This window comes from Squalius cephalus (genome assembly GCF_949319135.1).
Source record: "Squalius cephalus genome assembly, chromosome: 20".
Classification (NCBI taxonomy): domain Eukaryota; kingdom Metazoa; phylum Chordata; class Actinopteri; order Cypriniformes; family Leuciscidae; genus Squalius; species Squalius cephalus.
In genome coordinates, this window is record NC_137141.1 from 2,286,039 (window position 1) to 2,430,217 (window position 144,179).

The window sequence follows — 144,179 nt, forward strand, 5'->3', positions numbered from 1 at the left end:
CCGGGAACGCATTTATATATTATCATGACAGAATATGCTAATCAATGACTTGAAGATAGTTAACTCCACATCAGCAACATAAATTCATCAACTAACCATTCAGAAATGTCCTGTTGCTTCTTCATGTTGTCACTTCTTCTTGAGTCTCCATCTTTCTGACTGGAGGAAGTTTCAACATTCAACGTTTTTGAAATTTTCAGTGCGTGTGTGTGAGGTAATCACACTCACAGACACACACACAAGCTCTTGAAGCTCCGCCCTCTGTACCGGGAGCAGCAGCTCATTTGCATTTAAAGGGCACACACAGAAAAATTACGCGTTTTTGACAATTTTAACATGCTATATAAATATCTGTGGGGTATTTTGAGATAAAACTTCACACACTCTGGAGACATCAGAGACTTATTTTACATCTTGTGAAAAGGGCATTATACCACCCCTTTAAAACAGCACAAAACTAAGAGAAACTTGTTAAAGTTGAGAACTTGCAGTACTCTATTAATTACAATCTTTCAAATAAATCCTGTAGGTTTTTTTAAAAATTAATGCGAAAGTGGACCAAATCAGAATCACAAAGATCAGATTCCCTGTGGTTTGTGCTTTTACACTGTTATTAGGCTGTTTAAATCAGATTTATGCCACTTTTGCCTGCAGACTGAAACGCCTCTCGAAAAAGAGCAAATGTAGGGCTTGATTTGTCCGTGGGGAATTGTTTAGATGGTTGTGGTTTGCGAGGAACATGAATTTATATTTATATTTCTGTATTTCTTTGTAGTTTATATTATGAGCTAATGTGAATGGCCAGTGAGTCTTCAGGTCAATGCAGTGATCAGAGGACTGACAGGACAGAAGTACAGAGCTGTTCTGATTGCTTGGCATCTAATCGAGGCTCATTTATATATTTCACCCAGTGGAACCAGGACAACACAAACCTCAAGGAGAGCTGAAGAAAGCCTGTCAGTGACTGATCTCTGCATTTCCAAGAGACTGTCCCTCTTCTGCCTATTATTACTATACCACTTTTATATTATTGTACTATTCACAACTCACTAATTTATTTCTGATTTTTATTTTACTGACTATATTATTTTACAATTTATGCTATATTATGTAAGCAATAGGGTTCGAGAGGCTGTGCTGTATCGTGAATAAGTCCCGGCTGAAGGGCGTTGTTAGGCACAACTTATTCACGATACAGCACTAGCCTCGAGTACCTTATTGCTTTTATAAAACGCTCACTACACAATACAAATATAAAAGCCGAAAATTATGTATTTATGCAACTTTCATAAAGTAAAATCACTAAAAGCCTTCCTTCCGCTGGAAAAAATAGTCCCTGACCGTAAAGAGCAACATAAGTTACATTATTTCGACCATTAGATGGAGGCAAAGACTGTCTTTATGAGTGAGTCAGTCAGTAGAGAAGACTTTTAGATATTGCAAGGACTCAAACTTTCTAACACGGAGAAGGAAGACGCAACTGACAAACAGGGCTCGGGAAACCCCATTGAATTGCAGCGGACATTCAAGCGGATTTTTTTATTATGAATATAGGACCGACTTGAAGGAAAATCTGGATGATTCATGGGTTCACAGAGATCATCGCCCCCCAGTGGTGAACCATTGACATTTCCAAACATTTTGAAACAGTTATGACGTAACTAAGCCTCGTTTACTGAAATTTCGAAGTATCTATCTCAAAATAACTGCTTTCAACAGATCGATCTTTATTTATAAACACATTTATTATGTAAAAAAAAAGTTGAAGAACATTTGATGCGAACTCAAAAAAGCTCCATCTATCTTATAATCTCTTGAATATGAAAACACAACAAACAACAAATCCATTAGTCTTAACCCTTGTGCGCTGTTCGGGTCTTTTTGACCCACATTTCTAACTTTCATTCATGGGGATAACATGGATAATTTGACATGGTTTAGTGTAAGATTTTTGCCCATCTTTTGGGATAAAAGCAGTTTTAAATCTTCCAGCTAGTGACATAACTGCACTTTATTTTAATGTAATTGTTGCTGTTTGTTGATAAAAGTTTTGTTTGAATCTTTTACTGAGATTCACTAGACAGAAGTTTGTTGTACTAAAATTACAATAAAGGCTAAAATTGAATTTTTCTACAAATGAAAAGAGCTTTAAGATAAGTAAGGTTTTGATCTGCAAATTATCGTCACATTCATTTAAAATTGCCCTGTGACATCCATCCTATGACGTGACTGAAGACAGAAAGATAAAGGAACAAGAGAAAAAGCTCATATGACGGTGTTTAAGACAGAAAAAGACATTTCCACAATGTATAATTATGTGAAAATGAGCAAAGTGACAAACTTCACTGTTGTTTATTGATCTGTTAAAGCAACATGAGAGTGTGTGTTGCTGTAGTGCTGGATATCAGTCATGTGATCATCACGGCCCAATCACAGCCACCGTACTGATACTCAGATCAACAGCACTCTTACTCATGAGATATGGAGTAAATACTGGAAACATGATGAAAGCAGGAAGATCCAGATCTACAGGAGTGACGTTTACTGAATATTGACCGGTAAGATCCTCAGAGAGTCATAACAATAGAAGAATGGAAAGAGTGTGTGAGTGAAGGTGGTTGTGAATGTGTGTAGATGTGTGTTAGTTACAGGATCAGAGAACGACACCTTTCCTCTGTCATAGTCCAGATTCACTCTCACACGATCAAGCTTCTGATTAACACGAAAACCTAGAGTCCATCCGTACGACACACACCAGACATCAGTGTTGAAGAAAGTGAATCCCTTCCTCTGGTCTGATGCTGTAGTTACTCCAAGAGTCCAGAATTCACTCTCTTTAACCTCCACATCCCAGCAGTGTGTTCCTGAGTTAAAACCCTCTGAACCCAGAACACAGGGATAATAGTTAAATCTCTCAGGATTATCAGGAAGAGTTTGTTTGTTCTCACTCCATCTCACGCTGGTCAGATCATCAGACAGGACGAGATATGGATTTGCAGTGTTTGGATCCAGAATAACAGGAGCTGATGAGACACAATCAACAGATGCTTTTATTCTGATCTTCATATAATGATCAACAGTGAACCCAACACAGATTATTATGAATTATGACACTCGTCCTGTTGATCAAACACATTTTCCTCTGATCGCTGTCAGTGCTGTTATTAGTTTCACACTCGTTTTATCATCAGCGTTTAACGGCATCAACTACACACATTAAATATGGGATTCAGACATTTGTGTCCATCAGGAGAAACTGATCCTTTGGGAAATTTAAATAACAATAAACCAATGAGATGTGTTGAGATTTCTGCTGTAGGTGAAGAACTGTAAGTGTGTGTGTGATCTTCATCTGATCATCTTCATTTTATTGGCTCTTATCCTCCTTATTCTCAGGGCGCTGCTGTAGGTGTAACAGGGTGTGTTCCCGCATGTTTTAGTTCCCAAGCACTCTAACAAGAGGATTAGCGTACCGCTAGCATAGGCTGTTTATGACCGTTACCATGGAAACCTCCGGTTCCGGTGTGGTGAAGTGCTGAGTCCAGTTTAGGACCCCAGTATTATGCCTGATCTAAAGCTGTTCTCGCGATTCTTGATGTAATCAAACTTTAATTCATGTAAAAATCTTTTATTTTTATCCTGATTATTTATATACGTAAAGTGAAAGAAATTGCATTTTTAGGAATGTTTTGTGACATTGTTAATTGTTATTAAGCAAGAAGGTATAATATATTATTTTTAAAATTACAAGCATGTCATGTCATAATTAATTCTTAAACAGAATAATGCTTGTATCATATTTGTTATCAAAGTTTTTTATTGAAAAATATTGCATATGGTGAAAAAAACGTAATCTCTAATAATTTCGGAGCTGTAGCAATGCTACTATCTAAGCTAACATAAAACACTAAGAACGAGAAATGTTTAATTTAGCAATCTATAGCTTTGGTTATATATGAAACGTAAGTTAAAAGACATTCATGGTCGTTAAAACGTAGTTCAAACGACTTATATAATGCAGTGAAATCTGATTTGTTATCAGGCACTAAAGCGATTACCCATCAAACGTAATTCACGCAAGGAAAGGGAATCATGGGAGCTGAAATAAGGCGGACCGTCTGTGTATCGTTTAAAACAGTTTATTCTCACGGTCTGTTGTGTTTGACTAACTAATTATTTTGGATTGAGAAATTATTAATTCTTTCTATTAATTATTCTGAGACTAAATTTTCTAATTTTCTAAAACTCCTCTTAATAACCTCCAAACTCGGCTCAGACCTTCAGACTGTTCTGACTCCGGCTTTATCTCTTATAACTGATCAGACTTACAGTTTCACAGCAAACAAGCTAAAAAAAAAAAACAGAAACACGTTTTTATAAGCTGTCGACCCATAAAACAAGCGTTTAAGGAAACAAAAGTGGATACAGCAATTGAGAGAGCGTACCGTGTCTCATTACTCTGAGAACTAGCGTACGCCCGCTGGAGGGGAATGTATTCGGCAACAGGATAGCTTTTATTACAGAAATATAATATATAAAACTGACATTTGGATATTTGAATTACCAGTAACAAAATGTTTATTGCACACGTAGTGTATTTTTAGTGCATACTGAGTGTCAGGATCCCACAATTGACCCATTCGCTCCAGCCATTATCCACTTTTATGTCCTTAAACACTCGTGTTTGGGGTCGACAGCTTATAAAAACTATATTTCTGTATTTCTGTACAAACTGTATTTCTGTTTTTTTAGCTTGTTTGCTGCACACCTTGTAACATAGCAGCTTTTAGACATAGTTTTTTTTTTATAAGTCATAAATGACAAGGAGGACAGCTTCACACAATCTATCTATCTATCTATCTATCTATCTATCTATCTATCTATCTATCTATCTATCTGTCTGTCTACCAATCTATCTATCTATCTATCTATCTATCTATCTATCTATCTATATGTCTGTCTGTCTACCAATCTATCTATTAGGGGTGTAACGATTCGTTTTAACAACGATTCGATTCGTATCGCGATTCGTGGTTGTCGATATGATTCAAGGACGATATTGGTTCATTTAGAACGATACGATCCGGAACGATTCAGTGACTTGAAATCGATTCAGTGACTTTTTAGTGTTTAGTGTAGGTTCTTGTGCCAAAAGGGAATCAGGTATCAATTAATTATGGATATAAACAAACAAGTAAACAACAATTAGTGTCAAATGCATTCACATTTTATTTGAATAAAGTAGGACTGCACGATTATGACAAAAATCATAATTGTTGATTATTCCCTTGAAATTGTAATTGTGATCATTAATTATGATTATCACAACATTGAATGATGTTTTGAATAGTTTGGTCATGGGACCCACATTTCCCCATGGTCATCAAGCCGCGACCCACCTTTTTAGGAATTATATAGGCCTATTATAATACATTTGTCTACACAAAAAGGTTCTGTCCCCCTTTCCTTAACAAATACTGATAAACAGTAGGCACTGCGAGGTTAAGCTCGTCCCAAACTAGTTTTTGTTAATACAATCTTGGTATGAGCCACCACAGTCATATAAAAATATACAAAATAACCAGTAAGTGGCATTTTGTTATGGAAACAAACAACAATTAGGCTACCATCAGGGTTCAAATTATGATTTCATCTTTGTGGGGGTCTCTTTAAAAAAAGGAAAAAAAGTAGCCTATGAGCAGGCGCGGTGTAGCTTACTAATGTAAATAAATAAAAATGTTTGATAAAAAAGCGTTGCGAACACAATTCAATTTAAATAGTACATTTAGTTTAATTTGTCGTTTAATGAGGTCTAATATATGTTGGTAGTGGTGAGAATGTTTACGTGAATAAATTTAAGTGTATTTTAATGGTCCAGTGGCAGAACTTTTGCCGAGCGTGTCAGAGGCTCTGGGTTCTAATCCACACTCGTATAGGTTTTTTTTTTTTCTCATCAAAACCGATTATGTTTATCAGTGGTTGTATATCAGACAGGGACACGTTTGTGTGCATTTTGTTTTGTAATTTCACCGGAATGAATAGAGAGTATCCACAACGGACTGAAGCGCGCGTCCGAGTGAAGACTGTATCCGCGCCACTGATCGCAGCGGCAACGAGCACTTTGATCACTTTATTTCAAAAACAACACATTTCAGCGCTAGATAGCCTCTTATTTAAAGGGATACTTCAGGATTTAGCATTAAGCTTTGTATTAGTAGAAAACCTGTAGTATTTTCGAATTACCGTGCTTTCCACCCTCATATCCCCCTGAGACGAGAGATTTATGTATTTTTTGTCTGGAAAAAATCCTCCGATGACGCAAAAATCGTCATTTTGCGTCATCGGAGGATTTTCTGGCCAGAGGCTAAAGACTACAGCCAGTAGATGGCGTTGTTCCGCATGTTTTCAGCCCGCCCATACAGGGTTGGATCTCACTCACAGAATGTACACACAGTGTCAGCTTTGGAAGCTAAGCTAGCAGGCTCTTGTTCTGTGGAGAAAGCTGAATAATAGGAGAAAGCTGAGTAAGTAGGGGTTACCATCCTCTTTTTCCCGGACTTGTCCGGCGAGCGAGACTGTTAAAAATGTCCGGGATTCAGCTTTTGCGTTCTGCGGTCGCCATTCATTGTTTACATGCACACCTTTTGTTTCAATCTAACTGAATTCATTCCGATTGGTGAATCTGAATGTAGTGTTTACATGAACGCTAAACAAGTGATCGGTTGATGTGCGTTTTAACATTTCTAAGAAAATTCCCGCTCCTCCGTGAGAGACATAGACAGTAAAAGAAATGGACACAGCGACCCCATTGGAACTCAATGGAGACAAGTGAAGCCCATTTTCAGCGATTTCTTAGCACTTCCTTTCCTGACGCGCAGACTCAAACCGAGCAAAGCGTTACACGGACCACGTGAGCAAACCGTCTGTCTTCTAGTGGCTGTGCCGAGAGAAATCTGAATCATTCCCTTCCGAATCTTGCAGAGACGGAGAGTGTGAGTAGGAGCTGTCCATGAGCGATGAGCAGGAGAAACTTTTAGTAGGTGTTCTGATTAATTACTTTGCCATTTTCCCTCCACGTCTCCCCGATTGCCCGCGAGCTTATCCTCCTGTCCATACGGTAATCTCTCTACTGTGCGACAGAGAGTCGAGTGGTTATGACGCAATCGTTAGCCTACTTTTACAAAAACTGCTTCTACGGGCCCATAACATAAGCTACAAGGTAATGGAGCATTTTATACATTGCCGTGTTTCTTTAGAAATAAAAAAATGGACAAATGGAGTCTTCAAACGCCTCAGATGTAAAGTTATTCGCTGTCAAAGTGACGCCAAAATGAATGGAAGTCAATGGGATTGCTAACGCAAGTGAAGTTCCGCTCAAGATGGCGGCACCCGGCCAACTTCAACTTCCGGTCGACTTCCTTCCCACCTGGTGAGAGATGTGAGCGAGACCGGCGCGTCTCAGTAATGACGCCACCGGCCTCGCGCCGTTCTCCCGCGGCCGTCAGCCTCGTCCTGCTCGCCACAGTAAACATGATGAATGGCGACTGTAGAACGCAAAAGCCGAATCCCGGACATTTTGGGTCTCTAAATCCCTGGCAAACTCATCACGTAGGCTAGCCTTGTTGTTTTCAACTGAGCACTCTTACCGGTAGGCGTGGCCTCCTAAGGCAGCGAAGCAAGTGCATTCTGGGAGTTGTTGTCTTTCATCCACATAAGCCAAAAATACATTTTCCGGCTTTTCTCAGTCTAGAAAGCTCCAAATTAAAAAATTTCTTCACATTTCTTCTACTTAAATTACATATTTTAAATACACATTCATCTTCCCAGAGGTGAAGTATCCCTTTAACAAACGAACTAAATGAATGCTCTGCTAGTTAACTGAAGATGTTTTATTTATTTGTATTGGTATATTAGTGCCGCGAGATGTTTCAAAAGTGGTGGGGACAATATCGACCTTAGCAAAAAGTGGTGGGGACATGTCCCACCCGCAAATTACGCCTATATTAAAATAACACTTGCCTGATGGGTTATGCTCATAGACAGTATATAAACGGTTATGCTACTGCTAGATCGGACGTTGACGTCACTTCTGTGAGTTGAGAAAAGTCAGTAAAAGTCCTGGCAGAAAGCGAAGCATAAGGATGTATTGTGATGACGATCCGAGATCCTGCGAGATCCATGTGTTTGGCATCTTGTCCTATCTTTTAAGTCACGCTACAGTAGTCTGAAGGAAAAAGTGCTTTATTTGTAATTTAAAATAATGGTGCTTATGAATTTTAGAGACCCCCTCTGGTGTATGATTTTACTGCTTTCATGGGAGCTCATCCTCTCTCTATGGGAGCTCAGCTCCCACTGGCTCCCACGTAATTCGAACCATGGCTACCATGGTGATACACAATACTTAGAAGAACTGGTAAAGAAACATGGAAACTGCTCCTGATAAATAGCAACACACATGACGTACCAATAACGTAATTTATTGGTATTTTACTTTTATTTCTTAACTTACTAATTTACGGCGTTGCATGCTCGTATTTCTTTTGCGCTTTAGTGAAGTGATACAGCGCGCGCCGTTAAAGAGTGCGCTATTGCAGTATAGCGGCTGAGAGGACAGGACAGCCCGTGTTTCTGAGGTGAGAGACTTTGCGCCGCTTGTTGTCTTCGACCTGCTGCTGGCGCGTCACAGATAGGCAGACTGAATCGAGTAACGTTTAACGCCTTTATCATTAAAAGTGCTAAGAAAAAACATCCATATAAAGTCTGACTTGCTTAAATCCAATGCGTTATTTCCTAGTATCGATACAATCGATTCATTATCTTTTAAAACGATGTTAGATCGATTTATGTCGTCCGGAAGGCCAACTTGCCGAGCACAGATCGATGTAGTTGGATCATAGGAATATAAATCGATACATCGATGTAGTTGATGAATCGTTACACCCCTACTATCTATCTATCTATCTATCTATCTATCTATCTAGTCATGAAGAACCTTTAACTCTCCAGCTCAGATCTTCTGCTGTCAGACTCACTGTTTTGGACGATGTCCTGCATCTTCTTCCAGACTCTGAACGGCAGGTTGCCCAAGTATCGTGGCACATGAATCAAAGCTCCAGAAGCCATCTGTGGATCCGGCTGTGAGCTCTGGACTCTGGAAGAACATTCAGGAGTCAGAACTGCAGTGGCTTTGGATCAGAACCAGAGAGACCAGAGACAGGAGCAGATCACTCACCTTTCCATTGAGACTGGAAACTCCTGCAGAACAAACACACCATTTATCATCAACAACTCAATCAATCAACCAATGATCAACCAATGATCTGAAATCAGACCTTCAGAAAGCAGACGTCATTGGCTTTCATCATCTCCTCCATGTCTTTGATTGTGTGTGAAAGAGCTGAGATGTGTGTGTTCATCTCCTCCAGCTTCTCCTTCATCCTCTGCTTCTTCTGCTCCTCTTCCTCCCTCAGTGCAGTGACTGTAGCTTCTTCTTCATCTCTGAGAAACTGATGAAGCTTCTCAAACTGCTGTTTAATCTGACGCTCTGTGTGCTCAGCTTGAGACTGAAATCACATCACATTCACTTCAATCATCTCAATCGACACACATCAACACTTCACATCATTCATATCAGAGATAAACTCAGATACCCGACATAGAACGGATCCAGGAGCAGATTGATGCTCGTCATTTACAGAAATAATCAACTATAATCCACTATATTAAATCATAACTGTATACAGTGATGCTATACATGACTCTTGATTCTGTTTCCTCACCTTGATGTGTTGAACTGTTTTCTCAAACTCTCCTTTCATTTCTTCCTTGTGTTTAAGTTTCTCTTGTAAGGTCTTCAGTGCTGTATTGAACTCCTCCTAGAATTGAACATAAACCATAAAACAACAAGATTACAGTGAAGAGAAGAAGAGAAGACAATACAGTGATATGATCATACAATGCAGTGAAAAGGTATTTGCCCTCATCCTGATTTCTTCTATTTTTGTGCACATCTCATATTAAATTGATTCAGAAATTAAAACATAAAACAAAGACAAACTAAGTAAACACAAAGTACAGTTTGTAAAAGAAAATGTTATTTATTGAGCAAAAAGGTGCAGTTTTCTGCGCTACAAAAGAAAACTCTCTTTGTAAACACTTCCAAAGGATGAGGATTAAAACTATATCAGTGGTTAAAATGACCACAGCGACACAACAGCAGTGTAACCTTCTGACGACTGCTGGAGGAGGAGTCGTTCGTCCGTGTCTCACGACAGGGATCTCAGACTTACGCAGGGCACTGGAAGACAGCCGAGGTGGCGTGATTAGACTGGGAACCCCATTCGTCGTCACTAACGTAACCCTCGTTCCCTGAGTTCCACTTCCGCTAATGAGTAATGGGTGTGTTTGGGCATAACATGCAATAAACCAATCAGAGTCCCATCTCGCATTCCCTTTAATAGCCAGTTGTGTTCGCGCCATGGAGGAGTCGCTATTTACATGACGAGATTTACAAGTGGAAAGACTGAAGGCTTCTCTAGCGAGGAAACGTATCGGTTACTAACGTAACCTCTGTTCTCTCTAGAAGAGGGAACGAGTATTGCGTAAGTAGCTTACGCTGCGGGAAAGTCTTCTTTCTCGAGATACTGAAGCCAAAAATTATCCTTAATTTTTAATAATCTTGTCAACGCAGTGCGGCAGCATGCAGACCTAGGGCGAGCTAGTCGCGTGCCCATTGGCTGCCCTGCGGCAACTGCAGCAGCCTATCGCTGAGCCCTTGGCGTGACGTCACGACCAATGAACGCGCTTGGCACGCTTCACGCGTCACAGCCCGCCAAAAGGGGTGTGGCTTAGCGTATATAAGCAGGGCTCAGAGGCTGCTTCACTGGTTTCTGTCGCATGAAGCGAATGAGCTCGTGGCGCGAGCACGGCGGGTTACGCAATACTCGTTCCCTCTTCTAGAGAGAACAGAGGTTACGTTAGTAACCGATTCGTTCTCTTACGAGAGGTTCTCTCGTATTGCGTAAGTAGCTTACGCTGCGGGAACTCCCTTGTCAACGCCGTGCGCGCCCAGCATCCACTGAATGAGTCCCAGGGAGAGCCCGGGGAACGTGATAACAGGGAGCCGGGCGGCCAACAGAAGGCCAGCGCAGTAACACAAGCACAAACGAGCAAGGAGCGGCACAGCCGGTCCGAACTGACAACCCCTGCACAGTGCAGCTCAACCAGTAGAGCTAAATCAATCAACGTAGCCCGCACACAGATAGTGGGCCGGCCTACGCGAGACTTAGACTGATAAAACTTTTGCCTGCAAGGCGGGAACTTCCAGGTTGTAAAACCTAACAAATGTGGAGGGGGAGGCCCAGCCTGCCGCTGCACAAATGTCTTGAATGGGAATCCCGCTGGACCACGCCCACGATGAGGTCATGCCTCTGGTGGAGTGAGCTCGAATGCCCAGTGGGCACTGCAGGTCTTTAGACGCATAAGCAGCTGCAATAGCGTCCACTATCCATCTGGACAGGCTGTGTTTCGAGGCGGCGAGACCCTTGGTGCGCCCTCCAAACGAAACAAAAAGCTGCTCCGAGCGCCTGAAAGCGGCGGAGCATGTGATGTAGTTTCTCAGCGCCCTGACCGGGCAGAGGCGATCACAATCAGCCTCGCTGCCGGAAGATGGCAGGGCTGAGAGGGAAATGACCTGCGCTCTGAATGGAGTGCCCAAAAATTTGGGAACATAACCATGCCTCGGTCTGAGAATAACTTTCGAGTCGTTAGGTCCGAACTCGAGGCATGCGGCGTTAATAGATAACGCGTGAAGGTCTCCCACACGTTTGACTGAAGACAGAGCTATCAGAAAAACTGTTTTGAGCGTGAGGTATTTCATATCCACAGTTTCCAAGGGTTCAAAGGGATGCGTTTTCAGGGCCTCCAAGACCAGTGAAAGATCCCACATACGAACCGACGAAACGAGGGGGGTCGCGGGGGGTTCATCCTCCTGGCTCCTCTAAGGAAGCGGATGACGAACTCGTTCCTTCCTAATGCGCGGCCCAGCTCTGAGATAGTGAAAGCTGAAATGGCCGCAACATAGACTTTGAGCGTGGAAGGGGACCTGCCCGCGTCCAGCAGCTCTTGAAGGAAACACAATACTTGCGATACCCCACATGTCTGTGGATCGAGCCCCTTGGCAGTGCACCATTTGCTAAACACAGACCATTTTGACGTGTAAAGCCGCCTCGTAGAGGGGGCTCTAGATTGTATGATCGTGTTCATAACCCCTCTTGGCAGATCAACGGGAAACCGTTGAGGCTCCATGCATGCAGAGACCAGCGCTCTGGATGGGGATGCCAGATCGAGCCGCGGGCTTGAGAGAGAAGGTCTCTCCTCACCGGTATCGGCCAGGGGACTGAGTCTGCCAGCTGTATCAGTTCCGGGAACCAAGCTTGGTTCTCCCAGTATGGGGCTATGAGGAGCACTTTGTGGCGCACTTCCCTGATTCTCCTGATGACCTGAGGCAGCAGAGAGACCGGGGGAAAAGCATATAGCGGGCCGCTGGGCCAGGTCTGGGCCAGCACGTCCTCGTTCTTCGTAAAGAACTCTGGGCAGTGAGCGTTGTACTTTGACGCAAAAAGGTCGACTTTCGCTTTGCCGAAACGGCGCCACAGTAACTGGACTGTTTGGGGGTGTAGAGACCACTCCCCAGGGGGAACGTTGTCCCTGGACAGTCTGTCGGGGCCCTCGTTCAGTTGGCCAGGCACATGCGCGGCTCTCAGCGAGCGCAGAGAGTGCTGAGCCCACACGAGGAGGCGTTCCGCCAGGGCGCAAAGTGTCTTTGATCTGACACCGCCCTGGCGATTCACATTTTGTATTGTCCGTACGGACTAGAACATGGTGACCTAGGAGTAATGGGAGGAAGTGTTTGAGCGCTTTCTCGACCGCGAGCATCTCTAGACAGTTTATGTGTAGGAGATTCTCCTGGTCTGACCAGCGGCCACAGACCGGTCTGCCTTCGAAGAGCGCTCCCCAACCTAGGTTGGAAGCGTCTGTCGAGACAACTTTCCGGTGTGAGATCACCCCCATAGTCACTCCTGTGTGATACCATTCGGCTGCCAGCCAGGGTTGCAGGGCTGAAATGCAGCCCTGATTCACTCTGACTCGCGCTTTCAGCCAGCGTTGAAGCGGGCGCATGCGCAGCAAGCCCAGCTGGAGCACTGCTGCAGCTGAGGCCATATGCCCCAGGATACGCTGGAATGTCCTCAGCGGAGCCTGGCTGCCTATGTGGAAGGATGCTGCGAGGTGACGGATGCGGCGCGCGCGCTGCTCCGACAATCTGGCCGTCATAGCCACCGAGTCCAGTTCTATTCCAAGAAAGGAAATTGACTGACGGGGCGATAACGAGCTCTTGGTCCAGTTGACCGAGAGACCCAGACCTTCCAGGTGGCTGAGAAGCGCTGTTCTGTGAGACACAAGTTCCGTCTCTGACTGCGTTAGAACAAGCCAATCGTCCAGATAGTTCAGAATCCGCATTCCCTGTCTTCTCAGGGGAGCGAGAGCCGTGTCCATGCACTTCGTAAATGTACGGGGTGCTAAAGACAGGCCGAACGGCAGGACTGTGTATTGATATACCCGACCGTCGAAGGCGAATCTCAAGAATGGCCTGTGACGGGGAGTTATCTGGATCTGGAAGTACGCATCCTTTAGATCGAGCGAAATAAACCAGTCTCCTGGGCGAATCTGCGCGAGGATTTGTCTGGTTGTGATCATTTTGAACGGCCTCTTCATGAGGGCTTTGTTCAGATGTCTCAGATCTAAAATAGGTCTTAGCGCTCCGTCCTTCTTGGGTACGAGGAAGTAACGGCTGTAAAAGCCCGACTCGCTCAGAGAAGGATGAACCTGTTCTATAGCCCCTTTGCGCAGCAGCTTCGCTATTTCTGCTTGAAGCAGGTGCGCGGCTTCCGAACTCACTTTCGTCTCCGTCTGCGCTAGAAAGCGCGGGGGGCGACGAGCGAATTGAAGCGAATAGCCGTGTCTTATAGTATTCAGCACCCATTCTGACGCGCCCTGAATAGCTTCCCATGCTTTTGCACGCATAGCTAGGGGTCGAATGGTCTCTGGGTTCAGATCGCCGCGCTGCGCGGGATGGGGAACCTGCATCAGAGAGAATGGGGCGGCGCATGCGCCGCCGGTGCTCGAACACGGGGGCTGGTAAACAGTGCTGGCCGGCTGTACAGCGTACTGTGGCTCGATTCCTAGGGATGGAGCGTGTTTTGCTGTCAAACACCCCTGGTGCGAGAGCGGCGTGGGGGTTATCGTGTCTGAAAGTGAGTTTACACTTAAAACACGGCCAGTGTCTGGGAGCTTTAGAGGGTCTGTGACCTGGGGTAACTGGATGGCAGAGCGAGCAATGGGTAGGTGTGAGCACAGAGTTGTGGGCACATTTACTACACTTAGTACTCGAGCGGCGTGTGTCCGCTTTATGAGAGTGCGCTCTGAGCGCGTTACCATGGGGATAGTGTTTGTGTGTAGCAGTGAGCACATAGGAGTGGGCACATTTTCTACACTTATGACACCTTCGGCCAGAGCCGGAAAACCCGATTTTATACTCTTTTTGAGATTTATCTGGGCCGCCGTAAAAACAGCGTTTGTGTGCAGGCGAGCGAGTGATGTTACTGGCTCGTTGGCTGCGGTGTAAGCTGCTGCAGTAGCCTGATCTGAGGGGACTGACAGAGCTGGGCGCTTTGATGGTGGTCCGGCCGCAGCGGGACTCAGCCATCTTTACCTCCTTACAGGTGCTAGGAGGACTTCGCGGGCTCAGACTTCAGCGTGATCCTGGACCGCGGTCCCCGGGGGGGCGGCGGTCTGTGACGGCTGGTCGAGCGCGACCTAGGGTGGCCGCCCTGACGTCGCTGCGAAGCAGTAGGTGGCCGAGACGAGTGCTGTGTGGAGCTGCGCGCAGGAGGCTGTGCTTGAGAGCGGCCTGCGGCTGGGCTCGAGCGGCGGGGCAGGAAAAGGTTCATAGCCTGCGATGCCTTCTGCACCTCGGAGAAACGGTCCACAATCCCGCTAACCGCAGGGCCGAAGAGGCCAGTGAGCGAGAGCGGGGCATTGAGGAACACGGAGCGCTCTGACTCACTCATATCCACCAGCGTCAGCCAAAGGTGTCTGTCGATGACGGTGAGCGCGGCCATAGATCTGCCGATGGCTTGTGCAGCGGTCTTGGTGGCACGGAGCGAAAGATCCGTGGCGCTGCGCAGATCCGTTAAGACTGTGTGATCCGGGCCCTTCTCATCCAGTTCACGGAGGAGGTCGGCTTGCAGGATCTGAAGTACAGCCATCGAGTGCAGGGCAGAGGCAGCTTGGCCGGAGGCGGCGAAAGCGCGGCCGGCGAGAGCTGAGGTGGTCCTGCAGGCTTTGGACGGCAAGGCAGACTTTGAGCGCCATCTAGCGGACGGCGGGCAAAGGTGCGTTGCCACAGCTTCCTCCACGGAGGGGATGCTGGCATATCCCTTCTCGACGGCCCCGTCCACCTGGGAGAGAGCCGAGGGGACTGAGGAGCGGAGTCTAGCGGACAAGGGCGCATTCCACGACTTAGACAGTTCTGCGTGGAGCTCAGGCAGAAAGGGTGCTGACCTAGAGGCTGGCGCTTGGCGGCGGCTAGGCAGAAAACACCCGTCGAGCCGATTGGGTGCAGGCTCCTTTGGTGGGGACCAATCAAGTCCCAGTCGGTCAACCACATTGGTGAGGAGGCGAAGAAGCTCTGCGTCGACACTGGCGCGGGACCGGCTAGACTCCTGAGTCGAGGCGGCGGAGTGGTGAGAGCCCGACCACTCCTCGCTGTCTGAAGCGAGCAGAGAGCAGCTGTCAGCGGCGTCATCTGCTTCATCCCCTGAGGCGACGGCAGTGTGGGCAGTGGCCGGCCGCTGCGCGTCGGCGAAGGGCGGGGGAGAAGGAGATAGCGAGGCTCGCGGGAGGGGATCCGGCGAGCACTCAGCTGTCATACCCGGCTCGAGAGGCCTTTGAGAGCGGCGTTTCTTCTTACGCGGCCCGGAAGAGGCAGCCGGAGAAGGAGGAGGATTCTCGAACGTGGCGAGTCGAGCCCGTAGGGCCGACATCGGCAGATTCTCGCACTGTTCGCAGCCGCCCGAAGTAAGGGCGTGGGCTGCGTGGTCGAAGCCCAGGCAGAGAACGCAGATCACATGGCGGTCTCCGTCGCTGAGCGTGGCTTTGCACGAGCCACAGGATGAGCGAGGCATTTGCAACAACGCCTCGCGCTCTTTTGGATGCAGAGTGTGTCGCGGGGCGAACACACAAACACACAACACAGAGCAGAAAAAAGGATATATTCGCCGGATAGCGAAGCAGGCAGGGAAAGCTGAAGGCGGCGAAGGCGGCCGGCTTCCTCAGTCTGAGATCCTCGGCGTGCTTGGTGCTTGATTCGACGGCGGCTTCCTCAGAGTCCAGCGATGCGAAGAGCTTCGCTGAAGAGACAGAAATCAGTGAAGCAGCCTCTGAGCCCTGCTTATATACGCTAAGCCACACCCCTTTTGGCGGGCTGTGACGCGTGAAGCGTGCCAAGCGCGTTCATTGGTCGTGACGTCACGCCAAGGGCTCAGCGATAGGCTGCTGCAGTTGCCGCAGGGCAGCCAATGGGCACGCGACTAGCTCGCCCTAGGTCTGCATGCTGCCGCACTGCGTTGACAAGATTATTAAAAATTAAGGATAATTTTTGGCTTCAGTATCTCGAGAAAGAAGACTTACCCGCAGCGTAAGCAACTTACGCAATACGAGAGAACCTCTCGTAAGAGAACGGACCATCTACGGGACAAGCCAGACGTGACAATGAAAACTGTGTCGGGCTGAAACTAGCACAACACACTTGAGTCGCGCCTGGCGCTGCATTGCACCAAGTGTATGATAGGGCCCTGTGTGTGTGTGTGTGTGTGTGTGTGTGTGTGTGTGTGTGTGTGTGTGTGTGTGTGTGTGTCTGTGTGTGTGAGTGAGTGTGATCGCTACTCTTTTTACGACTCTCTTCATGTCACTTTCAGTTTCATTTACATGTTAAAACGAGATATTTGTCTTACCTTATATGATGAAACCACTTCACTGATGGGTCTGACTTTGTGATTGTCGTGTTGTTGTGAATTAATACACACTACACACACAGGCTGTTTGTCCTCCAGACAGAAGAGTTTGAGTTTCTCACTGTGTAAACTGCAGATCTCCTCAGATCCTGATGAACGTGTCTCATTTCTCTCCTTCTGGAACGACTCGCACATGTTTTTTAACGCCAGATTAAGAGGAGGATGTTCTTTTGAGGATCTTCTCCTGCAGACAGGACACTCCTGAGTTTTCTTGGTTCTCCAGAACTGTTGAAGACACTCTTTACAGACACTGTGACTACATGATAAAAGAACAGGAGCCTTGAAGATTTCACAGCACACGGGACAAGAAAGCTCTTCTGCAAAGACATTTAGTGAAGCCATTTTCACCGTTTGAGCTCCAGCAACACAAACTTTACTTTCACTTTCTGAACGACGGGTTTAAAAATGAATCACCTTGAGAATCACAGCGATCTGCTGTCTGCAGGGCCGGTTCTAGACATTTGGAGGCCCTAGGCAAAATTCATGTTGGAGGCCCCCCCACCCCCAATAAAAAACACTTGAAACAAATATGATTCCTAACCTTTTTATTTATACAACATTTAATTTTAAATTTAGTATATTTTTACTTACACAGTACATAAGTTTGGACAAATTACTATTTTTAATGTTTTTGAAAGAAGTCTCTTATGCTCATCAAGCCTGGATTTATTTGATCAAAAATAGCCTACAGAAAAATAATATAGTGAAATATTATTACAATTTAAAATAATGGTTTTCTATTTTACTATACTTTAAAATATATTTCTGTGATGCAAAGCTGAATTTAGTGTCACGTGATCCTTCAGAAAACTTTATAATATTCGGATTTATTATCAAATGTTAGAAATGGTGCTTAATATTTATTTTATAACGTGATACTTTTTTTCAGGATTTTTTGATTATTAAAAAGTTGTTTTAAAAAAGTCTTCACTATCACTTTTATATATTTAACACATCCTCGCTGAATATTCCTGTTTTTTTTCTGTATTTTTGATCAAATAAATGCAGGCTTGTAGAGCATAATAAGAAACTTCTTTCAAAAACATTAAAAATAGTAATGGGTCCAGACTTTTTACTGGTAGCCTACTACATCAAACTTCATCTAAGGTAATCTCTTTTTTGTTTAATGAAGATGTTATTGTTCTTGTTGTTATTTTGCTGTTTTATTCAGTTTATTCACAGTTCCAGAATACCACTTCAGTAGATGAACATGAACGTGCTTTTATAATTTTTTTCATATGCGTTATGGGCAGGATTTTTCCCTCCCATTTAATCAATATTGACTGCAGATATTGTCATATTATTAATATCAGTAATATGATATTATGTATTGCATTGCTACCTTAAATATGCTATACACAAATCAAGTGGAAGAGAAAGATACGATCGCTACTGAGCAGGAAAAAAAAATCTAAACTGATATTCGTATAGGCTATGATGTCAGGGTATTATCTAATCATCAGCATCAGAATATAGAAGATAGACCCATAGATATGAGATCCTTTATTTGAAACATTTAAAAATGTTGCAGTGTGTTGGTTTTTTAACTTTGAATACAAACGTCTTGTCTTTTACTTTTGTAGCTTTTTTACTAGTCAGCTCCCAACGCGATGTTATTCATTGTACGCGCAAATTCAAAGCGTCGCGTCTGGGCACGTTAATGACGCTCGCGCTCTTTTAAACTCGTAGACTAACAAAGCGGTGAATGATTTTTCCAGAAATGACGCTGATCTACAGTAGCCCACAAGTTTATATTTAAAATACATTGCAATCACTCCAAAATCGATGACCTGCATTACGAGCTGTGCTTTTTTGCGTGCCTATTTAGGCTTTTGCTTCGCACTCGCAGCACCTGATGGATGCGTTCGTTGACCGCCTCTGACCGCCGCTGACTCGGACTTAACTGGCTGGCGCCTCTATATTTATACAGTCATGGGCTGGCGTTAATGTGACGTAATGTAACAGTCTATGGTTAAGATAAACATCGTCACTATTTTTAGTTAATTAATACATTTTGAAATAAATTGTAGATAGAACATTTGTACCATTTTTTTTTTTTTTTTTTTTTTTTTGTCCCTCTGTCTGGGCCCCATCCCGCCAATCGGGCCCTAGGCACGTGCCTAGTTTGCCTTTGCGTTAATCCGGCTCTGCTTCAGAAACAAATGTCTCAAAAATCCTTCTTGAAAGTGTTTGTCTTCATTCTCCACTGATCGCTGCTTCTTTATTGCTTTTGTCAAGAGAGAAGAGAGTCAGCATAACAGAACAGAGAAATAATAAGTCAGTCTCTTCCTGGTAAGTGTTGGAAGAGGGTGGAGTTTATGATCACATGTGGGCTTTCTCAGGTATAATGCTATAAATCAAAACCTTGAATCAAACACTAAAGAACAATGAAAAACACAAATATTGACAATAAAAAATACAATTTATTTGTGTGTTTTATTTATTGCTCTTTATTTTTACATAGAATATTTGTTCAAGTATCCAATGACTCTGAGTTTTGACTTTGAGTTTTGTTAATCCTTTTGTTATTGAAACCATTTTGTAACTCTTCATCATCTTCATCATTGGACTAAAGTGTTACATGTCAATTCACAGCTGCTCTTGTTTTGCAGATTTTACAGTTATGCTGTGCTTTTACAGTAATCCTTAATTTACAGACACAAAATTTACAAGTGGATACAATGTGGATACAAGTACTTAAATACAGTTATAAAGTTATTGGAGGTACAATAAAGTGCTTCAAATAAACTATCATGTCCAGAGTGAGACGACGGCGTCTTTATTTTAAGTAAAAACAACAACAAAATACCTCCAGTTTTTGTGTCCTGGGGCCTGTTTCAGAAAGGAGGTTAAGTGAAAACTCTGAGTATGTTAACCCTGAAATGAGGGAAACTCTGGGTTTTCTGTTTCAGAATGTGAGGTATGTTAAACCTGAGAAAGCAGAGTAAGTCAAGCCCGTTTCTGAAAGAGAGGTAACTTATACTCAGAGTCAGTTACCATGGTAACTTACTCTGTGAACCTAACCTGGTCGGGAGCAGGTTTTCTTCGGTAAACCCAGAGTTTCTTTCGGTCTCCTCCCCTTTTTTAAAGAGGAAGTGGTGTTTAAACACCTCATTCATTCTTTCAGTACATTCTTATTAATAAAATTAATCTTTTATTAATAAATAAAATATTGCTATTTTTACTGCAGTTTTTATAAGTCTTTATAACTCTTAACTGGCAACTGAAAATACAGTAGTAGATTACACTGACGTGCGGTCTGGGTAGGCAAACTAGGCACTGCCTACCCTGCCAAAATTCAAAAATAAAAATGTTTATTAAATAATAAAATTGTATTTGTATTTTTACTTTTTGTTCTTGTGATTTATATATGCAATAGGTGTGTTATTCCAATTGTTTAGGCGTTATTATGACAAATGTAGCAGTTACGCATAATCAAATAAAAACAAATGGTAGAATAAGCAGTGCTTTTACTGTCCATTCATTGCAGACGACAAGCGAAAAACCCATGTTGCGCATGCGCACTTCGATCCTGTATTCTTTAACATGTACGGCAAAAAGCACACATCTGCTGTGCCTTTGGGCGTAAATATGCTATGCCAGTAAACATCTCCGTTACAAATCAGACGTGGACCAATTAAAATCGAGATATTACTGGACATTTGTGCAGCTAACGTCATTAACGTTACTTGCGCCACAGACCACACCCAGTGACCACACCTAGCCTACATGCCTAATCCCCGCCAAATTAAAAGTGAAAATGACAGCACCGTCCATGATCACGATCACAGAGTTAAAATAAATTTCCAAGCTCGATTTTAATTCAAAATCTGAATTAATAGCAAGAGGGAGGTCTACGCCAGCCTTAGATGGACTAGTGCAACAAAAGGGCCCAAAAATTGTCCGATCGTTTCAAACAGACTGGTATGGAAGAAAAGATTGGCTATGTGGCTGTGCTAACAATCAGCGGCTGTACTGCTATCCCTGCCTGCTTTTTTCAACGAGTCGGACTGTTTGGACTTCAACGGGATATTGTGATTTGAACAACCTGCCCGCAGCTTTAACTAAGCATGAAAAGTCGTCAGCTCACATCCAGTGTCAAATTACGCTGAAAACCTTTGGAAAATCTCAGATCGACCTTGCACTTGACGAGCAAAGGAGGCTGAATATAACCTACCACAATGGAAAGGTTCAGGAAAACAGAGAGGTTTTGAAGGATCTGATAAATGCGACCTGCTTCCTTGCAAAGCAAGAGCTTGCTTTTCGTGGCAATGATGAAAGCGCTAGCTCTAGCAATAGGGGCAATTATGTCGAGTTGCTGGATGTGCTAGCTGAGAAAGACGAGAGGTTGGCTAGACATCTACGGACATCTACTGTATTTTCTGGAACATCTAACAGAATACAGAATGATCTGATCGACTCAGTGGCAGACGTGCTCCTCGCTGACATTAGGAGTGACCTAAATGCGGCCCCCTTTGTTGCTGTGGAGGTGGACGAGTCGACTGATGTGACAAATAAAGCCCAAATATCTGTTGTTGTACGTTATGTATGTGGAGATAAAGTAAAAGAAGCGTTTCTTGGCTTTGGTGATGTCAGCAACGACCGGAGAGCAGCAGCGATTTCGCAGTATGTATTGGGCACGTTAGAGAAATACAACTGTTGCGATAAATTGGTTGCGCAGACATACGACGGAGCCTCTGTCATGGCCTCAGAGCTAAATGGTGTGCAGGCAAAAGTTAAAGAAAAGGTGCCCGAAGCTTTATTCACCCATTGCTATGCACACAAGTTGAATCTGGTTCTGGCCCAGTCCACGAAATGCATCCCCGAGTGCAGAACATTTTTCAAGACAGCAGAGGGACTTTCTGCTTTTTTTAGCAAATCATCCAAACACACCCATTTCCCGGATGAGACTGTCAAACGCCGCATCCCCAGAGCAGCAGCAACCAGGTGGAGCTCCAATTCAAGGCTGGTCCAAACGATTTTATTTCACCTTCCAGATCTACGTGCCATGTTTAAAGCAATCGGCGACAATCCAGACGACTGGGACAGTGAAACACTGGCAATGGCTGCTGGGTTTGAGTTGTGGCTTTCAAAACGGTCCACCTGTTTCCTACTGATAGCTTTTGAAGGGATCTTCAATGACACCGATGCTCTCTTTAACATCCTTCAGTCAAAAACCATGGATATCGGATTCTGTTGTAATCGCATCAAAGACACAATGAAAGTGTTGGACAGCAAGTGACAGGATTTTGACCGTTTTCATGCACACTTTGAGGAAAGATGTGATGAGATGGGCCTCGTTCACCGCGAGACACAAGATGGGCTGTCAAACAAAACAGAACGAGCTTGCATCTACTACTGTTCAGATGAAGACCAGGTTTGTGGATAATTTTTCCGATCTCGATTTCATTGGACTGGTAGATTGTAAAAAGTTTGCAGAGATGTTGCGCCAGTTTGATGACAGCAAACTGGAGAAGCTGTCAAAGTATGCAAGGTACTTTGACTTCGTCAGGCTGAGAAGTGATCTTGTGGGGTTGTATGGCTCACAAGAACTCAGGGGCAAATCACCGACACAGCTTCTTGACTTTTTAATACAACATGACTTGGAAGCAACAGTTCCTGAAGCAACAAAGTTGCTGCAACTGGTATTGACTGGTACCAGCCACTACAGCTTCAGTGGAGCGCACATTTTCCACTCTGAAACGGATCAAAACCTACAGTCGGAACCGGACCGGGCAAGCGCGTCTTTCAGCCCTTGCCATTCTGTCAACTGAGAGCCAGAGACTTTGTAAACTTAAGGCCTGTAAAGACGAGTTTTACAAAAAAGTGATCGACGTCTTCATGAGGAAAGAGCGGCGGATGGATTTTATGTAGAAATAATCTACCGATTGGTGAGTCAAAAACTATTTTGGGCTTAATATTGAATTGATAAATGTGGTTGAATTAATGCAAGCCATTTGCCTTCATATTCAATTGAGCAGTGTGTGATTTACTTTTGCTGACTGACAAACATAATTGGCCGCTGTGCAATAATTAAAGGGGTGGTTCAGGATTTTGGACATCGGACCTCATTTCCAAGTTAGCCTGGGTGTTATTTATCAGTGGAGACAGTTTTCAAACATTTTCATCCAGTCCTTCCAGTTGCATAGTTCGCCGGTGATAGGCCAGCGCGAGTAAATATCTATTGAGAGAATAATGTTAGAAATCAAACTACTCTTGCATCTCAATGATCGCATTACATTTACAGGAACTAGTTTCTCAGCAGCGGCGGGATTTTACTTTGCTCTGGTTTGTAGTACTGCGCCGAAACGTAAACACAGAACAGAAGCGCACTACAGTCGGGACGTCTAGCTAGCTAGTAGTAGTCTCGGTTGCCTAGGTAACTTAATATCACTTCGCCGCTGCTGTAGACTGTGCTAATAAATACAGGGAACAAAGTATAACTATTGCAATGCGATGAAAGGGTGGTTTGATTTCTTGTTGAATATTTTTATTGAATTTGTTCCATTTTTTTCCCAACAGAACAAAGCATACCAAAAAAAAAAAAAAAAAAAAAAAAAAAGAACAACAGTTCAGGCAGACCTTAAATGCACAATTCTCAAATCAATTATTGATAAAATAAATAGGTTAGTAGTATTAACATATACCATGTGTCACTTTTGGGTTAATATTTGATTGATTTATGACCCCCTGTCACTCATGATTGACAGGTAATCCATGTGTCAAGAAAACAGTGTCTTTGATTTACAGTGCCAAACTGACAGGTCATTTGTTGAATCCTGGGTAACTGGCTCCTTCCAGTCTGTTGGGGGTAAACTGTTGCTGATTGTATTTTCCTTTGATTGTTGGGGGTGAAATTCACCCAAGCAAGTATTACGCAATGTTGACACCCTGAGTGTCAAAATCTTTGCTGGTTGATCAATAGGGTAGCCTATATGTTAATTGAGTCAGAAATATTTGAGTCAAGACATTCAGGAATACCATTACACATACAAAACACTGGCTATATTCATTAAAATAATATGTCTGGAGATGTTTTAAGAACAACTGTGTGTGTGTGTGTGTGTGTGTGTGTGTGTGTGTGTGTGTGTGTGTGAGCACCTCAGTAGTACCTGAACTATAGGTTTATGTTAATGCCTTAGACAAAGAATCAGACACGTTCATCAAGCCAAAGAGTCCTATACCCACACACCCCATACTATATTCTTCTCAATAAGAAAAGGTGTAGTTGTTGATGTTTTTTTTCTAGAACATCTGTATCTGTTTCCTGACGCCAATAGGATCAGTGTTAAAAAATACAAAGAATCAAAACATTTATCTAACTCACAGTGAAGGAGTTTACGAGTCGAACTGGCGGGGGAAGAGTGCATCCTAAATGGGTTTGTTAATGGTTTTACGACAGTTGCTTAGGCTAGATGTTTAAAGAATGACACTTCATCAAAAGCTTTCTGGTGATTCTCTGGGCTCGCACACAAAAACATCTTTTAGTGTATATACATTTGTTTGTTACTTTTGTAATCTTAGTATTTTTTACAGAAAATGTTTTAGTTTTTAACCCAGCCCATAGTGTGTGTGTGTGTATATGGATATATATTCAATATTGTATGTGCATGAAATAAAAGGTTGAGTCACTTAACTTGTTATTCTTTTGTGACCATGTCTGAGCTCATATAAAAAAGTAAATATTACACAACTTGCGACCCTGATTCTTTAGGAGGTAAAAAAACAAAACAAAAAAAACAAAAAAAACATATGCTCTGGTGAATTGTTCACAAAAAGATCCATAACATGCATTGAGATAGTAGGTTGGAATTTCATTCTGTGCAAACTTTGTTAACTTCTATGATAATGTTAAGATGAAGTTATGTTATGATGGTTCAGTTAAAGACTTTTAGGTGACATTGTCATATTAAATTGTCTTGAGTAAAAATAAAACTCAATGTTGTATAGCACAGATCGATAATAATTTAAATGTTTTTCAAAAATATACAAACACTTTTAAACAGTATTCCACAATCTGAATAAAACATTATCATGTCTGTATCATAGAGATGCTTAGAAGCAAGGGAAATTGGATCCAATCACAGTTTTATTAAACAAAAACACTTCAACATATTGCAAGGAACACAGAGATGGGGACAAGTAACAGAAACAGATGCAACTCAATACAATACAATATCATTGTACAAATAGAGTACAATGAACAAATCTTCAGGTTTGCTGTAACACAGCCCTATTCAATACATATTCACACCCATCACCATGATTAAATACTAATTGATTTTTTAGCAATGCTCAGAATAAATTCAACTCAACTTTAACAGCTTTGTCTATTGTTGTGAAAATGGTGTGTATGTCGCTCCACTGAAAATATAGACTCGTTTTGCAGCATTCTGATGAGCATGAACATGACTGTCCTATTCCAGAGTGAGACTCATCGCTGCTTTGACACGTACCACACATCGGGTGTTGTGCCATCCCAGTTGAAAAAGGACCAATTTCCCCCCCCCCCACCAATACCAATAAAATCTCCATTTTTTGGGGTATAGAAAAATGGTAAGTCTATGGCAGTCGAAAGCAGATAAGGACATTCGATGTATAATCTTTGTAAGGTTCCATAGCGTAGAGTTTGACTGTGTGTGTGTGACCCCTTTTCAAACACAAATCTTCCTACACGATCATCAGAAGTCAGAAAGTCCTGTTTCACAAAATCTTCATCTTCATGGAGAAACTCTGTCAAACTAATTTTCTGGCGTAGATAGTGAAGGTCTTCAACTGTTTAAGCTTGTTAACTGGTCAGTCCTGTTCAGCTGTTGCTGATCTTGTCAGTGTTACACACATCTCTCTAGATGTTTCAGTAGTTTTTGGGGTAGCCATTGTAACACTAGAGTTGTAGAATGTCTGTTTTATTTATTTAATTACTATCCTAAATCTTATTTAAATACCAAATTCAGGAGGCTGGGCTGTAGGTGTCAAACATCCAAGGATGTAATGCTCTAAGGATGTGACACCTTCAGTAGTCATAAAACACCACACTTAGGGAGATTAACCTGTTTGTTTTTTTTCCTTCAAACAATAGTGATACAAGTAATATCGTCACCTTCCTAAAATAATTGCCTAAGTCATTTTTTCAGGTTTCTCAGAAAACACAAAAAACTGAATCAATAATTGAATATATGATATTTATTGATAATGTCACTCAAAAAGGTTATGGCAGAAGATGACTATTGACATACTAATAACAATGCATGTCAATTATGTTACGTAACAGAAATAAATGACTTAGGCAGATTTCTGAACATGCCTTTGTGACTTAGGCAATTTTAAATGTTCAACTCTGTCAACAATAAAACACTAACAAACAAACTAAACATCATTCTGAGGAGGCATGTGCATCTCCTCACTTCTACCTCCAGCTCTTCTTTGCTGGGGACTTAATCAAATAAGTTGGCAGAACTGTCTAAATCAGTTTGCGAATCAGTTTGAATGATTTGTTCGGTTTCCTGCACGCACTGAATCTGAAGCGGTTTCACACTCGGACTTATAACAGGAAGATTTAAGAACATCAAGCGTCCGATTATACTGGCCGTGGACCTACAGTACAGTCAAGTCAAGTGAAAGCAAATCTGCAAATTAATTATTTTGTTTGCCAGCGATGAAGATCTTTATTAGTTGAACATCTTCGTATGCTGTCTGAATGAATGATTCCACAGGACGATACATTCGATTTCATTTCATTCAGGTAATACATTTTACAACCAAACAGATTATACACTCACCTAAAGGATTATTAGGAACACCTGTTCAATTTCTCATTAATGCAATTATCTAATCAACCAATCACATGGCAGTTGCTTCAATGTATTTAGGGGTGTGGTCCTGGTCAAGACAATCTCCTGAACTCCAAACTGAATGTCAGAATGGGAAAGAAAGGTGAATTAAGCAATTTTGAGCGTGGCATGGTTGTTGGTGCCGGACGGGCCGGTCTGAGTATTTCACAATCTGCTCAGTTACTGGGATTTTCACACACAACCATTTCTAGGGTTTACAAAGAATGGTGTGAAAAAGGAAAAACATCCAGTATGCGGCAGTCCTGTGGGCGAAAATGCCTTGTTGATGCTAGAGGTCAGAGGAGAATGGGCCGACTGATTCAAGCTGATAGAAGAGCAACTTTGACTGAAATAACCACTCGTTAACCGAGGTATGCAGCAAAGCATTTGTGAAGCCACAACACGCACAACCTTGAGGCGGATGGGCTACAACAGCAGAAGACCCCACCGGGTACCACTCATCTCCACTACAAATAGGAAAAAGAGGCTACAATTTGCACGAGCTCACCAAAATTGGACAGTTGAAGACTGGAAAAATGTTGCCTGGTCTGATGAGTCTCGATTTCTGTTGAGACATTCAGATGGTAGAGTCAGAATTTGGCGTAAACAGAATGAGAACATGGATCCATCATGCCTTGTTACCACTGTGCAGGCTGGTGGTGGTGGTGTAATGGTGTGGGGGTGTTTTCTTGGCACACTTTAGGCCCCTTAGTGCCAATTGGGCATCGTTTAAATGCCACGGCCTACCTGAGCATTGTTTCTGACCATGTCCATCCCTTTATGACCACCATGTACCCATCCTCTGATGGCTACTTCCAGCAGGATAATGCACCATGTCACAAAGCTCGAATCATTTCAAATTGGTTTCTTGAACATGACAATGAGTTCACTGTACTAAAATGGCCCCCACAGTCACCAGATCTCAACCCAATAGAGCATCTTTGGGATGTGGTGGAACGGGAGCTTCGTGCCCTGGATGTGCATCCCACAAATCTCCATCAACTGCAAGATGCTATCCTATCAATATGGGCCAACATTTCTAAAGAATGCTTTCAGCACCTTGTTGAATCAATGCCACGTAGAATTAAGGCAGTTCTGAAGGCGAAAGGGGGTCAAACACAGTATTAGTGTGGTGTTCCTAATAATCCTTTAGGTGAGTGTATACACATCATTTCTAGCTGTTTGATTCCAATATGGTAGCCTATTCAAATCTTGGCTTTCAAATAATAATAATAACAACAACAACAATAATAATGAAACATAAATTATGACATATAATGCGCATTATTTGAGTTTTCCGAACTTGTAAAAACAAACTTCCCAGGAGAACTTGAATGCACCATTTGGTCCTCCTAACCCTATGATATTGCCTGAACAAAAGCGGTCTAACTGCACAGTGTTGCCCTGAGGCAACAAACAAAAAAACACAGTTTTAGTATATAAATAAAAACAAAATAAATCTTTAAACAATCAAACATACTTATTTACATACTGATGCACATGCATATATTTTTTAATATAAAGTTATTTTAACTTAAACATGTTAAAAAGTGATATTTATCTTACTAATTGGTGGCACTGTGTACCATGTGGCTTTGCTTCATGAAAGGACTACTCCACCCCCAAACAAAAGGTCACACCCACTTCAGCCCCTGATTTCATTGAACAGACATGTCAGGGGATATTATATAGACTATTTAAAAAAATATTTTTAAAAGGGGCGGTGTGAGGTCCAAAGGGTAGTTTGTTGCCTGAGGGCAACACCATGCCATAGAGGGTTAACAGAAAACCTAATGCTAGCTTCATTGACTTAGCTATTTTTATTTACTAAAATGTGGACTAAAAAAGACAAAAAACTATGCAATATTTATAGTCTAGCCTATATTATAGTAAACCTCATCACTGAAGCCCTGAATCATGGAAATAACTTCAGAGGTTGAGTAGCTTTTCGATCTTCTTGATGCACCGGCCATCTTGAAAAGTTTGTAAAATTGCCTAAGTCTCATTGCCTTTTGACTTAGGCAAAATAAAACGGCCTAAGTCACACACTTGACATAGGCGATTATACTATAGGGGTAGAACTGCATGATCTGTTCAACTGAGGATGTGGCCGATTTTACCAGAGGTGGCCAGCATCATGAGGAGATGACTTATGCAAAAAAAACATTTTTGTAAAAAAATGACTTAGGCAATTATTTTAGGAAGGTGACGATATGCTGGTAAATCGGTGTACACTGATGCACTGAATTTTGTTTTACACCATAGTTTGTGAAGGTCTCTGATAGACAGATGTCTTCATACCTTTGTTTTACTGTGATTTTAAAAACATTACATGGATGTTTTATTAAATTAAATATATAAGAGTTCCTTGTGCTGCATTCTATATCCACATACCACCCCAAAATTCATGGGAGCATTGTCTTATTTGAACAAGGGGTAGCCGAGAACACCTATAGAGCTCACTAAAATTACAGCAGATTAGAGGAAACAGTTGTTTTTCAAAGTTGCTTTGCAAAGTGTAAGGAAAACAGACACACACACACACACACACACACACACACACACACACACACACACACACACACACACACACACACACACACACACACACACACAACTGTGCAATCACATGGTAAATAAAAATCAAAGTAGCATGAAAATACAATAAAATAACCCCCCCCCCCCAAATGTCTCCAAACTGTTACATGCTACAATGAAACTTTGAAACAATGGAACTTTGCAACAATGAAACACATTACTATGAAAACGTTGTGACTTGTGAGAAACTAACACTGTTAAACATGCAGGACAATAACTGTTCCAATTCAACTCTGATGTGACTGAGCTTGTTTCACATAATAAATTATCACAGTAATAAACAGTTCACATGCATTTGCTAGCTAACTATTGAAATGTACAATATGCTAAAACATTTTGGTGTTCTGCTGTTGAGAACTAAAACTGCATGTTTTCATTAAAAAGGAGAACAAAATGTTGAGACATAAAACACAAGTTCTGTTTTATGGATCAAACCTGGAAGACAGATGCCTAAAACACTGGTGTCAAAGTATTGGTGTGTACAGAATAATAAAATAAAAAAAAGGCATGAATCATCTCACCTTTCACTTAAAATTGCTACTTATCAACTGTAATTAATTTACTTAACAGTTGTTTAGAGACATAGACAAAAGAAACTGTGTATCTATTACTGTGCTGTGAAATGCAGAGTTTTAAGTGTAATAGTTCTAAAAGTTTGAAGTGTAATGGTTGAATGGGTAACAGAAAAAGAGCATAACTCACTTTTCATGTTGGGATCGTTGTGTCTTGCGATCCCACAGAGTAGACAGACCAGAAAGATGTCCTAAAAGAAATGTCATTTGTTTAGTCTCAACCAGTGTCATGTAGAAGGACTGACATTAAATTCTCAAAATGCTGCATTTGTTCATGTTTTCATTCTTCCTATGAACATGTTTGACCACGCTCAGAGAGTAGTACAAAAGACTGTACAAAAACAGAGAAACTAAATGTAAAGCGTGACATCGTTTAGTGGAAAAATATAATTTTACATACTGTATCGACATAAACTTTCACAATAGACCAGGAGAGAGGAATTCTGTATTCTTTATGGCTAATTGTCTCTTTTCCTATATGCCTTACACAAATTGACCTTGCATTTACTTTTGTGCAAACATAATTCCTGTATAACATTTATGTTTGAATGTTATCTATAGTCTTTACAAGGACGTGTAACTTTATAGTTCTTAATGTGTTTGCATTACAACAGTGTGGCATAGTTCCTCTAACAAATCTGACAGAAGAGCAAAAAAAAAAAATGTACAAAGATTTTTAGCACATGTAGTAACTTTATTTGAGTCAAAGAAGATGGTGATAACAATTGAAAAACTATAATCTTTAATGTTAAGCGGCTTGTTGAAATAAACTATTCTGTGGACGTTAAACAACTTAATATAATATTAAGTATAATATAATATAATATGAAATACTGGTTTGTCAAAAAGAGAAAGTTCAGTCATGTATTTAAAAAGCCTCTTAAATGAAAGGCCTGCGTTCATCACACACGTTTTCCCATGTGTGGAATAGCATGAACTTACATCGGTTTGTCTTCGCCTAAAACAAAACACAGACCAACAAACAAAGAAATGTGAACAGTGTCATCTCAACAAGATGACTAAATCTAGTGGAGTAATAAAAAGTCATTTGCGAAACCATATTTACAAACGTGTAACAAACTAACAAATTGTTCATCATTTGAGTTTTCTACATTCTGTATGCATCATAAATGATGTTTGTATGGCGTAACTTATTTTCTTAGTGATTTGGGGTCTTGAATTTACATGGTGAATTTCTACACACGTAATTTTTTTATCTTATCTGCGGGGTTTGCCAGCCTCAATCTTAAATGAAAGTGCAGTTCTCAGTGTAATAGTCAGATGTGATTCAGTTGTAACAGATTAAGTGAAAAACAGCATAACTTACTTTTCGTGTTGATGCTTTGTGTAATCCGAAATCATAGATAGCTGTAAAGTTACACTAAAAGAAATATCAATTTAGTCAAACACTCTCAAACAGAAAGACTTTCACTTAAATTCTTAATTTGCATTTATTCCTATAAACACTGAATGTTGACAGTTCTCAAAGAAGAGTCCAACAAACACAATAGTGCTATCTGAATAAAGTGACTAACACTAGTGGAGTGATAAAAACATCACTTACAAAACAAAATGTACAAACTTTCACAATTGCTCACGAATGGATTTTGTGTATTTATTATAAATTTTACTTTTTAATGTATGCTGAGCCCTCTTTTCTTACTGATTTGGTCTTTTGAATTTTACAGGTATTTCAGACACACATATAGTAACCCTGTATAAAGATTATGTTTGTAAGTTGTTCACGAGTGTGAAACTTTGCCCTGACAAAATATGATGGCGTGTAAAAATACACACAAAGAGTTTAGCACAACTATTTACACAGATACACACACACACACACACACACACACACACACAAATATATATAACTATATATTGTGTCGCTTTAATAGAACCATAGAACCTTGATATTACCCAATATTTTTTTTTAAGCTCTTCTCTTTAATTTTGTGCTTGATGTTGTGAAGTGCTAGTGACTTCCATGATATTTTCTATCATGAAGCTTTGTCTGGATCACTCAACACAAAGTGTTGTGTTCTGGCCTCACAAAGATTTACCCTAAGATTAGATTTCTTGAATATTGCATGTTTGCACTGAAACATGGAATCAACATGTATCCCTTGTGGTTGTTACACACCTCAGCTATAATTTGAAATGTAGGTTTGTCAAAAGAAAAAAGGTTCAGTCATACATTTAAAAAGTTTTCTAAGTGAAAATTGTGTTTTACTCATGTGAGGAAACTGTTTGGCTACAGTTCTAATAAAAGATGCTGGTCATCAGTCTGTTTTAAAAAATAAAATAAAGTAAAAGTTTTATTTAAAGAAAAGAGGCAACTTTCATTGCTTTTTGTGGCAAAAAAAAAAAAGAAAAAAAAAAGTATAAATGTTTGAATGTTTAAAATCCCTATGCATTTTATTTTACCCAGAATTGAAGTAAAAATATGTAATTTGTTGTTTTGCAACACACACACACACACACACACACACACACACACACACACACACACACTATGGGCTGGGTTAAAAACTAAAACATTTTCTGTAAAAAATACTAAGATTACAAAAGTAACAAACAAATTTATATACACTAAAAGATGTTTTTGTGTGCGAGCCCAGAGAATCACCAGAAAGCTTTTGATGAAGTGTCATTCTTTAAACATCTAGCCTAAGCAACTGTCGTAAAACCATTAACAAACCCATTTAGGATGCACTCTTCCCCCGCCAGTTCGACTCGTAAACTCCTTCACTGTGAGTTAGATAAATGTTTTGATTCTTTGTATTTTTTAACACTGATCCTATTGGCGTCAGGAAACAGATACAGATGTTCTAGAAAAAAAACATCAACAACTACACCTTTTCTTATTGAGAAGAATATAGTATGGGGTGTGTGGGTATAGGACTCTTTGGCTTGATGAACGTGTCTGATTCTTTGTCTAAGGCATTAACATAAACCTATAGTTCAGGTACTACTGAGGTGCTCACACACACACACACACACACACACACACACACACACACACACACACACACACACACACACACACACACACACACACACACACACAGTTGTTCTTAAAACATCTCCAGACATATTATTTTAATGAATATAGACAGTGTTTTGTATGTGTAATGGTATTCCTGAATGTCTTGACTCAAATATTTCTGACTCAATTAACATATAGGCTACCCTATTGATCAACCAGCAAAGATTTTGACACTCAGGGTGTCAACATTGCGTAATACTTGCTTGGGTGAATTTCACCCCCAACAATCAAAGGAAAATACAATCAGCAACAGTTTACCCCCAACAGACTGGAAGGAGCCAGTTACCCAGGATTCAACAAATGACCTGTCAGTTTGGCACTGTAAATCAAAGACACTGTTTTCTTGACACATGGATTACCTGTCAATCATGAGTGACAGGGGGTCATAAATCAATCAAATATTAACCCAAAAGTGACACATGGTATATGTTAATACTACTTAGGTTACAAGGGAAGATACATCAACACTTACAGGAATAGGCTTCTTGTCGTGAGCCATTACAACAGTTTTCAAGAAAAATATAAGCAATTGTCCAAAGTAAGAGAAACATAGTCCAAATAGGGTGTCCAAATTAGAAGAATGTAGTATACATGTTAAAAATTCCATTGGGATGACAAGGCTATGCCATTTTTTAATTGAAGGGGTCTTCTCACTTATCCAGAACATCAAAATGTTCTTTCTTGCAGCAAAAGTTAAGATACTAAAAAGTCTTTTATGATATTTATTCAAAACAATACCAGCTGGCAGACCTAGAATAAATGAACAAGGATCAACATCAATTGTCATTCCCAGAATGTTGCCAATGTGGTCTGCGATTTTCTTCCAAAACAACTGAATTTTGTGACAAGACCAAATACAGTGAATATAATTACTAACTGATATTTTACATTTTGAGCAATTGGGGGAAAGTTTTGGGTCCATTTTATTCCTGATATAAGGGGTAATATGTAGCCGACGTATTATTTTGAATTGAATAGCACGTGCTCTGTTACACACTGATATTCTTTTAGCATGATCCCAGACTAAATCCCAATCCTCTCTGGAGATAATTTACTACAAAATCATTTCCCCACATCTGTCTAAGATTATCTGTGTCCCCTGGGAAAGTCAAACTCAGTGTAACATAAATATGAGATATCTTTTTTTGTCTCGTGTCTTCTAGTAGTATTTTTTCAATTTCTGTCCTAGAATTATCAGTATACAAAGTGGTCTTTTTACCAATGAAGTGACGTCCCTTAGCTGCAAGTACCTAAAGAAATGATGTTTTGGCAGATTAAATTTAGCAGACAACTGTTCAAAAGACAGAAGTGATGTGTCATGACGTGCTGGGAAAAAAGGAAGCAAATGCAGGCGATCTCAAGAAAGTACGTTTATTAACACTCAGAACAGAAGTAGACTCAGGCAGATCGTGAGGGTCAGACGGCTGTAGCAGGGTGACGCAGGGACTTAGATGGTCGTGATGAATCCGGCGGTGAAACGGCGTGAAGGTGAAGACAGGAACCAGACACGAAGAACAAACAGCACAGGACTCCAGGAAGACACCAACTCAAACGGGAAACACGGCACAAACATCGACCAACGATCTGACAATGAGAGAAGGATTCAGTGAGTCTTTTAAAGGAACAGGAGATGAGTGACAGCTGGCGCTGAGCTGATTGCGGATGATGTGATAAACTGATAATTAATACGGTGACACCCACACACACACGCACATGGCACACAGACAACAATAACAAATGCACGAGACAAGCAGGAAGCAGCGCACTCATGAACCGTGACAGTACCCCCCCTCCTAGGGATGCCTCCTGGCGTCCCCAGACTCCCTTACCTGTCGATGGAAATCATCAATAAGGGAGTGATCTAGTATGTCTCTCGCAGGAACCCAACTCCTCGCCTCCGGACCGTAACCCTCCCAGTCCACCAAGTACTGGAATCCTCGTCCCCTCCGCCTGGTGTCCAGAATACGGTTAACCGAATACGTCGGTTCCCCATCTACAAGACGCGGCGGTGGGGGAACCGGTACAGGCGGATTAATTGCTGATCGAAACACAGGCTTAATTTTGGAGACATGGAACACGGGGTGTATCCTCCTGTACGCTGGAGGAAGGTTGAGGCGGACTGCCACCGGACTAATAATCTTGGTGACAGTGAACGGGCCAATAAATTTGGGTGCTAACTTATTCGAGACGGAACGGAGAGGAATGTTCTTAGTAGAAAGCCACACTTTTTGACCGACGATGTAAACGGGAGGCTTAGACCGGTGGCGATCGGCGTTAGCCTTAGTGCGTGCCCCCACCTGGAGTAGAGTCTCACGGGCTCTAGTCCAGGTGCGGTGGCACCTCTGGACAAAGGCGTGTGCGGAGGGAACCGCGACTTCAGATTCCAGACTGGGAAAAACAGGTGGCTGGTATCCTACACTACCTTCAAACGGAGAAAGGCCCGTGGATGACACTGGTAACGTATTGTGGGCGTACTCCACCATAGACAGTTGTTGACACCAGGAAGTCGGATTCTTGGAAACCAAACACCGTAACATTCTCTCTAAATCCTGGTTGGCTCTCTCGGTCTGGCCATTGCTCTGAGGGTGAAACCCAGAGGACAGGCTAACAGTCGCGCCCAGTAATTTACAGAACTCTTGCCAGAATTTGGACACAAACTGGGGACCCCTGTCAGAGACCACGTCAATCGGAAGGCCATGTAAACGAAAGACGTGGTCAATGACGGCAACCGCTGTCTCCTTGGCTGACGGCAATTTGGGCAAGGGAATGAAATGAGCCGCCTTCGAGAACCGGTCCACCACGGTCAAAACAACCGTGTTGCCCTGGGAGGGCGGGAGGGCGGTAATAAAATCTAGAGCGATGTGGGACCAGGGTCTCGAAGGGACTGGCAGCGGTTGGAGTAACCCATCTGGCGCGCGATTGGAAGTCTTACCAGTGGCACATACCGAGCAAGCCAAAACAAAATCGTGAATGTCGCGGGCCATCCGTGGCCACCAGAATCGCTGCTTAACCAAAAACCTCGTGCGATTGATTCCTGGGTGACAGGCTATGTTGGAACAATGACCCCACTGAATAACTTCAGACCGTAGTTCCTCCGGCACAAATAAACGGTTCGGTGGACACCCGACCGGGGGCGTTACCCCTTCTAAGGTCTTCTTGACCTTCGATTCGACCTCCCATACGAGTGTGGAGACAAATAGACTCTCCGGTAAAATGCACTCGGGAGTAACCAGGCGTTCGGAACGATCAAAAAGTCGCGATAAAGAATCGGGTTTAATATTCTTGGAACCCGGGCGGTACGAGAGAGAAAAATCAAAACGACCGAAAAAAAGTGCCCACCGAGCCTGCCTGGAGTTTAACCTTTTAGCAGTACGAATGTATTCCAGATTCTTATGATCGGTCCAAACAATAAAAGGTACCCCCGACCCTTCCAACCAGTGGCGCCACTCCTCCAACGCTAGCTTGACGGCCAACAACTCTCTGTTACCAATGTCATAATTACGTTCGGCAGGAGACAGACGGTGTGAAAAATACGCGCAAGGATGCATCCTCTCGTCCGTGGGGGAACGCTGGGACAACACTGCTCCTACCCCCACCTCTGACGCGTCGACCTCCACCACGAACTGACGTGAGGAATCAGGGGCGATGAGAATAGGGGCCGAAACAAAGCGGTCCTTGAGTTTGGCAAACGCGGAGCCAGCCGCGTCTGTCCACCTGAACGTAGTTCGGGGGGAGGTCAAGGCAGTCAGAGGTGCGGCTAGTTGGCTGAAATTACGGACGAAACGTCTGTAGAAGTTGGCGAATCCCAGAAACCTCTGCAGGGCCTTGCGGGAATCTGGAATTGGCCACTCTACCACAGCCTTAACCTTGTCAGGGTCCATGCGAATCCCCTCGGACGAGATAACGTACCCCAAAAATTGAACCGACTGTGCGTGGAATTCGCATTTCTCCGCCTTGACAAAAAGCCCATTCTCTAGCAACCGCTGAAGCACTCGTCGGACGTGCTGCACGTGTTCCTGGAGAGATGAAGAAAAAATCAATATGTCATCCAGGTAAACATATATGAACTGATCTACCATATCTCGCAGCACGTCGTTGACGAGTGCCTGGAAGACCGCTGGACTGTTGGAAAGCCCGAAGGGCATAACCAAATATTCAAAGTGTCCCCTGGGGGTATTAAAGGCGGTCTTCCATTCATCACCCTCCCTGATGCGGACCAAATGATAAGCATTGCGTAAATCCAGTTTCGTGAAGAGAGTCGCTCCCTGCAACCTCTCGAAGGCTGAAGACATCAACGGCAAAGGATAAGTATTCTTTACCGTGATGTTGTTCAGTCCCCGGTAATCAATGCAAGGTCGCAGGGATCCGTCCTTCTTCCCCACGAAAAAGAACCCCGCCCCTGCAGGAGAAGAGGAAGGGCGAATGAATTTGGTTGCCAGAGAATCAGAAATATATTTCTCCATGGCCTCCCTTTCTGGAGCAGAAAGTGAATACAACTTGCCCTTAGGCGGAGATTTACCTGGCAGTAGATCTATAGCACAGTCGTAGGGACGGTGAGGAGGAAGAGAAGCAGCTCGAGACTTACTAAACACCTCCTTCAGGTCGTGGTACTCCTCGGGCACGGTTGACAAGTCCGCTGCTTTCTCCTGTAAGACAGACATGGGAACAGACGAACAGGCAGACAAAAGACAAGACTTATGACATTCAGTGCTCCATTCATTGATAGTTCTGTGTTGCCAGTCTATTTTGGGATTGTGTTGAGTGAGCCAGGGGTGTCCAAGTACTATGGGAGCCAGGGGGGAGTCCATGATGTAGAAGGTGATGGTTTCAGTGTGGTTTCCGGAGGTGGTGAGTGTGAGAGGAGCAGTGGACAGGGTAATGACAGGGAGGTCTTGGCCGTTGAGTGCGTGGACAGAGATGCGTTGGGTGAGTGGTAGTAGAGGAATGTGATGTTTGATGGCGAAGTGATGATCCAGAAAATTACCTTCCGCCCCAGAGTCCAAGAGTGCGTGGCAGTGGTGTTGGTGATGCGACCATCTAAGTCTAACCGGGAGGAGAGTAGATGTCGCTGATGGTGTTCCTGAGGTCTTAGCAGCGGAGATCCCACCCGACAGTAGCCTCATAGTTACTGCCGGGCTGGGCCTTTTAACGGACATGAGTTCAGAAAATGTCCAGATCCTCCACAGTACAAACAAAGGCCCAGGGATCTCCGCCTCTCCTTCTCCTCCCGGGAAAGCCGAGCTCTCCCCACCTGCATGGGTTCGGTGTCGTTGATGGGGCTGACCGCGTCGGTGCCACTGGACCTCGGGAGGTTGAAGAAGTGGACTGGAGCTTCGGTTGGCGCGCGTCGACTCATCCGGCCAAGCCTGGAGTCCACCCGCAGCGCCAGCTCTATTAACCCGTGGAGGGTCGTCGGGAGGTCCAGGGCGTAGATCTCCTGATGAACGCGGTCAGCCAGCCCATGCAGGAACATGTCCCACTGCGCCGTGTCGTTCCATTGGCACTCGGCGGCCAGGGTGCGGAACTCAATGGCGTAGTCCGATACAGAGCGATTACCCTGTCTGAGTTCCGCCAGCCTCCTAGCAGCCTCCCTCCCGGCCGCCGCGCGGTCGAAGACTTCCCTCATGGCTTCCGCGAGTGCCTGGAACGACACGCAACAGGGATCTCTATTCGCCCACACCGCCGTACCCCAAAGGGCCGCCCTCCCAGTCAGGAGAGTGAGAACGAATGCCACCTTAGATGTTTCCGTGGCAAACGTGTGTGGCTGTAGGGCGAAATGCATCTCACAACGGGTAATGAAAGCACGACAATAATCAGGTTCTCCAGCATACCTCTCCGGAACTGGCATCCGAGGTTCAGACTGGGAGAGCGGATCAGCTGGAACGGGGGGCACGAACGGCGTGGGTGGCGCAGTGGGCATGCGCAGATGTTGAATTTGCTGGGTTAGCTCGGACACCTGCGTCACCAGTGCCTGTATGGCACGTCCGTTGTTGTTAAGCCCCTCCTCTTGAGCGTCCATTCGTTGCATACTAGTGCCGATGAAAGCCTCCATAGACATCTGGGTCTCGCCTGCTGCTCCCATCGATTGGTCAGATCGTTCTATCATGACGTGCTGGGAAAAAAGGAAGCAAATGCAGGCGATCTCAAGAAAGTACGTTTATTAACACTCAGAACAGAAGTAGACTCAGGCAGATCGTGAGGGTCAGACGGCTGTAGCAGGGTGACGCAGGGACTTAGATGGTCGTGATGAATCCGGCGGTGAAACGGCGTGAAGGTGAAGACAGGAACCAGACACGAAGAACAAACAGCACAGGACTCCAGGAAGACACCAACTCAAACGGGAAACACGGCACAAACATCGACCAACGATCTGACAATGAGAGAAGGATTCAGTGAGTCTTTTAAAGGAACAGGAGATGAGTGACAGCTGGCGCTGAGCTGATTGCGGATGATGTGATAAACTGATAATTAATACGGTGACACCCACACACACACGCACATGGCACACAGACAACAATAACAAATGCACGAGACAAGCAGGAAGCAGCGCACTCATGAACCGTGACATGATGAACCCTCAAATATATCTTTCAGCCTCACAATACCTAAAGAATTCCAGAGGTTAAACCCAGAGTCATCAGTACCAGGAGGAAAATCAGGATTATTTTGAATTGGTGTAAGAGCTGATGTCAAATTAAACCTACCCTCTAACTTGCGCGACTGCGCCCAAGCTTTAAGAGTGTTCCGTACGATTGGGCTATCATGTAGAACTTTTAGCTTTTTAGGGTTGACAACAAACAAAAGATTCTGAAGAGGGCACAGAGATTGTGAGGCTTCAAGATCAAGCCAAATAGAACCTGAATCATTCTTCAACCAATCCGCCACAAAACGAAGCTGACACGCCAGCTGATACAATCTGATATTGGGAACATATAGACCACCCTTATGACTAGGGAGCTGTAGTTTGCTCATTTTTAACTTTGGTTTCCTTTTACTCCATATAAAACAAGAAAGCCATCCATTAAGCTCCTTAATAACTTTGCTAGAAAGTAAAATAGGCAGCATCATTAAGGGGTACATTAAACGAGGTAAAATGTTCATTTTGATTATAGCAATTCTTCCCAAAAAAAAATATGGGAAGAGCATTCCACCTCTGCAAATCACTATGAATTTTTTTCAAAAGAGGATCAAAGTTACTTTTAAATAAAAGTTGGAATGTTGGGGTTATATGAAGCCCTAGATAGGTAAAACCTGACATGGAATATTTAACAGGGAAAGAGGAGAGCATTTGTGTTTCCGTGGTAAGACTGCCCAATGGTAAAGCAACAGATTTTGTTAAATTAATCTTATAACCAGAAAATTCTCCAAAGAAGTGTATAACATCTAATAATCATGGAACTGATGTATTTGCATCCGACAAAAATAGCAGAATGTCGTCTGCATAAAGTGAAATCTTATGTTGTCTGTCATTTATTGTAATCCCTCTAATCACCGAATCATATCTTATTGCTTCTGCCAAGGGTTCAATGGCAAGGGCAAACAATAATGGCGAAAGTGGGCAGCCTTGCCTAGTGCCTCTCCCCAGAAGAAATGTTTTAGATCTAATGCTGTTAATGATGACGGCAGATGAGGGTTTATTATAGAGCAGCTGCACCCACCTCAAAAACCTATCTCCAAACCCAAATTTCTGCAAAGTGTAAACTAAATAGGGCCACTCAACACGATCAAAAGCCTTTTCGACATCTAATGAAATAACTAAAGTGTCAAGTTTTTGATTCTGTGAGATATTAATTATGTTTAAAAGCTTTCTGACATTGTGGCTAGAACTCCTTCCTTTAATAAAACCAGTCTGGTCCTCACAGACTAATATTGGCAATGCCTGCTGTAATCTAAGTGCAAGTATTTTGGATAACAGTTTCAAATCAGAATTGAGCAGTGCTATCGGCCTGTAAGATCCACGATCCTCTGGATCTTTCCCTTTTTTTAAAATTAATGAGATATCAGCCTCTCTTAGTGAATCAGGTAGCAATCCTTTTTCAAAAGAGTGGTTTAACATCTCAAGAAAGGGATCCAGCAGAACATAATGGAATTCCTTATATAATTCAGAACTTATGCCATCCGGGCCCGGTGCTTTACCGGCCTGGAGACTCCGAAGTGCTTGCATAGCGTCTTCTCTACTAACTGGGGCATCAAGAAGGTCCCTATAAGCTTGTGGAAGAGTTTTCAAGGGTAAATTATTAAAAAATGAATACATTCGCTCTGCACCATCCACACATTTTTCAGATTTATATAAATCCGAATAAAATTCCCTGAACACATCATTAATTGAAGAATTATCAAAATGTCGTTTGCCAGATGTGTCCAACACCGAGGTAATTAATTGTTGTTTTGCCCTAACCTTGGTCAGCTGAGCAAGATATTTACTTGGTTTGTTACCATGCTCATACAATTTTTGGTTCGAAAATAAAAAAATTGTATTAGCTTTATGTGTTAACAACAAATCCAAAGAGGTCCTAATGTTAGATATTTTTCCAAGTATTTTAGAATCTGAAGTTGCATTAAATTCCTTTTTAGCATTATCAAGTTCAGTTTCAAGAAGTTTCTGTTTTTCCAATTGTCTATGTCGCTTGCTAGACGAGTATGAAATAATCAGCCCTCTAATATATGCTTTGCAAGTTTCCCATACTAAAGATGGGCTCACTGAATCAGTAGAGTTAATTGAAATAAACATTTTAAGTTCTGCACAGAAAAAAGAGAGAAAAGCCGAATCCTTGAGTAAGCTAGTGTTAAAACGCCACCTTCTTGTTCGTTGTGGGACTCCCTGAACTAATAAATCTAAATATACAGCGGCATGATCTGATACCAAAATGTTACCCAGCTCACAGTAAGCGACCGATTGCAAAAACAGCTTATTTATTAGAAAATAGTCAATTCTTGTATGGCATTTGTGCGGGGCAGAATAGAAGGTAAAGTCCCTTTGTGTGGGGTTTAAAGTTCGCCAAACATCCAAATAGTCTAGTTCTTCACAGATAGCTACTAATGCCTTTGACTGCTTAGTATGAAAGGGATTTCTAACAGGCCATTTGTCCATCAAAGGGTTCATCAAGCAGTTGAAATCCCCTCCTATTATAAGTGTTTCAGAGGGATATACAGAGAATTTAGCAAGGGTTGAGATGAGAAATTCAGGGGAAAAATTTGGAGGAAAATACATATTTAGCAGCGATACCTCTTCACCATAAAGAACCCCATTAAGATAAACATATCTACCAAACCGGTCTTTGTCACTCTTTACAGCATTAAAAGGGATGTTCTTATTAATAAGTATAGCAACCCCTCTAATACTAGTTGTGAATGATGAAAAAAAGATTTGGCCAATCCAGTTGTGTTTTAACTTTAAATGTGCCTCATCATCCAGATGTGTTTCCTGTAGTAAAGCAATATCTACCCTTTCCTTAATAAGGACAGACATAACCCTCCTTACTTTTAGTGTTCCATGCAAACCCCTAACATTCCAAGTGCATATTCTTAATTTACTACCCAGCATTAATGTATAGAGCAAATTTTAATGTATAGAGCAAATACAGATATATGGAACTGCTCCTCCCTTTATATATAGTAACAGATTAAGTACTCAAATGAAAAAGAGCCTGCCCAAGCTTCAACAGTGAACATTATAACAAATATCGTAAAAAAACAAAAAACAAAACAAAAAGAAACAAATAAACAACAACAAAAAAACAGTAAACAATACTTTTCAAGGGGTATTTCCCCTATAACAAGGGGAACGATGTGCACCAACAAAGCGCCGTTCAGCGCAAAAGGCTCTTGCAAACCTCAAAGAGATATGGCTACTTGATAAACACTGAACAACTCAAGAAACCATGCACTTTAACGCAACCTGTCTCACTCATTGACAGATTAGAGAGTACGAAATCAAGCAGAACTAAAATTAGGATATTTTTCGACATACCACTAAAGCAGGCGGGAAACAAAACGATCCATAAAATTACATAAGCCTACCTAAAGCCATCAGGTACAGTCCCCCTCCATTCAAGACAAAATGTTCACTTTGTCGAGTCGATAAAGGCCAGAACTTCATCAGGGGACTCACAAACTTTAGTAACTTTACCAATGGTAACTCGGAGTTTGGCTGGGTAAAGCATGACATACTGAGCTCCCATCTGCTGTAGCTTTTGCCACGCCGCATAGAACTCCTTTCGCTTGCGTTGAACATCAGCGGAAAAATCCTGATAGAACGATATTTTACAGCTGTTGTACATCAGATCTCCCTTTTGTGCCGCACGTCTGCTGGCATCCACAACCCGCTGCTTATCTTGAAAGTTGTGGAAGCGAACAATAAGCGGACGAGGCCTACCCCTGGCGTCGGCTTTCGGCATAGAGATGCGATGAGCTCTCTCCAGTTTAAGCATCCCCGACTTTGTCTCAATGCCGAGGAACTCTGGGATCCAAGTCTGAAGAAATGCGGTCGGATTAGTTCCTTCAGCATTTTCAGGAAGGCCAATGATGCGTACATTTTTCCTCCGCCCTCGATTTTCTATATCATCCAGGTGTTCGGCGAGTGACGAAACTTGGCGCGCGAGAGACTGAAGCCGCGCGTTCGCTGTATCAACCGACGACTCGGCCTCAGCAATTCTGTTCTCGGCTTCATTAAGTCTGCCCGTCGTTTGCTCAAGTTGTTGCGAATTGGCTTGAATAGTCTGCGCAAGCAACCCAAGCTTATCGTCAATCACCTTTGTGATTTTCTCAGTCATCTCCTGTAACGCCCTAGATAACGCTGGATCAAGTTGGCCAACATCGTCGCTCGTGTGGCAATCCTCGCTAGCTGCGTCCTCAGGTAGATCCTTTTTCTCAAGTTTCTTGGATGGTTTCGCCATTTTCACAAAAGAATCAGGCCAAAAAGTTTCTAATGACATAGTACCTCAGGTTGCATTGCCAAAATGCATTAAATTACGTACTCAACAAATGATGAGTTTTATATTGAGTGAGGCAGGAGCATCAGCAAAAGCATCCACCTCTCATGCCGCCATCTTGGCCCCCCGGGTAGTTTGATTCTGTTACGATGCAGAGCAGGAAGCAAGAAGCAGGATCCAAGTGCAACAGTGTTTTTATTAAATAAACTAGAACTTAGACATAAACTCAGACTTCAGAACAGAACAAAGAACATGCAACCTCACAACATCAATAACTCACAATGACTGAACTAACACACAGGGCTTAAATACACAGACAACCAAGCTAAACAAGATAACAAGGGGGTGTGGTAAATAAGAAACACCTGGGAAGACTAATCAATAGGGCTGGGCAAAAAATATCGATTTCTCGATTTTAATCGATTCTCATTTTTACGAAACGATATCGATTCTTAAATCCCAAGAATCGATTAGTCATCCTGTTTTCAGTTGATGAATGAATGGAACATTGTTGCGCGCATCCAATCCAATAAATCGCAATCATCTTTGTGCTTTGTTATTATTGATATGAAACAAAGTCTCAGATTTCAAATTACGTCCATTTTCTTACGAAATTCAAAAACATAATTAACGTTTTGGCGCTGTGGCGTGAGATCGCTCTGGCGCAGCTCAGCTCAAGAGAAGCAGCAGCGCGGAGCGGACACGACCTTCTCTTCCGCCTTAATAATACCAGTTACAGCGCAAAATAAACATGAATGAGCATCTGAAAGTGTGTTAAAAGATAGAGTACAACTTATCGAAGTCCGTATCATGTCACATGGAATCGCTCAATCACTGTTTCAACCGTGGCAACACGTTAGTAAACAATGTCATGTAACGTCACATTTACCTCAGAAAAACCATATATCCAGTGACCATAAACTCATTAGTCAGCTAGAAAAAATTACTCTAGAGAGGAGCATTTTGTTAAATATATGCACCATATTACATATTCATTATAATGTTTAATGTTCTTCAATATTTAATGCATGTTTGAATAAATCTGGAAAGTTTTTTATGACAGCCACCATTTAAATTTGTATATAATTTCATATAACTTTATTATTATAAAAATAAATAAAAGTGTATTTTAAGTGTTTGTATCCAAATCAGTTAATTTTTACCTTCAATATTATAGTAGGCTAATGAAGCCTATAGGCTACAACTAACTCCCAGTTACAATAATAGTTAAGAGATTTGTTTTCCTTGAGAAAATTTGCAATGTATTGTACCTGATATCCAAAATAATCGATATTGAATCGAATCGAATCGTAATCGAAATCGAATCAAATTGCAAGCTTGTGAATCGAAATCGAATCGAATTGTGAAATTTGTGTCAATACCCAGCCCTACTAATCAACATAACAGGAGACAGCTAAACATGCAAAGACAGGGGAACACATGACAGACAAGAACAAGACACAAAACCCACACCGTGACATAGCCCCCCCCCTATGGGCGGCTCCCGACGCCCATAAAAAACAAAAAGTTCAGGAGGGCGGTGAAGCGGAGGCGGTCTTGGGGGAGGGCCGGAGGGCCAGGCCCGCACTGGGAACCGGGAACAGGGCCGTGGAGCGTGGGCAACAAGGGTGGAGCAGGACATGCAGACGGCCAGGGCGGAGCAGACTGTGCAGACGGCCATGGAGGTACAGGCTGTGCAGGCAACCAGGGCAGAGACGACCCTTCAGGCGGCCAGGGAGGAGACGAACCTTCAGGCGGCCAGGGCGGAGACGAACCTTCAGGCGGCCACGGTGGAGACGAACCTTCAGACGGCCAGGGCGGAGACGACCCCTCAGGTGGCCAGGGCGGAGACGACCCTTCAGGCGGCCAGGGTGGAGACGACCCTTCGGGTGGCCATTGCGGTGAGGACCCTTCGGGTGGCCACGGCGGAGAGGACCCTTCGGGAGGCGACGACCACTTGGGAGGCGACCATGGCACAGGAACAGACACTGGCTCAGGAACAGGAACAGACACAGAGACAGGAACAGACACCGGCTCAGGGACAGGAACAGACACCGGCTCAGGGACAGACACCTTGTCCGAAGACACTGGCTCGCCGGAGACCATCTTGTCCTGAGACACTGGTTCGGCGGTGGCCATCTTGTCCGAAGACACAGGCGTGGTTTCGGCCATCTTGTCCGAAGACACAGGCGCAGAAAGAGGAAGAGGAACAGATTCAGGCTCAGGATCAGATTCAGTCTCGGCGGGACGAGACTCTGGACGGGCGGACGTGACGTGAAGCTCTGGCTCGGGCTCGGCAGGACTGACGTGAAGCTCTGGCTCTGGCTCGGCAGGACTGACGTGAAGCTCTGGCTCTGGCTCGGCAGGACTGACGTGAAGCTCTGGCTCGGCAGGACTGACGTGAAGCTCTGGCTCTGGCTCGGCAGGACTGACGTGAAGCTCTGGCTCTGGCTCGGCAGGACTGACGTGAAGCTCTGGCTCTGGCTCGGCAGGACTGACGTGAAGCTCTGGCTCTGGCTCGGCAGGACTGACGTGAAGCTCTGGCTCTGGCTCGGCAGGACTGACGTGAAGCTCTGGCTCGGCAGGACTGACGTGAAGCTCTGGCTCGGCAGGACTGACGTGAAGCTCTGGCTCGGCAGGACTGACGTGAAGCTCTGGCTCGGCAGGACTGACGTGAAGCTCTGGCTCTGGATCAGGATCAGCGCGCTCTGAGCTTGACGGGACCAGCGGCAGCGAGGGCGTTGAGCTGGGTAGGGCCAGCGGCGAAGAGGACTATGAGCTGGTTAAGACCAGCGATGAAGAGGGCTCTGAGCTGGGCAGGACCAGCGGCGAAGAGGGCTCTGAGCTGGGCAGGACCAGCGGTGAAGGCTTTGTGCTGGGCAGGACCAGCGGTGAAGGCTTTGTGCTGGGCAGGACCAGCGGTGAACACAGCTCTGGACTGGCGTGAAGTGCAGGCTCGACTGGACTGGCGTGAAGTGCAGGCTCGGCTGGACTGGCGTGAAGTGCAGGCTCGGCTGGAAGATACTCAGGCAGGAAGGTCTCGGTGAAACATGATTTATGCAGGATAGTCTCGGCGGGACAAGACTCCTGCACGATGGCCCTTATGGCAACACGTACTGACCTCAGCGGGGAATCGGCCACACTGGATAACAGTCCTGGACGATAATAGACCGATCCGGTGACTAGCTTGATGGCTGGCGTGATGTGAAGAACAGGCTGAAGAGATACTGCGGGTTCACGAAGCTTCTCCTCCATGCCCACAGCAAATGACGAATTACTCAGGAAAAGGGCCAGGTCAATATACCTTTCTAGCGTCCAGCCGGTATAGTCCTCTGGCATCATTTGAGCAATATCCTCATCCAGACCGCTCCAGAACAGATCCATGAGCTGGACGTCATCTAGTGACGCTAAATGGCAGCAAGCCCAGAAGTCCTTCACATACCTTTCCATGGGCTGGCCATCTTGAAAAAGAGTAGCAAGGAATCTCCTTAGGGCCTGGTTACTCACAGTTGCTGGATCCATTTTTGGTGAGTTATTCTGTTACGATGCAGAGCAGGAAGCAAGAAGCAGGATCCAAGTGCAACGGTGTTTTTATTAAATAAACTAGAACTTAGACATAAACTCAGACTTCAGAACAGAACAAAGAACATGCAACCTCACAACATCAATAACTCACAATGACTGAACTAACACACAGGGCTTAAATACACAGACAACCAAGCTAAACAAGATAACAAGGGGGTGTGGTAAATAAGAAACACCTGGGAAGACTAATCAACATAACAGGAGACAGCTAAACATGCAAAGACAGGGGAACACATGACAGACAAGAACAAGACGCAAAACCCACACCGTGACAGATTTCTAACATTATGCTCTCAACAGACATTTACATCGATAGTCTGGCGTTATGATTTATTTGCTTTTGGTGTACTGTGGAGTGGGTAAAACTGTTTTAATGGCAGGCTAGCAGTTACCGTTTACCGGCAAACTATGCAACTTCAAGGACTAGATGAAAATTTTTGAAAACTGTCTATTTTGTCTTACTGTCTTACATTTTGAAAACATTAAGAATGGTTAACATTAAAACATTAATTCTACATTAAGAATGGTGGCATTCTGATGCTGGAGTGGACATTAACTACCGGTGTGTGCCTGTGCCGCGCTTGTGACGTGAGACAGAGAGAGAGAGAGAGAGAGATTTTTTTTTTTGATTTTTAATAACAAACTTTATTCAATCATGATATAAAAGAATAAATAACAATTTCAAATCCACACAAATTCAAAAAATAACTCCTCCTCCACAACCGTACAAAAAACAGAATTGTAACACCACTGTAATTTGAAAGTTTCTATATCATTCATTGCTTTGTAATACTTAAACTCCACAACAATTCTTGACTTAATAAAAGCTTTAAATAAGGCTGTAATCTCCTGACCACCACTATTTTCTATTCTGTTCTTCCTTGTTTTATAAATTGCGAGCTTTGCCTGTCCAAACAGAAAATTAAGCAGCTGCCATTTAATCTTTTGCTTTTGATTGTATCCTGCCCCTACAATAAAAACATCTGGAGTAAACTTTTCCCCACATTTACAACATAACAAATCCAACAAATTAAAAAGCGTTTGAAGTCTTTTACACTCCAAATAACAGTGAAAAATAGTTTCTCTAGATCCACAAAACACACATTTATCATCAGTATCTGGATTAATGACTGAAACAAAAGCGTTAACAGCCACAGCCCCATGTAATATTCGCCATTGTAAGTCACCAGATCGTTTGGTCAGTGGTGGTTTGTACAGCACTCTCCACACAGGTTTCATGTCCTCTTTCAACCCAAGCTTATCCCTCCACACTGTATCAACCCTCCCATTTAGTGTTCCTAATATTAAAAACTTTTACAAAGCATTTATACATCACTTTCCCTCCGACTTCATTCAGATCTAAATCTTGCAGTCCGTTGAGATCCAACAAAGGACCTGACATTTCTTTTAAGTCTGGTGTAATCCCAAGTTTTGGAAAAGGGTCTCTTATGTCCAGAGTCACTGTTCCATTCTTAAAATCCTTTATTAAAGTCAATTCCTCCTTTGTCAGTCTTGTTTTCCACATATCCATTATGGTTAGCATGTGGCGCATTGACCTCTGACCCAACAGAGTAGCTACTGCATTTATATCACTCATCTCAGGTCCAGCCACGTTAACTATGTGCCTCAATGCCACAGTTTTAGAAGCACACAGTATCTGGGTGAGTCCCAGAACATTCTCACCCGCAATATCCATGCGAGCTCCTCTGATTAGAGGTTCTTCAAGTAACCAGAACAAAGAATTGGTCTCCTCCATTCTGCAAACATTTAAAAGTCCCCATACTTTGAAAAGTTCACAATAAAATCGAGGCACTCCAGCAAAACGTAGTTGCTTAGCATCCATTAGAAACAGCGCAGCATCCAGTCCAAGTCCGTCTACTGTGTGCAAAATCGTTTTTGCCATCTTCCTCCACACAAGCTCAACAGGGCCAGTCAGAAATTTCTGAATAAACTGCAGACGAAAAGTAGCATGTCTGCTCGGTAAGTGCACCAAGCCTTGTCCTCCCTCTTCTTTCGGAAGAAAGAGCACACTTTGGGGAACCCAGTGTAAACAATCCCAAAAAAAATTCACTAGGAGTACCTGTAATCGGGACAGTAGTCCAACAGGTGGATCCACACAAGATAACCTATGCCACAATGTAGAGGCAACCAAGTTGTTGATTATTAAAACTCTCCCTCTAAATGACAATTGTGAGTGAATCCATTTCCATTTTTTCAATTTTCCTTCTATTTTTTCAATCACCCCTTCCCAGTTCTTTTGTTGGGTGTTTAAATCCCCAAGATGTACTCCTAGATATTTTAACCCTTCTTTCTTCCAACTCATCCCACCAGGTAGTTTTGGCATCCCTTCCTCCCATTTCCCAACAGCCAGTGCTTCACTCTTCTCCCAATTAATTTTTGCAGCTGAAATTATTCCAAAATCATTAACAACAGAAACCAGCTGATTAATGTCTTGTTGCCCATTTACCAAAACCATAACATCATCGGCATAAGCTGAAATTTGATGTTGTATATCATGATTCAATGTTAAACCTTTAATCCTATCTCTTAATTTATTCAGCATTGGTTCAATAGCTAAGGAGTAAAGCATACCAGACAGAGCACAACCTTGTCTGATTCCTCTACTAGCTTTAAACGGAGCACTCAAACCACCATTGACCTTCAGTAAACTCTCAGTGTCCTGGTACAACACTTTAATCATATCAACAAAAACATAACTAAAACCAAAAGCTTCTAGGGTGTCCCATAGATACTGGTGCTCAACTCTATCGAAAGCCTTCTCTTGGTCAATAGAGATAAACCCCAAATTTACCCCTAAAAGACTCGAAACACTTAAAATATCCCGTATGAGACAGACATTATCTGTGATTGACCTACCCGGCACACAATATGTCTGATCAAAATGAATGACCTGCCCCATCACTTTTCTCAGTCTATTTGCCAGAGTCTTAGAAAGGACTTTGAGATCAGAACAAAGCAAACTCACAGGTCTCCAGTTCTTAATCTCCTGCAAATCACCCTTTTTGGGTAGCAATGTGATCACTGCTCTCCTACAGCTCAGGGGCAAAGAGCCATCAGCCAAGCTTTCATTCAGGACAGCCAGCAGGTCCTCGCCCAGCACAGCCCAAAACTCTTTATAAAACTCAGCTGGGAGTCCATCCATCCCAGGAGCTTTTCCACTCTCCATGCCCTTGAGAGCGTTCAGAAGCTCCTCTTCTGAAAGAGGCCTCTCCAGCTCTGCCTTTGAGTCCTCCAAGACATTTGGCAGACCTTCATAGAAGCAAGCAGACAACTCCTCGTCCTTTCTATATTCACTACTATACAATTTTTCATAGAACTGTACAGCTCGTTTTCTAATTTCAGATGTCTTTGTCAATTCCTGCCCATTTTCAGAGCGTAAGGAGTGAATATAACGACTCTGACCGTTCTTTTTTTCAAGACTAAAGAAAAACTTAGATGGGGCATCCATTTGTGTTAAGTTTTGAAAGCGAGATCGGACCAAAGCCCCCTTTGCTTTAATGCCGAGCAAATCTGACAGAAGAGATGTCTTAGTTTTAAGTGTCTCGATATGTCTTCCCTCCCCAGTATTCTCTGCTAACCCTTGTGCCTCCATTATTTCAGATTCAAGTTTTTTCATTGATCTAGTGATGTCCCGAGAGACACTGAAAGTATACTGTTGACAAAGTACTTTCACTTCAACCTTTCCACAGTCCCACCACTGACGTAAATTTTCAAAGCATGGTTTTCTTAATTTAAAATCATTCCAAAAAGAAACAAAAACACCTCTAAAATTCACATCACTTAACAGGGAAGTGTTAAAATGCCAATATGCACTCTTTGGCTTCACATTTGTTATAAACACATTACATGTGACTAAACAATGATCAGAAAAACCAGTTGGTGTAATAAAACAACTTTTCACAACATTAAACTGATGCTTGAAACAATAAAACCTATCCAATCTGGCTAAAGAAATGAAATTCTCTCTATTATGCAACCACGTGTATTGTCTTACATTATTATTTAGATCCCTCCATAGATCACATAAACTATGAGTCTCAATCAGTTCATTTAAAGCACGACTTGAAGCAGCATGAGGTTCCATATGATTCCGATCTAGACTATAATTCCCTGTACAATTAAAGTCCCCGCCCAAAAACAGAAAATCATCAGAACTACAATTCTGTAGAATTGTATTTACATTTTTGAGAAAGAGTACTCTTTCATTACCATTTGTTGGTGCATAAACATTAATAAAAACAGCCTTGAATTTTTCAAACTGAGCCCTTAAAAATATTAGTCTGCCAGGTATCACATGTTTAACCTCACATGAGATAGGTGAGAAATTCTTAGCAAAAAGGACAGCCACCCCTCCTCTAGTAGAACTCATGTGAGTAAGAAACACTTCACCCTCCCACTCTTTTTTCCAGTCAATTTCATTAATACAGTCACTGTGTGTTTCTTGGACAAATGTTACATCAATATTCTTTTGTTGGATAAGCTCAAACAGCATTGCTCTTTTATGTATATCTCGGGCTCCATTCAAATTAAGAGAGCTCACCCTCATCACACTCATTAAAATAAATAGTATGAGGGGACATAAACCAAACAAAACCATGGGAAAACAGCGATTATGTGGTTTCGAAGCCATCTTCAGTTTGTACTTCTAATTTCAGTTTGGAAACAAGTTTCTTTAATCTGTATATTTCTTGAACTGTAAACTGTTCCCCTCCTTCATTTCTCATTAGCATTGTCACTGAGTTAATAAACATTCTGCGGTCAGCAAAAAAATCCTCAAACTGGACATTTTTCACATTTTTCGTTCTTTGCAGGAATGATTTTATTTTGTCAAAGTTGTAATCACTGCGTCGACTTCGTCCTGTCCTACTGTCCACTACTTCACCATCAGAATCATCAATCACACTGCCTTCAGTATCAAGTTTATCAGACTCTGTTTTTGTTTGTCTGCTCATTTTTGCCATTTCCGTACTCTTCCTATTTCTCTTTCTCTTAGTATTGGGTACTTTGAAAAGTGTTTCATCATAAGCAATGTCTGTCACCATCTCTTCCTCCTCCATAATACACTCAGCCACATTAACAACATCAGTAGACACTGTAACCAGTTTTTTCTCAACATTTTCTGTATTTCCCCCCGCAACAACAATAGACACTGTATCAGTTTCCTTCTCCCCACTTTCTGTATTTCGCCCCGCGGCATTACTGCCATCATCATCTTCTTCACTAACAGAATCCTCCGTCACCATCGCGCTACTGTTATCGCGCGCGGTATCTCCGCTCGGCCCCGGCCCCGGCCCCGGCTCCGGCTCTGGGTCTAACTCATCTGCTCTCTCAGGACACGCACGCCTAACGTGCCCTGTTCGCCCACAGCCAAAACACTTCATAGTATCAGATGATACAAACACAACGTAATCAAAGCCGTCAATTTTGAATTTAAACGACACATTCAGTTCATCCAAATCACTCTTTAGGATCATATGTAGTTGCCGTCTAAAACACACAACATGCTTAAGCAAAGGCGATTTACACCCTAATGGGATCCTTTTCATTTGTGAGACAACTTTTCCATGCCTAGACAATTCATTAATCAATAGCTCATCTTTAATGAAAGGTGGTACATTCGATAATGTTATCTTTCTTGCAGGCTGAACCAGCGGTATTAGTGGAGTAAAAGTGTCCTGAATTACTACTCCGGTCTGCACTACACTGTTTACGTTCTCAATGGTATCAAGGAAGATAACCACAGCACTGTTCATTCGAGAAGCAGATATTATGCTATTAAAACCAACAGCATTACCCACAGCCAAACTACAATCCTCCACAGAGCAGTTCATCACAGGCGCGAGTTTTATCCCGTGCCTGCGTGAAAGCTGCTCAAACTTTGTTTGGCTTGGACCCGCCATTGCTAACCAGCAAAGCGCTGGTTAACAACGTTCCTCAAACCCCCTACTCCTTAAACTTTCTTTGTATTCTTTTCAAACAATTTTTAAACCAAAAACCCCAAAACAGGGACAGTGTAAAAAGAAAGAAAGAAAGAATAGACTCACTCGCACCGCAACACTCTCAGGCACACACGCTGACTCCGCCCACTCACTCACAGCATCCGCTCAGAGAGAGAGAGAGAGAGAGAGAGAGAGAGAGACAGAGAGAGAGAGAGACAGACACGATATACACGATATACATCCTGATTTGTACATTTCTTGATATGCCGCGCTTGTGCGTAATGTTTACTGTTATTACGTATTATTAGCCTATACAATAAATCAGGTAATCTGGCTTTCATAACTCAGTGCCTAGCCTCTTTAAGACATCACCGCACGTCACTGGTAGATTAGAGTTACATAATGTAGTTCTAAACAAATTCTACAGAATTAAACTGTGGCATTTACTGGAAATCACTGAACTGTGTTCCTCTGTGCACCAGAAGTTGATGGACCGTCCTCCTGCTGTTCTTCCACACTCTGGGGGCGCGGGGAGAGATAATACCCGTTTATACTTAGATTTAAACTTAGATTCTATAGGCTACTCCACATAAAAATGTGAAAAAATCTGAATGTGTAGATTGTTTGATGTGTAGACACATAATATTAACATTACCTCTGTAGGCCTCTCTGTGGCAGCAGAAACTCTTTATCCCCATCGTCCTGTGAAGATGAGCATTTGGTTGAGTAAACTTTATCACACTATTTGTCATCATTTCTGGTGTATTGAGTCGGCTACTTACAACTGCCTGGGGTTCTGTGGGACAGGAGGCTCCAAAAGACAGATATTACCATCATAATCTGTTGGGACATACGAAAAACCAACCCAAAGTAAAATAAATGGAAATATCAAAAATAGCCTATATAAAAAATAACACATATGTAAACCTCTCACATTTTATGAGGCCCTTGGATCTTCGGGAGTGACTGGCTCTGAAGTCCCTCCAGGAATTCCCTCAGCTGTAAATGCTGCTGCACTGCTAGACACTGGATGCTTTAGTTATTTAATATGTCACATGTTTGTAAAGTCAGGTAGCCTACACCCATGATATGCTCAAGCCTTACCTGATTGAATTATGTTTTTATATTTAATTTTCAGCTGCTGCCATGGTCTTTTAATGCCTGCAGGATTGCCCCTATACATGAAAATTAAAATTAGGTTGAATAACACACACTGTTCTTCCAGTTTCACCTCTGATATTATAACATTTGGGTAAGTTACTTGTATTACTAACTATAAATGACATCTTTAACAGTGTAATTAGATTAATGTAATAATGACTATCTTTAGAAAGCATTGGTCTACTCATTACTAATTAGATTACTAATTACTAATACAGAATTGTTCTATAGTCTAATGCAATTACATCAGATTTTACTTTAAAGGGATAGTTCACTTTGAAATAAAATTTTGATATGGTTTAGCTTACCTCAAGGGCATCCAAGATGTAGGTGTCTTTGTTTCCGCAGTAGTTTCAATTTGGATATTTTTAGGTCAAACCGTTCTTGTCTGTCAGTCATTTAATGCAGGTCTATGGTCACTGTCTCAAAGAGCATGCACAGAGAAGTCCAAATTAAACAATTCCCCATCGTAAGTACACATTGATGGCCTAAGACACGAAACGAGCAGTTTGTGTGAGAAAACGAACAGTATTTATAACGTTTTTACCTCATGTACACAACCGGCGCTTGCGCAGACTAAGCACACACGTCACACACCAGGAAGTGCGCGCCCTCAGATCACTTGGATGTGGTTGTGGGAAATGCAGTTCCAGAATGAATGGTGACAGTAAAGGAGAGAGACCTCTGGTGGACACCCGGGGAAACACAAACCAGACACTGTGACACTGTAGCCGAAAACTCAGTTTCCCATCTCACGGTAAGTCAACTCAGAGTTCAAGTTTTAACTCAGAGTTGGTTGAACCTCCTTTCTGAAACAGGCCCCTGGAGTCTGTTTGCAAGGCTCTAACTCTACCTCCACTTGCTGACTTCACTGATGGCCTTTCTGCTGAAGAACATGTGAGTGTGTCGTTCCTGAAACCTGAACTGCAGCTCTTCAATGAGGAGGTCTTGAAACCAGAAGCTGAAGACTCAGAGCTCACCAAGACCATCAAGGCTACGGTCATCAGCTCAGTGTGTGTCTACATCTGATCTTCTCAATTCTTAAGGTGCGTTCCACTCGACAGGGTCCCTACGCAGTGTTCACTGCTCCCTACTCCCTGAACACGGTATATCAGCTGAAGTGGACTTTGCTGACAATTTTAGCTTTGCTACGTTTTTACAATTTGCACATTTATTCTTGTTGACCTTGTCACAACTTTTAGGTTTTAATTTATTTTAGTAAGCGGTGTTAATTTTTTAGCTAAGGCCAAATGTATTATGTTTGCACAGTTAAAAAGTTCACATTTAATAGTCTGTTTTTGTTGATAAACTATATTTCAACCAACTATCGCCATGTTAGCAAAACATGCTAATCATGCAAACAGTTTGTTTAATCATTAAACATTATAATAATGGGGGAAAAAAATGCTAGCAAAGTGTTACATCACGCACCTATGAGTGAACCATCTTTGTGTATCTAAAGTCTTTGGTGTAAACCAGGATTAAGAAAAGTATATAATTACATCATAATTACGAAGGATTATGTCTGTAAAGAATTAACTACTGTACAATATAACATTTGACAGATATATGAGCTTTTCAACTCCTCGTTCAGCTCTGAAATCAGCATGAAGATGAATATAAATGTGTAAATGTGATGTATGTGGTCCCGCACATAAAGCACAGCTGCCATCAGATAACACCATGCCTGATGTTCAGTCAGCATATGTGTGAGTGTGTGGTGTGTGGAGGAGCACAAGCACTGAGAGAACACACTCCTGATAGACGTCTGAAGCACAGATGAAGGTGTGTGATGTCCAGCTGCTGTTTCCCTCCGGCAGAACTGTGTGCCGTTCACACTGTCCCAGGGTTTAGTGTGGCATCAGCTGAGAGTTCAGTGCAGGTGTGATGGAGAGATGCTCTTCTCATCTGTGTTCTGCTTCATCAATCCTCACATACAGACAGAAAGAGACCAGCACATCATTCATGTCTGGAGACCTTCTTCACGTTTAACAGCAACTCTTTCAGAATGTGTGATTCTTCAAACTCTGAGGCTTTACCTGCACGACTGCACTGAAGAAACGCGTGTTGCCCAGATTACTGAGAGCCCTGACAGACACGACACCAGCGCTTCATGTGCACTCTTGGGTAGGACAAGACAAGATGGCGCCAGTGTGTTTATCGGCAGGCCGTCGCTTTATGTGTATGCAGTGTGTTCCGCTGTTTCTGTTCGTAACTGTGTTGTTTATGTGCCTGTCAGCACATAAAGCTACATCTTTAATTACATATGATCGCCAATCTCTTCTTGACATTCATACTCTGGCTGTAGACTATCGACGCGATGGTTATGATGAACGAGAAAGCGGATCTTCTAATCCGCCGTTCTTAGCCTGGCTTCCATCCGACATTTGTCGAGTCCCAGGCTGTTCTTTGCACAGAAGGAAACGGGCGAGAAGACGCGGGAAGCGTGGTGGCACTATGGTGCGATTAAGGAAAGCTCGTCGCAATCGTGTTGTTGAACCATTGGAATCTTTCTCTGCTACTTCTCTCGCCTACGTCTCTAACGATGGATTACTCTATTACTGTAATACATCTGAGTTAAGACCTTCGTGCCTCATACCTCTCTGGCCACAGCACTTGGATTTGGCATACAGACTGTTACCGGATCAAGCATATTTAAAATCAAGCCCGCAGGCTGGGGTAAACTTCGGCAACCTCAGAACTCTTGATCGCGCTCCTTCACAGATGTTGAGCGGCGGCGCAGAAACATCACTGACTCAATCTACGGAACCAACGACTGTAAAGATGGCTCTGTTGAATGTAAGATCGATTTCAAATAAGACATTTTTAATTAATGACTTTTTTTCATCACATAATATGGATTTTTTGTTTCTAACCGAAACTTGGTTAAATTGTGATGAACTTGGCCCTCTTGCTGAAGCGGCACCTGATGACTGTAATTTTGTCAGTTCTCCTAGGACATCGGGTCGTGGTGGGGGGGGAGTAGCTACAATTTTTAAGAACACTTTTAAGTGCCGCTTACTACCAGTGGATAATTTCAGCAGTTTTGAAATTCAAGTACTTAAGATAAGTACAGAGAATGATCTTCTCTGTGCTTTGATCTATCGACCTCCCTATTATAATAAGATGTTTCTGCAGGAATTTTCAGATTTTTTATCTTCTATGGTACCCTATTTTGACAAATTATTAATTTTAGGAGATTTTAATATACATGTGTGTTGTCCCTCTCATCCTTTGGTTAAGGAATTTCTTCAAATTATTGACTCGTTTAATCTCATTTTGTCTATCACAGAAGCTACTCATAAAAAAGGCCATACTCTTGATTTGGTGATTTCAGCAGGTCTCTCTGTCAGTAATATAGAAGTTGATGAAATCTGTTTATCTGATCATAAGCCAGTATTGTTTAAAACTGTACTCAATACTTCAAAGGTTAATGTTAAGTCTTCTGATCATCCAATCCGGTTTGTTAATTCTGCCACATCTAAACATTTCGAAGATGCATTTTTTAGTGATGCTTGCCTTACTGTGTCTTCATTCTCAGAGATGTCTATTGATGATCAACTTAATTATTTTAACACTCTGTGTGGTAATGTTTTGGACGTAGTTGCACCATTTAAAATTAAGAAATCTAAGTTAAGGTTGCAACCTTGGCTTAATAATGATACTCGTGCCTCCAGACAGGAATGGAGGAAAGCTGAAAGAAAGTGGAAGAAAGATAAGCTCCAAGTATCCTATGAAATTATGAAACATTGCATGGTGAGCTACCAGCACTCTGTTAAGGCTGCTAGGGAAAAATATTTTTCTAGCCTGATAGCAAAGCATGCACACAGTCCAAAGACCCTGTTTAGTACATTACACAATGTACTAAATCCAAATTCACTCTCATTTCCTGATGCTACATCTACAATCTGTGATTCATTTTTGAATTTTTTTGTGGATAAAATTAATACTATTCGTTCTTGTATCCCCAAGTTTGATTTTAACGCACCTGTTAATGACCCATGTTCGGCCTGCTTAACTAAGTTTGAGCCTATTTCTTCTACTTTTCTTGTTGAGCTTTTCAAGAAAATGAAGCTTTCCTCTTGCTCCTTGGATATGGTGCCTCCTCGTCTTTTTAGGGAAGTGTTATGTGTAGTTGAACCCTTTGTTTTAACTATTATAAATAGCAGCCTATCTCAAGGCACTGTTCCATCAATCCTGAAACATGCAGTAGTGAATCCACTCCGCAAAAAGCCCAGTTTAGATCCTTATATTTTAGATAACTATCGTCCAATTTCAAAATTACCATTTTTATCAAAAGTAATGGAAAAAGCTGTTTTCCATCAATTGACGGTATTTTTAAGTGAGAATAATTTATTAGACAAATTTCAGTCTGGTTTCAGACAACATCACAGTACAGAGTCAGCTTTGCTGAAGGTATTGAATGATCTTTTGCTGGCTGTGGATTCGGGTAACTGTGCAATTTTGTTCCTTCTGGACCTCAGTGCTGCATTTGATACCATTGACCATGCTATCTTGCTTGAACGGTTGAGTAACTGCTTAGGAATTCAAGGTACCGCATTGAATTGGTTTAAATCGTATCTCTCTGATAGAACATTTTCTGTGGAAGTTGGGAATTTTTCTTCCTCTTCTGTACCATTAACTTGTGGTGTACCTCAGGGGTCTATTTTGGGCCCAATGTTGTTTTCGCTGTATGTACTCCCTTTAGGTTCGATTTTTCGAAAGCACAATATTCCATATCACTTCTATGCGGATGATACACAGGTGTATCTCCCTTTGAAAAATGAGGATAATTATGACATGAAGTCTTTGTTGAACTGTTTTGAGGAAGTAAGAGGCTGGCTGGCAGCCAATTTTTTAACATTGAATGACTCCAAAACCGAAATTGTAGTTTTTGGATCACCTGCTTCTAATATACAGATTAAAAAACAACTGGGTCCTTTAAGTGGAAATTTTGCTGCTTATACCAGAAATTTGGGAGTGATTTTTGATAACGGCCTTAAATTTGACAAACAAATTAACTCAGTAGTGAAGAGTAGCTTTTATCATTTGAGATCTATTGCGAAATTAAAAACATTTTTAACAGTAAAAGATCTGGAGATAGTGATTCATGCCTTTATTTCATCTAGGCTGGATTATTGTAACTCGCTGTACCTTGGGGTAGCTAAGTCCTCCTTATCCCGCCTACAAACTGTACAAAATGCTGCCGCCAGGCTTCTTACTGGTACTCGAAAGAGGGAACATATTTCGCCGGTTCTGGCTGCGCTTCACTGGTTGCCGGTCGAGTACCGTGTCAAGTTTAAAGTCTTGTTGTATGTGTTTAAGGGGTTGAATGGCCAAGCTCCTCAATACATTACAGATCTTCTCCACCGGAAATGTTCTAGACCCTTAAGGTCCTCGAACAAGTTGATGCTCAGTGTGCCTCGATCTAGATTGAAATTAAAAGGTGATCGTGCTTTTTCTGTCGCTGCCCCGCGTCTGTGGAATGATTTGCCGGAACACCTAAGATTGTCTTCCACTGTTGATAGTTTTAAATCTTCACTAAAGACTTATTTTTTCTCTTTGGCTTTTGGTCAAATGTAATTTTATGATGGGTTTTTATGATGGGTTTATGATGTGTTTGTGTTTGTTGGTGTATTTATGTATTTTATACTGTTTGAACTGACTGTACAGCACTTTGGTCAGCAGTGCCTGTTTTAAACGTGCTCTATAAATAAAAGTGCCTTGCCTTGCCTTGCCTTGCCTGATTTCAGGCTTTTGGGATGTTGTCCTGTTTTTATGTCTTTCTTTCAACCTTTCCGCTTCTCTTTCGCTTTGTCCAGCGTCTCTTTCTTCCTCGCTTCTTATTCTCTGATAGTTATCATTGCAATATGTTACAAGACAATGTTTTTATTTTCATAGATCCTAAATAATGTGCCTTAATATTGTTATGATAAAGTCACTAACAAAAACATTTAAATTCAGAAACTCTCAGGGGAATCTTGTCCCGACTGTCATCTTAAGTTTCTAGAGTGTACGGTATAATATAAAGGGACAATAATGTCTAATAAATTCATTTTTGGTCCATTAATTGACAAAAAAAGGCATTTTAATCATCAAGTTAATTATTAAATAACAATTCCATTTATTAATTAATTCACATAATTATTACTAGTGTGAATTATGTTTAGTTGATGAAGGAACACAGCACACACCAGATCATCATTCAGTTTTCGAAGTGAATCAACAGAGACCAAATCTGGACACTGTTAAAGGGATCCACCGTGTTCAAGGAGGCAGGATTAATTTCACGAGGACTGAAACCAACAGGACAGAGAGGCTAGGGGAATACTGTGGCCACGCACTAAACAAGCGCGAGCTGGAGGGGAAGTGGCGTACTTTCGTGATCCCTTTATTTTCATTGAAGCGAAGCAAAGATTCGCCTGATGATGAAGACTTGGAAAATGGGAAATGTGTTTTTTTTAGGCTTTTTTTGTAAGTGTTGCACTTTTCTTCTTCTGATCTCATTGTCGACTGCTTAGTGACACTCTCGCCTGTTCACTGTGAGTTCCAGTGGCGTATGTTCTCGTTGAAATCTCATCTAACTTTTTGTTCATTAAATGCAAGGGGACTAAAGGACAAAGTAAAATGCAAAGGTATATTTTTGTTTTGCAAGGGACAGAATTCACATTTTGTTTTTCTACAAGAGACTCACTCTACTGAAGAAGATGCTGCTTTTTGAAAGAAGCATTCAGGAGAGACAATTGTGTTTAGTCATGGCTCTAATCGATCAGCAGGTGTCGCCATAAGCCTTAACAATTGTGTTTAGTCATGGCTCTAATCCAGGGGTGGGGAACGTTGGTCCTGAAGGGCCACTTTCCTACAGAGTTTAGTTCCAACCCTAATCAAACACACCTGAACAAGCTAATCAATGTCTTCAGGATCACTTAGGAGAAGACATGATATATTCACGGAGAACAAACGTCAAGACTGTAAGTACTTTCATGAAATATTTCAGTGCACTGGGACACATGGATCATATTTGCTTTCAAGATGAAGTGAATGAGTGAAATTAAGTATGACTTGGCTTATAGATTATCACATTATATATTTAATGTAACCCACCTAAAAAGGGTAACCAGTTAATTGTGTGTAATTATTATCATTATTTATCCATACTTTACATTTATGAGTAATGGGGGTTTTATTTTGAAAAATATATTTTATTTTGTGGGAAACCGGAAGTAGCGCGCTAAGATACTTCCGTTAGACTAACGCCGCTAAAAGCAGATGGAGCACTGCTTCGGTTTCCCCCGCGAGTTCAAATAAACTGAGAAGAAAAGAAGTTGGAGAGCCGTCCAGAAATCGCTTTTATCTGTCCTGGCTTCTCATACTGAAAATCCTCTCTTGGTCAGGTTTTTTTTTGATGAGGTGAGCAGAAATTCCAGAAGCTCCAGTCCTTGAATTATACCAGGTGAACCATTGATCCATAGATGGCGAGCCTTTCCAATGAGCCGTGAATCTCCACCACAGCATTCCGGAAGCCTGTGGAAGGATTGTGTCAGTTCAACTAACCGGCACCAACGAGATTTTCCCTTGACTATTTCCCTTGACTAACTGACTTGAATTCTGGATTTAACTTTGGAATTCCTAAGGAAAATTTCCAAGGAACATTTTCAACAAAGAAAGGACATTTTATTTTATTTTATTCTAAATTTATTTTGGGCCCATAGGTATTGTGAACAAAAATTGTTGTGAAGTGTTGAAACATTTTGTTGAACTAAAAGTTTACACATGTCAAACGTTACACCTGTGTTGCTTGGTTATTACTGTACTTCTCAGCTCCTACGAACCTAGGGTGTACATACTCTGAAGTGGGTTACACAGTAAAACTTGGCGAGCCAGCCAGGAGCTTTGAGTAAGTAATAACCCAGGTGCCCTTTCGTCCAAAAAAAAAAAAAAAAAAAAAAGAGTGTCCTTAAAGTGTAAATTTTTGCTTTTTTTTTTTTTTTTTTTTTCGAAAATGGATGTGATTGAGAAAGAAAGTATTCAGGTCCCCAATGCCGTCATTGTGTCAGGTTTGACAAATACCGATGTAGACGAAGAGATTTATGAAGATTTAAAGCAATTTGGATCTATTACAGAATTGTGAAGGTTTTAGACAAAACCTCTGAGTTTTATGGTAAAGCCCTTGTAGAATATGCATCTGGTGCTGCTGTGGAGACACTTGAGAAAGATTTACCCTTTGATAGAACCAGTGATACAGATGACGATGTTGTCTTCCACGTTGAAGCTTTAGCCAGTTCATACTCAAGTGAAAAGGGTACCGATATTACTAAAACATTTCTTTCTGACCTCCAAAATGTTGCAAAACTCAGTGGAAAATCTTTTGAAAACCTGCTACATGATGAGTTGGCACGAATCACTGGATTACTGAAAGAGCCGAGTGAGTCTGGCAGACCTCAGGGTACAGTTGTGGCACCTGATAGAACAGCCACAGGTCCCATTTCCCTTGATGCCACTCAAATGGATTCAGTCAATGATGAGCAACGTCCTCTTGACCCCTTTAGCCCTCCCTTCAGACCTATGGCAAATGCTATGCCCACTCAATTGCCAGTATCTTCCTTCTTGCAAACTGCTGAACAACTTACTCCGCCTGAGGTGCAGCGTGTAGTGGTCGAACACATTGTCAAAAGTTCTGATTTCTCTTCGCAAATACACGCACCAGCAAAAGTTAGACCTTTTTCCGGCAAAGTCCCCTGCCCAAACTTTGAAGTCGATTATGAAACTTGGAGGAACAGCATTGAATGTTACTTGGCTGATCCTACCGTCTCCAGTGCACAGTTGGTAAGACGCATTGTTGACAGTTTGCTTCCCCCTGCCACTTCGGTTGTCAAGTCGCTTGGTCACCATGCAAATCCGAAAGCTTTCCTCGATCTGCTTGACTCAGCTTATGCTACGGTGGAAGATGGGGACGAACTTTACGCCCAGTTTTTAAATGTTAATCAGAACTCAGGCGAGAAACCTTCCAACTATCTCCAGAGATTACAGACCCTTTTGAAAAGAATTGTGAAATTGAAAACCATTTTGCCTCAAAATTCGGACAGGCAGCTCTAAAAGCAGTTCTGTAGGGGCTGCTGGAATAATGTGCTGATTAACCCTTGTATGGTGTTCGGGTCTGTTGGACCCGTTTTCATTTTTTATCAAAAGAAAAATGATACAATTAATTATTTTTTCAAACTGAGACTCATTGGCCTTGGCTCATTTTCTGTGAGGAATATATATCAGAACACATTTTTAATGAAAACACACTGTACACCCCCCCTACACATTTATATTACACACAGGATGTTCGGGTCCACTGGACCCGGGGCTAATAAAAGTGTGGAAATTGTAGGTCCTGTGTACCTTTACTCTGTCCTCCTCCTGTCAGGGCCTGCTGTTAGTGTGTGTATGTTCTTGTATATGGTTTATGAGGACACAAATGTGTATAATGACGTGGGTATTACAACGTAAACATGGTTTATGACGACATCTGTGTCCTCATACTAAAACATACTAAATGGTGTTTTTTGAAATTCAAAAAATGCCAAAAGTTGTCTGTGATTGGTAGGTTTAGTGGTAGGGTTAGTGTAGGGGGATATATTATACAGTTTGTACATTAGAAAAACCAATATGCCTATGGAGAGTGACCGTACACCACATATCCAAGTGAGTGTGTGTGTGTGTGTATGTGCATGTGTGTGTGTGTGTGTGTGTGTGTGTGTGTGTTTTGTGTGTGTCTGTGTGTGTGTTGTGGGTGTGTGTGTTGTGGGTGTGTGTATGTGTCTGCATGATTGTGTGTGTGCGTGCGTGTGAGAGAGAGATTGTGTGTAAGTGTGAAAGAGTGCAAGAGTGAGTTTTGTGCTTCTACTCCTGCCATTCCCACACGAGGTTGCAATTCTTAAATGTGATCTAACAAAGGTAAAGAGAAAATATTGACCATATATGCTGTTTATATTGCTTGTAATTGGGATGAAGTAAACATCTGTTGAGTATTTTAACATAACATTTTTGATTGTGTTGAATTAAAAACCCAAAAATGCAGCGGGTCCACCAGACCCACGAACACTGGCTGAGTAACAAAAATATGAACACCACACAAGGGTTAATAACCTTCAGCTTGAGCAACGCAAAAAAAAATCCGCCCACTTTTCCAGAGTTTTTACTCCTTTTACGCACAGAGGAGGACAAACAAACTGCAAAAGCGAACAGGATTGAAGCAACATCTGGGGTTTCAAAAACCAAAAGCTCAAGCTGCAGCACAAGTGCATGAGGTATACGTGGGAGACACATACGATTCACCTCAGTCTTTCTCTGCCGAGCAACCAGCTATGAAACAGCTTCAAAAGCAAATTGTTGAGCTACAAGCTCAAATCGCTGCCCTATCGAGTCCTAAACAACCATCTACAAACACACCTGAAAAAAAAGGGAAAAGGAGAAACGAAAAGAGAAACCTGTTTACAAAAAGACATCAACATCAAAACTTACCTCAGGAGCCGCATCCGCAACAGTCAAATCAAAGCCAAAACCATGGTACTGTTTCAGCTGTGGCGAGGATGGACATATTGCCACAAACTGTGATGATCCTCCCAACCCCACATTAGTGTCTGCAAAAAGAACTCTGCTAAAAGAGAAACAACGAGCTTGGGAAAAAGACAATCCAACCCTCGATAAACATTTAAACTGAACAGTGTTTCTATTGAGGGACAAATGGAAACAAATCAACCTGAGAGTCCCATAATTGAACCAAAAACCAAATCGAAAGTCAAGTTAAAAGAGCACAAAGTGACAAAAACCGGAACCTTACCTAAAGGGCTAGTTGGTAGCAAGAGCACCGCTAACGTTAAAGTTAATGGGCTTGAGTGCAATTCACTACTTGATACCGGGTCGCAGGTAACAACTATGTCACTGTCGTTTTACAACCGTTACCTTTCAGATCAGACCATTCACCCAGTAGCTGATTTACTAGAGATTGAAGGGGCTAACGGTCAGTCAGTGCCCTACCTGGGGTATGTCAAAGTCATACTCCAGTTTTCGAAAGAGTTCATTGGTAGTCAGCCTGAATTAGAGACACTTGCCCTCGTAGTGCCAGATGTTAGGTCCAACAGTCTCACTCCGTTGTTAATAGGAACTAACACCCTCGATCCACTGTACGAACAGTTTTGTGATGACAATACATTTCGAAAGAGTGCTTACTGTGGCTACCACCAAGTCCTGAGAACTCTACAAATCAGACACAAGCATAGTTTAAATGGCAGACTGGGTCTCGTTAACTTGAGAAATAATGAGCCAAGTGTAATCTGTGCTGGTGAAAGGATAGTGCTAGAGGGATATGTAAATATCGACGACGCAAACAAGGAACAATGTGTTTTGCTTGAGCAACCTACAGTGTCATCCTTACCTGGGGGAATTTTTGTCGAATGTTGTCTCATTAATGTTCCAAGAGACACCCCATACAAGATACCTGTAGTGGTAAAGAATGAAACTGATCGAAACATCTCCCTTCCTGTTAGGTGTATCATCGGTGAACTTAGTGCTGTTAAAAAGATTGTTCCAACTCAGAACCCCACTAGTTGCAGTAGCCACCAACAGCCCACTAGCCAAACAAATAAGCAGCAAAGTTCAAACCTAACCTTCGACTTTGGAGAATCACTTCCCGAGGAGTGGAAAGCTCTTATGACAAACAAGTTAAACACATTTTCAGACATTTTCTCTCATCATGATCTCGACTACGGACATGCAACAAAAGTGAAACATTCAATCAAACTCAAGGATGAGACACCTTTCAAGCAACGCCCACGTCCTATTCATCCTCAGGATTTTGATGCAGTGAGGCGTCACCTGCAGTCTCTCCTTGAAGCAGGGATCATTCGCGAATCACAGTCTCCTTTTGCGTCTCCAATAGGCGTAGTCAAAAAGAAGAACGGTGATGTCAGATTATGTGTAGATTACCGGCGATTGAATATGCAAACGATCAAAGATGCGTATGCATTACCGAATCTTGAGGAATCTTTCTCAGCCTTGAGCGGATCTCAGTGGTTTTCAGTAATGGACCTGAAAAGCGGCTATTACCAGATTGAGATGACTGAGAGTGACAAAGACAAGACAGCGTTCGTGTGCCCTCTTGGGTTTTGGGAGTGGAATCGTATGCCACAGGGGATCACAAACGCGCCCAGCACTTTTCAGCGTTTAATGGAAAAGTGCATGGGGGACATCAATCTGCGCGAGGTGCTTGTGTTCTTAGACGATATTATTGTCTTTTCCAAAACGCTAGAGGAGCATGAAACCCGTCTCACGAAGTTGGAATTTTTAGCTTTAAAGTGGGCTATTACCGAAAAATTCCATGACTATTTATATGGCAACGTGTTCACAGTCATTACTGACAACAACCCTTTGCGGTACGTTCTAACCAAAGCCAAACTAGATGCTACTAGTTATCGATGGTTAGCAGCCTTGTCTACGTTCACTTTCGACATCAAATATCGTGCAGGCAAGCAAAATCAAGACGCCGATGGCCTGTCAAGGAGGCCACATGGTGAACTAATCAGTGACAGTGCATCTCAAGAAGAGAGTCAAAGAATACATGACTTTACCTCATACCATCTTGCACCTGTGAACGTTGTCCAAGCCACATGTCAACTCCACAATATTTTTCAAAATGACCCTGAACTGTCTCCATGTTACATTGAGCCGTGCATCCAGATGCTATTCCCTCAGCATTTTCCGACGATGAGAATCTCAGTGGTCTTTCAACCGTCCCTAAGTACAGTGAGGCTGAGATAGCTGAGTTGCAACGAGCTGATCCGGTAATCAGTGTAATCATACAGTCATGTGAGTCAGCAGAACCTGTCCCTGATGGTAATAACTGTCCTGAACTCCAGCTTATGCTCAAAGAAATAAGTCGATTTGAGATAAGAGACAGTCTGTTGAAAAACCATCTACCAGCTTGTCTTACCCAAAACTTTGAGAAACCCCGTGCTCTACAGCTTACATGATGAAATGGGCCATTTAGGAGCTGAAAGAACTCTTGAGCTAACCAGATCTCGTTTTTATTGGCCAAAAATGTCTCGCGATGTTGAGTCCAAGATTAAAAGCTGTCCAAGGTGCATTAAAAGAAAAAGCCAACCCGACAAAGCCGCACCATTGGTCAACATACAGGCAAGTCGCCCGATGGAACTGGTCTGTATGGACTTTTTGTCCATCGAACCCGACAGCCATAATTGCAAGGACATTCTGGTCATAACTGACCACTATACGAAATATGCAACTGCCATTCCGACTCGAGACCAAAAAGCCCTAACTGTAGCCAAATGCCTTTGAGAACAGTTCTTTGTCCATTACGGGTTCCCTGAACGTCTTCACAGCGACCAAGGCCGCGACTTCGAGTCACAGGTCGTCAAAGAGTTGTGCGTCTTGGTCGGTACTAAGAAAGTAAGAACGAGCCCCTACCATCCCCGGGGCAACCCCGTCGAGCGGTATAACCGTACGTTGCTCAGTATGTTGGGTACGCTCAAGGACAAAGAGAAAAATAGGTGGCGCGAGTACGTCCGACCTCTCACTCATGCATACAATTGCACAAGGAGTGACGTCACCGGGTTTTCGCCCTATGAGTTAATGTTCGGGCGCCAACCTAGACTGCCCATAGACATTGCGTTCAGACTACCAGTTAAGAACAATCCGGGCATGTCTCACTCGCAGTATGTGAAAAACCTTAAGACATACTTGAAAGAAAGTTATCAGTTAGCATCCGCTAATGCAAAGAAAATCGCTGACAAAAACAAATGCAGATTTGACATGCGAGTAAGGGAGTCAACACTTGATACAGGCGATAGAGTTCTAGTGCGCAATCTCCGTTTTCGCGGGAAACATAAACTCGCCGATCGGTGGGAGTCCACTATTTATGTTGTACAAAAGAAAGCGGGAGATATGCCTGTGTATATAGTCTGTCCTGAGGGTCAGGAAGGACCATTGCGCACACTCCACCGCGATTTACTGCTCCCTTGTGGATTTCTATCTGAAGAGGATGAGGAAATGGCAAAGCCAAAGTAAGCCTCAAAACCCAAAACAAGGAAAACTTCCGTCTCTCCAGAGGAAAATACCCCTGACTCTGACAGTGATGATGACTATATTCAGAGTTATTGCCCCACAACAATCAAAACAACCACAAGGATTATTCAACCAAACAATGTGAATTCAAACACGAATGCTACAAAGGAGAATCTCCCCAAGGTTGAGGAATCTGAAAACTTACCTATGGACTTACCTCCCGGAATCCTGGATCAACCTGTGGAAAAACGGAGGACAAACCAAAATGGAAACTTAGCGGAAGTGACACAAAATGAACTGGAACCTGAAAATGAACAAGAGAGTGGACTTACCGAAATGGAACATGACCTACCGGACAATTACTCTCATACCACAACTCCTGAGAGAGTCGAACAGTCCAAAGACACTGAACGGAGACAATCTACTGAAATGGACAATGCTGAACAAGATGCTAGTTCTCTTGAGCTAGCAGATCCTGATGCTCCTAACAATCAGACTGCTGACCAAATACGCAGATCTGAACGGGTGAGAAAGCCACCTGCTAAGTTTACTTATCCACAGCTTGGTAGACCCCTGATTTCATTTGCACAAACTATGCTAGATGGGTTTAACAAAGTTTTGGTTGAAACATTTGAAGGTGCCCCTACCCTTGTACGAACATGAAGGGACTCATGTTAATTAAGGGGGGGAGGATGTAACCCACCTAAAAAGGGTAACCAGTTAATTGTGTGTAATTATTATCATTATTTATCCATACTTTACGTTTATGAGTAATGGGGGTTTTATTTTGAAAAATATATTTTATTTTGTGGGAAACCGGAAGTAGCGCGCTAAGATACTTCCGTTAGACTAACGCCGCTAAAAGCAGATGGAGCACTGCTTCGGTTTCCCCCGCGAGTTCAAATAAACTGAGAAGAAAAGAAGTTGGAGAGCCGTCCAGAAATCGCTTTTATCTGTCCTGGCTTCTCATACTGAAAATCCTCTCTTGGTCAGGTTTTTTTTTGATGAGGTGAGCAGAAATTCCAGAAGCTCCAGTCCTTGAATTATACCAGGTGAACCATTGATCCATAGATGGCGAGCCTTTCCAATGAGCCGTGAATCTCCACCACAGCATTCCGGAAGCCTGTGGAAGGATTGTGTCAGTTCAACTAACCGGCACCAACGAGATTTTCCCTTGACTTTGACTATTTCCCTTGACTAACTGACTTGAATTCTGGATTTAACTTTGGAATTCCTAAGGAAAATTTCCAAGGAACATTTTCAACAAAGAAAGGACATTTTATTTTATTTTATTCTAAATTTATTTTGGGCCCATAGGTATTGTGAACAAAAATTGTTGTGAAGTGTTGAAACATTTTGTTGAACTAAAAGTTTACACATGTCAAACGTTACACCTGTGTTGCTTGATTATTACTGTACTTCTCAGCTCCTACGAACCTAGGGTGTACATACTCTGAAGTGGGTTACATAGACTTAACATCATTCTCTGAGAGTGTCTATCATTTGTTAACTGCACGTTTAATGTTGTGATTTTGAGAAAACAAAACATCTGTGATAAAATATGAATGAAAAATTATAATGGACATAAATTAGTAATATGGATATTCCATTTAGTGGATCTAAACAAAACTGAAGAATAAACAAAAGAAAAAAATGTATGGTACAAAATTATCACAAAAAAAACCCCACATACACACACAAAAAAAAACACTTTTTAACAAATAAAACTTTAGAAAGGTTCTCTCAAAGTTCTGATCCAACATTCTTCCTGTAACATCAATAGAAAGTTCATTCAAAGTTATCAGGTCTTTAATAATGTTCTCAGAGCATTAGCACGCTAACAGCTTCTGACCTTTGAATCTGTGGAGACAGTGAGAAACAGTATTAGTTTATCTTCGGAACACAAATTATGATCATTTTAAAGGTATTAAACTATTTTTGGCGCTCTAGCAGTTAATTTTGTTTATTAACCGCTAGAGCGCCAAAATAGTTTAATGCTGCACGTCTTGCGGAAGAACATTGTTGCCGGATCTACTTCTCTCTGTTTATTTCTATGTTGTGCTTATAGTATTTGATATTTTATTAAATTATTATTAATATACAGTAGTTTAATGATCTGGATTTGAACCAAACAATAAAACATGTAAGTTTCAGTCTATTAATGATCATCATTGTGCTCTTGTGTAAAGCTCTATGTATTGTATTGTTAATACATTCACACACTGTAAAAGCTGATGGTCTGGTACTCAGTTAATGACACAATTACATCAATATCAGTGTGTCTGATTCTTTACCCTCTTCATTCTGATTTCAAATCTTCTATCCAGACCAATTAAAAACAAAACTGTGTACAAGCCTGTGATTCAACCACAAGACTTTAATGAAAGCATGTATCCTGGATTCAGGTAAAATGCAGGACTTTTGTTGCTGATGTTGTTTAATTTAGGTGCTGCAATTCACATCACACATCACTCACACACATGATTAATGATTAACACATTTCAGAAACCTAATGATGTTCTGTGTCCCAAACAACAAAATCCATTTTGTAATGTATGTGTAGCAGGATGCAGTTGTCTGGCTCATGCCTCCCCCTAAGTGATGCTTAATTTGCTGCAGCTGTGAGTGGTTGGCAGTTAACTTTGAGCCAATCGTGAGGGCTACACCCCTTTATAAACCGGGACTTTTCTTTTGATAAATGATGTCACCGGTACGCGACTTGTCTTGTTTACCTGCCCAGCGACCTGGGGCCCGTTCTTCGTACGTTGCTTATTACATCCGAGATCAAATGACACATCCAGGATGATATCATCGTGCGAATCATGATCTGGCTAACTCGGTTCTTTGAACACACTTTCCGGATATGATTAGTATAGCTGGATTGAGTTATCTGAGATAATTGCGCGTTCATGCGAAGTTTAAAAGGGGATATGTATCGATAGTAGAAACATTGATCAGCAACGCTGCTATTGGCTGTTCAGCGTGGCCAAAGAACGCGCTCAGTTTTTCTCCTCCGCAGAGCAAGAACTAATAGTCGAAGTTTATTCAGAATTTTAATGTTTAATCAAAATGCCAGGGAACACCTCAAAGTCTGCAAAAGCCAGGAGAGAGGGCTGGCAAAAAGTAGCAGACAATTTAAATCCGTTAGAAGTGGCCATGTTAGATGTTTTTATCACTTATTAGCCTATATTTTTGTATTTTAATAATTGCATTATTACTTTGTGCATTGTAATGTCAGTCACCATGCTAGAACATGGGAACAAATAAAAGTGAAGTACAAAAATATTCTACATAATGGTAATTTTTAGTTAAATTATAGTCTCTTTTATAAAAGGCCTACTGTTAAATAAATGGTTGTCTGTTTATAAAAGCAACCAAGGAAAAGGCTGAGAAAAAAAGAAAAGAAAAGATCTTAGTAGCCTACACTGTAAAATATTTTCTGCTGCATTAAATTAAGGCCATATAGTCATTTCAACTGTTAAATCTTGAGTAATAATGAATTGCTTTGACTTGTGAAAGTGAAAACTGATAAACTTATGTTAATGTAAAAATATTTTGCCATGAGTTATTGATCACATTTTTCCCGAGTGTAGTTCATAATGACATTGTGTTTTCCTCTTTTGTGCACTTTTACATAATAACACTTGTATCTGTTCCCAAGAAAGTGGTGGCTGAAATATGTGCAGTAAGTGGACATTTTCTAACTCTCCAAAGGAAAGAAAGTATAAGACTTATAATGTCCATTTGTTTCCATTGCACTGGACAGTGAATAAAGCCTCTCAGATAACTGTCATATGGAGGAACTAGCCTACCTGCAAGTGCATAAATAACTCTACTTAATTTATACTTGTATGCTTTATGGCTGCAATATAAGTTGCAGGATTCCACATCTACAGAAAGGCCTACAGAAGAGTCTGCACAGACAGAGGAGACATAGGCCTACAGGCGGGCAGTGTATAGCCAAGTTTTCCTTTTTATTTGTTGCATGAGGCATGTGTCTAATATCTCTTGTTGCAGGCACTTGACCACTGGCTTTTCTTTACAAAGAACAATTGAAATAAAACTCAAGGAGCTAAGCATATTTGTCTTTTATTAAACATTTAATGAAAAGTGTTTTTTTTTTTTTTTTTTGCCAATGTTGTGTAATATGGCACATGCAGCAATGTCACAGGCCCTGTCAGGTGTGCAACCCTCAGACGTTTCAGACACTGAAATCCTCCCCTTAGTTAGCCAAAGTTCATTTCATTATGTGCCCTTGTCCTGGCTAGAGCTGCATTGTAACTGGTTTGGGTCAGGGAATGGGGTCATAAAACACCTGTCTGCAGGCAGGAATATGTCATAATCACCTATGAAAAATGCAGTTCTGTTAGGATCAGCATAAGTGTATGTAATACAGTGAGCTTGATATTTAATTGTGGAACTTTCCTTACCACTTTCAAATAATGTGCATAAATGTGAATCTCTGAAAATGCTTAAGTCATGCACAGATCCTGGCCATTTTGCTTTCACATTTGTGATATGGAAGATTTTAGTCAACTGCCTTTTTTTATTTGATATAATATTACTAATCTGGAATATTAAGAATCACAATAGTGGGCTGCACATTTACATTGTGAACCCCCTTTCTGTTCACATAATCCCCTTCATTGAGGCCTTGATGGCAGTCTATGGTAGCCTATAGTCTATGGTACCAATCACGTTAGTGAAGCCTGAGTGACATATCTGTAATCGGCATGGTCATGATGATCTTCATAATAAATTATGATAGCCTAAAAAAAAAAAAAAAAAAAAAAACTGCTTTACAACATTGGGTCTTAAAAATGAAAAATTTCACCCAAAAATGAAAATTCTGTCATCATTTACTCTCCCTCAAGTTGTTCCAAACCTGTATGATTTCCTTTCTTCTGCTGAACACAAAAGAAGATATTTTAAAGAAGGTTGTTAATTAAACAGTTACTGGTCCCCATTGACATCCATAGTATTTTTTTTCCTACTATGGAAGTCAATGGGGTCCATCAGTCGTTTGGTTACCGACTTTCTTCAAAATATCTTCTTTTGTGTTCAGCAGAAGAAAGGAAATCATACAGGTTTGGAACAACTTGAGGAGAGTAAATGATGACAGAATTTTCATTTTTGGGTGAACTGTCCATTTAAGTGGCTTGGAAATGCCACAAAAAAAACTAAAACTGTTTTTTAAACATAAAAGCGACAAAAAACGACAATCTCACGAATCACGAGAAAAAATAATATATTTCAGAAAGTGCACTATCGCGCTGCGCTGGACTTCCCGTATCAGCTCCGCTTATGAAGCCGGGATCTAATCCTGTTAACATGAAATAAGCCTGCTCCCGAGCAGGTTTAAGTTTGCGCACATGTTGCTATGACAGCAAGTCCAGGATGAGCGTCGAAGAACCAAACAATCCAAGATCATGCCAAATCGCCAACAATCAAATCCAGCTAACTGAGTTAGCGACGTACGAAGAACGGACCCCTGATGTCTGCCTGGTTATCTGTCTACCGTAGGTATGGTTAGCTTCGTTTATCTTTTCACTCGTTAACTTTATAACGTGGGCTTATAGGGAATGTTTCGTGCTATAGAATACCCGGTGCGGCAGCAGCCCTTTCACCAGCCGAGTGTGCGCCCTGCGATCAGCAATCAGAGCTCAGGGCCTGTGACGCAACGCTGTTAATCATAGGTATGTTGCTATACTGAGTAATAGTTGAATGGTTAATGTGGGACATATTTGTAAATGGACATCCTGTGCATTTTAGGGAGTGCTGTTTAACCGGGGGTGCGGCCGCCAGTTGGCTACATCGATGCTGAACATCTGCTGCTTTGCTTATATTCTTCACGTTACATGTTCACGGATTTACGTCGTACCCGACTGCTTTTTCACACTGGACCAAGGAGTATTGAACTCAAGTATTAGCTCAAGTTAACAGGCGGCTGGCTAGCATGTTACATCACTGCCTGTTTAACACTGTTTGATCCTTCTTTCTGTCTTTGTTGTGAATCAGTGTTTGAGTGCAGAGTGTGTTTGATGAACTGGCACCATTTCAAATTGGTTTGTGTTTATTTCTTTTAACTCTTGTATGGAGGCCTTTTCTTGCTGCTGATATCCAAGAGGATTGGCCTAATTTTGATTTCTTTTGTTTGGGTTTTTTTATGTGATTTGTCCATGTTTGTTTATTTTTGATCTATTGTGTGATTGAGTCTCTGTTCATATTGCTGACCCCAGTTCATTGTCCAGGTGCTGAGAACTGCAGGGGGAGCAGTGCCCCTTGCGGTGGCGGGTCCCTTGGTGTGCTGTGGCTGCGTGTTCACCAAGTGTGGTCATTTCTCTTGCTGTGTGTATGAAATTTGACACGTGTGATTGGGGTGTTTTTCATGGATGCTCATTGCTCAAGCCACTAGCCTCCCACTGGTAAGATTCCGCCCTATTGTCCTCTCTCGTATGTGTGCGTTGCGAATAGTATAGTGAGGAGTGAATATTGAGTGTGTTTTGTTATTTGATTTGGTGTACAGTGCATGTTGTTTGTTGTGAAATCTCAATCATTGTTGAAGTGAAAATAAATTCTATTTTTGTACTGGACCACTGTCTCTGGCTATCCATCAACGAACTTGAGTGCCTGGTTGAACAAAATACTTAATTCTTTGGGTGCAAGTCCCATCGTGGCGTAGTCTGCAAACTGCCTGGGCCTAAGCCCTGAAATGTGTATCCCTTAAGCCACATATGGTTATTTATAACTATTCTGACTTGATGTTTTAATGTATGTCTATTTGCTTCTCTAACTTGTGTAATAATGTGGTATTTTAATCTTACAGCCTTGGATCTAATCCTGCTGAAGTCCTCAACACATTGAGATCAAATCTGAGACAGAAGTTTGAGTGTTTGTGTGAGGGAATATCAAAGCAGGGAAACCCAACACTCCTGAATGAGATCTACACAGAGCTCTACATCACAGAGAGTGGAAGTGGAGAGATCAATAATGAGCATGAGGTGAGACAGATCGAGACACAGTCCAGGAGAGCAGAAACAGAGGACACACCGATCGAATGCAGTGACATCTTTAGACCTTTACCTGGACAAGACAAACCCATCAGAACTGTGCTGACAAAGGGAGTCGCTGGCATTGGGAAAACAGTCTCTGTGCAGAAGCTCATCCTGGACTGGGCTGAAGGGAAAGAGAATCAGGACGTCCAGCTCATATTTCCACTTGCTTTCAGAGAGCTCAACTTGATGAAGGACAAAACACTCAGTCTTTCAGATCTTCTTCATGTCTTTTTCCCTGAAACAAAAGAAATGGACATATCCAGTGATGAGTATAAAGTGTTGTTAATCTTTGATGGTCTGGATGAGTGTCGTCTGTCTCTGGATTTTCAGAGCGATGTGAGGTTGTGTGATGTGACTGAATCAGCCTCAGTGGACGAGCTGCTGACGAACCTCATTGTGGGGAATCTGCTTCCCTCGTCTCTCATCTGGATCACCTCCAGACCAGCAGCAGCGGATCTCGTCCCCTCTGAGTGTGTCCATCGAGTGACAGAGGTACGAGGCTTCAGTGACACACAGAAGGAGGAATACTTCAGGAAGAGAATCAGTGGTCAGAGTCTGGCCCACAGGATCATCTCAAAGTTAAACCTCATATGAGCAGAGGATTACGTGCTGTGAAGCTCTCCTCGTCTCAGTGGTCAGCTTTAGTGTTTGTGTTGTTGTCCTCAGAGGAGACACTGCAGGAGTTTGACCTGTACAACTTAATTGGAGCCAGAAATGATCGGTAAGTAACACTGAGTGCAATCATAACAGTCTAAAACATTATGAACAAAGAGAAACTCAGAGATCAGAGGTGTTTAAATCACGGGGCACAGATTGATTTATGGGATATTGTACATAATTTTGCATGTGTTCCTCAAACTAGTAAGCTGCATATCTCGACTGCCACGTCATCAAGCGCCTCTGAAGGCCGTCTCAGTTTGAAGGATCTTTTGAAGACAGACATTATTTTGTGTCTTTAATTCAGCTAATTTTGAAGGATGCATCAAGTGTATCCTTCGTGTTCTTCAATCTCCCACAATCCTTTGCACACATTCCAATTCACGTAAAAGAACTGATGGAAAGTTCATTATGAGTTCATTATGAGTTTATTATGAAATGTAAGACACAAATAATGTACCCGACGCTACTGCCAACTACACCGTCATAGATGACGAGATCAATGCTGAGCGATTCTTAGGCTGGATCAAAAACATGAGGCGAACGTGAGCGGCAGAATTGGGGGATGTTCACAGAATGTGTTTTTGCATTCCACTGTGTTATTTTGTTTTTCTATGTAAATGCGCTAGACAGACGTGTTTGATCGCTGTGCTCGCGTGTTTTGAGCATCTCACGCATGACAAGGCATTCTAAAAATCGCTCTTGTTTTTACTTATTTTTTAATTATGAATTCATATATTTTTTTTGTATGGCCAAAAATTGTCGCACAATTTGGCATGTTTCTTTGCGTTATATCACTAATAAACACTCGACTCCTAGCACAACTACATGATATGATTACAAAATCTTTTAACACATTTTTAATCATTTTTGAATATAGTGTGAAGATGTCAATTTTCCAAGGTTGGGCATCAGTTTTGGCCACTACTGTGTTTGCGTACTAAAACTATACATTTAAAATGTAAACGGAACATATAACAATACAAGTAATTCACAATATTAATAAAAACTATAACAGCTTCTCAAAGATAGAAAAAAAATAACCATTAACTTTTCTTTGTGTTCTTTCAAAACCCTGATAAACACAAAACAAAGACCCTTTTCATCATAACAGTGAATGAAGTTCATGAAAAGATCTTCTCAAAGACTCAAAGCATTGTAAGGCAATAGTGCAGGAGTAATACACTCATACTTTTCAGCAACTGACAAACATGATCACTATCAACAGCTGTTGTGTGGAAAAGACAGACGGGAGAGTAAATTAATTCCCATATTTGGTGGAACTCTTTATTCATCCTCTATTTTAGCCATCATGATTGACTTTTATACATGTTGTACTGTCTTTCTCTCCGACTCTCTCTCTCTCTCGTTCAGGAGAATGGAGGTTCATCTGCCCAAGTTCAAGATGGAGCAGTCTTACAACATGCATGAAATTCTGCCACATCTGTGTCACAGTGTCTGGTTGTGTTTCCCCGGGTACCCACTAGATGTCCTCCTTACCCCCACGGTGTCTTGCACTAGGAACTTCATCTCCCACAATTCTGTCTGTGATTTGCACCCAGGTGTCTGTATTTTGTATCACCAGCTGTCTCTTGTTATCCCCTTGTCATTCATGTATATAAGCCCTGTTTGTCTTGTGTTCTTTGTGAATCAATGTTTAATGTTACACCGCGTCTGTTGCCCGAGTTTTGTCCTGCCTTGTCCTGCCTTGTCCTGCCTTGTCCTGCCTTGTCCTGCCTTGTCCTGCCTTGTCCTGCCTTGTCCTGCCTTGTCCTGCCTTGTCCTGCCTTGTCCTGCCTTGTCCTGCCTTGTCCTGCCTTGTCTTTGTTATTTGCCTACCTGGATTCTGACCTTTGCCTGTTTTGGATTTCGCTTTTTGGATTACCCTTTTGATATTAAACACCTCACTTTGCTGCACTTTGGATCCTGTGCTTATTACCTTGGCGGTCGTGACAGATTGATTCACCCTCTAGGATCCAAGCAGTATGAGCGCCCGCCGCAATTTCCCCGCTGCCAGAGGGGAACAAGGAGGACCATCAGCACCAGAACCCAGAATGAGCATTTTTGAATGCTTTGCACTGTGGGCTCCGATTATGGAGGAGAGAATGGCGGTCAACTCCCCTGAGCCACAGCGCAAGAACACCGGGCAAACCAAGTCGGTTAAGGTTCCCCCCCGTGAACATTCTTTCGTGGGGACCCGCCTGGTAAAGTTTCGCGGTACCCGCGGAGGTCGCAGAGGAGGTGGAGGTGGGCGGGAGGAGATCCCGTTCCATTACCCGTTCTGGCCGCACATCGATCCAGAGGTTCCCCCGCAGCGGGCTCCACCTAGTCCAGAGCCGTCCACTCACCATCAGAGACGGCGGAGGAGGAGGAAACCTCTCGGCCTCGACCACGGGTCCGAGATGATGCCCGTACAGCCTGCTGTCACGCCAGAGACTGTTCACGTCACATCTGCCCAGCCAGAGACGGTTCACGTCACGTCTGCCCAGCCAGAGACTGTTCACGTCACGTCTGCCCAGCCAGAGACTGTTCACGTCACGTCTGCCCAGCCAGAGACTGTTCACGTCACGTCTGCTGAGCCGGTGTCTTCGGACAAGATGGCCGCCGCCGAAAGTGTTCCCGTCACGTTTACCGAGCCGGTGTCCATGGACAAGATGGCCGTACAGCCTGTGTCTGAGCCGGTGGTGTCTGTTCCAGAGTCGGTGGTGTCTGTTCCAGTCCCTGAGCCGGCAGTGTATGTTTCTGAGCCGGTGGTGCCTGTTCCAGTCTCTGGGCCGGAGCCAGTGTCTGTTCCTGAGTCGGAGCCAGTCTCTGTTCCTGAGCTGGAGCCAGTGTCTGTTCCTGTGTCTGTTCCTGTGTCTGTTCCTGTGTCTGTTCCTGTGTCTGTTCCTGTGTCTGTTCCTGTGTCTGTTTCTGTGTCTGTGTCTGTGTCTGTTCCTGTTCCTGAGCCTGAGCCGGTGACATCTATTCCTGAGCCCTCAGTGACCGCGACACTGGCCATTATGGCCACAGCCATGTGGTGTGTGTGGGCTGCGCGCACGCTTGGACCGGTGGTGTCTGTTCCAGGGCCAGTGGTGCCAGTTCCAGTGCCTGAGCCGGTGGTGCCAGTTCCAGTGCCCGAGCCGGTGGTGCCAGTTCCAGTGCCCGAGCCGGTGGTGCCAGTTCCAGTGCCCGAGCCGATGGTGCCTGAGTCGGTGGTGCCAGTTCCAGTGCCTGAGTCGGTGGTGCCAGTTCCAGTGCCCGAGCCGGTGGTGCCAGTTCCAGTGCCCGAGCCGATGGTGCCTGAGTCGGTGGTGCCAGTTCCAGTGCCTGAGTCGGTGGTGCCAGTTCCAGTGCCTGAGTCGGTGGTGCCAGTTCCAGTGCCTGAGTCGGTGGTGCCAGTTCCAGTGCCATTTCCGGTGGTGCCAGTTCCAGTGCCATTTCCAGTGGTGCCAGTTCCGGTGGTGCCAGTTCCAGTGCCTGAGCCGGTGGTGCCAGTTCCAGTGCCCGAGCCGGTGGTGTCTGTTCCAGTTCCTGAGCCGGTGGAGTCTGTTCCAGTTCCAGTGCCTGAGCCGTTGGTGCCAGTTCCAGTGCCTGAGCTGTTGGTGCCAGTTCTAGTGCCAGTTCCGGTGGTGCCAGTTCCAGTGCTTGAGCCGGTGGTGCCAGTTCCACCGTCCGAGGGGTCGTCTCCGCCCTGGCCGCCCGAGGGAGAGTCTCCGCTCTGGCCGCCCGAGGGAAAGTCTCCGCCCTGGCCGCCCGAGGGAAAGTGTCCGCCCTGGCCGCCCGAGGGGTCTTCTCCGCCCTGGCCGCCCGAGGGGTCTTCTCCGCCCTGGCCGCCCGAGGGGTCTTCTCCGCCCTGGCCACCCGAGGGGTCTTCACCGCCGTGGCCGCCCGAGGGGTCTTCACCGCCGTGGCCGCCCGAGGGGTCTTCACCGCCCTGGCCGCCCGAGGGGTCTTCACCGCCCTGGCCGCCCGAGGGGTCTTCACCGCCCTGGCCGCCCGAGGGGTCTTCACCGCCGTGGCCGTCCGAGGGGTCTTCACCGCCGTGGCCGCCCAATGGACTGTTCGCTTTGCCCCGACCACCCGATGGACTGTTCGCTTTGCCCCGACCACCCGATGGATTGTTCGCTTGGCCCCGGCCACCTGAGAGACTTTTGGTTTTCCCCTGTTTCCCCATCCTATTGTCCATGTTTCCCTGGCCCCTGTCTTATCCTAGTTCCCCCGTGTTTGTTCCCCTGCATGGACCTGGTCCCCCGTCCCTCCCCTGGATCCTCCACCGTGTTACCTCCCTCCTGATCTCTTGGTTTGTTCTGTGTTCCGTCTTGGAGTGTCTGGGAGCCACTCCGTAGAGAGGGGGTCATGTCACAGTGTCTGGTTGTGTTTCCCCGGGTACCCACTAGATGTCCTCCTTACCCCCACGGTGTCTTGCACTAGGAACTTCATCTCCCACAATTCTGTCTGTGATTTGCACCCAGGTGTCTGTATTTTGTATCACCAGCTGTCTCTTGTTATCCCCTTGTCATTCATGTATATAAGCCCTGTTTGTCTTGTGTTCTTTGTGAATCAATGTTTAACGTTACACCGCGTCTGTTGCCCGAGTTTTGCCCTGCCTTGTCCTGCCTTGTCTTGCCTTGTCTGTTTCTTGTTTTTGTTATTTGCCTACCTGGATTCTGACCTTTGCCTGTTTTGGATTTCGCTTTTTGGATTACCCTTTTGATATTAAACACCTCACTTTGCTGCACTTTGGATCCTGTGCTTATTACCTTGGCGGTCGTGACAATCTGGGCATCGACAGTGTTTTCCTCGATTCAGCCAACCTGACGGGTTTACGCAAAGAGGGGCATCTGAAAATCTCACAGGTTACTGTAGCCTCACACACACTCCCATTAGCTGTGTTTTTATGTGAATCTTGGGATATTGCATAAAACAATGCTGGATGATAACAGCAAGATGCGCATAAATTCTGCATAAAAACATTTGCACTCATTGGAGTTGGACTTTTTTTTTTTAATTATATAAGACACACATAAACTACGATGGAAACACGTTAACTGAATAAATCCCTCGACGCCTCATCAGAAGCTGTGATTGGATAACTGGAGTAACCAGTGGACCAATGGCGTCGCAGCGTCTCATATGCTGGTTTGGTGTTTCTGAAACGTCGGAGTCGAAGTGTGTGATCAGAGTGATTTGGTTTAATTCCCTCCAGAAGCGTCTCACACACACGAGTGTGTTCCCGAACACCAGCATCCGAACGCCAGAGAACATGACAGCGTTTACTGTGTTTCATCTGACGCTCTGAGACACACTCGTTTATGATGGAGGGAAAACAGCCCGATTGCAGATTGCAGAAACTTACAGTTTATTACTGATATTCTGCTTCAGTTTCCTAGGAAGTGACGATTTTGTTCTCTTGAACACATGAGATGGAAACGCTGCTCTATTCCCAAATTTTATGGCATTTAATTTTACACATAAGATAAATTCACAACATTGGATGTAAACGCAGCCATTAATGCTCGATTGCGTGTGTGTTGTGCAGGTGCTGCATAAAGCCGTGATCGAGGTGGATGAGAAAGGCACCAGCGCAGCCGCCGCCACATCAGTGGGAATCACGGCTTATTCTCTGCCAGCCACTTTCATCATCAACAGGCCCTTCTTCTTCTTTCTGTACCATGAAGCCACTTCTAGCCTGTTGTTCATGGGGAGAGTGATCGACCCCACACAGAACTGAGAGCACAAACACGGGCCGCCACTAAACAGAAACATGCTTTCAACAAATGCAGACAAAGGGTCAATCACACACTAATGACACACACATTATCAAATTAAAATCGCGCTAATAATGCACTCGTCTATAATCGTGTCTGGATGAACAGTATGTGGATGAACACTGTGAACATATTCTGAGAAATAAAGTGAGGAAATTGTGTTGTTTTCCCTCTCTACTTTCTTTCCACTGACGGCGAGGGCTTCGTGTCCAGTGTAGACAAGGAAAAGTGAGGAAATATGATGAATACAGTATCTGCCCTCGGATGCACCAGTATAACGGTGGGTGATGGAGAGACACACCTGTGCCTCAAAATATGAGCTTCTGACTGCATGAAGCCGAACAAGTTAAAGGGGTGGTTGATTATGATTTCACTTTTAACCTTTAGTTAGTGTGTAATGTTGCTGTTTGAGAATAAACAACATCTGCAAAGTTACAACGCTCAGAGTTCAAAGCAAAGGGAGATATTTGCTTTTACAGAAATATCTTTATAAGGACTACAACAAACGGCTGGTAGAGACTACACGAGATTCTTCACGGGTTAGTGACATCACAAACCCTAAGATTTACATAAACCCCGCCCCCGGGAACGCATTTATATATTATCATGACAGAATATGCTAATCAATGACTTGAAGATAGTTAACTCCACATCAGCAACATAAATTCATCCATTCAGAAATGTCCTGTTGCTTCTACATCAGGGTTTCTCAAACTCGGTCCTGGAGGGCCACTGTCCTGCACAGTTTAGCTCCAACCCTGATCAAACACACCTGAGCAAGCTAATCAATGTCTTCAGGATCACTAGAAACTCACAGCTAGGTGTGTTTGATCAGGGTTGGAGCTAAACTGTGCAGGACAGCGGCCCTCCAGGACTGAGTTTGAGAAACCCTGTTCTACATGTTGTCATTTCTTCTTGAGTCTCCATCTTTCTGACTGGAGGAAGTTTCAACGTTCAACGTTTTTGAAATGTTCAGTGCGTGTGTGTGAGGTAATCACACACACAGACACACACACACAAGCTCTTGAAGCTCCGCCCTCTGTGCTGGGAGAAGCAGCTCATTTGCATTTAAAAGGGACACAGAAAAATGACGCGTTTTTGACAATTTTAACATGCTATATAAATATCTGTGGGGTATTTTGAGATAAAACTTCACACACTCTGGGGACATCAGAGACTTATTTTACATCTTGTGAAAAGGGCATTATACCACCCCTTTAAAACAGCACAAAACAAAGAGAAACTTGTTAAAGTTGAGAAGTTGCAGTACTCTATTAATTACAATCTTTCAAATAAATCCTGTAGGTTTTTTAAAAATTAATGCGAAAGTGGACCAAATCAGAATCACATTTACACTGTTATTAGGCTGTTTAAATCAGATTTATGCCACTTTTGCCTGCAGACTGAAACGCCTCTCGAAAAAGAGCAAATGTAGGGCTTGATTTGTCCGTGGGGAATTGTTTAGATGGTTGTGGTTTGCGAGGAACATGAATTTATATTTATATTTCTCTATTTCTTTGTAGTTTATATTATGAGCTAATGTGAATGGCCAGTGAGTCTTCAGGTCAATGCAGTGATCAGAGGACTGACAGGACAGAAGTACAGAGCTGTTCTGATTGCTTGGCATCTAATCGAGGCTCATTTATATATTTTAGCCAGTGGAAGCAGGACAACACAAACCTCAAGGAGAGCTGAAGAAAGCCTGTCAGTGACTGTTCTCTGCATTTACAAGAGACTGATTGTATTATTTTACAATTTATGCTATATTATGTAAGCAATAGGGTTCGAGAGGCTGTGCTGTATCGTGAATAAGTCCCGGCTGAAGGGCGTTGTTAGGCACAACTTATTCACGATACAGCACTAGCCTCGAGTACCTTATTGCTTTTATAAAACGGTCACCACACAATACAAATATAAAAGCCGAAAATTATGTATTTATGCAACTTCCATAAAGTAAAATCACTAAAAGCCTTCCTTCCGCTGGAAAAATAGTCCCTGACCGTAAAGAGCAACAGAAGTTACATTATTTCGACCATTAGATGGAGGCAAAGACTGTCTTTATGAGTGAGTCAGTCAGTAGAGAAGACTTTTAGATATTGCAAGGACTCAAACTTTCTAACACGGAGAAGGAAGACGCAACTGACAAATAGGGCTCGGGAAACCCCATTGAATTGCAGCGGACATTCAAGCGGATTTTTTTATTATGAATATAGGACCGACTTGAAGGAAAATCTGGATGATTCATGGGTTCACAGAGATCATCGCCCCCCAGTGGTGAACCATTGACATTTCCAAACATTTTGAAACAGTTATGACGTAACTAAGCCTCGTTTACTGAAATTTCGAAGCATCTATCTCAAAATAACTGCTTTCAACAGATCAATCTTTATTTATAAACACATTTATTATGTAAAAAAAAAGTTGAAGAACATTTGATGCGAACTCAAAAAAGCTCCATCTATCTTATAATCTCTTGAATATGAAAACACAACAAAGAACAAATCCATTAGTCTTAACCCTTGTGCGCTGTTCGGGTCTTTTTGACCCACATTTCTAACTTTCAGTCATGGGGATAACATGGATAATTTGACATGGTTTAGTGTAAGATTTTTGCCCATCTTTTGGGATAAAAGCAGTTTTAAATCTTCCAGCTAGTGACATAACTGCACTTTATTTTAATGTAATTTTTGCTGTTTGTTGTTAAAAGTTTTGTTTGAATCTTTTACTGAGATTCACTAGACAGAAGTTCGTTGTACTAAAATTACAATAAAGTCTAAAATTGAATTTTTCTACAAATGAAAAGAGCTTTAAGATAAATAAGGTTTTGATCTGCAAATTATCTTCACATTCATTTAAAATTGCCCTGTGACATCCATCCTATGACGTGACTGAAGACAGAAAGATAAAGGAACAAGAGAAAAAGCTCATATGACGGTGTTAAAGACAGAAAAAGACATTTCCACAATGTATAATTATGTGAAAATGAGCAAAGTGACAAACTTCACTGTTGTTTATTGATCTGTTAAAGCAACATGAGAGTGTGTGTTGCTGTAGTGCTGGATATCAGTCATGTGATCATCACGGCCCAATCACAGCCAGCGTACTGATACTCAGATCAACAGCACTCTTACTCATGAGATATGGAGTAAATACTGGAGACATGATGAAAGCAGGAAGATCCAGATCTACAGGAGTGACGTTTACTGAATATTGACCGGTAAGATCCTCAGAGAGTCATGACACCAGAAGAATGGAAAGAGTGTGTGAGTGAAGGTGGTTGTGAATGTGTGTAGATGTGTGTTAGTTACAGGATCAGAGAACGACACCTTTCCTCTGTCATAGTCCAGATTCACTCTCACATGATCAAGCTTCTGATTAACACGAAAACCTAGAGTCCATCCGTACGACACACACCAGACATCAGTGTTGAAGAAAGTGAATCCCTTCCTCTGGTCTGATGCTGTAGTTACTCCAAGAGTCCAGTATTCACTCTCTTTAACCTCCACATCCCAGCAGTGTGTTCCTGAGTTAAAACCCTCTGAACCCAGAACACAGGGATAACAGTTAAATCTCTCTGGATTATCAGGAAGAGGTTGTTTGTTCCCGCTCCATCTCACGCTGGTCAGATCATCAGACAGGACGAGATGTGGATCTGCAGTGTTTGGATCCAGAATCACAGGAGCTGATGAGACACAATCAACAGAAGCTTTTATTCTGATCTTCATATAATGATCGACAGTGAACCCAACACAGATTATTATGAATTATGACACTCGTCCTGTTGATCAAACACATTTTCCTCTGATCACTGTCAGTGCTGTTATTAGTTTCACACTCGTTTTATCATCAGCGTTTAACGGCATCAACTACACACATTAAATATGGGATTCAGACATTTGTGTCCATCAGGAGAAACTGATACTTTGGGAAATTGAAATAACAATAAATCAATGAGATGTGTTGAGATTTCTGCTGTAGATGAAGAACTGTAAGTGTGTGTGTGATCTTCATCTGATCATCTTCATTTTATTGGCTCTTATCCTCCTTATTCTCGGGGCGCTACTGTAGGTGTAACAGGGTGTGTTCCCACATGTTTTAGTTCCCAAGCACTCTAACAAGAGGATTAGCGCACCGCTAGCATAGACTGTTTATGACCGTTACCATGGAAACCTCCGGGTCCGGTGTGGTGAAGTGCTGAGTCCAGCTTAGGACCCCAGTATTATGCCTGATCTAAAGCTGTTCTCGTGATTCTTGATGTAATCAATCAAACTTTAATTAATGTAATAATCTTTTACTTTTATCCTGATTATTTATATACGTAAAGTGAAAGAAATTGCATTTTTAGGAATGTTTTGTGACATTGTTAATTGTTATTAAGCAATAAGGTATAATATATTTTTTTTTTTTGAAATTACAAGCATGTCATGTAATTCTTATATTTGTTATCAACGATTTTTATTTGAAAAATATTGCATATGGTGAAAAAAACGTGATCTCTAATAATTTCGGAGCTGTAGCAATGCTACTGTCTAAGCTAACATAAAATACTAAGAACGAGAAATGTTTAATTTAACAATCTATAGCTTCGGTTATTTACTAGTATATGAAACATAAGTTAAAATATATTCATGGTCGTTAAACATAGTTCAAACGACTTATATAATAAAGTGAAATCTGATTTGTTATCAGGCACTAAAGCGATTACCCATCAAACGTAATTCACGCAAGGAAAGGGAATCATGGGAGCTGAAATAAGGTGGACCGTCTGTGTATCGTTTAAAACAGTTTATTCTCACGGTCTGTTGTGTTTGACTAACTAATTATTTTGGATTGAGAAATGATTAATATTATTCTGAGACAAAATTTCCTAATTTTCTAAAACTCCTCCTAACAACCTCCAAACTCGGCTCAGACCTTCAGACTGTTCTGACTCCGGCTTTATCTCTTATAACTGATCAGACTTACAGTTTCACAGCAAACAAGCTAAAAAAAAACAGAAACACGTTTTTATAAGCTGTCGACCCATAAAACAAACGTTTAAGGACACAAAAGTGGATACAGCAATTGAGAGAGCGTAACATACTCATTACTCTGAGAACTAGCGTACGCCCGCTGGAGGGGAATGTATTCGGCAACAGGATAGCTTTTATTACAGAAATATAATATATAAAACTGACATTTGGATATTTGAATTACCAGTGACAACATGTTTACTGCACACGTAGTGTATTTTTAGTGCATACTGAGTGTCAGGATCCCACAATTGACCCATTCGCTCCAGCCATTATCCACTTTTATCTCCTTAAACGCTCGTGTTTGGGGTCGACAGCTTATAAAAACTATATTTCTGTATTTCTGTACAAACTGTATTTCTGTATTTCTGTTTTTTAGCTTGTTTGCTGCACACCTTGTAACATAGCAGCTTTTAGACAGTTTTTTTTATATAAGTCATAAATGACAAGGAGGACAGCTTCACACAATCTATCTATCTATCTATCTATCTATGTCTATATGTCTATATGTCTGTCTGTCTACCAATCTATCTGTCTATCTATTTATCTATTTATCTATCTATATGTCTGTCTGTCTGTCTGTCTGTCTGTCTACCAATCTATCTATTAGGGGTGTAACGATTCGTTTTAACAACGATTCGATTCGTATCGCGATTCGTGGTTGTCGATACGATTCAAGGACGATATTGGTTCATTTAGAACGATACGACCCGAAATGATTCAGTGACTTTTTAGCCAAAAATTCTTGTGCCAAAAGGGAATCAGGTATCAATTAATTATGGATATAAACAAACAAGTAAACAACAATTAGTGTCAAATGCATTCACATTTATTTGAATAAAGTAGGACTGCACAATTATGACAATCATAATTGTCGATTATTCCCTTGAAATTGTAATTGTGATTATTAATGACGATTATCACAACATTGAATGATGTTTTGAATAGTTTGGTCATGGGACCTTTTTAGGAATATAGGCCTATTATAATACATTTGTCTACATAAAAAATGTTGACACACAAGTTCTGTCCCTCTTTACTTAACATACAATAAAAATTGTAAGAATATGTCAAATACTGATAAACAGTAGGCACTGCGAGGTTAAGCTATTAAATAGCAGTCCCAAACTAGTTTTTGTTAATACAATCTTGGTATGAGCCACCACAGTCATATAAAAATATACAAAATAACCAGTAAGTGGCATTTTGTTATGGAAACAAACAACAGTTAGGTTACCATGGTGATACACAATACTTAGAAGAACTGGTAAAGAAACATGGAAACTGCTCCTGATAAATAGCAACACACATGACGTACCAATAACGTAATTTATACTTTTTTATCGTATTTTACTTTTATTTCGTAACTTACTAATTTACGACGTTGCATGCTCGTATTTCTTTTGCGCTTTAGTGAAGTGATACTAGGTGATACACTGATACTACGCATGGCGATCACGTCACAGATAGGCAGACTGAATCGAGTAACGTTTAACGCCTTTATCATTAAAAGTGCTAAGAAAAAACATCCATATAAAGTCTGACGTGCTTAAATCCAATGCGTTATTTCCTAGTATCGATACAATCGATTCATTACCTTTGTTAGATCGATATATGTCGTCCGGAAGGCCAACTTGCCGAGCACAGATCGATGTAGTTGGATCTTAGGAATATAAATTGATACATCGATGTAGTTGATGAATCGTTACACCCCTACTATCTATCTATCTATCTATCTATCTATATAGTCATGAAGAACCTGTAACTCTCCAGCTCAGATCTCCTGCTGTCAGACTCACTGTTTTGGACGATGTCCTGCATCTTCTTCCAGACTCTGAACGGCAGGTTGCCCAAGTATCGTGGCACATGAATCAAAGCTCCAGAAGCCATCTGTGGATCCGGCTGTGAGCTCTGGACTCTGGAAGAACATTCAGGAGTCAGAACTGCAGTGGCTTTGGATCAGAACCAGAGAGACCAGAGACAGGAGCAGATCACTCACCTTTCCATTGAGACTGGAAACTCCTGCAGAACAAACACACCATTTATCATCAACAACTCAATCAATCAACCAATGATCAACCAATGATCTGAAATCAGACCTTCAGAAAGCAGACGTCATTGGCTTTCATCATCTCCTCCATGTCTTTGATTGTGTGTGAAAGAGCTGAGATGTGTGTGTTCATCTCCTCCAGCTTCTCCTTCATCCTCTGCTTCTTCTGCTCCTCTTCCTCCCTCAGTGCAATGACTGTAGCTTCTTCTTCATCTCTGAGAAACTGATGAAGCTTCTCAAACTGCTGTTTAATCTGACGCTCTGTGTGCTCAGCTTGAGACTGAAATCACATCACATTCACTTTAATCATCTCAGTCGACACACATCAACACTTCACATCATTCATATCAGAGATAAACTCAGATACCCGACATAGAACGGATCCAGAAGCAGATTGATGCTCGTCATTTACAGAAATAATCAACTATAATCCACTATATTAAATCATAACTGTATACAGTGATGCTATACATGACTCTTGATTCTGTTTCCTCACCTTGATGTGTTGAACTGTTTTCTCAAACTCTCCTTTCATTTCTTCCTTGTGTTTAAGTTTCTCTTGGAAGGTCTTCAGTGCTGTATTGAACTCCTCCTAGAATTGAACATAAACCATAAAACACAAGATTACAGTGAAGAGAAGAAGAGAAGACAATACAGTGATATGATCATATAATGCAGTGAAAAGGTATTTGCCCTCATCCTGATTTCTTCTATTTTTGTGCACATCTCATATTAAATTGATTCAGAAATTAAAACATAAAACAAAGACAAACTAAGTAAACACAAAGTACAGTTTGTAAAAGAAAATGTTATTTATTGAGCAAAAAGGTGCAGTTTTCTGCGCTACAAAAGAAAACTCTCTTTGTAAACACTTCCAAAGGATGAGGATTAAAACTATATCAGTGGTTAAAATGACCACAGCGACACAACAGCAGTGTAACCTTCTGACGACTGCTGGAGGAGGAGTCGTTCGTCCGTGTCTCACGACAGGGATCTCAGACTTACGTAGGGCACTGGAAGACAGCCGAGGTGGCGTGATTAGACTGGGAACCCCATTCGTCGTCACTAACGTAACCCTCGTTCCCTGAGTTCCACTTCCACTAATGAGTAATGGGTGTGTTTGGGCATAACGTGCAATAAACCAATCAGAGTCCCATCTCGCATTCCCTTTAATAGCCAGTTGTGTTCGCGCCATGGAGGAGTCGCTATTTACATGACGAGATTTACAAGTGGAAAGACTGAAGGCTTCTCTAGCGAGGAAACGTATCGGTTACTAACGTAACCTCTGTTCTCTCTAGAAGAGGGAACGAGTATTGCGTAAGTAGCTTACGCTGCGGGAAAGTCTTCTTTCTCGAGATACTGAAGCCAAAAATTATCCTTAATTTTTAATAATCTTGTCAACGCAGTGCGGCAGCATGCAGACCTAGGGCGAGCTAGTCGCGTGCCCATTGGCTGCCCTGCGGCAACTGCAGCAGCCTATCGCTGAGCCCTTGGCGTGACGTCACGACCAATGAACGCGTTTGGCGCTTCACGCGTCACAGCCCGCCAAAAGGGGTGTGGCTTAGCGTATATAAGCAGGGCTCAGAGGCTGCTTCACTGGTTTCTGTCGCATGAAGTGAATGAGCTCGTGGCGCGAGCACGGCGGGTTACGCAATACTCGTTCCCTCTTCTAGAGAGAACAGAGGTTACGTTAGTAACCGATACGTTCTCTTACGAGAGGTTCTCTCGTATTGCGTAAGTAGCTTACGCTGCGGGAACTCCCTTGTCAACGCCGTGCGCGCCCAGCATCCACTGAATGAGTCCCAGGGAGAGCCCGGGGAACGTGATAACAGGGAGCCGGGCGGCCAACAGAAGGCCAGCGCAGTAACACAAGCACAAACGAGCAAGGAGCGGCACAGCCGGTCCGAACTGACAACCCCTGCACAGTGCAGCTCAACCAGTAGAGCTAAATCAATCAACGTAGCCCGCACACAGATAGTGGGCCGGCCTACGCGAGACTTAGACTGATAAAACTTTTGCCTGCAAGGCGGGAACTTCCAGGTTGTAAAACCTAACAAATGTGGAGGGGGAGGCCCAGCCTGCCGCTGCACAAATGTCATGAATGGGAATCCCGCTGGACCACGCCCACGATGAGGTCATGCCTCTGGTGGAGTGAGCTCGAATGCCCAGTGGGCACTGCAGGTCTTTAGACGCATAAGCAGCTGCAATAGCGTCCACTATCCATCTGGACAGGCTGTGTTTCGAGGCGGCGAGACCCTTGGTGCGCCCTCCAAACGAAACAAAAAGCTGCTCCGAGCGCCTGAAAGCGGCGGAGCGTGTGATGTAGTTTCTCAGCGCCCTAACCGGGCAGAGGCGATCACAATCAGCCTCGCTGCCGGAAGATGGCAGGGCTGAGAGGGAAATGACCTGCGCTCTGAAGGGAGTGCCCAAAAATTTGGGAACATAACCATGCCTCGGTCTGAGAATAACTTTCGAGTCGTTAGGTCCGAACTCGAGGCATGCGGCGTTAATAGATAACGCGTGAAGGTCTCCCACACGTTTGACTGAAGACAGAGCTATCAGAAAAACGGTTTTGAGCGTGAGGTATTTCATATCCACAGTTTCCAAGGGTTCAAAGGGATGCGTTTTCAGGGCCTCCAAGACCAGTGAAAGATCCCACATACGAACCGACGAAACGAGGGGGGTCGCGGGGGGTTCATCCTCCTGGCTCCTCTAAGGAAGCGGATGACGAACTCGTTCCTTCCTAATGCGCGGCCCAGCTCTGAGATAGTGAAAGCTGAAATGGCCGCAACATAGACTTTGAGCGTGGAAGGGGACCTGCCCGCGTCCAGCAGCTCTTGAAGGAAACACAATACTTGCGATACCCCACATGTCTGTGGATCGAGCCCCTTGGCAGTGCACCATTTGCTAAACACAGACCATTTTGACGAGTAAAGCCGCCTCGTAGAGGGGGCTCTAGATTGTATGATCGTGTTCATAACCCCTCTTGGCAGATCAACGGGAAACCGTTGAGGCTCCATGCATGCAGAGACCAGCGCTCTGGATGGGGATGCCAGATCGAGCCGCGGGCTTGAGAGAGAAGGTCTCTCCTCACCGGTATCGGCCAGGGGACTGAGTCTGCCAGCTGTATCAGTTCCGGGAACCAAGCTTGGTTCTCCCAGTATGGGGCTATGAGGAGCACTTTGTGGCGCACTTCCCTGATTCTCCTGATGACCTGAGGCAGCAGAGAGACCGGGGGAAAAGCATATAGCGGGCCGCTGGGCCAGGTCTGGGCCAGCACGTCCTCGTTCTTCGTAAAGAACTCTGGGCAGTGAGCGTTGTCCTTTGACGCAAAAAGGTCGACTTTCGCTTTGCCGAAACGGCGCCACAGTAACTGGACTGTTTGGGGGTGTAGAGACCACTCCCCAGGGGGAACGTTGTCCCTGGACAGTCTGTCGGGGCCCTCGTTCAGTTGGCCAGGCACATGCGCGGCTCTCAGCGAGCGCAGAGAGTGCTGAGCCCACACGAGGAGGCGTTCCGCCAGGGCGCAAAGTGTCTTTGATCTGACACCGCCCTGGCGATTCACATAGGCCACTACCGATGTATTGTCCGTACGGACTAGAACATGGTGACCTAGGAGTAATGGGAGGAAGTGTTTGAGCGCTTTCTCGACCGCGAGCATCTCTAGACAGTTTATGTGTAGGAGATTCTCCTGGTCTGACCAGCGGCCACAGACCGGTCTGCCTTCGAAGAGCGCTCCCCAACCTAGGTTGGAAGCGTCTGTCAAGACAACTTTCCGGTGTGAGATCACCCCCATAGTCACTCCTGTGTGATACCATTCGGCTGCCAGCCAGGGTTGCAGGGCTGAAATGCAGCCCTGATTCACTCTGACTCGCGCTTTCAGCCAGCGTTGAAGCGGGCGCATGCGCAGCAAGCCCAGCTGGAGCACTGCTGCAGCTGAGGCCATATGCCCCAGGATACGCTGGAATGTCCTCAGCGGAGCCTGGCTGCCTATGTGGAAGGATGCTGCGAGGTGACGGATGCGGCGCGCGCGCTTCTCCGACAATCTGGCCGTCATAGCCACCGAGTCCAGTTCTATTCCAAGAAAGGAAATTGACTGACGGGGCGATAACGAGCTCTTGGTCCAGTTGACCGAGAGACCCAGACCTTCCAGGTGGCTGAGAAGCGCTGTTCTGTGAGACACAAGTTCCGTCTCTGACTGCGCTAGAACAAGCCAATCGTCCAGATAGTTCAGAATCCGCATTCCCTGTCTTCTCAGGGGAGCGAGAGCCGTGTCCATGCACTTCGTAAATGTACGGGGTGCTAAAGACAGGCCGAACGGCAGGACTGTGTATTGATATACCCGACCGTCGAAGGCGAATCTCAAGAATGGCCTGTGACGGGGAGTTATCTGGATCTGGAAGTACGCATCCTTTAGATCGAGCGAAATAAACCAGTCTCCTGGGCGAATCTGCGCGAGGATTTGTCTGGTTGTTATCATTTTGAACGGCCTCTTCATGAGGGCTTTGTTCAGATGTCTCAGATCTAAAATAGGTCTTAGCGCTCCGTCCTTCTTGGGTACGAGGAAGTAACGGCTGTAAAAGCCCGACTCGCTCAGAGAAGGATGAACCTGTTCTATAGCCCCTTTGCGCAGCAGCTTCGCTATTTCTGCTTGAAGCAGGTGCGCGGCTTCTGAACTCACTTTCGTCTCCGTCTGCGCTAGAAAGCGCGGGGGGCGACGAGCGAATTGAAGCGAATAGCCGTGTCTTATAGTATTCAGCACCCATTCTGACGCGCCCTGAATAGCTTCCCATGCTTTTGCACGCATAGCTAGGGGTCGAATGGTCTCTGGGTTCAGATCGCCGCGCTGCGCGGGATGGGGAACCTGCATCAGAGAGAATGGGGCGGCGCGTGCGCCGCCGGTGCTCGAACACGGGGGCTGGTAAACAGTGCTGGCCGGCTGTACAGCGTACTGTGGCTCGATTCCTAGGGATGGAGCGTGTTTTGCTGTCAAACACCCCTGGTGCGAGAGCGGCGTGGGGGTTATCGTGTCTGAAAGTGAGTTTACACTTAAAACACGGCCAGTGTCTGGGAGCTTTAGAGGGTCTGTGACCTGGGGTAACTGGATGGCAGAGCGAGCAATGGGTAGGTGTGAGCACAGAGTTGTGGGCACATTTACTACACTTAGTACTCGAGCGGCGTGTGTCCGCTTTATGAGAGTGCGCTCTGAGCGCGTTACCATGGGGATAGTGTTTGTGTGTAGCAGTGAGCACATAGGAGTGGGCACATTTTCTACACTTATGACACCTTCGGCCAGAGCCGGAAAACCCGATTTTATACTCTTTTTGAGATTTATCTGGGCCGCCGTAAAAACGGCGTTTGTGTGCAGGCGAGCGAGTGATGTTACTGGCTCGTTGGCTGCGGTGTAAGCTGCTGCAGTAGCCTGATCTGAGGGGACTGACAGAGCTGGGCGCTTTGATGGTGGTCCGGCCGCAGCGGGACTCAGCCATCTTTACCTCCTTACAGGTGCTAGGAGGACTTCGCGGGCTCAGACTTCAGCGTGATCCTGGACCGCGGTCCCCGGGGGGGCGGCGGTCTGTGACGGCTGGTCGAGCGCGACCTAGGGTGGCCGCCCTGACGTCGCTGCGAAGCAGTAGGTGGCTGAGACGAGTGCTGTGTGTAGCTGCGCGCAGGAGGCTGTGCTTGAGAGCGGCCTGCGGCTGGGCTCGAGCGGCGGGGCAGGAAAAGGTTCATAGCCTGCGATGCCTTCTGCACCTCGGAGAAACGGTCCACAATCCCGCTAACCGCAGGGCCGAAGAGGCCAGTGAGCGAGAGCGGGGCATTGAGGAACACGGAGCGCTCTGACTCACTCATATCCGCCAGCGTCAGCCAAAGGTGTCTGTCGATGACGGTGAGCGCGGCCATAGATCTGCCGATGGCTTGTGCAGCGGTCTTGGTGGCACGGAGCGAAAGATCCGTGGCGCTGCGCAGATCCGTTAAGACTGTGTGATCCGGGCCCTTCTCATCCAGTTCACGGAGGAGGTCGGCTTGCAGGATCTGAAGTACAGCCATCGAGTGCAGGGCAGAGGCAGCTTGGCCGGAGGCGGCGAAAGCGCGGCCGGCGAGAGCTGAGGTGGTCCTGCAGGCTTTGGACGGCAAGGCAGACTTTGAGCGCCATCTAGCGGACGGCGGGCAAAGGTGCGTTGCCACAGCTTCCTCCACGGAGGGGATGCTGGCATATCCCTTCTCGATGGCCCCGTCCACCTGGGAGAGAGCCGAGGGGACTGAGGAGCAGAGTCTAGCGGAGAAGGGCGCATTCCACGACTTAGACAGTTCTGCGTGGAGCTCAGGCAGAAAGGGTGCTGACCTAGAGGCTGGCGCTTGGCGGCGGCTAGGCAGAAAACACCCGTCGAGCCGATTAGGTGCAGGCTCCTTTGGTGGGGACCAATCAAGTCCCAGTCGGTCAACCACATTGGTGAGGAGGCGAAGAAGCTCTGCGTCGACACTGGCGCGGGACCGGCTAGACTCCTGAGTCGAGGTGGCGGAGTGGTGAGAGCCCTGAAGCGAGCAGAGAGCAGCTGTCAGCGGCGTCATCTGCTTCATCCCCTGAGGCGACGGCAGTGTGGGCAGTGGCCGGCCGCTGCGCGTCGGCGAAGGGCGGGGGAGAAGGAGATAGCGAGGCTCGCGGGAGGGGATCCGGCGAGCACTCAGCTGTCATACCCGGCTCGAGAGGCCTTTGAGAGCGGCGTTTCTTCTTACGCGGCCCGGAAGAGGCAGCCGGAGGAGGAGGAGGATTCTCGAACGTGGCGAGTCGAGCCCGTAGGGTCGACATCGGCAGATCCTCGCACTGTTCGCAGCCGCCCGAAGTAAGGGCGTGGGCTGCGTGGTCGAAGCCCAGGCAGAGAACGCAGATCACATGGCGGTCTCCGTCGCTGAGCGTGGCTTTGCACGAGCCACAGGATGAGCGAGGCATTTGCAACAACGCCTCGCGCTCTTTTGGATGCAGAGTGTGTCGCGGGGCGAACACACAAACACACAACACAGAGCAGAAAAAAGGATATATTCGCCGGATAGCGAAGCAGGCAGGGAAAGCTGAAGGCGGCGAAGGCGGCCGGCTTCCTCAGTCTGAGATCCTCGGCGTGCTTGGTGCTTGATTCGACGGCGGCTTCCTCAGAGTCCAGCGATGCGAAGAGCTTCGCTGAAGAGACAGAAATCAGTGAAGCAGCCTCTGAGCCCTGCTTATATACGCTAAGCCACACCCCTTTTGGCGGGCTGTGACGCGTGAAGCGTGCCAAGCGCGTTCATTGGTCGTGATGTCACGCCAAGGGCTCAGCGATAGGCTGCTGCAGTTGCCGCAGGGCAGCCAATGGGCACGCGACTAGCTCGCCCTAGGTCTGCATGCTGCCGCACTGCGTTGACAAGATTATTAAAAATTAAGGATAATTTTTGGCTTCAGTATCTCGAGAAAGAAGACTTTCCCGCAGCGTAAGCTACTTACGCAATACGAGAGAACCTCTCGTAAGAGAACGGACCATCTACGGGACAAGCCAGACGTGACAATGAAAACTGTGTCGGGCTGAAACTAGCACAACACACTTGAGTCGCGCCTGGCGCTGCATTGCACCAAGTGTATGATAGGGCCCTGTGTGTGTGTGTGTGTGTGTGTGTGTGTGTGTGTGTGTGTGTGTGTCTGTGTGTGTGAGTGAGTGTGATCGCTACTCTTTTTACTACTCTCTTCATGTCACTTTCAGTTTCATTTACATGTTAAAACGAGATATTTGTCTTACCTTATATGATGAAACCACTTCACTGATGGGTCTGACTTTGTGATTGTCGTGTTGTTGTGAAGTAATACACACTACACACACAGGCTGTTTGTCCTCCAGACAGAAGAGTTTAAGTTTCTCACTGTGTAAACTGCAGATCTCCTCAGATCCTGATGAACGCGTCTCATTTCTCTCCTTCTGGAACGACTCGCACATGTTTTTTAACGCCAGATTAAGAGGAGGATGTTCTTTTGAGGATCTTCTCCTGCAGACAGGACACTCCTGAGTTTTCTTGGTTCTCCAGAACTGTTGAAGACACTCTTTACAGACACTGTGACTACATGATAAAAGAACAGGAGCCTTGAAGATTTCACAGCACACGGGACAAGAAAGCTCTTCAGCAAAGACATTTAGTGAAGCCATTTTCACCGTTTGAGCTCCAGCAACACAAACTTTACTTTCACTTTCTGAACGACGGGTTTAAAAATGAATCACCTTGAGAATCACAGCGATCTGCAGATCTGCTGTCTGTTCAGAAACAAATGTCTCAAAAATCCTTCTTGAAAGTGTTTGTCTTCTTTCTCCACTGATCGCTGCTTCTTTATTGCTTTTGTCAAGAGAGAAGAGAGTCAGCATGACAGAACAGAGAAATAATAAGTCAGTCTCTTCCTGGTAAGTGTTGTAAGAGGGTGGAGTTTATGATCACATGTGGGCTTTCTCAGGTATAATGCTATAAATCAAAACCTTGAATCAAACACTAAAGAACAATGAAAAACACAAATATTGACAATAAAAAATACAATTTATTTGTGTGTTTTATTTATTGCTCTTTATTTTTACATAGAATATTTGTTCAAGTATCCAATGACTCTGAGTTTTGACTGAGTTTTGTTAATCCTTTTGTTATTGAAACCATTTTGTAACTCTTCATCATCTTCATCATTGGACTAAAGTGTTACATGTCAATTCACAGCTGCTCTTTGCAGATTTTACAATTATGCTGTGCTTTTACAGTAATCCTTAATTTACAGACACAAAATTTACAAGTGGATACAATGTGGATACAAGTACTTAAATACAGTTATAAAGTTATTGGAGGTACAATAAAGTGCTTCAAATAAACTATCATGTCCAAAGTGAGACGACGGCGTCTTTATTTTAAGTAAAAACAACAACAAAATACCTCCAGTTTTTGTGTCCTGGGGCCTGTTTCAGAAAGGAGGTTAAGTGAAAACTCTGAGTATGTTAACCCTGAAATGAGGGAAACTCTGGGTTTTCTGTTTCAGAATGTGAGGTATGTTAAACCTGAGAAAGCAGAGTAAGTCAAGCCCGTTTCTGAAAGAGAGGTAACTTATACTCAGAGTCAGTTACTATGGTGACTTACTCTGTGAACCTAACCTGGTCGGGAGCAGGTTTTCTTCGGTAAACCCAGAGTTTCTTTCGGTCTCCTCCCCTTTTTTAAAGAGGAAGTGGTGTTTAAACACCTCATTCATTCTTTCAGTACATTCTTATTAATAAAATTAATCTTTTATTAATAAATAAAATATTGCTATTTTTACTGCAGTTTTTATAAGTCTATATAACTCTTAACTGGCAACTGAAAATACAGTAGTAGATTACACTGACGTGCGGTCTGGGTAGGCAAACTAGGCACTGCCTACCCTGCCAAAATTCAAAAATAAAAATGTTTATTAAATAATAAAATTGTATTTGTATTTTTACTTTTTGTTCTTGTGATTTATATATGCAATAGGTGTGTTATTCCAATTGTTTAGGCGTTATTATGACAAATGTAGCAGTTACGCATAATCAAATAAAAACAAATGGTAGAATAAGCAGTGCTTTTACTGTCCATTCATTGCAGACGACAAGCGAAAAACCCATGTTGCGCATGCGCACTTCGATCCTGTATTCTTTAACATGTACGGCAAAAAGCACACATCTGCTGTGCCTTTGGGCGTAAATATGCTATGCCAGTAAACATCTCCGTTACAAATCAGACGTGGACCAATTAAAATCGAGATATTACTGGACATTTGCGCAGCTAACGTCATTAACGTTACTTGCGCCACAGACCACACCCAGTGACCACACCTAGCCTACATGCCTAATCCCCGCCAAATTAAAAGTGAAAATGACAGCACCGTCCATGATCACGATCACGGAGTTAAAAAAAATTTCCAAGCTCGATTTTAATTCAAAATCTGAATTAATAGCAAGAGGGAGGTCTACGCCAGCCTTACGATCACAGAGTTTTTTGTAAATTACGCTGAAAACCTTGACGAGCAAAGGAGGCTGAATATAACCTACCACAATGGAAAGGTACAGGAAAACAGAGAGGTTTTGAAGGATCTGATAAATGCGACCTGCTTCCTTGCAAAGCAAGAGCTTGCTTTTCGTGGCAATGATGAAAGCGCTAGCTCTAGCAATAGGGGCAATTATGTCGAGTTGCTGGATGTGCTAGTTGAGAAAGACGAGAGGTTGGCTAGACATCTACGTACATCTACTGTATTTTCTGGAGCATCTAACAGAATACAGAATGATCTGATCGACTCAGTGGCAGACGTGCTCCTCGCTGACATTAGGAGTGACCTAAATGCGGCCCCCTTTGTTGCTGTGGAGGTGGACGAGTCGACTGATGTGACAAATAAAGCCCAAATATCTGTTGTTGTACGTTATGTATGTGGAGGTAAAGTAAAAAGTAAAAGAAGTGTTTCTTGGCTTTGATGATGTCAGCAACGACCGGAGAGCAGCAGCGATTTCGCAGTATGTATTGGGCACGTTAGAGAAATACAACTGTTGCGATAAATTGGTTGCGCAGACATACGACGGAGCCTCTGTCATGGCCTCAGAGCTAAATGGTGTGCAGGCAAAAGTTAAAGAAAAGGTGCCCGAAGCTTTATTCACCCATTGCTATGCACACAAGTTGAATCTGGTTCTGGCCCAGTCCACGAAATGCATCCCCGAGTGCAGAACATTTTTCAAGACAGCAGAGGGACTTTCTGCTTTTTTTAGCAAATCATCCAAACGCACCCATTTCCTGGATGAGACTGTCAAACGCCGCATCCCCAGAGCAGCAGCAACCAGGTGGAGCTCCAATTCAAGGCTGGTCCAAATGATTTTATTTCACCTTCCAGATCTACGTGCCATGTTTAAAGCAATTGGCGACAATCCAGACAACTGGGACGGTGAAACACTGGCAATGGCTGCTGGGTTTGAGTTGTTGCTTTCAAAACGGTCCACCTGTTTCCTACTGATAGCTTTTGAAGGGATCTTCAATGACACCGATGCTCTCTTTAGCGTCCTTCAGTCAAAAACCATGGATATCGGATTCTGTTGTAATCGCATCAAAGACACAATGAAAGTGTTGGACAGCAAGCGACAGGATTTTGACCGTTTTCATGCACACTTTGAGGAAAGATGTGATGAGATGGGCCTCGTTCACCGCGAGACACGAGATGGGCTGTCAAACAAAACAGAACAAGCTCGCATCTACTACTGCTTGTGGACAATGTTAATGTTCAGATGAAGACCAGGTTTGTGGATAATTTTTCCGATCTCGATTTCATTGGACTGGTAGATTGTAAAAAGTTTGAAGAGATGTTGCGCCAGTTTGATGACAGCAAACTGGAGAAGCTGTCAAAGTATGCAAGGTACTTTGACTTCGTCAGGCTGAAAAGTGATCTTGTGGGGTTGTATGGCTCACAAGAACTCAGGGGCAAATCACCGACACAGCTTCTTGACTTTTTAATACAACATGACTTGGAAGCAACAGTTCCTGAAGCAACAAAGTTGCTGCAACTGGTATTGACAATACCAGCCACTACAGCTTCGGTGGAGCGCACATTTTCCACTCTGAAACGGATCAAAACCTACAGTCGGAACCGGACCGGGCAAGCACGTCTTTCAGCCCTTGCCATTCTGTCAACTGAGAGCCAGAGACTTTGTAAACTTAAGGCCCGTAAAGACGAGTTTTACAAAAAAGTGATCGACGTCTTCACGAGGAAAGAGCGGCATATGGATTTTATGTACAAATAATCTACCGATTGGTGAGTCAAAAACTATTTTGGACTTAATATTGAATTGATAAATGTGGTTGAATTAATGCAAGCCATTTGCCTTCATATTCAATTGAGCAGTGTGTGATTTTACTTTTGCTGACTGACAAACATAATTGGCCGCTGTGCAATAATTAAAGGGGTGGTTCAGGATTTTGGACATTGGACCTCATTTCCAAGTTAGCCTGGGTGTTATTTATGTTATTTATAAATTGTCATCCAGTCCTTCCAGTTGCATAGTTCGCCGGTGATAGGCCAGCGTGAGTAAATATCTGTTGAGAGAATAATGTTAGAAATCAAACTACTCTTGCATCTCAATGATCGCATTACATTTACAGGAACTAGTTTCTCAGCAGAGGCGGAATTTTACTTTGCTCCGGTTTGTAGTACTGCGCCGAAAAAAAAACTGTTTTAATGGCAGGCTAGCAGTTACCGTTTACCGGCATACGGACTGGATGAAAATTTTTGAAAAATGTCTATTTTGTCTTACATTTTGAAAACTGTAAGGATTAAGAATGGTGGCATTCTGATGCTGGAGTGGACATTAACTACCGGTGTGTGCCTGTGCCACGCTTGTGTTTATGCGACGTGTGAGAGAGAGAGAGAGAGAGAGAGAGAGAGAGAGAGAGAGAGAGTGAGAGAGAGAGAGAGAGAGAGAGAGAGAGAGAGAGAGAGAGTGAGAGAGAGAGAGAGAGAGAGAGAGAGAGAGAGAGAGGACACGATATACATCCTGATTTGTACATTTCTTGATATGCCGCGCTTGTGCGTACCGTTTACTGTTATTTCGTATTATTAGCCTATACAATAAATCAGGTAATCTGGCTTTCATAACTCAGTGCCTAGCCTCTTTAAGACATCACTGCACGTCACTGGTAGATTAGAGTTAAATAATGTAGTTCTAAACAAATTCTACAGAATTAAACTGTGGCATTTACTGGAAATCACTGAACTGTGTTCATCTGTGCACCAGAAGTTGATGGACCGTCCTCCTCCTGCTGTTCTTCCACACTCTGGGGGCGTGGGGAGAGATAATACCCGTTTATACTTAGATTTAAACTTAGATTCTATAGGCTACTCCACATAAAAATGTGAAAAAATCTGAATGTGTAGATTGTTTGATGTGTAGACACATAATATTAACATTACCTCTGTAGGCCTCTCTGTGGCAGCCGAAACTCTTTATCCCCATCGTCCTGTGAAGATGAGCATTTGGTCGAGTCCACTTTATAACACTATTTGTCATAATTTCTGGTGTATTGAGTTGGCTACTTACGACTGCCTGGGGTTCTGTTGGGACAGGAGGCTCCAAAAGACAGATATTACCATCATAATCTGTTGGGACATACGAAAAACCCAACCCAAAGTAAAATAAATGGAAATATCAAAAATAGCCTATATAAAAAATAACACATATGTAAACCTCTTACATTTTATGAGGCCCTTGTATCTTCGGGAGTGACTGGCTCTGAAGTCCCTCCAGGAATTCCCTCAGCTGTAAATGCTGCTGCACTGCTGGACACTGGATGCTATTTAGTTATTTAATATGTCACATGTTTGTAAAGTCAGGTAGCCTACACCCATGATATGCTCAAGCCTTACCTGATTGAATTATGTTTTTATATTTAATTTTCTGCTGCTGCCATGTTCTTTTAACGCCTGCAGGATTGCCTCTACATGAAAATTAAAATTAGGTTGAATAACACATACTGTTCTTCCAGTTTCACCTCTGATATTAAGTTACTTGTATTACTAACTACAAATGACATCTTCAACAGTGTAATTAGATTAATGTAATAATGACTATCTTGAGATCTTTTTTCTAGAAAGCATTGGTCTACTTATTACTAATTACTAAATCCCATATCAACCTCAACCACTTGAACAATACAAGGAGAGACAAGAACTTTTAATGCTTTCAGATAAACAATATACAATTACATGAATTATTCTTGAATTGACCAAAGTGTGTAGAGGGAGAAGGTTACATTAAAAATATACCTTTTAAAAATGTATGTTAAATATACAGAATTGTTCTATAGTCTAATGCAATTACATCAGATTTTACTTTAAAGGGATATTTCACTTTGAAAATAAATTTTGGTATGTTTTAGCTTACCTCAAGGGCATCCAAGATGTAGGTGTCTTTGTTTCTGCAGTAGTTTCAATTTTGATATTTTTAGGTCAAACCGTTCTTGTCTGTCAGTCATATAATGCAGGTCTATGGTCACTGTCTGAAAGAGCATGCACAGAGAAGTCCAAATGAAACAATTCCCCATCGTAAGTACACATTGATGGCCTAAGACACGAAACGAGCGGTTTGTGTGAGAAAACGAACAGTATTTATATCGTTTTTACCTCTTGTACACTTTCCGGCGCTTGCGCAGACTAAGCCAGAATGCGCGCACACGTCACACACCAGGAAGCGCGCACACGCCCTCAGATCACTTGGACGTGGTTGTGTAGAGGTAAAAACGATATAAATACTGTTCGTTTTCTCACACAAACCGCTCGTTTCGTGTCTTACTGTGCGTTCACACCGGACGCGAATAGCGCGTCAAATTCGCGCCTGCCGCGTCTAGTTATACGCTTGACCACTTTGTGTTAATTCGCGCGTCAAGAGTGAAATTGACGCGCGTAAAAACCAAAGTTTGAAGCGAAATTTATGCGCGTCAGAGGCGAAACCCGTTGGCGGCCATGTTTTTTAGATGTTTATCGAGCATTAGCATTAATCGAGAGAGTCACCGCTCGTATATGCTCAGGAGAGCAGAAACAGCTGCGTAGGGGACATCGACGCTGTACTCGGGTCCACCAAACCCTCCGGAGGGTTTCAGGAGTTTCACAGTTTGCTCCAGGAGGTAGGTTTGGTGGACCTAACGGTGAGGACGCTGATGAGGACAGCGTAGGCCGTATAAAGCCTCGGCCTCGAGTGGTTGCTGCCTGACGAGCCCGCGCTGTACAGCCCGGCGCGAGGTTCACCCTCGCCCGCACCCACCTAATCTGTCATTTATTTTTGTTTTGATATTAAATGGAGCCAGCCTCCAAAAGTGAAACCTGCCCTGTGACTTTTTAGTTTTTATACACTAAATTGTGTTTGTTGTCTTTACATTAGATTAATAATGTTTCATATAATCTAGAATAGATATGGAATAAATAGCATTCAATACAAAATGAGTATCTCTCATATATTGAAATCGAGTTATGTGAAAGATTTGCTTTGTCCATAGTCATATTACAAAATAATTTATTGAGGTGAAACATAAAATAACATTATAAACTGTCACTTCACCACGTGACAGCAGCAAGCAGGCTCCTGATTGGTTAGCGCGGCACGAATTGACGCAGAAGTTCAGATTTTTCAACTCGGGCGGCAGACGCGAATTCGCGTCAAACGCGTGAATGCACAAAAAGCACTAATAAAATCATTCGCGCTTAACACGCCAGACGCTCAATTCGCGCCATTCGTGCGAACTTGACGCGCAAATGAGGCGTATTCGCGTCTGCCGCGCTCTACGCCTCATTCGCGCCGCAGGAATTTTTTACGCGTGTAACGCGTCTTTGCATTGACTTAACATTGAAATCACTCGCGCCTGACGCGCTATTCGTGTCCGGTGTGAACGCACCATTAGGCCATCAATGTGTACTTACGATGGGGAATTGTTTAATTTGGACTTCTCTGTGCATGCTCTTTGAGGGGGTGACCATAGACCTGCATTAAATGACTGACAGACAAGAACGGTTTGATTTAAAAATATCAAAATTGAAACTACTGCGGAAACAAAGACACCTACATCTTGGATGCCCTTGAGGTAAGCTAAAACATATCAAAATTTAATTTCAAAGTGAACTATCCCTTTAAATTACAGAAGAATTAAGAGTAATCCCTTTAATTAAATTACAGTATTAATGTTCTAATACTGTAAAATTACAGTAATAATGTTCATACTCTCCATATGCTTGCAGAAGCACATCAGGTTCTGCTGGTGAGAAATATTAAGACCTCTGTTTGTCTGGCGCTGTTGCCATGGTGACTCATAATATCTGCGCTCCATTGATAATGGCTTTTTATAGTTGTGGTGCACGCGCTTAACTCAGAGTTGACTGAACTAACTAATTTCAGCTGTTCTGTATGTCACGGGGACACACAGGAAAGTAGGTAGATCCAAAAGCAGTATGAAAATAGTTGTTTATTGAAGTGTCCATCTCGTAGTCATCCAGGCAAGGTTCAAAATCCATGATAGCAATCCAAAATACACAGTAAACAAAACAAGAAACAGGTAGAATGCAGACCAGAAGTGTAGTGACAATAAATGCCGACTCCGTGACAAGGATTAAAACAGACAGGGTATTTATACACAGAAACTAACCAATGTAATGGAAACCAGCTGCGTGCAATGATGAGTGATGAGAACAGACAAAGGATCGTGGGAAATGCAGTTCCAGAATGAATGGTGACAGTAAGGGAGAGAGACCTCTGGTGGACACCCGGGGAAACACAAACCAGACACTGTGACACTGTAGCCGAAAACTCAGTTTCCCATCTCAGGGTAAGTCAACTCAGAGTTCAAGTTTTAACTCAGAGTTGGTTGAACCTCCTTTCTGAAACAGGCCCCTGGAGTCTGTTTGCAAGGCTCTAACTCTACCTCCACTTGCTGACTTCACTGATGGCCTTTCTGCTGAAGAACATGTGAGTGTGTCGTTCCTGAAACCTGAACTGCAGCTCTTCAATGAGGAGGTCTTGAAACCAGAAGCTGAAGACTCAGAGCTCACCAAGACCATCAAGGCTACGGTCATCAGCTCAGTGTGTGTCTACATCTGATCTTCTCAATTCTTAAGGTGCGTTCCACTCGACAGGGTCCCTACGCAGTGTTCACTGCTCCCTACTCCCTGAACACGGTATATCAGCTGAAGTGGACTTCGCTGACAATTTTAGCTTTGCTACGTTTTTACAATTTGCACATTTATTCTTGTTTACCTTGTCACAACTTTTAGGTTTTAATTTATTTTAGTAAGCGGTCTGAATTTTTTAGGTAAGGCCAAATGTATTATGTTTGCACAATTAAAAAGTTAACATTTAATAGTCTGTTTTTGTTGATAACTATCGCATAACTATGTGTATCGCCATGTTAGCAAAACATGCTAATCATGCAAGCAGTTTGTTTAATCATTAAACATTATAATAATGGGAAAAAAAATGCTAGCAAAGAGTTACATCACGCACCTATGAGTGAACCATCTTTGTGTATCTAAAGTCTTTGGTGTAAATGTCACGGGGTGACAAACAGCTCCAGATCTGTATGAGTGTTTTGTCGTCATGACAACTAATCGGCAGATTGGCGACAGGTGTAGGGACTTCACTCTGAGCGTCTGATTGAGGCCACTCCCGCTTTTTGAGAGGATAAAACACACGAGGAGGAGAAGGCTGGGTGTTGTGTGCTGTGCCATGTTGTGGTGCTGTGTTGTTCTTCTGCCCTGTTGATCTGGATCGTCCTCCCCCCGATCGTTGGTGGTTTCTCTCTCGTGGGGAATTGGTTACGGGCACTGCAGTTGAGGGGTTGTCTTGAAGGAAGAGGAGCGTTGTTTGAGAGGACGCGAGAACGGCCCAGAGGAATGAAATGCGCTGACTGAGCTGGAGAAGAGAGAGATGAGTAGTTAACAAACTGAATCTCATAATTGCATGTGTTCTCCACTAAATTGGGTATTGGATTGAAGTGTTTGGAGCATGTGTACACCTTTCACCGAGTGAAATATTGATTCTTTGTCGATCTCTCACCTCCTCTCCCCGATTGGAGTTCAGCGAAGTGAAGTCCGTCTGTGACCGTGAGGAAAAATCTCTCGAGTGTTCTGTCCGCCCCTGGCGATCATCAGTGCGGTAGACCAGGACTTGCGGGTGAGTGCTGGCCTTATGCACACTAGAAGAGTGAAGTTGCAGTGTTTAAATTGACGTTTCCCCTCACGATTGCATGCTTAGAGTTGGATTGCAGTGTGTGTGTGTGGAAGAATATCTTTTATTGCTGTGCAACCGCCCATGTGTCCTGGGGGTCTACTATTTACCATGAGAGCTGAGTGAGATTGCTTACATCTACGTGCGGTGTCTAGAAAGAAGAACCTCTGCGAGGCAACATTCACCCCATTTGAGAACTGTGTACTGCTGTTGAAGTTGATTCTGTCTGTCCTAGAGAAGCCCCGCTCAGCCTGCGACTTGAGACTGCTGCAGTCCTAAGCCTACCTGCATGGTGTGACGTTATCCGTCTCCTGCGACCTATGTGAGAACTGTGTATTGCTGTTGAAGTTGATTCTGTCTGTTCTAGAGAAACCCCGCTCTGTCTGCGACTTTGAGACTGCTGCAGCCCTAAGCCTACCTGCATGGTGTGAAGTTATCTGTCCCCTGCAACCCACGTGAGAACTGTATTGCTGTTGAAGTCGATTCTGTCCCCTGTGATACTCACCTGTCTACTGCTCTCTCACTGCGAGTCTGGCACCGGTCTGGAAAGGAAGTGCACCTTGAACCGTCTACTCAACTGTGATACTCACCTGTCTACTGCTCTCCCACTGCGAGTCTGGCACCAGTCTGGAAAGGAAGTGCACCTTGAACCCTCTATTCACCTGTGATACTCACCTGTCTACTGCTCTCCCACTGCGAGTCTGGCACCAGTCTGGAAAGGAAGTGCACCTTGAACCCTCTACTCACCTGTGATACTCACTTGTCTACTGCTCTCCCATCGTGAGTCTGGCACTAGTCTGTGGAGGAAGTGAGCTGTGATTTCTCTACTCACCTGTGATATCCACCTGTCTAACGCTCTCCCACTGTGAGTCTGGCACCAGTTTGTGAGGAAGTGAGCCGTGATCCCTCTACTCACCTGTGACACTTACCTGACGAACGCCCTTCCGCTGTAAGTCTGACATTCACCTGTGAAGGAAGTGATCCCCGTTCTCTCTACTCACTTGTGATACGCACCTGTCCAACGCTCTCCCACTGGGAGTCTGACACCAGTCTGTGAAGGAAGTGAGCCTCGACATCCTTACTCACCTGTGATACTCACCTGAGATACTCGCCGGTCCATACCCGCGGCGGTGCTGCTCCGGGTCCCTGGGAAGAAGAGGACAAGGAATTTTAGATTAGGATTTCTTAATTGCTTTTTAATATAAAATAAAGTTGTCATTCCTTTTACTCCTGCCTCTTGCCTCCTCCTTGATACGCTCCTCTGGGTGATAGTGGTCTAGGGGTGGGTGCAGTCTGGCTTGGCCCACCCCGACCTGTGACATAAACCAGGATTAAGAAAAGTATATAATTACATCATAATTACGAAGGATTATGTCTGTAAAGAATTAACTACTGTACAATATAACATTTGACAGATATATGAGCTTTTCAACTCCTCGTTCAGCTCTGAAATCAGCATGAAGATGAATATAAATGTGTAAATGTGATGTGTGTGGTCCCGCACATAAAGCACAGCTGCCATCAGATAACACCATGCCTGATGTTCAGTCAGCATATGTGTGAGTGTGTGGTGTGTGGAGGAGCACAAGCACTGAGAGAACACACTCCTGATAGACGTCTGAAGCACAGATGAAGGTGTGTGATGTCCAGCTGCTGTTTCCCTCCGGCAGAACTGTGTGCCGTTCACACTGTCCCAGGGTTTAGTGTGGCATCAGCTGAGAGTTCAGTGCAGGTGTGATGGAGAGATGCTCTTCTCATCTGTGTTCTGCTTCATCAATCCTCACATACTAACAGAAAGAGACCAGCTCATCATTCATGTCTGGAGACCTTCTTCACGTTTAACAGCAACTCTTTCAGAATGTGTGATTCTTCAAACTCTGAGGCTTTACCTGCACGACTGCACTGAAGAAACGCGTGTTGCCCAGATTACTGAGAGCCCTGACAGACACGACACCAGCGCTTCATGTGGAGCTGATTTCAGGCTTTTGGGATGTTGTCCTGTTTTTATGTCTTTCTTTCAACCTTTCTGCTTCTCTTTCGCTTTGTCCACCGTCTCTTTCTTCCTCGCTTCTTATTCTCTGATAGTTATCATTGCAATATGTTACAAGACAATGTTTTTAATTTCAGACATTAGGTCATAGATCCTAAATAATGTGCCTTAATATTGTTATGATAAAGTCACTAACAAAAACATTTAAATTCAGAAACTCTCAGGGGAATCTTGTCCCGACTGTCATCTGAAGTTTATAGAGTGTACGGTGGACAATAATGTCTAATAAATTCATTTTTGGTTCATTAATTGACAAAAAAAGGCATTTTAATCATCAAATAAATAACAATTCCATTTATTAATTAATTCACATAATTATTACTTGTGTGAATTATGTTTAGTTGATGAAGGAACATAGCACACACCAGATCATCATTCAGTTTTCGAAGTGAATTGTAAGGATGGACTTTTACTAAGACTGAATTCAAGAATCCTAACCCGCAATAAAACAATAAAACTCACTAATCTGAAGAAGAGATCTATGGGACAGAGAGCACAACAAAACTTCTCCAATCTCGTCTCTTCCCCCCATGCTGAGTTCCTGACTGGTAAAGAAGTTTCATTCCCGCAGCAGCAGAACAGTCAGAACAAAGAAAACAATGCCTGTTCTTCTGTTGTGGGAGATGCCCCAATAAAGATCGTTGATGACATTTGTATTTATCCCCCAAACTCAGGTGTGACCACTTGGGCACGAGAAAGGGTCCAGCAAAAGCTGAATAAATATTTGGGTGCTAGATGTTTATTGTTCTTTTGTTCCACTTGGGTATTTAAAGGGGATTTGCAAACCACTCAAGGAAGCATCTGTAAACAGAACTTCCCACACTGTTGCTGTGTGTCTCTATTGCCAGGTATGCTGACTCTTTGAAACTATTTTTGATATTGCATTTTGAATGTTGTCTCTATTATATGCTGATCAGTTGTGTATTATGTACTCTTTTTAATTCTTTTTATTGGATGTTTAATTCTGCCTGGCAAAAATAAATGTTAACCTTGATTTATTCTGCATTCTTCTGAAATCATTATTTCCAGTAGATTAATGTGTAGTCTGGTGTTTCCGCAAATCTTTGTCCAGGATAGATCAAACTGAAGGCACTTTGAATGGAGCATGGGGCACATCTTAGGAACTTCTGATTTCAGACTATCCCCTGACTTAGCATGTTGTACGCTGCAAATATTATAAAAATTACACCTATGGGTCTACAGTGAGCGGCTGCATAGGGTAAAATACTTGCACTGCACCCTCTGACTATTTCAGGACTGGCTAGTTTGTGATCGTGAGCGCACATTCGCGACGTGACGTCTCAAAGTGACACCCGGTCCGTAATGAACGAATATTTGAAATTAGGAAATGCCCAGAATAATCCTTGGTCTAAATTAAATCACAACTAATCCGAGGATCAGCTGTTAAGATAGAAAATTTGAAAAAACAAAGAGTCACTTAAATTTGGAGTCAGATTAAATTATTCATGGAGTCAGAAATAAAATTGGAAATCAACTGTTTAATAAATTAAAGTGATGTTTCCAGAAGCGCTCGAAAAGACATACACGCTGACTTCCCTTCGAACCAAGACACTGGACACCGTCTTTGGGCCGGTGATTGGAGCTTACAGAATCAACAGAAACCAAATCTGGACACTGTTAAAGGGATCCACCGTGTTCAAGGAGGCAGAATTAATTTCACGAGGACTTAAACCAACAGGACAGAGAGGCTAGGGGAATACTATGGCCACGCACTAAACAAGCGCGAGCTGGAGGGGAAGTGGCGTACTTTCGTGATCCCTTTATTTTCATTGAAGCGAAGCAAAGATTTGCCTGATGATGAAGACTTGGAAAATGGGAAATGTGTTTTTTTTAGGCTTTTTTTGTAAGTGTTGCACTTTTCTTCTTCTGATCTCATTGTCGACTGCTTAGTGACACTCTCGGCCGTTCACTGTGAGTTCCAGTGGAGTATGTTCTCGTTGAAATCGCAGATGGGAGTTTTACTTACTCAAACATGTTCTGAGGGCAGAAAGGAAAATGATTGGTTTACAGCTTCAACCAATGAAACTGAAGCAAGGGCGGGGTTTTTAGACGTTTGAATTTGAGATGCGCTGCGGAGGGATTCTTGAGGAATAGTCGGAATAAAAGACAGATGTTCGTGGGAGAACGCATTTATTGCAAGGTAAGTGAATTTACAACTATATTTTGTTACAGTTCAACATCCTCTAACGTTTACTAAAATAATAAGCGAACATTTAAAAATGCACAGAACTAATACTAATCATCGTCTAAATATCGTATTGTATGCATTTTGATTTGACTGTTTCATCAGTCGACCAAAACAAAGCTGCTTATGGGGTAACTGGTGTAAAACATGCTTTTTCAATGCTACCTCGCTGTCTGTTAAATTGTTATGCGAGAACAGAACTCGTTCAAATTTTCCGCGGTATTTTCAACAGTCAAAATGATACATCTCCCGCCTTAGCGCTGCTCTCAGGGCAGGAGTACTCAATAGATTCAAATTGCTGTTATTTTAGTGTATTACGCGCTGCTCTCAGGGCAGGAGTACTCAATAGATTCAAATCGCTGTTATTTTTAGTGTATTACACACTGCTCTCAGGGCAGGAGTACTCAATAGATTCAAATCGCTGTTATTTTTAGTGTATTACGCGCTGCTCTCAGGGCAGGAGTACTCAATAGATTCAAATCGCTTTTATTTTAGTGTATTACGCGCTGCTCTCAGGGCAGGAGTACTCAATAGATTCAAATTGCTGTTATTTTAGTGTATTACGCGCTGCTCTCAGGGCAGGAGTACTCAATAGATTCAAATCGCTGTTATTTTTAGTGTATTACACACTGCTCTCAGGGCAGGAGTACTCAATAGATTCAAATCGCTGTTATTTTTAGTGTATTACGCGCTGCTCTCAGGGCAGGAGTACTCAATAGATTCAAATCGCTTTTATTTTAGTGTATTACGCGCTGCTCTCAGGGCAGGAGTACTCAATAGATTCAAATCGCTGTTATTTTTAGTGTATTACACACTGCTCTCAGGGCAGGAGTACTCAATAGATTCAAATCGCTGTTATTTTTAGTGTATTACGCGCTGCTCTCAGGGCAGGAGTACTCAATAGATTCAAATCGCTGTTATTTTTAGTGTATTACGCGCTGCTCTCAGGGCAGGAGTACTCAATAGATTCAAATCGCTGTTATTTTTAGTGTATTACGCGCTGCTCTCAGGGCAGGAGTACTCAATAGATTCAAATCGCTGTTATTTTTAGTGTATTACGCGCTGCTCTCAGGGCAGGAGTACTCAATAGATTCAAATCACTTTTATTTTAGTGTATAACTTGCTGCTCTCAGGGCAGGAGTACTCAATAGATTCAAATCACTTTTATTTTAGTGTATTACGCGCTGCTCTCAGGGCAGGAGTACTCAATAGATTCAAATCGCTTTTATTTTAGTGTATTACGCGCTGCTCTCAGGGCAGGAGCACTCAATAGATTCAAATCACTTTTATTTTAGTGTATTACGCGCTGCTCTCAGGGCAGGAGTACTCAATAGATTCAAATCACTTTTATTTTAGTGTATTACGCCCTGCTCTCAGGGCAGGAGCACTCAATAGATTCAAATCACTTTTATTTTAGTGTATTACGCGCTGCTCTCAGGGCAGGAGTACTCAATAGATTCAAATCGCTGTTATTTTTAGTGTATTACGTGCTGCTCTCAGGGCAGGAGTACTCAATAGATTCAAATCGCTGTTATTTTTAGTGTATAACTTGCTGCTCTCAGGGCAGGAGTACTCAATAGATTCAAATCACTTTTATTTTAGTGTATTACTCGCTGCTCTCAGGGCAGGAGTACTCAATAGATTCAAATCGCTGTTATTTTTAGTGTATTACGCGCTGCTCTCAGGGCAGGATCCTCAATAGATTCAAATAGCTGTTATTTTTAGTTTATTACGCGCTGCTCTCAGGGCAGGAGTACTCAATAGATTCAAATCACTTTTATTTTAGTGTATTGCGCGCTGCTCTCAGGGCAGGAGTACTCAATAGATTCAAATCGCTTTTATTTTAGTGTATAACTTGCTGCTCTCAGGGCAGGAGTACTCAATAGATTCAAATCACTTTTATTTTAGTGTATTACTCGCTGCTCTCAGGGCAGGAGTACTCAATAGATTCAAATCGCTGTTATTTTTAGTGTATTACGCGCTGCTCTCAGGGCAGGATCCTCAATAGATTCAAATAGCTGTTATTTTTAGTTTATTACGCGCTGCTCTCAGGGCAGGAGTACTCAATAGATTCAAATCACTTTTATTTTAGTGTATTGCGCGCTGCTCTCAGGGCAGGAGTACTCAATAGATTCAAATCGCTTTTATTTTAGTGTATTACACACTGCTCTCAGGGCAGGAGTACTCAATAAATTCAAATCGCTTTTATTTTAGTGTATTACGCGCTGCTCTCAGGGCAGGAGTACTCAATAGAATCAAATCGCTGTTATTTTTAGTGTATTACATGCTGCTCTCAGGGCAGGAGTACTCAATAGAATCAAATCGCTGTTATTTTTAGTGTATTACGCGCTGCTCTCAGGGCAGGAGTAGGCTACTCAATAGATTCAAATCGCTGTTATTTTAGTGTATTACGCGCTGCTCTCAGGGCAGGAGTACTCGATAGATTCAAATCGCTTTTATTTTAGTGTATTACGTGCTGCTCTCAGGGCAGGAGTACTCAATAGATTCAAATCGCTGTTATATTAGTGTATTACGCGCTGCTCTCAGGGCAGGAGTACTCAATAGATTCAAATCGCTGTTATTTTAGTGTATTACGCGCTGCTCTCAGGGCAGGAGTACTCAATAGATTCAAATTGCTGTTATTTTAGTGTATTACGCGCTGCTCTCAGGGCAGGAGTACTCAATAGATTCAAATCGCTGTTATTTTCAGTGTATTACGCGCTGCTCTCAGGGCAGGAGTACTCAATAGATTCAAATTGCTGTTATTTTAGTGTATTACGCGCTGCTCTCAGGGCAGGAGTACTCTAGATTTAAATCGCTGTTATTTTTAGTGTATTACGCGCTGCTCTCAGGACAGGAGTACTCAATAGATTCAAATCGCTTTTATTTTAATGTATTATGCGCTGCTCTCAGGGCAGGAGTACTCAATAGATTCAAATCACTGTTATATTACGCGCTGCTCTCAGGGCAGGAGTACTCAATAGATTCAAATCGCTGTTATTTTAGTGTATTACGCACTGCTCTCAGGGCAGGAATAGATTCAAATCACTTTTAATTTAGTGTATTACGCGCTGCTCTCAGGGCAGGAGTACTCAATAGATTCAAATCGCTTTTATTTTAGTGTATTACGCGCTGCTCTCAGGGCAGGAGTACTCAATAGATTCAAATCGCTTTTATTTTAGTGTATTACGCGCTGCTCTCAGGGCAGGAGTACTCAATAGATTCAAATCGCTTTTATTTTAATGTATTATGCGCTGCTCTCAGGGCAGGAGCACTCAATAGATTCTAATCGCTGTTATTTTAGTGTATTACGCGCTGCTCTCAGGGCAGGAGTACTCAATAGATTCAAATCGCTTTTATTTTAGTGTATTACGCCCTGCTCTCAGGGCAGGAGTACTCAATAGATTCAAATCGCTGTTATTTTAGTGTATTACGCGCTGCTCTCAGGGCAGGAGTACTCAATAGATTCAAATCGCTTTTATTTTAATGTATTATGCGCTGCTCTTAGGACAGGAGTACTCAATAGATTCAAATCGCTTTTATTTTAATGTATTATGCGCTGCTCTTAGGACAGGAGTACTCAATAGATTCAAATCGCTTTTATTTTAATGTATTATGCGCTGCTCTCAGGGCAGGAGTACTCAATAGATTCAAATCGCTTTTATTTTAGTGTATTACGCGCTGCTCTCAGGGCAGGAGTACTCAATAGATTCAAATCGCTTTTATTTTAGTGTATTACGCGCTGCTCTCAGGGCAGGAGTACTCAATAGATTCAAATCGCTTTTATTTTAATGTATTATGCGCTGCTCTTAGGACAGGAGTACTCAATAGATTCAAATCGCTTTTATTTTAGTGTATTACGCGCTGCTCTCAGGGCAGGAGTACTCAATAGATTCAAATCGCTTTTATTTTAGTGTATTACGCGCTGCTCTCAGGGCAGGAGTACTCAATAGATTCAAATCGCTTTTATTTTAGTGTATTACGCACTGCTCTCAGGGCAGGAGTACTCAATAGATTCAAATCGCTGTTATTTTAGTGTATTACGCGCTGCTCTTAGGGCAGGAGTACTCAATAGATTCAAATCACAGTTATTTTTAGTGTATTACGCGCTGCTCTCAGGGCAGGAGTACTCAATAGATTCAAATCACTTTTATTTTAGTGTATTACGCGCTGCTCTCAGGGCAGGAGTACTCAATAGATTCAAATCGCTTTTATTTTAGTGTATTATGCGCTGCTCTCAGGGCAGGAGTACTCTAGATTTAAATCGCTGTTATTTTAGTGTATTACGCGCTGCTCTCAGGGCAGGAGTACTCAATAGATTCAAATCGCTGTTATTTTAGTGTATTACGCGCTGCTCTCAGGGCAGGAGTACTCAATAGATTCAAATCGCTGTTATTTTTAGTGTATTACGCACTGCTCTCAGGGCAGGAGTACTCAATAGATTCAAATCGCTTTTATTTTAGTGTATTACGCGCTGCTCTCAGGGCAGGAGTACTCAATAGATTCAAATCGCTGTTATTTTTAGTGTATTACGCACTGCTCTCAGGGCAGGAGTACTCAATAGATTCAAATCGCTTTTATTTTAGTGTATTATGCGCTGCTCTCAGGGCAGGAGTACTCTAGATTTAAATCGCTGTTATTTTAGTGTATTACGCGCTGCTCTCAGGGCAGGAGTACTCAATAGATTCAAATCGCTGTTATTTTTAGTGTATTACGCGCTGCTCTCAGGGCAGGAGTACTCAATAGATTCAAATCGCTTTTATTTTAGTGTATTATGCGCTGCTCTCAGGGCAGGAGTACTCTAGATTTAAATCGCTGTTATTTTAGTGTATTACGCACTGCTCTCAGGGCAGGAGTACTCAATAGATTCAAATCGCTTTTATTTTAGTGTATTATGCGCTGCTCTCAGGGCAGGAGTACTCTAGATTTAAATCGCTGTTATTTTAGTGTATTACGCGCTGCTCTCAGGGCAGGAGTACTCAATAAATTCAAATCGCTGTTATTTTAGTGTATTACGCGCTGCTCTCAGGGCAGGAGTACTCAATAGATTCAAATCGCTGTTATTTTAGTGTATTACGCACTGCTCTCAGGGCAGGAGTACTCAATAGATTCAAATCGCTGTTATTTTAGTGTATTACGCGCTGCTCTCAGGGCAGGAGTACTCAATAGATTCAAATCACTTTTATTTTAGTGTATTACGCGCTGCTCTCAGGGCAGGAGTACTCAATAGATTCAAATCACTTTTATTTTAGTGTATTACGCGCTGCTCTCAGGGCAGGAGTACTCAATAGATTCAAATCGCTTTTATTTTAGTGTATTATGCGCTGCTCTCAGGGCAGGAGTACTCTAGATTTAAATCGCTGTTATTTTAGTGTATTACGCGCTGCTCTCAGGGCAGGAGTACTCAATAGATTCAAATCGCTTTTATTTTAGTGTATTATGCGCTGCTCTCAGGGCAGGAGTACTCTAGATTTAAATCGCTGTTATTTTAGTGTATTACGCGCTGCTCTCAGGGCAGGAGTACTCAATAAATTCAAATCGCTGTTATTTTAGTGTATTACGCGCTGCTCTCAGGGCAGGAGTACTCAATAGATTCAAATCGCTGTTATTTTAGTGTATTACGCACTGCTCTCAGGGCAGGAGTACTCAATAGATTCAAATCGCTTTTATTTTAGTGTATTACGCGCTGCTCTCAGGGCAGGAGTACTCAATAGATTCAAATCGCTGTTATTTTAGTGTATTACGCACTGCTCTCAGGGCAGGAGTACTCAATAGATTCAAATCGCTTTTATTTTAGTGTATTACGCGCTGCTCTTAGGGCAGGAGTACTCTAGATTTAAATCGCTGTTATTTTAGTGTATTACGCGCTGCTCTCAGGTAGGGCTGCACGATGTGTCGTTTAAACATCGATATCGCGATGTGCGAATCCACGATAGTCACATCGCAGGATGTGCGATGTAGGCTGTCGTAGTTAATCCGTGATTCATTAACCTTACGGGCCAGCTGCTCCCCGGCCTTTTTAACACATATGATTCGCGGATTAATTGCACATCTTAACCATCATAGAGTGAAAGTTTAACATTTGCATGTGTTTTTAAGTCCTGTTAGTTTAACAGGGCGCATTTAAGAACGAGCAGAGCGAGAGCGAGAGAGCCCCGGCCGCGTGCGCGCTCACCTTCACCGTCTTCAAACAACACGAGCGCTGTCTTGCTCTCTCTCTCTCCCTCGCGAGTCGCGCATATTAATCAAAATCAATTGACACGATGGAGTCGAACAAAAAAACTATCCAGTGATGAAATGTTTTCTGTGTTGACAAATATTGTGCGATATCCTAAACTGCCGAGGTAATTACACAACGCGTGCCGTAGACTCGCCTACATGTCAGATTCGCGAACTAATGATTCCTTTGAACCCGAACCGATTCAATTTAATGAATGGTTTTTAAACAACTGACCTGTCCAACACTGAACTCACGAGACGTCTGAATTGGTGTATAAAAAAAAAAAAAATCGGTAGCACCTTACAATAATGTTCTATTTATTAAACTATTTAACTACATTAGTTAACATTTACTATTAGTAAACTGCACTTCTACAACATTGTTAATTTCAACATTTAGGCTATATAGCCTTATTGAAATCAAAAGTTGTACAGTATGTGTTAACAGTAATGCACTGTGAAGTAAAATTACCAAACAATAACAGCTGTATTTTTATAAACTAAGATAAACAAAGATGAATAAATACAGTAACAAAAGTATTGCTCATGGTAAGTTCATGTTAGTTATTAGATAGCCTACATTAACTAATGTTAACAATTCAAACCATATCCTAAAGTTACAAACAAATCATTTAATTTAAATAATACTCTTTTAAAATGAGAATGTAAGTGTGTTTACCCCATATTTGTTTGTAAGAAAAAAATAGATTAGATTTCATTTCATATCGCAATATATATCGTAGAAAAATAAAATATCGCAATGTCATTTTTTCCTAATATCGTGCAGCCCTACTCTCAGGGCAGGAGTACTCAATAGATTCAAATCGCTGTTATTTTAGTGTATTACGCACTGCTCTCAGGGCAGGAGTACTCAATAGATTCAAATCGCTTTTATTTTAGTGTATTACGCGCTGCTCTCAGGGCAGGAGTACTCAATAGATTCAAATCGCTGTTATTTTTAGTGTATTACGCGCTGCTCTTAGGGCAGGAGTACTCAATAGATTCAAATCACAGTTATTTTTAGTGTATTACGAGCTGCTCTCAGGGCAGGAATAGATTCAAATCACTTTTATTTTAGTGTATTACGCACTGCTCTCAGGGCAGGATTACTCCGATTCAAATTGACTTCAACATGCACTAACTGTGATAAGCACAATATAACTGTGTCTTTAGTGCTGTTTTGAGGGCATTATAAATGTATTTTAGCTTAAAGATCTTAAGATTTTTACAAGTAATTTTATTTGTTTACATTGGTACCACGTTGCAATAAGGTCTCATTAATGTCCCTCGCACCAAGTTTAATCCACAAAAGAAATAGTCCAGAAATATTTTAAAATGAGGATGTTCATTGTGCAATATCCAAAACTGAAGCTTTCAGGTGAAATACATTTTACGTTTTTTTTTTTTTATGACTATCAGCTATCATTGAAACCAACATCTTTATGTAATTTATTTGCAGGAAGACCTACAGATCTGGAGAATTTAAGGAGGAACTGACAGACATTTGACCAGGCGACCCATAGCGTTGGGCCTGGTTTAACGGGAAGCCCATTCAAGTTCAATGACACCAGTCTAAAAAAATAATAATAAAGCAATTAAAAACCTCTAAGAATAATGATATGAGCTAGTTAAAAGTACAACAGTTTAATGATAGGCTACATCTTTTCTCTGCATGTTTTTGTGATATGTTTCTGTTTTATACATTTAATTCACTGGAAATGTTTTGTAATACTATAAAAAAGGAAAGTCATAATTATGCTTGAATTGGTTATTTTGCAAAATTGGACCAAAAGACAGTTCAATAAAAATATAATTAGTAAACTAGTTATTTACAATAAATTTTTGTTCAGTCATTAAATTAAATCAAAATTCCATACTTTTGTAAGGATGGATTTCCTACAGGGGTTCAGGCTGCTAGACTGCCGAATGACTAAAGAAATGTTATCAGTAAGATGGTGGAAAACTTATAATCTTTGATGCCTTCCTTGACCATATGTCTGTAACCCAAATGTGAGACGTTCAAATCGACTAATCAGATAATTACAATTTCCCCCATTGTAAAAGGTGTGACAATTCGTAGACCCCCGAAGTACACACATTTTGACCTACAGGCCTTGAGCAGCACCTCTGCCTTTAGGAATTCCAAATGGTACCCTGGGGTAAGAAAGGGGAATTGAAACAGTAAAAGAAAATGTTTTTGTTCATTTTCAAATATCTTTAATTATTTTCAATCTTACACTTTTCCACACAGACTTAAAATTGCAATCCTCTCTCTAGATTTTTCTAACCATATTAAACATTAAATTTTTGTATACAGTACAATCAGTACAAAAGTTTTCTGGAAGTGATTAGCACTAACAGGATGAGAAGAAACCTAAAATGCTTTATAACCTGTGTGGTTTGATGTTGCATGAGTTAAATGGTAGTCTGCTCCTATATCTGTTGCTGGTAGAGGGGTAAATGCACATTAATTTAATGATATTCAAGAGAGACTCACTTATGATAAAGACAAACAATCTCTAAATGGTCACTAAACTTTTGCCATGAATTCAATCTGCTTTTGATAAATGTATTTTTAGAAAATCTTAATTTTATATTTTGGAAAACAGAATGGTGGTAAAAGTATGGAAACAAAAATATTTTTCCATACTTGGAAATTACTCGAATCAAATGCCAAACTTTTCCGAATTGCCTAGGAACCCTGAAATTAAGTGTCTTTGTTTCTCTGCAATACTGCCCTGAAAATTAAGTATTTGAACATAGATCCACATTTTGCAATCACATTTATGCATCACAAAGTCAACACTGAGATTGTGTGCTTGTATCAGGTGGAACCAAACACTCTCCATCTTTGCATCCAGGCCTTAATCATAGACTGGGTAGCATCAGGCATCTTCAGTGTTGGCTCCTTTTATTCATCCAGTTTCTGCCAGCTCTTTCAGGTAACTGAAGAATGAGATAAAAGAACAAGTTAATAATAGACCAAAAAGAAATGGTCTACTTATGTAACAACAAAATGATTAAAAATAATCAAATATACCCTTAAAAATGTGTAGGGCTATAGATTTAGGCTACTAGACTATAAAACCAGCAAAAATATAAACAGAAAAAAAGAGTATTTTGTAATGTATATTTTGGTATTGTGGGACAACTTGGCTTTAGTTTTACAAAAGTGATGCCCTGAAGAATGCCCTGGGAGCTGACAGCCATTTTTACTGAATGTTTTTATGAGTGATGTTTTTTTTTTTTTTTTTTTTAAGAATGAACAATGATTAGTTAGAGAAAAATATAATTATTCTAGAACTGAGCTTAGTGTATCAAATTATTAGAGCACATAGTATCAATACTACTGTATATTCCTGCAATACAGGAATATTACAGGACTTCATTTCTAGGAAAATGCAAAGCAATTAGAATCTCTTAAGTACTCCTTCCCTGACAGCATCGAGTATTACACTAAAATAACAGCGATTTGAATCTATTGAGTACTCCTGCCCTGAGAGCAGCGCGTTATACACTAAAATAAAAGCGATTTGAATCTATTGAGTACTCATGCCCTGAGAGCAGCGCGTAATACACTAAAAATAACAGCGATTTGAATCTATTGAGTACTCCTGCCCTGAGAGCAGCGCGTAATACACTAAAAATAACAGCGATTTGAATCTATTGAGTACTCCTGCCCTGAGAGCAGCGCGTAATACACTAAAATAACAGTGATTTGAATCTATTGAGTACTCATGCCCTGAGAGCAGCGCGTAATACACTAAAAATAACAGCGATTTGAATCTATCAAATACTCCTGCCGTGAGAGCAGAGCGTAATACACTAAAAATAACAGCGATTTTAATCTATTGAGTACTCCTGCCCTGAGAGCAGCGCGTAATACACTAAAAATAACAGCGATTTGAATCTATCAAATACTCCTGCCGTGAGAGCAGAGCGTAATACACTAAAAATAACAGCGATTTTAATCTATTGAGTACTCCTGCCCTGAGAGCAGCGCGTAATACACTGAAAATAACTGCGATTTGAATCTATTGAGTGCTCCTGCCCTGAGAGCAGCGCGTAATACACTGAAAATAACTGCGATTTGAATCTATTGAGTACTCCTGCCCTGAGAGCAGCGCGTAATACACTGAAAATAACTGCGATTTGAATCTATTGAGTACTCCTGCCCTGAGAGCAGCGCGTAATACACTAAAAATAACAGCAATTTTAATCTATTGAGTGCTCCTGCCCTGAGACCAGCGCGTAATACACTAAAATAACAGCGATTTGAATCTATTGAGTACTCCTGCCCTGAGAGCAGCGAGTAATACACTAAAATAACAGCGATTTGAATCTATTGAGTACACCTGCCCTGAGAGCAGCGCGTAATACACTAAAAATAACAGCAATTTTAATCTATTGAGTACTCCTGCCCTGAGAGCAGCGCGTAATACACTGAAAATAACTGCGATTTGAATCTATTGAGTACTCCTGCCCTGAGAGCAGTGCGTAATACACTAAAATAAAAGAGATTTGAATCTATTGAGTACTCCTGCCCTGAGAGCAGCGCGTAATACACTAAAATAAAAGCGATTTGAATCTATTGAGTACTCCTGCCCTGAGAGCAGTGCGTAATACACTAAAATAAAAGAGATTTGAATCTATTGAGTACTCCTGCCCTGAGAGCAGCGCGTAATACACTAAAATAAAAGAGATTTGAATCTATTGAGTACTCCTGCCCTGAGAGCAGCGCGTAATACACTAAAATAAAAGCGATTTGAATCTATTGAGTACTCCTGTCCTAAGAGCAGCGCGTAATACACTAAAATAAAAGTGATTTGAATCTATTGAGTACTCCTGCCCTGAGAGCAGCGCGTAATACACTAAAATAACAGCGATTTGAATCTATTGAGTACTCCTGCCCTGAGAGCAGCGCGTAATACACTAAAAATAACAGCGATATGAATCTATTGAGTACTCCTGCCCTGAGAGCAGTGTGTAATACACTAAAATAACAGCGATTTGAATCTATTGAGTACTCCTGCCCTGAGAGCAGCGCGTAATACACTAAAATAACAGCGATTTTAATCTATTGAGTACTCCTGCCCTGAGAGCAGCGCGTAATACACTGAAAATAACTGCGATTTGAATCTATCGAGTACTCCTGCCCTGAGAGCAGCGCGTAATACACTAAAATAACAGTGATTTGAATCTATTGAGTACTCCTGCCCTGAGAGCAGTGTGTAATACACTAAAATAACAGCGATTTGAATCTATTGAGTACTCCTGCCCTGAGAGCAGCGCGTAATACACTAAAATAACAGCGATTTTAATCTATTGAGTGCTCCTGCCCTGAGAGCAGCGCGTAATACACTGAAAATAACTGCGATTTGAATCTATCGAGTACTCCTGCCCTGAGAGCAGCGCGTAATACACTAAAATAACAGTGATTTGAATCTATTGAGTACACCTGCCCTGAGAGCAGCACGTAATACACTAATATAACAGCGATTTGAATCTATCGAGTACTCCTGCCCTGAGAGCAGCGCGTAATACACTAAAAATAACAGTGATTTGAATCTATTGAGTACTCCTGCCCTGAGAGCAGCGCGTAATACACTAATATAACAGTGATTTGAATCTATTGAGTACTCCTGCCCTGAGAGCAGCGCGTAATACACTAAAATAAAAGCGATTTGAATCTATTGAGTACTCCTGCCCTGAGAGCAGCGTGTAATACACTAAAATAAAAGTGATTTGAATCTATTGAGTACTCCTGCCCTGAGAGCAGCGCGCAATACACTAAAATAACAGTGATTTGAATCTATTGAGTACACCTGCCCTGAGAGCAGCGCGTAATACACTAAAAATAACAGTGATTTGAATCTATCGAGTACTCCTGCCCTGAGAGCAGCGCGTAATACACTAAAAATAACAGCGATTTGAATCTATCGAGTACTCCTGCCCTGAGAGCAGCGCGTAATACACTAAAATAACAGTGATTTGAATCTATTGAGTACTCCTGCCCTGAGAGCAGCGCGTAATACACTAAAAATAACAGCGATTTGAATCTATCGAGTACTCCTGCCCTGAGAGCAGCGCGTAATACACTAAAATAACAGTGATTTGAATCTATTGAGTACTCCTGCCCCGAGAGCAGCGCGTAATACACTAAAAATATCAGCAATTTGAATCTATTGAGTAGCCTACTCCTGCCCCGAGAGCAGCGCGTAATACACTAAAAATAACAGCGATTTGAATCTATCGAGTACTCCTGCCCTGAGAGCAGCGCGTAATACACTAAAAATAACAGCGATTTGAATCTATTGAGTACTCCTGCCCTGAGAGCAGCTCGTAATACACTAAAAAATAACAGCAATTTGAATCTATTGAGTACTCCTGCCCTGAGAGCAGCGTGTAATACACTAAAATAACAGTGATTTGAATGTATTGAGTACTCCTGCCCTGAGAGCAGCGCGTAATACACTAAAATAAAAGCGATTTGAATCTATTGAGTGCTCCTGCCCTGAGAGCAGCGCGTAATACACTAAAAAATAACAGCAATTTGAATCTATTGAGTACTCCTGCCCTGAGAGCAGCTCGTAATACACTAAAAAATAACAGCAATTTGAATCTATCCAGTACTCCTGCCCTGAGAGCAGCGCGTAATACACTAAAATAAAAGTGATTTGAATCTATTGAGTACTCCCTGAGAGCAGCGCTAAGGCGGGAGATGTATCATTTTGACTGTTGAAAATACCGCGGAAAATTTGAACGAGTTCTGTTCTCGCATATCGATTTAACAGACAGCGAGGTAGCATTGGAAAAGCATGTTTTACACCAGTTACCCCATAAGCAGCTTTGTTTTGGTCGACTGATGAAACAGTCAAATCAAAATGCATACAATACGATATTTAGACGATGATTAGTATTAGTTCTGTGCATTTTTAAATGTTCGCTTATTATCTTAGTAAACGTTAGAGGATGTTGAATTGTAACAAAATATAGTAGTAAATTCACTTACCTTGCAATAAACGCGTTCTCCCACGAACATCTGTCTTTTATCCGACTATTCCTCAAGAATCCCTCCGCAGCGCATCTCAAATTCAAACGTCTAAACCCCGCCCTTGCTTCAGTTTCATTGGTTGAAGCTGTAAACCAATCATTTTCCTTTCTGCCCTCAGAACATGTTTGAGTAAGTCAGGGTTTCTCAAACTCGGTCCTGGAGGGCCGCTGTCCTGCAGAGTTTAGCTCCAACACTGATCAAACACACCTGAGCAAGCTAATCAATGTCTTCAGGATCACTAGAAACTCACAGCTAGGTGTGTTTGATCAGGGTTGGAGCTAAACTGTGCAGGACAGTGGCCCTTCAGGACCGAGTTTGAGAAACCCTGGAGTAAGTAAAACTCCCATCTGAAATCTCATCTAACTTTTTGTTCATTAAATGCAAGGGGACTAAAGGACAAAGTAAAATGCAAAGGTATATTTTTGTTTTGCAAGGGACAGAATTCACATTTTGTTTTTCTACAAGAGACTCACTCTACTGAAGAAGATGCTGCTTTTTGAAAGAAGCATTCAGGAGAGACAATTGTGTTTAGTCATGGCTCTAATCGATCAGCAGGTGTCGCCATAAGCCTTAACAATTGTGTTTAGTCATGGCTCTAATCCAGGGGTGGGGAACGCTGGTCCTGAAGGGCCACTTTCCTGCAGAGTTTAGTTCCAACCCTAATCAAACACACCTGAACAAGCTAATCAATGTCTTCAGGATCACTTAGTAGAAAACATGATATATTCACGGAGAACAAACGTCAAGACAGTAAGTACTTTCATGAAATATTTCAGTGCACTTGGGACACATTCATCATATTTGCTTTCAAGATGAAGTGAATGAGTGAAATTAAGTATGACTTGGCTTATAAATTATCACATTATATATTTAACATAGACTTAACATCATTCTCTGAGAGTGTCTATCATTTGTTAACTGCACGTTTAATGTTGTGATTTTGAGAAAACAAAATATCTATAAAATAAAATATGAATGAAAAATTATAATGGACATACATTTAGTAATATGGATATTACATTTAGTGGATCTAAACAAAACTGAAGAATAAACAAAAGAAAAAAAATGTATGGTACAAAATTATCACACACAAAAAAAAACTTTTTAACAAATAAAACTTTAGCTTGCAAGGTTCTCTCAAAGTTCTGATCCAACGTTCTTCCTGTAACATCAATAAAGTTCATTCAAAGTTATCAGGTCTTTAATAATGTTCTCAGAGCATTAGCACGCAAACAGCTTCTGACCTTTGAATCTGTGGAGAAAGTGAGAAACAGGATTCGTTTATCTTCGGAACACAAATTATGATAATTGTAAAGGTATTAAACTACTTTTGGCGCTCTAGCGGTTAATAAACAAACCGCTGCGTCTTGCGGAAGAACATTGTTGCCGGATCTACTTCTCTCTGTTTATGTCAATGGCGAGTCACGCAGGTGCTGTGCTACTCCGCAGCAGTTTAAAATAGTCCGAATATAAACACGTATTATAGGCGTACCGTAGTGATTCAGGATAACACAAGATCATCGGTTGGAAGATGGATTCGTGATGTACTCGCTCATTGTATAGGCTACATTTTATGAATTTTTACAAATAAAGTTACATGTTAGGCGTAGTATACCTCCATTAAAGGGGCATTCCACCCATTTGAACATTGTTTTTTTATTTAAAGTGGGTCATATATGTAGTCGAAATGTAAAATAAATTTTGAATTTGGTGCCTTCGTGACCGAGGAAAGACAAAAAATAACTTCAGGACGCATTTGTATGAAAGACAACAACTCCCACAATGCACCACATTGCACAGCTCCGCAAGCCACTCCCACTAATCCAGAAAGCGCATATCTGCCTATAAGAGAATCATTCTTCCGTCTACAAGGCTAGCTACCACCAGAGCTTGAAATTCATTTCACATTCACACAAAATGTCTAGTTAGTTGGCGAACTCATATAGTGCATTACTCCTCGTTTGTATTTCTTTCGAAAAGGTGAATTATTGCATGGTACCTGGATGTTCAGTCAGAACATATGCGGTGCGAAACTAGGATAGTTCTCAACACAAACGTCCGTGTCCTCGTCTGATTCAGAGATTTCGTCCAGGAGAAATTGTCATCGTTGAAATTCTTTGCCGCAGACGGACTCTATCTCTGTGTTCGTAGTTGCATCTTACAGTCTATGAGTTGCATAGCGAGATCACCGGCGCCACCAGTCCGCCCTAACTCGAGCCAGTCCGGGCTTCGCTATAATGCGGCTTGTAAAGGTAGCCACAAACACCTGATTCAAGCATCAGACTTCCGAAATCCTCTTCTTCTATATCATATTGAGCACTCTCCTCCGCTATTGTCATAACTTTACATCTGTCTCCACAGCGCCTGTTAGCTTAGCTTCAAACAAGATGGAGGATATTGCTTTCAGTTTCAGAGAGTAAAGTCCCACCCACTGATCTGTAATAGGTCTGTAGCGTGAGCGGGTCCCGCCCCCTGGGAAAGATGAGGAACGAGTGTCTGTAGTCTTAACAGAAATCCCCCCCTCTTACACTTCCTCCTACAATGACGCAAAATGACGATTTTTGCGTCATTGTAGGAGGAAGTGTAAAAGGTAAATAACGGATTTCTCCCGTCTCAGGGGAAAATGAGAGAGTGTTTTGCACGACCATTCAATAGTATGACTGGGTTTCTAACAATGCAAAGCTTAATGCAAATGGGTGGAGTGTCCCTTTAACAGTCTACGCAACTAAAGTGAAAGTAAGTTAGAGTTCACCTGTCGACATTTTAAGCAGGTAAAATGCCAATACGATACGGAAAAACAGAGCATCAAAGTGTTTAATAGAAACGTTTACGCAGGAATTTCTATGTATCTTTATGATGTTAAAGCTGGATGATTTGAGATCCTGTATCTTGTAAAAGTTTGATCAAGGTGAGTGTTCATGTGTGACTTCCTCATATTAATATGAATCTCTGGAGGACATTTTAAGTGATTGTTTTATATGAAATCTATAATAAAGGGTTTCTTTCACTTCAATGTTTCTTTTGTTTTTCATGATGTCTGTGATTCTTCAGGATTTTAACAGCATAATGTGTAAACATGAGCTTGAGTTAACGCAGTCACATTATCAACCCCCCCCCCCCCCCACACACACACTATGTTCAGCTAAATTATAAAAGTTGTTTAATTCATTTAATCATATAATTTGGTGTGTGAATGTTTCTTCATTCAGAGTCAGTGGAGGAGATCAAACTCATCAGATTCTCCTGTATCTTCATCATGGCTGATTTGATTCACAAGGATCCAGAGATGAAGATTTTCCTCCAGGACGCAGGTACTTTCAACAAACACTGTTAAATATTGTAATACATTACAGAAAATTGTATTTGTATTTAATTATTTATTAATGAAAAGATGAATGTGTTTATACTAATATGGTTCCTCTCATAAAGAATGAACACAGTAATCTAAAGGATTAAACTGAATCTGTTCTCTGTTCCAGTTCAGTCCAGCAGAAGAGCTCAAACCCAGAGTCCAGCTGTGTGTCTGTGAAGAGTAACCAGTCTATGGATCCGCCAGTGAAGTTTAGGAGTGGAGACACACAGTCTGATCTCAGGTATATCATTTCTATTTCATGCTTATAGTATTTGATATTTTATGAAGTAATTATTAATGTACAGAAACCATTATTTTATATGAAAAAGTTAATAATTGTATTTTATTAACAAAATATTTTAGTTTGTCTTGTATACTTTTTTGATTAGATCAGATAACATTTTAATCTGTCATATGGTCATGTTAAGATGTGCCTCGCCTATGGGGCATGTTGTCACATTTCACTTCCATTCTTTCAGGGTAAATAAAGAAAAAAGTATACACTGAATTAATGAAACAAAACCACATAATTGTACTAGACATGTGTGAAATTAATGGGGAAAAGTAAATACTCTGAACCCCAAGTGGATTTACACAAACTGAAGAAATGAAAAGTGTTAGGTTGTGCCCCACTCTTCTCTATCATTTCTATAAAAGTTATAGTTAAAAGCTAAATTTATCAGTCAGTCAGTCTGTTACTAGCAATGACATCAAATAAATGTAAGCTGAGATTTTTGTCCACCTTATATAATGTAGTTGGTGTAAAATGAATCAGATTATTCTAACTGCTGATTCAGAAAGTGTTGACATTTGTTTGGTTTGTTGAAAGCTACACAGTGCTGTTTCACACCAAGACAAAACATTTACAAAACACACGGAGTTACAGACGTTAAAGCAGAAGTGTAACAACACTCCCTGGTGTTTCCTAAGACAGAAGATTCCAGTAAAAGTGCACAACATTTATAAGCCTGTATGCTTTTTATTTTATTTAGTTTTAAAACCAGTTCAGTCCAGCAGAAGAGCTCAAACCCAGAGTCCAGCTGTGTGTCTGTGAAGAGTAACCAGTCTATGGATCCAGTGAAGTTTAGGAGTGGAGACACACAGCCTGATCTCAGGTATATCATTTCTATGTTGTGCTTATAGTATTTGATATTTTATTAAATTATTATTAATATACAGTAGTTTAATGATCTGGATTTGAACCTAACAATAAAACATGTAAGTTTCAGTCTATTAATGATCATCATTGTGCTCTTTTGTAAAGCTCTATGTATTGTATTGTTAATACATTCACACACTGTAAAAGCTGTTGGTCTGGTACTCAGTTAATGACACAATTACATCAATATCAGTGTGTCTGATTCTTTACCCTCTTCATTCTGATTTCAAATCTTCTATCCAGACCAATTAAAAACAAAACTGTGTCCAAGCCTGTGATTCAACCACAAGACTTTAATGAAAGCATGTATCCTGGATTCAGGTAAAATGCAGGACTTTTGTTGCTGATGTTGTTTAATTTTAGGTGCTACAATTCACATCACACATCACTCACACACATGATTAATGATTAACACATTTCAGAAACCTAATGATGTTCTGTGTCCCAAACAACAAAATCCATTTTGTAATGTATGGTTATTTATAACTATCCTGACTTGATGTTTTAATGTATGTCTATTTGCTTCTCTAACTTGTGTAATAATGTGGTATTTTAATCTTACAGCCTTGGCTCTAATCCTGCTGAAGTCCTCAACACATTGAGATCAAATCTGAGACAGAAGTTTGAGTGTTTGTATGAGGGAATATCAAAGCAGGGAAACCCAACACTCCTGAATGAGATCTACACAGAGCTCTACATCACAGAGAGTGGAAGTGGAGAGATCAATAATGAGCATGAGGTGAGACAGATCGAGACACAGTCCAGGAGAGCAGAAAAAGAGGACACACCGATCAAATGCAGTGACATCTTTAGACCTTTACCTGGACAAGACAAACCCATCAGAACTGTGCTGACAAAGGGAGTCGCTGGCATTGGGAAAACAGTCTCTGTGCAGAAGTTCATCCTGGACTGGGCTGAAGGGAAAGAGAATCAGGACGTCCAGCTCATATTTCCACTCGCTTTCAGAGAGCTCAACTTGATGAAGGACAACACACTCAGTCTTTCAGATCTTCTTTATCGCTTTTTCCCTGAAACTAAAGAAATGGACATATCATTCAGACCAACATCAAACATGACAAGGACTATGAGAAGAAAGTGAAAGATGAAGACATGATTGTCAAACTGGGGAAACTGGCTTATCGGCAGCTTGTGAAAGGCCACCTGATCTTCTATGAGGAAGACCTGAGCGAGTGTGGCATTGATGAGACAGAAGCATCAGTTTACTCAGGATTGTGCACTCAGATCTTCAGAGAGGAGTTGGGCTTGTGTCAGGGGAAAGTCTTCAGCTTTGTTCATCTGAGCATTCAGGAACATCTAGCAGCTCTATATGTGCATCTCTCCTTTATCAACAATAACATCAATGTGTTTGACCAGATTACCAAACCAACTAATGGAGACACAGTTTCCCTAACGGATCTCCATCAGAGAGCTGTGGATGAGGCTTTACACAGTAAAAATGGGCATCTGGACCTTTTCCTTCGTTTCCTTCTGGGTCTGTCAGTGGAGTCTAACCAGAGTCTCTTACAAGAACTGAAGACACAGACAGCAAACAGCTCTCACAACAATGAGAAAACAGTTGACTATATTAAAGACAAGATCAGTGAGAATCCCTCTCCAGATAAATACATCAATCTGTTTCACTGTCTGAATGAACTGGGTGATCTTTCTCTAGTGAACAAAGTTAAACCTCATATGAGCAGAGGATTACGTGCTGTGAAGCTCTCCTCGTCTCAGTGGTCAGCTTTAGTGTTTGTGTTGTTGTCCTCAGAGCAGACACTGCAGGAGTTTGACCTGTACAACTTAATTGGAGCCAGAAATGATCGGTAAGTAACACTGAGTGCAATCATAACAGTCTAAAACATTAATGAACAAAGAGAAACTCAGAGATCAGAGGTGTTTAAATCACGGGGCACAGAATGATTTCTGGGATATTGTACATAATTTTGCGTGTGTTTCTCAAACCGTGGCTGTGTCCTAGTAAGGCTGCATATCTCGACTGCCACGTCATCAAGCGCCTCTGAAGGCCGTCTCAGTTTGAAGGATCTTTTGAAGACAGACTTCATTTTGTGTCTTTAATTCAGCTCATTTTGAAGGATGCATCAAGTGTATCCTTCGTGTTCTTCAATCTCCCACAATCCTTTGCACACATTCCAATTCACGTAAAAGAACTGATGGAAAGTTCATTATGAGTTCATTATGAGTTTATTATGAAATGTAAGACACAAATAATGTACCCGACGCTACTGCCGACTACACCGTCATAGATGACGAGATCAACGCTGAGCGATTCTTAGGCTGGATCAAAAACATGAGGCGAACGTGAGCGGCAGAATTGGGGGATGTTCACACAGAATGTGTTTTTGCATTCCACTGCGCTACTTTTACATTGTTTTTCTATGTAAATGCGCTAGACAGACGTGTTTGATCGCTGTGCTCGCGTGTTTTGAGCATCTCACGCATGACAAGGCATTCTAAAAATCGCTCTTGTTTTGACTTATTTTTTAATTATGAATTCATAAATTTTTTTTGTATGGGCAAAAATTGTCGCACAATTTGGCATGTTTCTTTGCGTTATATCACTAATAAGCACTCGACTCCTAGCACAACTACATGATATGATTACAAAATCTTTTAACACATTTTTAATCATTTTTGAATATAGTGTGAAGATAATTTTCCAAGGCTGGACGTCAGTTTTGGCCACTACTGTGTGTGCGAACTAAAACTATACATTTAAAATGTAAACGGAACATATCAATATAAGTAATTCACAATATTAATAAAAACTATAACAGCTTCTCAAAGATAGAAAAAAAAAACATTTACTTTTCTTTGTGTTCTTTCAAAACCCTGATAAACACAAAACAAAGACCCTTTTCATCATAACAGTGAATGAAGTTCATGAAAAGATCTTCTCAAAGACTCAAAGCATTGTAAGGCAATAGTGCAGGAGTAATACACTCATACTTTTCAGCAACTGACAAACATGATCACTATCAACAGCTGTTGTGTGGAAAAGACAGACGGGAGAGTAAATGAATTCCCATATTTGGTGGAACTCTTTATTTAACCTCTATTTTAGCCATCATGATTGACTTTTATACATGTTGTACTGTCTTTCTCTCCGACTCTCTCTCTCTCTCTCGTTCAGGAGAATGGAGGTCCATCTGCCCAAGTTCAAGATGGAGCAGTCTTACAACATGCATGAAATTCTGCCACATCTGGGCATCGACAGTGTTTTCCTCGATTCAGCCAACCTGACGGGTTTAAGCAAAGCGGGGCATCTGAAAATCTCACAGGTTACTGTAGCCTCACACACACTCACATTAGCTGTGTTTTTATGTGAATAATGTGAACACCAAGATGCATAAATTCTAAAAATCTGCATAAAAACATTTGCACTCATTGGAGTTGGACATTTTTATATAATAAATTATATAATTATATAATAAGACACTCACATAAACTACGATGGAAACACGTTAACTGAATAAATCCCTCGACGCCTCATCAGAAGCTGTGATTGGATAACTGGAGTAACCAGTGGACCAATGGCATCGCAGCGTCTCAGATGCTGGTTTGGTGTTTCTGAAACGCCGGAGTCGAAGTGTGTGATCAGAATGATTTGGTTTAATTCCCTCCAGAAGCGTCTCACACACACGAGTGTGTTTACGAACACCAGCATCCGAACGCTAGAGAACATGACAGCGTTTACTGTGTTTCATCTGACGCTCTGAGACACACTCGTTTATGATGGAGGGAAAACAGCCAATTGCAGAAACTTACAGTTTTATTACTGATATTCTGCTTCAGTTTCCCAGGAAGTGACGATTTTGTTCTCTTGAACACATGGGATGGAAACGCTGCTCTATTCATGCAATATAATTGTACGCATAAGTTAAATTGACAACATTGGATGTAAACGCAGCCATTAATGCTCGATTGTGTTTGTGTTGTGCAGGTGCTGCATAAAGCCATGATCGAGGTGGATGAGAAAGGCACCAGCGCAGCCGCCGCCACATCAGTGGGAATCACGGCTTATTCTCTGCCAGCCACTTTCATCATCAACAGGCCCTTCTTCTTCTTTCTGTACCATGAAGCCACTTCTAGCCTGTTGTTCATGGGGAGAGTGATCGACCCCACACAGAACTGAGAGCACAAACACGGCCGCCACTAAACAGAAACATGCTTTCAACAAACGCAGACAAAGGGTCAATCACACACTAATGACACACACATTATCAAATTAAAATCGCTCTAATAGTGCACTCGTCTATACTCGTGTCTGGATGAACAGTATGTGGATGAACACTGTGAACATATTCTGAGAAATAAAGTGAGGAAATTGTGTTGTTTTCCCGCTCTACTTTCTTTCCACTGACGGCGAGGGCTTCGTGTCCAGTGTAGACAGTGAAAAGATGAGGAAATATGATGAAGAATACAGTATCTGCCCTCGGATGCACCAGTATAACGGTGGGTGATGGAGAGACACCCCCTGTGCCTCAAAATATGAGCTTCTGACTGCATGAAGCCGAACAAGTTAAAGGGGTGGTTGATTATGATTTGACTTTTCTAGCTTTAGTTAGTGTGTAATGTTGCTGTTTGAGCGTAAACAACATCTGCAAAGTTACAACGCTCAAAGTTCAAAGCAAAGGGAGATATTTGCTTTTACAGAAATATCTTTATAAGGACTACAACAAACGGCTGGTAGAGACTACACCACATTCCTCACGAGTTAGTGACATCACTAACCCTAAAATTTACATAAACCCCGCCCACGGGAACGCATTTATATATTATCATGACAGCAGGGGCGTCGCACCCGTGGGGGATGTGGGTGTTTTAACACCCACACTTTTCCCGATGAGAGGGTTCAACACCCACACTTTTTCTGCAGGTTTTCCGCAGTTTTGCACAAACGCCTTACTACAGTCGTTCCTCCGTTTCTGCCGGAGAAGAGGCTGCCTCCTCTCCCCCTCCCTCTCAAACGTGACACCGGCTTTGAGTGTGACCGGCTGATGATTGGCTGTTCTGCCTTAAGTCCCGCCTCTCTTGGTGTGTTAGATGTATCGCCAGCTCGTGCTGAGGCGGGAACTTGATTAAAGTTACTTGAATGTTTATCGTTATTTACGTCTCCCCTTTCCAGGTACTTTGAATGAGTGTTTATGCTTTGGAGGTTTTTAAATAAGCTTGATATGTGTTTGGGAAGATGTTCTTTTTATGTTTTGTTGACATGTCGAGTGTTTTCTGTATTATATTTCGTTTTTTAGACTAATGCTAATTTGGATATTGTTCAGCAGCTAGCTAAATTCAGTTATGTATGTGGTATGTAGTGTATAAAGTAACTGTGATGAAGAAGGCAGGGGATTGACGAGGAAGAGGGACAAATAGCCATTATTAAGCAGTGTATTTATGGGTTTATTGCCAGTGCAATTGATTTTGATGTTTTGAGCGTTGTTTGTTGATTAGCTGAATACTTTAGTGGATACTTACCTGTTGTGTTTGATTGTACCTTTTGAGGAGAAAAAAGTGAGAAATCATGACCTTGGGTCTCATTCATGAAACATTCGTAAATATACGAGTAAATATGTGAGTGATTTGCGAGACATTCCCGAAAATTCTTCTCCTGATTCACAAATACTTCGTAAACGTCAGATTTGATAGTGAAATGTGTGTGTGGGTTAATGAATTCCAATCAGTCGTAAATGGGACGCGCGTGCACGCTCATTCTCTCAATTACCATAAATCCCGCCCATTAAAACCAACTGACAACTATATATGGGCATCATATTATGACACGAAACGAAGGATTTCAACATGTCTTCTCAAAAGCGAATGAAGAAGAGAAATTTCTCAGATGCAGAAATTGAAGTTTTATTATCAGAAGTTCATTCAAAACGCCACATTTTATTTTCAAGCATAGGCCTACATAGTGGCGTATCAGGTCCTAAAAAAAAGGATTTTTTAGGTGCTTTAGGTAAAAATGCTTGGCAGCATATTACAGATGCAGTTAATGGAGTTTCATCTGTTAATCGAACAATCCCAGAAGTGAAAAGAAAATGGTTCGACATGAAGCTTGACTGCAACACTTGTGACTTGCGGACTTGTAAAAAAAAAAAAAATGAATAAACAGCTTGAATATAAAATAAAAAAATAAATAAAAAAAATAAAAATAAAAAAACTTGCGGACTTGTGTGCCGTTTGCAGATGCTATTACTGCCTCTCGTAATAAAAGTCAAAAGAAAAACCGTATGTAATTACTATATAGGCCTATAATATTTTTTCAAAATGCTGTGTAAATATGTAGCCTACCCGATTAAGGTGAATTAAAATGCAGCCTTATTAATGAGCAAAACGTTCGGATGTTAAGCGCACTATTTACGTGTGGCTGGGAGCAGATTTATCTGGGTGTAGATTTCTTTCGTACCAACTAACATTTGGAAAATACGAACATTTTAATGAATCCGAAAATTTACGCCAGAACCACTTTACACACGATTTACACAAAAATTTGTTCTGCTCGTGTTTCATGAATGAGACCCATTGTTTGCATATCTGTTGAAGAACTATGAAAGAAAAGTGTATATTATTTTAATGTTTAAAAACAGTAAATTGTTACATTATTTATACCACCTGAGAAAAAGCTTTGGGTGGCCTTTTTTTTTTTTTTTTTATAAATATATCTCCCCTCTTCAGGGCGCAAGTAAGCAAAATTTAGCAGTCTCAGTCACAGTCCTGTCAGACCCATGTCACTATCAAGCTTACCACTGTCTTTTTGTCACGCAGTATCATTAAGATGCAGAAAAGAAAGAGGCAGGAGAAGATTGACATCTTTTTCAAGAGAAATCCTGTAAGTGAAGTTGAAAGCTGAAAGTTGAAAAATGTTGACATTAAACAACAGTAGCCTATTATCATTAGATATTGTTTGCATTTATTTCATGATATTACTTTTCAGTATCCACTGAGGTTTGCTAGTGCCACAGCTGTAACTGTTTGACCCTATTCCTTTACCACTGCACCCTTGTTTAGGAGAGAAAGTTGCTGGAGCCATCAGTTTCAGATAGAGCACAGGAAGGTTCACAGGTGAGCAATGAAATGAATATTACAGTTTCTGAAAGAGTTATATGAAGGAAGAGAGGCCATGCGTGTGTTTGTGTAATGTTTGGTGCTTATTTCCATCCCAGGTGCATGCGTGTGTCTGGTGTGTTTATATCAAATTCACAATTTCATTTCAAACGTTTTGATTAGGGTGTATGTGAGGATGTGGCCAGGAGTGATGAAGACAGAGATGAAGAGGGAGGAAAAAGCAGACCCGAAGCAGGCAGGCACGAAGCAGGCAGGTCCGAAGCAGGCAGGTCCGAAGCAGGCAGGTCCGAAGCAGGCAGGCACGAAGCAGGCAGGCACGAAGCAGGCAGGTCCGAAGCAGGCAGGCACGAAGCAGGCAGGCACGAAGCAGGCAGGCCCGAAGCAGGCAGGCACGAAGCAGGCAGGCCCGAAGCAGGCAGGCACGAAGCAGGCAGGCACGAAGCAGGCAGGCACGAAGCAGGCAGGCACGAAGCAGGCAGGCACGAAGCAGGCAGGCACGAAGCAGGCAGGCACGAAGCAGGCAGGCACGAAGCAGGCAGGTCCGAAGCAGGCAGGCACGAAGCAGGCAGGTCCGAAGCAGGCAGGCACGAAGCAGGCAGGTCCGAAGCAGGCAGGTCCGAAGCAGGCAGGTCCGAAGCAGGCAGGCACGAAGCAGGCAGGCACGAAGCAGGCAGGTCCGAAGCAGGCAGGCACGAAGCAGGCAGGCACGAAGCAGGCAGGCACGAAGCAGGCAGGCCCGAAGCAGGCAGGCACGAAGCAGGCAGGCACGAAGCAGGCAGGCACGAAGCAGGCAGGCACGAAGCAGGCAGGCCCGAAGCAGGCAGGTCCGAAGCAGGCAGGTCCGAAGCAGGCAGGCACGAAGCAGGCAGGTCCGAAGCAGGCAGGCACGAAGCAGGCAGGTCCGAAGCAGGCAGGCCAGAAGAACAGAGTGAGGGAGAGGTCAGAGAGGATAAGGATGAAGATGAAATGGTTGAGAGAGGAGCAGAGAACTCAGACGTGGCTGTTACTCGCCATCAGTTCAGTAAGCCCAATCAACCAGATCCAAAATTAATTGCAAAACAGTCCTTGCCCAAATATACTCTGAGTTTTCAAACTCAGTGGTACCAGAAATTTCCATGGCTCCATGTCAGTCCTGGTGTTGAGGGTGTATTGTGCTTTTACTGCTCCAAAGCCTTTAACTCTGAGACATCACCTCTTGCCAAGAATGCTGATTCAGCATTCATTTCATCTGGGTTTAAAAATTGGAAAAAAGCCCTTGAGCGATTTACTGTGCATGAGAGATCTGATAGTCATAAGACAGCCATGACAACGCACATCTATGAAGATCAATCAGTACAGGTTCAGCTATCTAGTGCGAGTGTGAAACAGCAAGAGGAAGCAAGGGGATGTCTTCTCAAAATCATTGGTGCTGTGCAGATGTTGGCTAGGCAGGGCTTACCTTTTAGGGGCCATGAATGTGGTGAGGGAAATTTTGAACAGGTTCTGAAGTACAAATCAGAGGATGACCCCTCTCTAACCAAGTGGTTGACAGGTGGTAGAAAGGATGTATATACTTCAGCTATGGTTCAAAATGAAATTCTAACTTTGTTCAGCAGCGTGATCATACGCGAAGTAGTTGAAAACATCAGATCACTTCCACACCTTCAGTTCTCTGTGATGATGGATGGGACACGAGACGTGTCTGGAAAAGAGCAAGAGGCAGTGTGTTTGAGATATGTTGACAAGGATTTAGTCCCTCGTGAAGAATTTATTGGTCTTTATGAGGTTTCTTTGACAACAGGAGAAAATCTAGCAAAAGTAGTCATGGATGTTTTGCAGCGCCTAAACTTGCCTATCACTGGGTTGCGTGGCCAAGCATACGATGGGGCCGCAAATATGGCTGGCAAATACAATGGAGCACAGGCCATTGTAAGAAAAACACAACCTCTGGCTCCCTATGTTCATTGTGCTGCCCACTGTGTTAACCTAATTACACAGAGGTCCTGTACTGCCTCAATATTTATACGGAATTCTCTGGATTGGGTCAATGAGTTGGGAGTGTTGTTTGGGCAGTCAGGGAAACTGAAGGACATATTTAAGGGAATTGCAAGGTCTGAGGAGGGTGAGGGTCCATGTCACACTATAAGACCTCTGTGTCCAACAAGGTGGACGGTCCGCACTAGTGCCATCCGAAGTGTGCTAAACCAGTACGAGTGCATAAACAAGGCTTTGGCTGAGATGGCAATGAGTGAGTCTGATGCGGCTAGTAAGGCACAGGGGCTGTATGAGACATTTCAGCAGGGAAATGTTGTCCTTGGTCTTGTGTGTGCTTTGGAGATCACAGGGGAGTTGGAGGTTTTGAATATGTCCCTCCAGAGAAGAACACAGACCCTAGATGGTATGCTTTCAGCTGTTGCCTGTGTTAAGGAAAGTTTCAGCAAAAAGAGAAACACAGAGAGTTTTCAGGCTCTTTACACAAAAGCAACAAGGATGTGTGAGACACTCCATCTCACTCCAATTGCCTCTCCTCGTGTCCGTATCCCTCCTCAGCGCTTCACAGGTAGTGCTCCTGCACATGTACATGTGTCCCCTTCTGACTACTACAGGACTGAATTCTACAAAGTTCTGGATGTTGCTGACATGCAGTTTAGAGAAAGATTTGAGCAGGAGGGAATGCAAATGTTAAGGCACCTGGAACAAATTCTCTTAACTGGAAAGATACATGATGTTGTCCAACAGTACCCAGAAATCAACCCAGACATCCTCAAAGTTCAGCTTGCGTTGTTCAGAATGAAGTACAGCTTCCAGTCTAGTACTGAAATTGTTGCTGTTCTTCAACGGATGACCCCAGAGGTCCGTGGTCTCTTTGACCAAGTCGAAACAGTTGCCCGACTCCTCCTAGTTGTGCCTGTGTCATCAGCAGAGTCAGAAAGGAGTTTCAGCAGCCTCCGGAGGCTGAAAACATGGCTACGCAGCACCATGACCCAAACCCGCCTCAACAGTGTTGCTGTGTGCCATGTACATAAAGACAAGCTGGACAGGGTAAACAGAAAAAAGATTGCTGAACAGTTTGTCTCCTGTAAGGAGGGCAGAAAGAGCACTTTTGGTTCTTTTAAATGAGAGGTAGTTGGTCATATGTTCATTGGTCAGTTTGGTTGTTGTTCTTTGCATATATATATATATATATATATATATATATATATATATATATATATATATATATATATATATATATTGTTCTTAATATATATATATATATATATATATATATATATATATATATATATATATATTTATATTGTTCTTAATATATATATATATATATTATATATTGTATATCTGGAGTTTGCTGTAACAAAAATAGTTTCCCCCTCTGATTATTAAAGTATTTCTGATTCTGATTCTTTAGCAAGTCTACTGTTGCGTATTTTCACTTATTTTATTATTTTCCGTGTTCCGAGTGTGTTTTTATACTTTTCTAGTATCACTAATTTAAATGGGAAGCTTTTTATATCTTTTTTTTTTTTTTTCGAAGAACTATACCATACAAAATATTATCAAGAAACAAAAAAGTAAAAAAAGAAACAGAAAAAGATGGAAATACAAATTACAACAAACAAAACAATTGCCAGGGGGAGGAAAGTATTATACACGCATAAAATCAAATAAATAAATTGCAAAATTTACAAATTTTTAAAGTTCTTACTGCTTTCTTATTCTGAGTCTCTGATACTGTCAATATAAATACATATTTCAGTTAACAAAACCATAAAATTGTTTTTTTTTTTATTGCTAAATTTACACTTATGAATGTGAAATTTGGTCAACAGAATAAGTAAATTAATTAAGTAAAAGTACTGTTCTTTTTGGTCAGGATAGTCAGTTAAGCCAAAAAGTACATCTTCCCATAAGAGTGAAAAATGTTTTAAACACTGAATATTCTCCCTAATAAACCTTTGGACCTTACCCCATAGTGTAACTGAGTGCACAGTGCCAAAATAAGTGCAAGGCAGTCTCCTCATATTCATTACAAAAAGTACAATTTACATTTATTCCTTTTTTAAAAATTTTGTAAGTAATGACTTGCTGGATAAAATCTGTGAATAAGTTTATAAGAAACTTCTTTAATCTTATTTCTAAAATAGCTTTTTATATCTTGTATGCTATACCTTTTGTACCCTTCTGTCATTGTATTCATCGTTTTTATTGTTAATAAACAAACCACATCCATCCCCCCCACTTTTAAAAAGCTTGCTACGCCCCTGCATGACAGAATATGCTAATCAATGACTTGAAGATAGTTAACTCCACATCAGCAACATAAATTCATCCATTCAGAAATGTCCTGTTGCTTCTACATCAGGGTTTCTCAAACTCTGTCCTGGAGGGCCACTGTCCTGCACAGTTTAGCTCCAACCCTGATCAAACACACCTGAGCAAGCTAATCAATGTCTTTAGGATCACTAGAAACTCACAGCTAGGTGTGTTGGTAACACTTTACAATAATAGTACATGAATAATCATGTACTAATACCTGAATTAATAATTACTTTACTATGAACTAATGATGAGTTAAGACATGTATTAATGAGGTACTAACCTTAATTACGACATGAGTATCATGAATTCCTACATGAATATACCATCTTAACTACGCGTTAGTACATGCTTGTTAATTAATGTATTAATTAACATTTCGAGGTAAAGTAAATCAAACATGCTCTAGATCAGAAGAAAGATGTACTAAAAGGGCACAATGTTAAATTGTTCATAAATTTAACACCATCAATTGTCACATACATCAGTGAATGACACAAGATGTCTTGAAATATTTATATTAAACCTACTCATTGAACACACATTCCGTTTTAAGTGATTCCACTGCTGCCTTCAAGTGTAAAATACCTACTACACTAGCATATTCATTAAACAGATGCAATTTTCAAAATTAAAATCAGTGTTAGCACAGATGATGGTTATTTTCTGGATTTGTTTACTGTCTTTATATCATAATGCAGTCGGATGTTAGTCTTGTTTGCTGGCTCTTCTTTGGGGCCACTATTGCCCCTTCAAAATTTGTCCACTTTTTTCCTACCGTTCAGTTCCTTCTCCATCTAAATTCAGGCACAGCACCTCTGCTCTTCCACTTCTTTACAAACCACCGACAAGCACCAAATGATATCTGATTTAGAAGAGCTGAATATGTATAAAACATGTGTAATTGATACATTTTTGAAGATTTACTCTTGGAGGACCAAGACAAGAAATTACATGATACATTAACAAATCATGAATTCATGTTACTTTCCAAGTAATTAATGATGAGTTAGTAATGATGTGCCCCCCCAAGTAAAGTCATGACATTATGATACATTAACAAGTCATGAATTCATGTTACTTTTACTTCATGGCGGGGCACATTATTACTAACTCATCATTAATTACTTGGAAAATCCAAGAGTAAATCTTCAAAAATGTATCAATTACACATGTTTTATACATATTCAGCTCTTCTAAATCAGATATCATTTGGTGCTTGTCGGTGGTTTGTAAAGAAGTGGAAGAGCAGAGGTGCTGTGCCTGAATTTAGATGGAGAAGGAACTGAACGGTAGGAAAAAAGTGGACAAATTTTGAAGGGGCAATAGTGGCCCCAAAGAAGAGCCAGCAAACAAGACTAACATCCGACTGCATTATGATATAAAGACAGTAAACAAATCCAGAAAATAACCATCATCTGTGCTAACACTGATTTTAATTTTGAAAATTGCATCTGTTTAATGAATATGCTAGTGTAGTAGGTATTTTACACTTGAAGGCAGCAGTGGAATCACTTAAAACGGAATGTGTGTTCAATGAGTAGGTTTAATATAAATATTTCAAGACATCTTGTGTCATTCACTGATGTATGTGACAATTGATGGTGTTAAATTTATGAACAATTTAACATTGTGCCCTTTTAGTACATCTTTCTTCTGATCTAGAGCATGTTTGATTTACTTTACCTCGAAATGTTAATTAATACATTAATTAACAAGCATGTACTAACGCGTAGTTAAGATGGTATATTCATGTAGGAATTCATGATACTCATGTCGTAATTAAGGTTAGTACCTCATTAATACATGTCTTAACTCATCATTAGTTCATAGTAAAGTAATTATTAATTCAGGAATTAGTACATGATTATTCATGTACTATTATTGTAAAGTGTTACCTCTACGTGTTGTCATTTCTTCTTGAGTCTCCATCTTTCTGACTGGAGGAAGTTTCAACGTTCAACGTTTTTGAAATTTTCAGTGCGTGTGTGTGAGGTAATCACACACACAGACACACACACACACACACACACACACAAGCTCTTGAAGCTCCGCCCTCTGTGCCGGGAGCAGCAGCTCATTTGCATTTAAAGGGACACACAGAAAAATGGTGCGTTTTTGACAATTTTAACATGCTATATAAATATCTGTGGGGTATTTTGAGATAAAACTTCACACACTCTGGGGACATCAGAGACTTATTTTACATCTTGTGAAAAGGGCATTATACCACAAAACTTAACTTGTTAAAGTTGATAAGTTGCAGTACTCTATTAATTACAATCTTTCAAATAAATCCTGTAGGTTTTTTTAAAAATTAATGCGAAAGTGGACCAAATCAGAATCAGAAAGATCAGATTCCCTGTGGTTTGTGCTTTTACACTGTTATTAGGCTGTTTAAATCAGATTTATGCCACTTTTGCCTGCAGACTGAAACGCCACTCGAAAAAGAACAAATGTAGGGCTTGATTTGTCCGTGGGGAATTGTTTAGATGGTTGTGGTTTGCGAGGAACATGAATTTATATTTATATTTCTGTATTTCTTTGTAGTTTATATTATGAGCTAATGTGAATGGCCAGTGAGTCTTCAGGTCAATGCAGGGATCAGAGGACTGACAGGACAGAAGTACAGAGGTGTTCTGATTGCTTGGCATCTAATCGAGGCTCATTTATATATTTCACCCAGTGGAACCAGGACAACACAAACCTCAAGGAGAGCTGAAGAAAGCCTGTCAGTGACTGTTCTCTGCATTTCCAAGAGACTGTACCTCTTCTGCCTATTATTACTATACCACTTTTATATTATTGTACTATTCACAACTCACTAATTTATTTCTGATTTTTATTTTACTGACTATATTATTTTACAATTTATGCTATATTATGTAAGCAATAGGGTTCTAGAGGCTGTGCTGTATCATGAATAAGTCCCGGCTGAAGGGCATTGTTAGGCACAACTTATTCACGATACAGCACTAGCCTCGAGTACCTTATTGCTTTTATAAAACGGTCACCACACAATACAAATATAAAAGCTGAAAATTATGTATTTATGCAACTTTCATAAAGTAAACTCACTAAAAGCCTTCCTTCCGCTGAAAAAATAGTCCCTGACCGTAAAGAGCAACAGAAGTTACATTATTTCGACCATTAGATGGAGGCAAAGACTGTCTTTATGAGTGAGTCAGTCAGTAGAGAAGACTTTTAGATATTGCAAGGACTCAAACTTTCTAACACGGAGAAGGAAGACGCAACTGACAAATAGGGCTCGGGAAACCCCATTGAATTGCAGCGGACATTCAAGCGGATTTTTTTATTATGAATATAGGACCGACTTGAAGGAAAATCTGGATGATTCATGGGTTCACAGAGATCGCCCCCCAGTGGTGAACCATTGACATTTCCAAACATTTTGAAACAGTTATGACGTAACTAAGCCTCGTTTACTGAAATTTCGAAGCATCTATCTCAAAATAACTGCTTTCAACAGATCAATCTTTATTTATAAACAAATTTATTGTGTAAAAAAAAGTTGAAGAACATTTGATGCGAACTCAAAAAAGCTCCATCTATCTTATAATCTCTTGAATATGAAAACACAACAAAG

At 42.1% G+C, this 144,179-nt stretch overlaps 4 protein-coding genes across 4 annotated transcripts; 2 read left to right on the forward strand and 2 right to left on the reverse strand.

Moving 5' to 3' along the window:
• Positions 1-2,426: 2,426 nt before the first annotated feature.
• Positions 2,427-82,509, forward strand: LOC307148201 (uncharacterized protein). The gene is made up of 8 exons (XM_079853556.1): positions 2,427-2,558; positions 9,837-9,969; positions 75,709-77,139; positions 77,969-78,404; positions 78,568-79,005; positions 79,543-79,615; positions 81,173-81,432; positions 82,116-82,509. The coding sequence occupies exons 3-8, from the start codon at positions 77,129-77,131 to the stop codon at positions 82,305-82,307; spliced, it is 1,410 nt and encodes a 469-aa protein (XP_079709682.1). The 5' UTR covers positions 2,427-2,558; positions 9,837-9,969; positions 75,709-77,128; the 3' UTR covers positions 82,308-82,509.
• On the reverse strand, positions 2,477-17,561 carry LOC307148034 (nuclear factor 7, ovary-like). The gene is made up of 6 exons (XM_079853218.1): positions 17,073-17,561; positions 9,780-9,875; positions 9,333-9,563; positions 9,233-9,255; positions 9,033-9,151; positions 2,477-3,023 (listed from the first exon to the last, which is right to left on the reverse strand). Exons 1-6 carry the CDS (start codon positions 17,472-17,474, stop codon positions 2,542-2,544), a joined length of 1,353 nt encoding a protein of 450 aa, XP_079709344.1. The 5' UTR covers positions 17,475-17,561; the 3' UTR covers positions 2,477-2,541.
• A 2,202-nt stretch (positions 82,510-84,711) lies between the features above and the next one.
• On the reverse strand, positions 84,712-97,839 carry LOC307148027 (nuclear factor 7, ovary-like). Its single transcript, XM_079853205.1, has 6 exons — positions 97,173-97,839; positions 89,903-89,998; positions 89,456-89,686; positions 89,356-89,378; positions 89,156-89,274; positions 84,712-86,026 (listed from the first exon to the last, which is right to left on the reverse strand). The coding sequence occupies exons 1-6, from the start codon at positions 97,572-97,574 to the stop codon at positions 85,545-85,547; spliced, it is 1,353 nt and encodes a 450-aa protein (XP_079709331.1). The 5' UTR covers positions 97,575-97,839; the 3' UTR covers positions 84,712-85,544.
• A 33,590-nt stretch (positions 97,840-131,429) lies between these two features.
• LOC307148041 (protein Z-dependent protease inhibitor-like) lies at positions 131,430-133,759 on the forward strand. Its single transcript, XM_079853226.1, has 3 exons — positions 131,430-131,509; positions 132,342-132,489; positions 133,152-133,759. Exons 1-3 carry the CDS (start codon positions 131,499-131,501, stop codon positions 133,341-133,343), a joined length of 351 nt encoding a protein of 116 aa, XP_079709352.1. The 5' UTR covers positions 131,430-131,498; the 3' UTR covers positions 133,344-133,759.
• Positions 133,760-144,179: the final 10,420 nt, after the last annotated feature.

What these genes read in the sequence shown, in the direction of transcription:
- LOC307148034 (XM_079853218.1), bottom strand. Translation starts at nt 17,474, where the DNA reads ATGGCTTCACTAAATGTCTTTGCAGAAGAGCTTTCTTGTCCCGTGTGC. An exon ending in ATGACGTCTGCTTTCTGAAG is followed by an intron (nt 9,256 to 9,332) that starts GTCTGATTTCAG and finishes TTTGTTCTGCAG; the next exon opens with GAGTTTCCAGTCTCAATGGA. An exon ending in TTTCCAGTCTCAATGGAAAG is followed by an intron (nt 9,152 to 9,232) that starts GTGAGTGATCTG and finishes ATGTTCTTCCAG; the next exon opens with AGTCCAGAGCTCACAGCCGG.
- LOC307148201 (XM_079853556.1), top strand. An exon ending in TATGGCCACAGCCATGTGGT is followed by an intron (nt 79,616 to 81,172) that starts GTGTGTGGGCTG and finishes CTGTTGCCCGAG; the next exon opens with TTTTGCCCTGCCTTGTCCTG. An exon ending in GGCATCTGAAAATCTCACAG is followed by an intron (nt 81,433 to 82,115) that starts GTTACTGTAGCC and finishes TGTGTTGTGCAG; the next exon opens with GTGCTGCATAAAGCCGTGAT.
- LOC307148027 (XM_079853205.1), bottom strand. Translation starts at nt 97,574, where the DNA reads ATGGCTTCACTAAATGTCTTTGCTGAAGAGCTTTCTTGTCCCGTGTGC. An exon ending in ATGACGTCTGCTTTCTGAAG is followed by an intron (nt 89,379 to 89,455) that starts GTCTGATTTCAG and finishes TTTGTTCTGCAG; the next exon opens with GAGTTTCCAGTCTCAATGGA. An exon ending in TTTCCAGTCTCAATGGAAAG is followed by an intron (nt 89,275 to 89,355) that starts GTGAGTGATCTG and finishes ATGTTCTTCCAG; the next exon opens with AGTCCAGAGCTCACAGCCGG.
- LOC307148041 (XM_079853226.1), top strand. An exon ending in GGCATCTGAAAATCTCACAG is followed by an intron (nt 132,490 to 133,151) that starts GTTACTGTAGCC and finishes TGTGTTGTGCAG; the next exon opens with GTGCTGCATAAAGCCATGAT.